This window comes from Pleurodeles waltl, chromosome 4_1 (genome assembly GCF_031143425.1).
Source record: "Pleurodeles waltl isolate 20211129_DDA chromosome 4_1, aPleWal1.hap1.20221129, whole genome shotgun sequence".
Taxonomy (NCBI): domain Eukaryota; kingdom Metazoa; phylum Chordata; class Amphibia; order Caudata; family Salamandridae; genus Pleurodeles; species Pleurodeles waltl.
Genome location: NC_090442.1, coordinates 1,023,402,537 through 1,023,546,715, shown reverse-complemented (window position 1 = coordinate 1,023,546,715; position 144,179 = coordinate 1,023,402,537). Strand labels below are relative to the sequence as shown.

Here is a 144,179-nt window from a genome sequence, read left to right as displayed (position 1 = left end):
ACACATGACACTAGTGCGTGCCTGTGACTAAAAGCTGTTGCAAATGCGTCTTTTGCTTGTTTGGCCCAGTCGGCATGCCTCCTTTCTACTTAACACAATGCTAATCTGTCTACAAATAAAGGTTAAAAAATTTCCGATGATGTAATTAAGTGGGGGTGAGTGAAAAGTGCATGCTTCTAATGCAAGGTTGCTCCCATTGTATATGAAGCTCAAGTTGGTCCGATTTTAACATATTCAGTACCTTCCGTACACTAGTGTTGATCGCCTAGCAATATTTCATGGGTTTAGATGTAACATTTGGTTGGGCATAGACTGAAGCTTGCCACAACAATAAAAGAAACTTAAACCAAAAACGTGAACAAACAAGCATTTGCAATGCAATAGGTCACGCATTTTCTTGAGTTAGAGTTATTGGCATTGTAAATTCATAACTGGACTTTTCTTGCCACATTGATTAGTCAACCATGTCTCATAATTTTGTCTTTTCCTGCCATGTTTTTGTGGTCAGTGGCAGCTACTGACATCAGAAATCACATGCCCTTGAGGAGAGACAATGGTAAATAAGGCTGGAAAAGTATTTAATTTTAATAGAATGAAGTCTTGCAAGCATCCTTGCCTCACATTTCAACAAAGATGTAATGGAGTTAACAACAGCAGAGCAGACTGATAAGAGTTATGGCCCCAATAAAGGAGATAAGCAATACCATGTGTACAATATCCTGAGTGCTGGCAGGGAGGGGCCCCGGAGGAGAGACTGCAGATGCGAGGCTAAGCAAGTTTCACATCATTGCTTGTAGGTTTAGCTACATTATATCAGAAAGGGCATGTTGTGGCTTTAGTGAGCAGTGAGCTCAACGACCAGTTGTTTCTTTTGTAAAATATGCTTATTTTAGGAGCCAGAGGTGAGGTCAGCACTGGAATGAAGCCAAAACAAATGTCAGCGACAAGGCGGGAGGTGGGAGGAACAGAATGCTGCAATAAAATGCAGGCAGCTGAAAGGCTAAAACGCACACAATGAAAAGGGAGCACCAAAGAAATGCCAAAGTAGTCTGTCGCAGCAACAGATAAAGAAACCAAAGTGGAATAATACAGTAGTTGGTCACTGCTCTGAAACAGAAAAAGGCAGAACCGACCACCAGTGAGCAATTTTTTTTAATGGATACTGCAACCAACAAATGAAATCGCTTTAATCCTTAAGAAGTATACTTAAAGTATATACGAGGTCAAACGCTTATGAGTGACCTAAAAATATTGGGGACATCCTCCAAGGATGCGAATGGGCAGACTTCCCAAGGGAAGAATGCAAGTTTGGGCCCTCTATGGCATGCGACTTAATGATCTAGCACTAACATGTAAACAAACCACTGTGTGAGTTGGACCACAAGTATATGAAAAACCCAGAATCAGTATGCGGAAACTAAATACTTACCAGGAGAGATCAGACGGTTAAAAAAGCAGGACTTCTGGCAAAAAAACAAACTTTTGAATGTCACGTTTCTGGCTGTAACACTTAACAAGTTAAAATACAGTTAATTCTACTAATATTACGCCTTACTGTAAGGTGAGTGCCCAGCTGAGACATTTTACTGGGTTCCAAAATAACGCAAGCATGTAAAACCATCAAAGAGGACTTCAGGTGACAAATACTAATTGTAAAGCATGTGGTATTCCTTCAAAATCCATATGATTAAAGTGGTTTTGGCTGGCTAAATTTCATCTGGTTACATTACTCTTCTTTGAGAAAAGAACTGTTGTCTTTGGCACCGGAACCATTGCAAACACCCGTTTGGAAACTGAACTACAATGTAAAAGGAGCTTGAACTGTTTCACTCATCAATGTGGGCTATTTCCTGTGTCCTTTCCACAAAGTTTTGGGGTGGGATAGAAGTGAACTCTGTGTAAAGAATCCAACATGACAATTAACATCGGCAGTGACTCTACAATAATCTCTTAACATGATTTGCGCTGTGGTTTACCAAAGATGTTTGGTAATTCCTCGCACCTGTGTGTGTCCACCTCGTAAAAATATCACTGGAACACCTAATCCCCGCTAAGTGCAACTCCAGTCAGATCACTTTGCTATAAAATAAGTACTTCTTGTAAGTAACCAGCGTTGGAATAAACAGAAGTGTATTGTATTAGCCCTTACCCGAACGTCTTACCTAGTGCTTTTAGATACTATGCAGAGTGTAGGGTGACCGAAGTTGCAAGCAGAAGTAGAAAGCAAGGTGAGCTTCCGCTTCTTGTGCTCGGTGCTCAGCTCATCCACTATGAGGCTCTGTAAATTTAAACGTTAAAGCACTTGATCCATTGCCGGTAGTGGACGGAAGCCATTTTAGGCAGCTTGCTCTGTTTTAACTGCAGGTGCTATGCAAGTGGCCGCCATGCCGTGACGAAGCGCAGCTGTAAAGTAAAAGTGAAAGCATTTGATCAGTTGTCAGTAGCGGGTGAAAGCCACTGTAGGTAGTCTGCTGCGGGTGCCGTGCAGGAAAAGAAGAAATGCGCGGCCTACTCAAGTTTCCACAATGCTGTGATGAAGCGCGGATGTAAAGTGAACTTGCTTGTTTCGTTGCAGGCAGTGGGCACAAGCCATTGCAGGCAGCCTGCTCTGTTCTGGCTTCTGGCACCGTGCCAGAATGGGGCCTCGGGGGGGGGGAAGAGGAGGAACGAGGAGTTCCCCCCCCGGGGTTTTTGGGACAGGTGGCACATCCCGGGACGCGTTTGGTCGTCCGGGGTGCCAGTTATAGAGGGGTGGGAGGAGTAAAGCTAGGGGGTAGGACGGAGTTGGCAGGGAAAGACAGGTATTAGGACGGGGGGAACATTAATTAGACAAGGACAGGCAGGAGACTGCTCAGGAGCGGACAGGTTTAAAGAAGTAGGTAGGGTGGGAGAAAGTAAAGGAGACGAGAGGAAGGAAAGACAGGTCCAGAAAAAGGGGGGGAGGGATCGGGGTAGGGGAGGGGGAGGGGCGGGGTCAGGTAACTTGGGCCCATATTTATACTTTTTGACGCAAAACTGCGCCAACGCAGTTTTGCGTCAAAAAAATTAGCGCCGGCTAACGCCCTTCTGAAGCGCCATGCGGGCGCCGTATTTATTGAATGACGTTAGCCGGCGTTAGCCGCCTGCGCCGTCTGGTGTGCGTTAAAAAAACGACGTACACCAGGCAGCGTCGGCGTAGGGGGACATGGGTCTTGGGCGTCAAGAAATGGGGCAAGTCAGGTTGAGGCAATTTTTTCGCCTCAACCCGATTTGCGCCATTTTTTTTCACTCCCAACCCCCATAGAAATTACTCCTGTCTTAGCAAAGACAGGAGTCATGCCCCCTTGCCCAATGGCCATGCCCAGGGGACTTCTGTCCCCTGGGCATGGTCATTGGGCATAGTGGCATGTAGGGGGGCACAAATCAGGCCCCCCTATGCCACAAAAAAAAAAAAAACACTTACCTGAACTTACCTTAATGTCCCTGGGATGGGTCCCTCCAGCCTTGGGTGTCCTCCTGGGGTGGGCATGGGTGACAGGGGGTGTCCCTGGGGGCATGGGGGGGGCACCTCTGGGCTCCTTCAGAGCCCACAGGTCCCTTAACGCCTGCCTTTTGCAGGCGCTAAAAAACGGCGCAAAAGCGTCCGTACGTCATTTTTTTTGACCCGCCCACTCCCGGGCGTGATTTTTGCCCGGGAGTATAAATCCCACGCACATGCCTCGGAGTCGATTTTTTAGACGGGAACGCCTACCTTGCATATAATTAACGCAAAGTAGGTGTCCACGCCAAAAAATTACGCTAACTCCATGGACTTTGGTGCTAGACGCGTCTAACGCCAAAGTATAAATATGGAGTTAGTTTTGCGTCGAAATTGCATCAAAAAAACCGACGCAATTTCGGCGCAAATGGAGTATAAATATGCCCCTAGATGTATAGTGAGGTTTTATTTTTGTAAGGCAAAGGCCAAGGGGGTAGGCTTAGGGGCACCTGTTCCAATAAAGCAGCCTTTTACACACACAAACGAGTCTCGGTGGTCACTCTGTCCCAAAAGAAAACAGCGTGTTCGCTGGATGCGATGCAGCTTCTCACAGACCTAGCCGCGTTAGGATAAGCTCTGCCATAACTAGCAGGAAAACAAGTTAGCGATGTGGCATATTATACAGTGCTGCCGACTTTGGGACTGGGTTTGAGTCTCAGTGCCGACTCTATAAAATACATGCCAATTGCAAGAAATAAAATTAAACAGGTAACAAATAAAATGAAACAACGGGTCTACATTAAACTTTGTATGCATATGAAACTTGAAGCGCGTGTGCTGTGCTGCTAAAATAAAAGCTGTGTGGGCTCATAAAACATATAATTAAACTTTGTATACACACGCTACAACTGTTGTAAATGTTGAAAAGCACCAAAAGAACACGAGCGGGGTTAGGAAAGAATATAAAAAAGAGTTTCCACTAACAACAGATAAACAATTCAAAGCCTAAGGAAACTGTACTTTGCTGTGCGAACCAGTTAGGAGTCAGCAAAGAAGAGTGACACTGCAGTCAACCTATGATAAGGAGCAGGCTGGATCAAAGTAATTTTACTGAATACAGCAGGTCTTGCAGACAGCGCATTCGTGCTGCCTATGCTCGACCTAAAAAGTGTCAATCGAATTCCGAGGCAACGAGAAGGCAATGTATGCAGCTATTGCATTATTAAAGGCATATTAATATAGAATGGATCCCAGTGCTTTACAATATCTAGACATGTCTTAAAAAGAACCCTGCACCAGGCAGCCATTAAAGAAGTTACTCATTGATACTTTTCTCATGCATGGAATCCTGAAATAGATAAGTAAATTCTGTCAACACTTCCTCTCACAGTGAAATCATTTTTAAAAGAGGTAAAGGGTGTTGCTCTCAATAGGAGACAAATCTATATGTGCACACTTGTTGTAGTAGATGGTGTCACTTTTGTTTGGCACTTGATATTTTAGTACTACCTCTGGCTTCTTGCAGCTGTTTTTCACATTTATGCCAGTTCCCCCTGCATTACTCAGTAACTTTATCACTTTAATGCATTTTTATAATGAAAATATTAGACGTTTAAACCGGTAAAGCAATGTTTGTGGCCTTCTAGGTACAGGTTGCCATCTCGTCACAAAAAGAAAAACCCAATTTTAATGACAGAATTAATAATTGTTTTCCGTTTCCTACTGAAGGCGAATGAGCATTTCCTCCAAGTCATACAGGAGCTGAGCTTCAGGGATATTTAAATCACATGTGGTCCATTCTAATTTCTTTAATACTTAATTAAATAAACATGAAATATCAAAGTGAAACAAAACATTTTCATAACAAATAATGAGTTATTATTTCCAATCATTTATGAAAATATTTAAATGTGCAATTTTTTTGCTCCTGAAGCCAAACGACCGGGTAGATAAACAAGACACTCATTTCTTTTTACCACGTGTTAAGACATTTTAAGGTCGGTTATAATGGAATACAACAATCAGTAGATGAAAGTGTGCTGTTGATTCCTGAAAAGTGTGAGAAACTGCATTGCATTCCATATGCAGAGTTTTCACAGGAAGTTGATGGAAAATGCATTAAAGTCCCAGATTGCTCCAGATTAGCTATAGATTAATATTACACACAGTCTGCCTATATACTGCTTACCATGATGCATTGTTCTGGTTCACAATAAATATGGCAACATTTGAATGCAATATTGTTATTTAGTTGGTAATTAAGCAAAGTGTACTTAAATCATAAACGTTTAACTTTGAGCTAGCCAAAGAGGGCATGGTGTTGTAATGACGAAGGCACAGTTTCACATAATTTGGGATCCAAATAAATCTTTGCTGTTCATATTTAATTCTTATGTACTGATTGATTCCACAAGGTCACCTTTTTGACTGAGGATCACCAGATGATTGCAGATATTTCTTTCCATTCCACAGTTGATCTGCCAGAGAGAGTACGATTACAGCAGAAGTATCCAATTACCAAGGCAGAGTGCGAGAAGGGTTCCAGCCTTCATGAAAATATCCAAAATGACCTTAGGATGTGCAGCAATGATAAACCTTTCTCGTGCTGCAAGTGTGAGAGGAGCTTCACCCAAAAAGAACACCTCATTTTCCACCAGAGAATCCATGAAGGGAACCGACACTATTCCTGCACTGAATGTGAGAAGAATTTTAGTGCAAAGCCAAACCCACTGAAGCCCATAAACACCCACATGGGAAACAAGTGAGGCATATTCTCACCTTCGAGCATGTAGTGAATGGAAACATGACTTGGAAAAGTTAGCCTCTTCAGACACCATGTTCTTCCATTAGTACATAACTGGAGCAATTATTTATAACTCAATCAGCAGTCAACTTTAATTAGAACTTTGGACACCAGTGTAAGTAATTTAATGCCTCTATTAAGCATAATGTCCCAAAACACCAATATCCGTTTGCATCCTTAGAGATCGATAAGTGCTTCCTTTGTCTCTAAAAGGTCCTGCAACACTCCAGTGGATTCTGCTGAATGTAATAACATGGTCACTTACATAAGACCCCCTTCCTTTTGCAAGTTCAATCTTTCATTTTAGGTCCTCTGGAGCATGTGGATCTGCAAGAATCATGGTACAGGCATGAGGTCATCTCTTGATGCTCTGCAGGTGCTGGTGTTAGGGCATTTGTATCCTTGTAAGATTTTGATTGTCCATATGGAATTAGCATACTTTAGATTGAACTTGTCCTGGGTAGAAGGGGTATGTTTGATAACTTAGCCTTAGGTTTGGAGTGACTGACTTGTTTTCAGACATTTATCTCTTTGTGTGTCTATAATCTTCATGAGACCTTTAGAATGCAGCGACTGAAACCTGGAGACACTAGGTTTTCTGAGATCCAGAGTCTTCACCATACTAGTATTAACCTACACGTTTTGGAAAATGACTATGTTCACTAGTTGCTCCTACTGGTGGTTACTGGGGTAACCATATTTCAGTTTGCACTCATGTTTTGGCTCAGCAGCCGCCACCGGAGGTCTGGTTCTTACATAACTCTTGGCTACTACTAAAGTGAAATGTCTTTCATTGACCATGCATTACAGGTAAAGCTTCCACCAGATTAGCACATTGGGAACATTGTCTGGTAGGTGGTATAAAGGGTCTTTTTAATTAGAGCATTTTACTCTACCCTGACAAGATGGGCTAATGCTGCTTTCTCCAGACTCTTAGTTCAAATACCTCTACTTCTTCCTGGTGATTAGATTGATTTAAAGCTCTGGCCAGTTCTTCAGCAAAAGAGCTGACATATAAATTCAGAGTATAGTAAAGAAGAGCATTATCAAAGAATAAATCAATTCATGAAGGATGTTGAATTCAGATAGGTTTATTACAGTTATTGAGTGTGCACAATAATCAAAATGACCTGTCCTGGGGATGACAGTCACATCAAAGCAATCCTTGTTGTGCCATTACCCTTCCACAGCATGGGAATATAATAGGTAAATTGTTACATTCAGTAGAGAATAACAGTAAAAAATGTAAAGCTCTTTTACAGCTTTTACTACTATCCCAGCGTGGTCAGTCAGAGCGTGCTTCGTACCTGTTGTGGTAAGTAACCAAAAAGAAAGAAATTTGTAACACAAACAATAAGAAGCATTGGAATAGCCAAAAAATTAAAACACATTAAAAAAATCTACACCAAGAAAGAAAACAAAACTACAGAGATTAGGGCCAAATTGCCAAAGAGGTAATAAAAAGCATGACACAGGGTGACTTCAAACAAAGGAGGACTGATATCTGAAGCAGAGCAGAGCAATCAACAGCAGTTCATTTGACACGGGTAGGATAAACGCAAACCTTTCACATGAATATCCCTCCATACGGCACCAGTAACTTTGTCTACATGTGGTCTCAATATTACTTAAGTTTGTTTTGTGCTGTAAAATCTACCTCTTAAAATGATCTCAAGGCCTTTTGTTTAGAGTATTGGATACCTTGTTTACACATTGACTCATTAGACACCTTTTTATATGTTGAGATACTTTATGGGTAGGCTTAGTGCCCTTAGTTTACAACTTTGAAGGCTATGAATACTCGTTGCTTGAGGTCATTTGTTTACAACATTCTTATGCTTTGTTTGTCTATGGGGTGAATGGTCCTTTGTTTACAGTAGTAGCTCATTAGTGTTTCTTCCCTAGATTTTCCAAGATATTACTTTTGTTTTAATCTGTGTTACAGAAGATAAAATATATTGTTTGTGATTATCTGTTATTAAACGCTTTTCAACATTTCATATGTTTTAAGTACATCTTTGCAGTTTATAAAATATGCTTTTAAACCACTTTATAAAATATGTGAGTTGTATTGGGAATGGACTTGACTCTGAAAAACATGTTTTTGAGTGCACAACCAGTTTCTATTTTCACATTGTATTTTGCTGATTAGTTTCTCAACACTTTTTGCTGCCTTTTTCCAATCATAGTGACAGAAATAAATATTACTGAGTTCTACGGGCTACGGAGGGAAATCTCCATATCCCGAGTGTCTTATGTCAGAATTGGGAAAGTACAGGCCTTTCCATGCCTCTCATCTGATTTAGTTTTCTAAGAATGGTGAAGTCAGGTGTTTGTGATGGGTGATACTATTCAAGCCAATTGAGATTATCAATTTTTGTGGTTGTTAATGAAGGTATAAAGAGCTGTGACCCTCCTGAAGTAGAAGTTGGCATATGAATAGAGTGGACATAATACAGAGTCTGCAGATGTTTTTCATTTGAGGATAAAGTAATGTGAATTTCCTGTTTGCAATCTGGTATCCGTAAGCACTTAAGTGGTATTTGAACATGACAACCTAGCCGAGTTCAGTTCCGGGGTCCAAAGCAAAGACTTACTCAGTGTGTGATTGGATAGGAAGCTGATTTCCAAGAGCAAAATTAGACTATTATTGCATCATGATATAGGCCCTCATTACGACGTCGGTGGGCGGAAATGCCCGTCCACCGAAGCTGTGCAGGCAGGAAATTGCCAGTGCGATGACGTGACTTCAAGGGCTATTATTAGTTTCCCACTGGGTCGGTGAGCGGAAACAAGAGTTTCCGCCTGCCGGCCCATCAGGAAACAGCCCACAACATTGATGCCGGCTCATAATAGGGGCAGCGGCAATATTGAGGTGTGTTCGGTGCCAAGCAGACAGTGAAAAGCGCGATGGGGCTGGCCATGGGGGGCCCTGCACTGCCCATGACAGGGATGTCGTTCCTGATCATAGGTGTATAGCTACAGAAAGTCTGTTGCCCTATTTTTTCTTTTTTTGCACTTCTTTGTTTCCTGCCTGATGGCAGTTGGCTGAAGGTGTGCTGAGAGCTGCGGAAGAGGTTGATCTTGTTAGAAAGGCAGTAGTGACAGTTGTGATGTATTTGTAAATGATGCAACTGGTTATGAAACTAATGAGGGCTGGCAAGGTCAGTAAGTAGAGGATCATCAGTGTGGGGGTCATGTGATCATATTATTTTCGGGCCAATGATGAGGTGCTGCTGTATTTAAAATGCTCTTAATCGGAGCATTGTGGGGTATACGAAAGAATGGAATACATTATTGGCACAAACCCGATGTGGGCTTGACTGGCGCATCTGAAGTCGCTTTCTGAGAGGAATGGTTTCACTTTCTTTAATATGGAAAGCTGGTACCAAGATGTTTTAGTTTTGCAGCATGAATCCTTTTCCGGTTTCACCTGCTGTGCATTATTCCGCCATCTACTGGCTAGGTTGAAATTGTCTTTCATTTCTTTTTTTTTCTGTGGGTGTCTTCAACCACTACAGTATTTGGCAGTATGTCTATCTCATGTATGACATCAGGCAGTGCCCTGGATAGTTCCTGTGCATAGTCACCATCTTCAGATTATTTTTCCCGCCATTGGGTCTGGAAGCCAGGGAGGAGCTCGGAAAGTTTGTGAATTAAAGCCAACATTTTGGAAGAAAACCAAATGAATTGCTGATTGCTTCAAAGAGAGAGAAAACATTTAGAGAAAAAGGGACCCATCTCTCTCTTTCCTGACGAGAGACCACATTGGAGACAACCACATGGTCGGGAAATGAGGGCAAGTAGGGGACATAGAAAATACCCCCTTTAAATTCTGCCCCAACTGCCACCATAGGTTTGCAGAGAAAGACCCCCATGAGGTCTGTAACTTCTGTCTCCCACAACACCACAGAGGCATGGACTGTAAGGCCTCTGCTACATTTGTCATGAAGGCATTGAGGGTACATCGACAACAAAGGCTCCAACATTACACCAAGCCAAAATCCCCAGGTACCACCCAGATACATAGGCCTGTCCAGCAATGACAAAGAAAATGTCAAGGAGGCCGAAAGGGCACACAGTGGAGAGTTGATGAAGGAGGCTGAAATTAGGCCAGATAGTACCCAAATATACCCCCAAAGGACCACAACCCTAAATCTTCAGATGCAAAGTCCAAAAAGGCAACCTCAGCACAGAAGCAAACGTCGACTGAAGGTCAGCCAAAAGGGGAATTCTGAATCCCCTAAAAATTGTCAATGGTACTCGACATCAAAGAAGGCCAGTCAGCTTTAGAGGCTCCTGCAACACCAGAACCACAGGATGAGAAATCCGAAGAGGCTTTCTATGCACCTGATGGGTCATAGGAAGCAGATCAAATCAAATCAAATCATTAACATTTATAAAGCGCGCTACTCACCCGTGCGGGTCTCAAGGCGCTAGGGGGGAAAGGGGGGGGTTATCGCTGCTCGAACAGCCAAGTCTTTAGGAGTCTCCGGAAAGCGGAGTGGTCCTGGGTGGTCCTGAGGCTGGTGGGGAGGGAGTTCCAGGTCTTGGCCGCCAGGAAGGAGAAAGATCTCCCACCCGCCGTGGAGCGGCGGGTGCGAGGCCAGCGGAGCGGAGGGGGCGGGTGGGGACGTAGAAGCTGAGGCGTCTGTTGAGGTATTCCGGTCCCTTGTTGTGGAGGGCTTTGTGTGCGTGGGTGAGAAGACGGAAGGTGATCCTTTTGCTGACTGGGAGCCAATGCAGGTGTCTCAGGTGTGCGGAGATGTGGCTGTTGCGGGGTACGTCGAGGATGAGGCGGGCCGAGGCGTTTTGGATGCGTTGCAGGCGGTTTTGGAGTTTGGCGGTGGTCCCGGCGTAGAGGGTGTTGCCGTAGTCCAGGCGACTCGTGACAAGGGCGTGGGTCACGGTTTTTCTGGTGTCGGCGGGGATCCAGCGGAAGATCTTGCGGAGCATGCGGAGAGTGAGGAAGCAGGCGGAGGACACGGCGTTGACTTGCTTGGTCATGGTGAGAAGAGGGTCCAAGATGAAGCCGAGGTTGCGGGCGTGGTCTGCGGGGGTCGGTGCGGTGGCGAGGGCCGTGGGCCACCAGGAGTCGTCCCAGGCGGACGGGGTGTTGCCGAGGATGAGGACTTCCGTTTTTTCAGAGTTCAGCTTTAGGCGGCTGAGCCTCATCCAATCTGCGACGTCCTTCATACCCTCTTGTAGGTTGGTCTTGGCGCTGGCGGGGTCCTTGGTGAGGGAGAGTACAAGTTGGGTGTCGTCGGCGTAGGAGGTGATGATGATGTCGTGCTTGCGTACGATGTCGGCGAGGGGGCTCATGTAGACATTGAAGAGTGTCGGGCTGAGCGATGAGCCTTGAGGTACGCCGCAGATGATCTTGGTGGGTTCTGAGCGAAACGGAGGGAGGTAAACTCTTTGGGAGCGGTTAGCGAGGAAGGAGGCGATCCAGTCCAGGGCCTGGCCTTGGATCCCGGTGGAGCGTAGGCGGGTGATTAGGGTGCGGTGACAGACGGTGTCAAAGGCAGCCGAGAGGTCGAGGAGAATGAGGGCGACTGTTTCACCGTTGTCCATCAGGGTTCTGATGTCGTCTGTGACTGAGATGAGGGCGGTTTCCGTGCTGTGGTTGGTTCGGAATCCGGTTTGTGAAGGGTCGAGCAGGTTGTTGTCTTCCAGGAAGGTGGTCAGCTGTTTGTTGACGGTCTTTTCTATTACCTTGGCTGGGAAAGGTAGAAGAGAGATGGGGCGGAAGTTTTTCAGGTCGCTTGGGTCAGCCGTAGGTTTCTTTAGTAGGGCGTTGACTTCAGCGTGCTTCCAGCATTCGGGGAAGGTAGCAGAAGAAAAAGAAGAGTTGATGACGGTCTGGAGGTGCGGGGCGATGATGTCGTCGGCTTTGTTAAAGATGAAGTGCGGGCAGGGGTCCGAAGGGGCGCCGGAGTGGATAGAGTTCATGATGGATTTGGTTTCTTCCAAAAGAAAAAAAAAAAAGCAAAAGCAGGAGGTCAAATGGTTTCAAAAGAGTCAGGAATGGTTTCAAAAGAGTCATTGTACTGTCAAATGACACATATGTTATTATTGTGCTACTGAGATTTGTTGCAATGTTCATAAGTCAAGAAATGTTAGAGTAATAGAACAGACGAGAAAAGACACTTAGGGCCAGATGTAGCATTTTCCAAATTTGCGATTCGGAAATTGCGAGTCGGTGCAACTCGCAATTTCCGAATCGCAAATTCGGATGCAGAACGGTGTCTCAGACACCGTCTGCGATTCGCTATGGGGTCGCAAAGCATTTTGCGACCCATAACGAGTCCCTGCACTCACAGGGATGGTGGCCTGCTGAAGACAGCAGACCTCTATGTCTGTGACTGCTTTTTAAATAAAGCAGTTTTTTATTTTTTATTTTGCAGCCCGTTTTCCTTAAAGGAAAACGAGTTGCAAAATAAAAAAAATAACGAAACCATTTGGTTTCGTTTTTTCAGAGTTGGCAGTAGTGCATCGGACCACTGCCTGCTCTGAAAAAACATTTTGGGCAACATTCACAAAGGAGAAGGGGTCCCATGGGGACCCCTTCCCTTTTGCGAATGGGTGACCACCAGTGTGACACTGGTGGTAACTGCGAATTGCGGTCACAAAGCAATTTAGCATCGCGATGCATGTCGCAAATAGGAAGGGGACACCGCAGTTTGCACCATGCAAAATGCTTCCTACAGCTGGCCCTTAGTCCCGCTTCATATTCTGTACAAGAAACTTGACCCAGAGATGTCCAGTGTTCTTATCAAGGCACATATTCTTATGGGTGATGACGCTATGAGCAAAATTGGAACAACGCTTGGAGCTTTAACTGCTGTACCTGTGAAGTTTCTGGAAGGATTTGCTGAGGCAGATGAAGAATGTGACTTTGAGGACGTGGAAAAAAAGTTCTGACTGTCACACATTTGATAATCTTCGGTACAGTGAGTTCAGGGGATCAGTCCCGCTAAGTGACCTTCCAACAATGTCATATTCTGTGCGTGGACACTTTAAAAGAGTGTTTTACTCGATCAGAAGATGTGTAAATGTTTTGGATCATGCATATGTAGAGAACACATACTCTACGTATGCATGCATGTGCATACCATGCACATTTGGTTGTGGTGGTGTAGATGGGATGCTAGAACCTAAGAAATTTCTAGAGCCTCTACCCACAGAACTTACACATACATGGACTTGCAAAACCTGTGCTACATAAGATATCCCTGTCTGTATGCTCTTCTCAAATGTTCAGCATTCTGCAAATGTACCACAAGCGATTGCCGAAACAAATAAAGTGAACTATGAAAATGTGTCTGAAAACAGGAGGGATACATTTTTTTTCATATTCAGATCATAAACATTGTTTGGTGTATACAATAAAGGATTAAAAACCATAATTATTTGTTTCATTTCTATATATGTCTCTTCCAATAATATAGCCGCCATTTTGGAAAATGGCAGAAGGGTTGCTATGAGGAGTTATTTTCTGTCTCTATTAGACTTATTGACCCCGCAAAACGTATGTTTTGACACCAAAATTAAGTATATAGGTCTTAGGTCTTATGGTCCCTGAAATATTAGATCATCACTGCAACACATCTGCCATTTTTACAATTGTTGTCCAGAAAGATTTGGCCCAAATCAGCAAGGTCTACCCAAGCTAAATTACTTCTCTAATGATTCAAAAACACAAGAAATAAAATTTTCTGGACAACACTTTTTTTTTTTTACTGACTTGTGTCAGGGGTCAGAGATTACCTACACCTGACAGCTTCTTCCCTGACCAGTAGTGAAAAGATTTCTAGAGGGATCAAAAAGGATTGCTCCACCAAGATCAGTCCCAGCACCAATTTGGATCTTAAACACAGTCTTAACAAAATTAATGACAAAGCCATTTGAACCAATGCACAAAATGGACCTCGAGTCACTTGCACTTAAAACGTCACCATATGTAGGAAAATGGTCCTTGTTGCAGTTATCCCACACTTTTGCCTGGTTTTGATGCTGACTTGACTGAGAGTGTGCTGGGATCCTTCCAACCAGGCCCCAGCACCAGTGTTCTTTCTTTAAAAATGTACCTTTGTTTTCACATTTGGCGCACCTCTGGTACACAGATAAGTCCCTTGTAAAAGTTACCAGTGGTACCAAGGGCACTGTGACCAGGGAGGGTCCCTAAGGGCTTCAGCATGTGTTGTGTCTCCCTAAGAGACCCCTCACCAAACACATGCACACTGCTATTGCAGATTGTGTGTGTTGGTGGGGAGAAAAAGACAAAGTCGACATGGCATCCCTCTCAGGGGGCCATGGCCACAAAACACTGCCTGTGACATAGGTAAGTCACCCCTCTAGCAGGCCTTACAGCCCTAAGGCAGGGTGCACTATACCACTGGTGAGGGCATAGCTGCATGAACAATATGTCCCTACAGTGTCTTAAGTCCATTCTTAGACATTGTAAGTGCAGTGTGGCCATATTAAGTATATTGTATTGTATTGTATTGTATTGTAATCATATTTATATAGCGCTTAATACCCCTGACGAGGCGTCGAAGCGCTTTTCGATGATATGGTCTGGGAGTCTGTCATTACGAACTCCATAGCTCCATATTGGCTTCACTGATTACTGGGAATGTTGGTATCAAACTTCTCAGCACAATAAACCCACACTGATACCAGTGTTGGATTTATTCTTAAAAGCTCACAAAGGGCATCTCAGAGGTGCCCCCTGTATTTTACCTGATCCCCTAGCATAGGACTGACTGGACTGTGCCAGCCTGCCACTAGCAGACAAGTTTCTGACCCCATGGGGTGAGGGCCTTTGTGCACTCAGCCAGAAACAAAGCCTGCTCTGGGTGGAGTTGCTTCACACCTCCCCCGCAGGAAGTATAACACTTGATGGTGAGCCTCAAAGGCTAAGGCCTCATATTACAATGCCCCACGGCACTCCAGCTCGTGGAGATGCCCGCCCCCCCTGGCAAAGCCCCACTTCTGGCAGCAAGCCCAGCGGAAAAACAGGGAGGAGTAACCGCCCCAGCTAGGACCGCCCCTAAGGTGTCCAGAGCTGAGGTGACCCCCTCCCTGCAGAATCCTCCATCTTGGTTTGGAGGACAGGGACCAATAGGGTTAGGTTTGTGTCCCCTTCCCCAAAGGGAGTGGATACAAAAAGGGTGTAGTCACCCTCAGGGACACTAGCCACTGGGCACTGCCATCTGACCCCTGAAATGCCCCTACATCCAGGATTTAAGGACTGCTAAGTGGAATCTCCAGACGAGAAGAAGGAACAACTGACTTGGCCCCAGTCCTACCGGCCTGTGTCCTGCTTCAAAGAACCTGCACAAGAACAGCGACGCATCCAGCGGGACCAGCGACTTCTGCCAAGCTCCAGAGGACTGCCCTGCACCCAAAAGGACCAAGAACTCTAGTGGACAGCGGGCCTGTCCAAGAAGAAACAACAACCAAGGACTCCAGCACCACGCCAAATGCAGGAGTACTGACCACTCTGCACCTGACGCCCACGGCCCATGTCCAGGTGGCCCAACTGACTAGAGAGGATCCCCAGGTGATTTCGAGCAAGTGCCCACCCTGGGTTGAACTCTCCACCCCTCCACGACGACGCCTGCAGAGGGAATCCCAAGGACCCCCCTTACCGCTGAGGACTAAAATACCACCTTACCAGCAGCCCCTAGACCTTGGAGAACCCGACCTCCGGTGCAGCTACGCTCAGCAGATGACCTTTCTCCCTGTCCAGCCTGTGGTTTGCCCCATCGAACCCCTAGACCTCGCCTGCAGCATCTGAGTGACCCCCGGGGTCCCCTCGTAGAGAATCATTGGAAACCTGACACCTTGTTTGCACCTGGCCACCCCAGTGCAGCCGAGGGTGTGTTTTTGGTGCCTACGTGTGGCCCCCAGTGCTCCTTTAAACCCCCCCCCGAAGGTCTGCCCTCTGAAGTTGCAGGTACTTACCTGCAGGCAGGCCTGAATCCGAATGCCCCCTGTCTCCATAGGAGCCCATGTTAATTTTGCCTCATCTTTGACCTCTGCACCAGGCCGGCCCCATGTTGCTGGTGGTGGGTGTTTGGGGTTAACCGGAACCCCAACCTGTGGACTTCCTAACCCCCTGAGACTGGAACTGTAAGTCGAGTGCTTACTTGTAAATCGTACTAACTCGTCTTCCCCCCAGGAACTGTTTCTGAAAATTGCACTGTCAACTTTTAAAACAGATAATTGCCAATATTTCAAAACTTATCGATTTCAAACAAAGTGCTATTGATATATGTGTGAAATACGAATCTATTAAAGTACTTACCTGCAATTTGAATCCTGTTGTTCTAGAAATACATTAAGAAAATATATTTTTGCTATATAAAAACCATTGGTTTGGAGTTAAGTCATTGAGTGTGTGCTTCTTCTATCGTCTGTGTGTGTACAACAAATTCTTTGCACTACCCTCTGATAAGCCTAACTGCTCGACCACACTGCCACAAAAGAGAACATTAGTATTATCTACTTTAGCCTCTGGGGACCCCTGGACTCTGTGCACAATATATCTCATTTTGATATAGTATATACAGAGCCAGCTTCCTACACCATACAAACATGCTATTCAGGGGCAGGATAGACATGGTCCGCATGCCCTACAGCACACTCAACAAGGAAAAAGGATGCAATGTTACCAATCCTAGCAAACGTATCCATTGACACTATCTGCGCAGCAGCAAAATGGACATCCCCACACACATTCACAAAACATTGTGTGGACATACAAATGAATAAGGAAGCACAAGTGGGGCAAAAAGTGCTACAGCACCTGTTCGCAAATTCGTCCTCATTTCATCCCAACTAACCCAAAAGAAAGGAAACCACTACATAATCTAATTACATCATGTGAATCCATAAAAGGATTCATGCAATAAAACAAAATAGCAGTAGGAGTAGTTTGGATTCACATGCAAACCACCCACCTCCAGAAATGGGAGATAACATAACCAGGTGGGACAAGGGGAAAAGAATTATCACTAGGCGAAAAAAAAGCCAAGATACAGAAAAAAGAATCAAAAGATGACGACTATACACCAGAACATCCAGGGCGCTGTCTGACATCATACATGGGATAGACATACCTCCAAATGACGGTCAATGACGCCCAAAAAGAGAAGAAAAAAAACAGTAGAGACAATTCTGGACCCAACCCCTAGATGGCAGAATAATGCACAGCATGTGAATCCAAAAAACACTTCAAGCTACAAAACTACTCCCAGTAGTAAGTAACAGTTTAGAGGCTTATTACAAGAGTCCTGCACTGCTGGAGTGTCACATTTTTAGATACTCTGGTGGTACAAGCCTCTCATTCATATCTATGAGCGACGCAAAGCCACCTTGAATGGCTTTGGATGGCCTCATAGATATGGAATAAGGCAAGGAAGTACAAAGCGCTACCTTGCCTTACTCCTGAGTCAATGAGGTGTTCCATGGGCGTTGCTGTGGGTGTTCCAGGCAACACCAATGGATTTTGACGTTGCCCCAGGTTTGCAAAATGATGTTAATGTGGAGCAGTGGCAAAACCTTATACCTCCCCAGAGCATGCTTAACAAGGAGAAATTCTTTCATTTCTCCTTGTTTTTTTCCTCTTAAACCGAGGAAAATACCTTAATTGACTGTTTTTATGCAGGAAGGTGTCCCTTCCTGCACAAAAATAATCCAACAACGCAGACACACTCTACCATGGTGCAGGCGTGCCTTCATTGGTGCTAGGCACCAAATTGTGCGCCGACTGAAACGACAGGAATGTACTGTCACGACCTACTCGTCCTCTATGTCTGTGGCCCACTGGAAATGTGGCGAGGTCTTGGTTCCTATAGGTTCTGCTTTGACCCAAGTAGGGGCGACCCTTTCTGGTAGCCACAGTGCTGCTGAACGAGGGAACGCCAAAGGCAGTCCGTGCCCTCCAGAATGAGTCCCCGAGGGGGGTGGAGGGGGAGGGAAAAAACCTCGGACAGGAACTCCTGGAACAAAAACAAAAAGTAAAAAGTAAATCTGAACAAAAGACAAAAATGACAAAGAAAAAAGCTGGAACAGGCTCAGAAATCATATATCTGACGGAGAAGACCAGGAGTGAAGATCACCACCCAAAGGAAGTGTTGCAGCGCAAAGAGAAGAGGAATCACACACCTTTTATACCCAAAGAACAGGAAGTGACTGGCAGGAAGTAAAAGACACCATATTAGATTGGGAACATAACATAGAAATCCATAGTAAAAGTCACCATGTTAAGTAAGGTTCCAAAGGCATGCAGGGAGAGAAAGGATCATGGACATGAAAGAAAGGCACAAATTCAGAAAGAAACGAGGAAGGCAGAAAAGAAGAAAGAAAAAAGAAGCAGAAGGTAAGTGGGGGGAATGGAGAGTGGAGGGAGGCATAAACTAGAAGGAGCGCATCGTGCCTTTAATGTGTCGAGACCCCATGCCCAATTTGGGGCCTCGATAAAAATAGTAAATTGCAGGGCGCGTGCGTCCTGCCACCACGGCTCGCGGCCTAAACACAGTGCATTCCTGCCCTTTTAATTCAGCATAGGGCAGCGCAGCAAAATGATTTGGAGCGCTGCCCTATATCATATTATTGATGTTCTAGATTGTAGCATTATCCCCTGCCTGGTACCTGCTGAATGACTAGGCCACACACAGAGTTTTAAATCACACCTCTTTATTCTTCTGCGTGTACCTGTGAACTTCCACATTCTAAAGATAGCTGGACTATCCCCATGTGTGTCGTTAGTTGATCTTTGGCTTTAGGTCAAATCTGCTTTGAAGGATACTCTGTTAATTCAAGGGATGGCTCCACAGACTCATGACTAGACCTGTACATAACTGTGACAACATGGAGGCCAATACTGACACAGGGTACACATGGCCACACTCTTGAACTGGACACCTTTGTGCAATGAACCACTGGAAATATGTGAACACAAGCAGCATGGTCTGCTGGTCCTCCACAGCCACAGGAGAAACATAGGTCATTTACATTAGTCCAACTGTGGTGTACCATAACTTTTTTGGATTGGAGTTGGGACTCTGTGTCACAAACACTGTACCTACCTAGCATATTCAAATGCCTGACTCATGGGTAGTATACACACAAATGACCTTGAAGTGGTATCCAACATTCAAGTACAGGTGATGGCTTACCTTTGTAACATTGCCATTATCAACTGTCCTCTATCTATCTTGTGTATAGTTTGTCATGGGAGATGTTTTGTCCCCAAAGTCAGGGAAGTTCACACAGCATAAGACGCTACGAGTACGACAAACACATATCCTGACTGATGTACCTTAATGAATGGCATCTGATGGTTATCCACAATTGTAACACATGCATACGAGCACATTATGCAAAACACGTCTTGTGACGTTCACACAGAGGCACAACAACAATTGAAATAGCCAATTCACAGACATAAACACACAAGCCATGTGTAAATTTATTAAGTTGCGTAGTCTTGCTATCCTCTATTGACGTATCACCTGCTCAAACTATGGAATACAAATTTTAATTCCAAATGTTTGGGTTGCTGTTGCGTCAGTTAAGAGTGCTAATCCGGCACAACAACATGAGTATTATGGTCTGCGGTAGTGTGGTCTGCCACATGTGCCCAAACACAGGAACACACACAGCAGGCCCTAACAGCCTATCTTTGTATAGTTATAGCTTTCATGGACATAAAAAATGAAAAAAATGACACAAACACAGTTAAAGACAGATATTTTGATGCAAATGCATCAAAAATGACGCATGGGCGTCAAAAAATGCTGCATAGGCGTTAAAAAATGACGCTCACAGCCATTATACATCGATTGGTCACTAACGTTAATTCCAACACTGCACCCCATGAAATTGGTTATCCATGAAAAATATATTGATCTTTGAATGCGGGGTAAATTTTAAGCATATACATCAATAAATATTGACGCAAAGCCAGTAAGCATCATAAAATGTAATAGGATATCCTGTTTACAGAAATGGTACAGTGGGTGTACTTTTACTTCCACTTTGCAGTCTGAGATTCATCTAGACTGTGTGGCTGTGTTGAGAGTTGTGTCTGTCCGTATTGTGCTTTTTTCTCCTGTGTGCCATTCCAATTGTCATCTATTTTTTGTGTCTAATTTTGTCTTAGTACTGTTGGGAGTGTGTAGTGGGTATTGTTAGTTGGGGTATTGTTGGGCTGTTTGTGGGTTTTTTAAGTTTCATTTTCCTACCTCCTTTCCCTGTATTTCCCTCTTTTCCCTTTCCTATCCCTATTATTTTCTGTGATGTTGGGCAGGCCACGTCTGGGGAAAATGGGTGAGGAGGAGTTGGGGCTTTCATTTGGTTGGTGTGCCACTTCCTCCACCTGATGTTAGAGGCTGGTGGCAGGGTGAATCAGGGGTATCACACCGAGGCGAGGAAGCTCTGGTGGTCCAAGGTGCTGTTCCACCTGAAGAGGGGATTCACCAGCCAGCGCAATGACCACCAACTCAAACATCGCTGGGCTGAACTTGTGGCCAGAGAGCAAGACCTGCTGGACCACCTGGATGTGGTTATTGGTGGCCCTGTTGGTGAGTACAAATCATACTATTGTGTACAGTAAAATGCTCTGTAGTGACAGTAGCAGATTTGGGGGGTCATTACGACCTCGGCGGTCTTTTCGCAAGACCGCCGAGGTACCGCTGTGCTGAAGACGTCAGTGGTGGCAGTCTTCTGCGCCGCGTATTATGACCGCTGGCAGGCCACCGTCCTTTTTCGTTGCTCAACCTCCACCGCTGCCCCCATGGATCCCGTCCCCTCCCGGAGGATCAACGGACAAGGTAAGTTGATCGTCCGTTAGCGAAGGGGGTGAGGGGGTGTTGTGTGTTGTGTGCGTGCGGGGGGGTGCTATGTGTATGGGAAATGTGTGCGGGTCGAACAGTGTGCATGTCTGTTTGTATGTGTGCGGGTATGTGTTGTCGGGGTGTATGTGTGCATGTAGGGGTGTGTATATGTTCATGTTGGGGGTGTGTGCGTGTAGGGGTGTGTATATGTGCATGTTCGGGGTCGGGGTGGGGAGGGGGTTGTGCCACCTTTGGGGGGTGGCATGGCGGTGGAGGGTGTGGGGGGAGGATTCATGGGGGTAGTGGGGAGTGGGGGAGACTCCTATCAGTGCCCGGGAAGGGATTCCCTGGCACTGATAGTGCCTACCGCCATGGATCTCATGGCGGTTCCCAACCACCCGAGATCCATGGCGGTATGCAGGGTCCTGATACCGACGGGGTCTAGTGACGACCGCCAGGCTGGAGACCGCAATCTCCAGCCCAGCGGTCTGCACCGCCATGGCGGTCGGAATGGTTAAGTGGCGGGTGACCGCGGCGGTACCCGCCACGGTCATAATTCCATTTATTTTTCCGCCGGCCTGTTTGCGGTCTTACCGCCACTTTACCACTAACCGCCGGGGTTGTAATGACCACCTTGGTGACATGCGGCATGCAAGGTTTGTGGACATGTGGAATGCAAGTTGAACATACAGTGGCCCTGATTTATTCAATATTTGTTACGCATTACCGCCATTTGTTGACGCAAAAGCTCCACAAACCTACAAAACACAACTTGATCTTGTAAATTAGTGCTCCTTTGACGTCAACAGATGATGGTAATGCGGCACAAATAAATGTTTTATTCATGATCTGTGAGCGTACCAGGAATGAGATGTATTTCACATGCTAAAGCAAGGAATGAATGTAGTCCCCAATTATTTGGAATACATGTCTGAACTGTGTTCATGGCCATACTTACAAAGATCTTCCTAACCTCTGTTAATATCTTAGGCTGATATTCTGACTTGGTTTGTGCAGCATTTAAATTAATCATGGATGCCAAATTAATTCACACTGTATAATATCTAAATGTTTGGTGCTACTTTCCATAGCTGTAGCGTAAAAACAGGAACCAAACGCTACACATACAAAAATGTAAACATCTGCCCCTATGTTCATTGTTCCTGTGTGTTTTAATTTGCCTTGGGCACAATTGCTGGTACAGAGCTGATGCATTTGCCATCTGTGTCACTTTATAGCCAGCAAATTTAATAAGTTAATGGGTCATCATGGGATCCCTGAACTTTGTGAATGCATGGTCACAAATTATTTATTTGCATAATGTTGTGCAAGGGAGCCCTGAGTGCTTCCGTAATACATTTAAAGTGATGAAATAGTTTGCTAGTTTATGTGTGGTACACCCCTGCTGATCTAGTGCAGCATATGTACAATAGTTAACTTCTCAGTATGAAGGCTATCACAGACATGGGTGTATGCTAAGATCAGCAGACCAGCATTCCTGTGACTGCTGCCATTCCCAAGGTGCATACAAATTGAGACCTACCTCATCAAGATTGCTGCAGTAGGACATTTGCTAAACCATGTTTCACTTAGGGGACAGTGTCAGTACATTGTATAACCAAAGATCACCCAACTTGGCATATGTAAGATGATGAATGTGGCTAACTGTGATCTACAATACCTGATATAGGTACACAGGGCCCTGAGTAACACACTTTAGGTGCAATGAGTATACCTGTGCCCATGCATTCTGTCACGGACGGTCAAATTAGACACTGTTAGCATATATTTCTTTGTTGTTTTGATTTAGATAAATGGCCAATCCATGTTTAGCGTAACATTGTCTTCAAGTTACACACAGGATCCCTGCCATCATGGTGTCATAGGGGGCATAAACGGTTGTGGGTACACTGGCAATGTGGCATATGTAACCTACAGACAACACAGGCCCACATATAATGGACCATAGAAAGCACAATAATTCCTGAACTAAACCCAACCCACATGAGCATCACACAGTAACTGATTGTCCCTTGATGCACAAGCCACAATACCTGAGTGACTGGTATTGCAGTGCACCAGGAATGTGGCTTTGCGTGTCTCTCATAACAACAAATGAAGAAATGGAGTACCCTCTAGGAAGAATTCTGCACAAAATTGAGTAATCATGTTTGTCACCACACGATTGTTAGGGCCAGTGCATGTGTGCATAATTGTGTCTACCAATCACTGGAGTGACAGGGTCAATACATGTTTGCAGTGGTATGTCTGTTGGGGTGTCTACTCTATCATCTAAATTGTCACACACAGTGATTTTTTGTTCCAAGTTTCGTACAGTGAACAGACATTGAGCACATTTCACCCTTCCATGTGTTACAGGTGGACCAGCCCCCTACACAATTGGAGAAGTGGCTCAATTTGTGGACCCAGACATATCCAGTAAGTGTTGATATGTTAGTTCTGTGTTGTGTTTGCAGCTGTTGTGTGATTGACGTCTGTGTGTTGGACTCATTGCAAGGTATGATGTGCTGGCACATGATCTGATATGTGACTTGCCAGGCGTTTGACATTTTGTTTCATGTTTGATTTGGACTATCAGTGGCAGAGAGCCATAGTTTGGGATTCTAGTGCTGTGCTATAGGCATGGGCAGGTGAACAGGGTGATATTTGTTGCTACATTTATGCCAATGATAAATTAAGAGGTGGCCATGTTTATGATTTAGTCAGCAAGTAATACCCCGATTCACACAGACCAGTGATGCCAAAGTATTACCCACTGACTTGAGCCTCCCTGTTAACTAATGAACATGTAGGACTGTATGTTTGACTTCCTAGCCACATCTGGCTCCACATGTTGTGCTACGTTTATGTGGCACCTCAGTAGAATGTTATAGGTGTACATGCAGGTCAAGCCCAGATGGCTGCTCGCATCTATGTGCTTGTTTTTGGAAAGGTATTAGTGAGATCAAAGATGTTGACAATTGTCCGCATTTAGGAACATAAATGTGGATGTGATTGTCCAATGTTTGAGTCAATCCTATTTGGCAGCCCTCCTTACCTGTGGTGGACTGACTAAGCCCATGGGCAGCTGTCCAAAGCTTCCTGGCTGTCCTTGATGTTTGAAAGTATGAGCTGCATGTCCATCACCCCCTGAGGCACAGGGTTAGGGTTATGAAATATGTGTACCTAGGTGTGAGGACCCCAGTGTATAAGACAGACATGTAATTCCAACATTCATTTGTTCCAACCTAGGATACCCCGTCATGATTAGCAACTGCATACCGTCCAGGCAATTCCATTTACAAATCACAGATCTTGTGGGCCTTGATTGTCATCCAGAAGATATTCATTAGTTGGCGTGTCACATGTGAAGTACTTGCGGCATTTGTTATGTAACTAATGGCAGAACAATGATGCACAGATCATTTAAGTAGGTACACAGCTTTTTGAGCATTGCTTGGCTGTTAGATAGGAGATGTGTAGGCTGCGTTGGCATGTCATTCCTCAGGGACAATCTATGATCTGTACTGTGATTTGGACTGTTTAAGCTTATTTTGAGGAAGTGTTAGAATATCAACAGTAGATGTATCACACAATAATGTCACTAATGTATAATCTCTATTTTTACAGCTGCCAACATGAATGATCATCAGGCAATTCCAGAGGTGGGCGAAGCTTTACCGCCACATACTGGATGTGGAGTCTGGGTTCCACAAAATGGCACGGCATCATCAGCATGAAAGAGCCACAGGGGTCTGGAGGGCATTTGCCCAAGGGGGGCCATCCTTGCCCACAACAGCCACCAGCACAACCACTCCGACCACAGTCGCACAAAGGATGACACCCACTGTTGCAGGTCCCTCTAGCTCATCAGGTCCAGGCCCACAGACAGCAGCTCCTGCACCTCCCCCTCCAAGCACGGCACCGGCACCAACAGTACCATCCACTAGTGGCACACAGACAACCCCTGCTGCAGTGATAGACAATGCAGAATTCCAACAAATGAGACGTGATATGCAACGGATGTTGCAAAGGATGGACAGGCTGCAGCGGGAGGTGTCCTGCAATAGCTGGAGACTGTTTTGAGTAAAGAAGATCCTGCGGAGGGCAAACTTGTGACTTTGTGACCCTCAGCCATGATTCCCTCCTCTCCCTCCTCTTTCCTGGTTCTTATATTTAGTGGGTTTAGGGGGATTAGCGTTAGGTTAGAATAGGCTGTTAGTTTAGTTAGTATAAGTGGGTTGAGGGTGGAGCGAATTATATGATTACATGTGTTATTTTTGTGGGTGGGTGCGTGGGGGATGATGTTGGGGTTTACAAAAAAATATATATAAAAAAAATACCAAAACAATATATATTTGTTTAGGATAAGATAGTGTGTGTTTAGGTTAGTATATGTTGTCCTTCATGTGTCCCGTCATGAAAGGGGGGGCGGGTTGATGTTTAGAGTGTTTAGTTAAATGTGATAGGTGAGTTTAGCTTAGGGTAGTTAGGGCCAGTTGTGTGTAATGTGTAGTTAGGATAAGTTAGGTTAGTTAAGGTGTTTCTCCTAGTTTTATTATCCTTTTTTACTGTTACATAAATATTTAGGTACTCCTTTACAGTATGTGTCATATGCTTGGGGATCAGGGCCTTGGCATGGGTGAACAGTGTCAATTTAGTATTTGCATTTGTCTACCATCCAAATCCAAATCCCATTTTTGACATGATTATTCACAATTCCTAATGTGCAGTCACACATTGGCATCTACACCACAGCTACTTCTCAATGCCTTTGCCATCCATTGCACCCACCACTCAAGGTAACTTTGGTTCCCAATGTGTTGTGAAGTTTGGATGTGTGTTTTAAATCTGTCATCGTTTGAGACCTGATTTGGAAACTTGGCCACTGGGGTACATCTGCCTGCAGCCTGATGTTCATGTGACCCTGAAAAGCTGAATGATGTTTTAATCTTATTTAGTATTGTATACATAACTCACACCTATCATTTCTTACATTGTACTCCCGGGTTACATAAATGTCCATTCACTCGTACACATCCATTCCTGCTGTATGGTGTGTGTGTGTGTGAGACGAAAGTTTATAGTCTGATGTCACATACATAAAAATTGTCTTAAAGGGAATTTTTAACACATTGATTTTCAGATTAAACATCCCTTGAAGCGGACTTTTTCGGTCCAACACAGCATTATACTGTTAGTTCTCAATTTACTTCAGAAATAAGCCTCAGGAAGCGCAGATGATGATACAATCCAGACCCCAGTGTATAGGTATCAGCCCACAATCTTTCAAGGCAGTTGTATTGACATTCTATGGCCACTGACATGTGACATACATCACTAATCTCCTACACAGTTGATGTGTCACATTACACAGAGACAAAGTGGTTGTGTAAGTGCTATTTATTTGAAAGTGCTGTAGTGCAATATTTACATAGTCCATTAGTGTGACACATTCTATTGTGATACTGCACAAGTGCAATGGGACATGTCATTGGACATGCTGGGGTGAAGTGTCATACAGTGCAGAGGAAAATTAATTGCCAATGAGGTAGTGAGAGACAATCACAGAGCGTAGTGTCAAGGTAAACAGTGTGCTGGAGAACAGTGCATGTGAGCAGCTGTTGCAAGACTGGCATGTTAACAAGCACAGGACCTAGGATATCAGTGCACATGTGGCATGGACTTGTGCTACCGGGTACTCTTACGGGTGAAGGTGATCTGTTCCATGTCTTCATCTTCTGATGTGTGTGTCGTCTCCTCTGCCCTTGGTGGTGGTGGGTTTGAAGGGGCAACACACACTTCAGTGTTTGAAGACGTAGAGTCAGAAATCCCGGTAGCTGCCTACTGTGGGGCTATTAAGGGCATTACTGCAGCAAGGAGGAGCTGCTGAATCTTAAGTATAGCAGCTACATCACTGTGGTAGGCAGCCAGGTCGGCCCTGAGGGGGTCATGATTGTATTCGTGCATGCAGTGAAAGGTTTGGGGTGCGAGGTGTTGTGACAACTCCCTTACTGCAGTGGTGAATTCCTTTACACTTTGTTATAGTCCTTGCAGGATGGATGTTAGCGCTTGCATTGCTGCTGCCTGTTCTGCAGATGACATCATGCACAAATGCATTCCTCTCAAGGCTGGCTGCCATATTTTGCATCCCCATCCGTACCTCCTTGGTCAGCTCCAGCTGTACTCCAAATACAGTCCTCTCAAAGGTGGTACCAGTGTCCTCAGAGTCCTCAGCTGGGTTGGAGCTGGCAGGTCGTACAAATGGGGTGGTGGGTGCTTCCTCTGTGATGGCTGCTACTTCTGTGCTCCTCCTTGAGACTGAAGGTGGGGTCTGGAGAGTTCCAAGGACATCTTGGAGGGTCTGCTGGCTAATGTTTGTCAGCTCGTCATCCATGTCATCAGGGAAGCCCAGGACAGGCAGTCCAGCATCAGTGTTGTATCCTGGTAGTCTGCGCTGTCCTGTCCTGTCCTTGAATCCCTGTGACGATCTCCTGAGGGATGATGGCTGCCACCATCTCCTCCATGTGGTCCAGGGCCTCCTGCGGTGCTGAACTCCTACCTTCAGTCTGCAGTGCTGCTTTCTTGCTCCTTGCCATCTTTTCCTTGGTCCTGCGCTTGCAGTCATGCCAGCATTTCTTGCACTTTCGTGACTGTTCTCCGTACTTCTGCCACACTGTTGATCTTATCGACAATTTGTTGCCAAATTGTCTCTCTCCTACCAATTGGCAATTTAGAGGTGACAAAAAGTTGATCGAGAAAACTCTTCAGGCTGCAAAACTACTCCCACTGGTAAGTAACTATTTCGTTATTTCACCATTATGGTTTTTAGGAGCACCCATGCCACTAGTTATCTTACACAAATATATAACTGCCAGACATTGGGCACACATACCAGCCTGAAACTGTTAGCAGTTTGGTACCACCCTTCAGTCTCACCAAAAATGTTCAACTGACTAAAGTGGACACATTCACTTAAAGATGAACATTCCTGCTCTCCCTTCTAAGCACATTTCTGCAAAACTGAATTAGACTCTAGTCTATGTAGGAAAGCTCAGAAACACTTGGAAATTCAACGGCAGAATATCAAATGCAAAATGATGCCCTAGAAGTGGTAGATTAGACACACTGCAAATGCCATTTAACACTAAAAAGCAACTTAGCTGTAAACGAGGATATCATTATCAGGGTTTTCACTTGCCCTATATCATGATGGTGACATTCTAACAACAGCTAAGCTTGCAGGAATTGTAGTCCTTCACATGAAACTACTAGTCTTTGCATATCTATAATGGCATTCTGAAAAGCCTGGACTGACTTGAAGATATTCATATGGCATGGACTGAGTTGGCTCAGATGTCAGAGGGTGAAGGCTTGGAAAACAATATCAGTAGTTTTCTAGTAGAAATAGAGAAGTGATTACACAGGTAATGGCTGTCCCCTGGTTTTTTCAAGTGACGAATTACCCTGCATCAGCTGTATCTTACCAATGATTGTTCAATGTATTCACAGATCAGGCTGTTCCATGTAAAGATTGGAGTCAAGGACAAACTGGAGTCATGTCTCCTCAGATTTGCTTTGATGCAAATACTTTTAGATACAGATCTTGACTGTATGTTCTGCCACTTTCAGAGAACAACACGTCCTTTCATGTACGTGCGCCTCCGTGTTTCCAGATAGGAAGAAAATGAAATTCTGGTGTCCAACTCTAGGTACAACAAAGACTGATAACTTTACCTCTCCTTTATTGCAATTTTGTTGCTTGTCTTTTTCATCTGCTCTTTGTATTTTGCAATTTCTCCCTACTTTCTAGATTTTTGTCCCATAAAAATAGATACACATCTTTAGTCAGTGATAACTAAATTCTATGCCTTTGAGGGCATATTAATGAGAGGGCTTCTCCGTGCATCCACCACTCAACTTGGTACATTTGTGGTGCAAACCTCTAAGTCAGATTTTTGAAACCACGCTGATCCACTATGCATCGCTTCGAATGGCAATTTTTTTTGGGAGTAATGCAAGGCAGAGCATATCGCTAAGGTGCATTTTGTCTATGCAAAGGGAGGTGATCAATGGGCATCGCTTCGGTTTTCCAACGCAACTTCCATGGTTTTTCACGCATTCCCAATTTTATCAAATCTGGTAAACCTGGGGATGCACCAGAAAGATGCACCTCCCCAGGTGAAGTGTAACAAGGAGAAATATCTTTATTTTCCCTTTTGTGTGTGTGCTGTATTTTGCAGCACACATAGAAAGAGGAAAACAACTCTCAGGATTGTTTTTGTGCATAAAGACTTGTTTCTATGCCCAGCACCACTAAAGTCGTAAATATGACCCTCAGTATTTATACATTCCAAATTACTTCCATATGGCCATCCAAAGGCAGAGGTGGGCCGTCACTGTGGGCTTATATGCATAATCCAACTATATACAGCATGGTTTCTGTGAACATAGAGTTCAGACATTTGGGCCTCCCAGAGAAAACAATGACACATTTCAGGGAAGCAAGAAGACAGACAACAAAGAAATGCCACACAGCCAAAAATGGGAGAGGTAAAAATAATGGTGCCAGAGATCTGACCTTTTCCAAGACAGGACATGTGACACTACGGTCATCAGTTACCTCACACACTTGCTAGACAACAGCCTAACCTTTGCGTCTCTAAAAGTACATCTGGCAGTAATAGTGGCGTACACAAGGTGATATATAGAAAGAACTTCTTCACTACACCAGTGGTCAAATGGTTTCTAGTAGGAGGCAAAAAGATAGCACATTCAAGGAGCGCACCAATGCCCATTTGGATCTTAAACATGGTGCTTACTCAACTAATGAAGTAACTATTTGAAAACTCCACAGATCCGTTGTGAAACTCATCATGCTCAAGACAACATTCCTAATCGCGATTGCATTGCTTTGCAGAGAGAGCTGCAAGCCCTCACCACACAAGAGAAATACCTGCAAATACACAAGAACAGTGGAGTCATAAAGACCAACCCATGCTTCCTGGCAAAGGTTATATTTCACTCTCACATAAACCAAGCACTCAAAATACCAAGCTATTGCCAAGAACCAAAGACTCAAGCAGATAGAACACCACATACACTGGAGGCCTGCAGGGTGATAATGTACTGCCTAGAAGGAACAAGACCATATAGAAAAGGGAAACCCTACCTCATATAGTTCTCAGACAATATCAAAGGAAATCCAGTTGCAAGATATATAACTGAGATAATTCAAATGTGCCACATAAAAGCTTACATATAGCTAGAAAATAAACCAAGAGCACACTCGACAAGAAAGAATGGAGCTACCTTAGCTTTCCTGGCAGACGTACTGCTGAGTGACATATGTATGGCAGACACATGGTCTTCAGTCCACACATTCACAAAATACTACTGCATTGACATCCAGGTAAAGAGAGAAGCACAAGTGGAACAGAGAGAATTGAAGCATTAATTTGCAAGCTCAACCTTATCTCCAACCGAGCCAGCCGAGAGAAGAACCCTCTGCAAAGTCACTGCACAGCATGTGAATTCAGAAAAGTTTCACATTGCAAAACAAAATGGTTACTTATCAAAAGTAGTTTTGCAGCTGGAAGGAGTTTCTGGACTCATATGTGACCCACCCCCTTCCCCCAGGAAATGAGGTGAGGCAAAGAAAACAAGGACACTGGCAAGACACAAATCCAGAAGGTAGCCTGTGGCACTCTAAAATTGACAGACTATTGGCAGAAAAAAATCTGAAGATGGCGAGAGGCTTTCAAGGCGGGCGTCTGATGTCAGAAGAAGGCTGGATACTAGACTAAGCACCAAATGATAGAAACAGTTGATGCCCAAAAAAAACAAAAAAGAAAGACAAGAGACTACTACAAAAGAGAGCTCCAGACCGAACTACTTGATGGTAGAATAATACACAGCATATGAATCCAGAAAATTCCTCAAACTGCAAAACTACTCCTACTGGTAAGTAACCATTTAAATTCCACCACATTCACCCAAGGATGAACCCTCAGGGGACCCTCTCAGCACCAGGAAAGCCTATGGTGAAGGGCACCCATCCCCAATGGCATGACCCCAAGTCTCAGAGAAGCCGCCATCCCCCACCTCCCATGCTCCATCATCTCTTTCCATTGGCTCTCCCAGTATACCCTTGTTAGTAAAGAAATACAAGGTGTCCCCAGATGACCCGCCAAGTCCTGCCTCACTTTCTGGTGGCGCATATTGCCAAAAACAGAGCCTAAGTGCAGGCAACAGGTAAGGAGAGCAATAAATTGCTGCTACTGGGAAGTGTGTGGCTGTGAGGACATCCACTGAGTGGACTATCGCCAACTCGGTTAGTTTGCTATCCCTGGACTCCACTGACACTGCCTCTAGGGAGAGCAACACCACCCACCTGCTCAAATGCTACACCTGACTGAGAGTCTCAGGCTTTTAGGTCAGAGGGACAACATCATCTCATCAGTATCCCTTTTGATGAGAAGCATCTGTTCAGCTCTCAGATTGACTCAATACTTAAATATGAAGAAGAATACTAAAACCATCAAAGCTATGGGCTCACTACAGCCCCAAACACCCAGGTCTGCCTTCCGTAAACAGCAGAAAAGAACAGGCTCCAAATTATACATTCCTACCCAGAGGCAGGACTATTAGTAATAGCAGTTCTTACAGGACATGCAGGGACCCAAGTCCTGTGGCAGAGGTGGTTACCATGGCAACAGCAAAGACAAGGGTAGAAGTGTCTCTGGCAGGGGCATCTCTACTTGCCCACCATTTCCCATGATCACACAACTCTTCTGGAGGGAAAGTTGAGGTTGTTTCTTCCACAGTGAAAAGAAATAACTCCTGGCAAGTATGTGCTTGCAGTGGTGATGCAAGGAGTTCCCCACTATGCCACCAAACATAGCACCTCATTCCATGTAATGAGTCCCAGCAACTTGTGACTTTTACAGGATGAAGTGTTAGTGCTCCTCGCCAAAGTTGTGCTGGTTGGGCAGAGGCGTCTACTCCCTATACTGACTGATCCCCAAAAAGGAGATAACTCTGCGGCCTGTCCTACATTACCAGTTGCTAAACTACTACATCTGGTCTGAGTATTTCCACATGACCAGCCTGCAGGATGTCATTCTGTTGCTCTGCACTGGGGATCACATGGCAAGCCTCAATCTCAAAGACACATCCACAGCCCCATGCATTCTGCTTATCACAGAAACCTGCATTTTGTTGGAAGTAGACACCACCAATTCAAAGTTCTACCCTTTTTGGTCATAACAGCCCCAAGGGTATTTACTTAATTCCTAGTGGTTGTAGCAATGCACCTGCACAGCAAAACCCCATGTATTTTTCCTTACCTAGATTGTTGACTTAAAAGTACTGTAGCAAAGATCAATGCCTAGCCCATACTCAGACAGCAGTATCACTGTTCCATAGGCTAGGTACAACAGGTCCAGTCCTTACTAGTGTCTGTGCTAAATGCTGTCACAGGAAAGGTCTACCCATCCAAGAAAGGCTGATGACTTTCCAGAGGCTGATCGTTTTTCAAACACTTTGCCTACAGTAAAAACAATTATGAAACTGTTGAGGGTGATGGCTTCATGCACTGCAGTAGCGCAAAGCTACATGTGTGCTGACTGCAGGAGTTATCAAGGCAAGTATCATAATCGGAGAGTCAATATGGAGATCCAATGTTGGTACTGCCCAGGACTCAGCATACTCTCCTATGGTGTAAAGAAAATAACTTGTTGCTGGACAGGCCTTTTCTGGACTCTAGATTACAGGTGACCATTACCATGGGTGCCTCATTCTTGTGGTGGGGAGCACATCTCTGCCACCTAGCTGTTGAGGGTACTTGAAGCCACAACAGCAGAGCTGTGATATCAATTATCTAGAAATGATAGCAACCAGATTAGCACTCAGGACCTTGTACAAGTTCATCTGAGGCAAGGGACTCACTCGCCTCAGCTGTCAGCTGTTTGGCACTTGGCCATTTGGAGACCCATGCAGATCCTTGCAGATCATCTGCCTGGGGTCGACAAAGACTTTGTGAACCTGCTAAGCAGGATACATTATCAAGTCCATGAATAGGAGATGAATCCCCAAATATTTCAAATGTACTTTCACCAGTGGGGCAATCCTGCAGTCGATCTGTTTCCGTAGGAAAGTGGAGTATTATGTGGTGTGGGGGTTAGTCCTGACAATGTAATATTATCACAATACCTCAGAGATGGTCCTTGGATTCACACTAGTAAACCCTCAGCTCAGTCCTGGTGGTGTGGCAAGAGCAGTCAAACTTTATTTAGAGGAACATGTGTTAAGCATTTCACAGCACAAACATGGACGATAAGTAATCGGCATGATTCAAAAGAAATACAACTCCAATTTATAAAATCTTATTTTTTATATAATTTTAGACACCAAAACAAACAGTATAGGTTCTTGAGAACTGGATTTATCGATTTTTAGAATTCATAGAAAATCACTGCAGAAATGCCATTCAAATATTGCATTGAAATCAATGGGAAAATGTCATATGTTGCCAAAATGCACTTAGAAAGTAAATTATGTGAAACTCCTTGGGGGTTAAGCTAGTGTGGACCCTAGGACCAGGCCACAACAGTGAGTTCACTTCTACCAAGTTTGTGGGGTCCGGGTGCAGAGTTGTCCTGGTTGTCTGTGGTGCTGAACGGGACTCACGCTGGTGCTGATTTTACCATACACATGGTGCTGCGGGAAAGAGAATGCAAAAACTCAGCGGTTGGCTCATTGCCGATGCTGGTCACAGGTGCTAGGCAGTGCTCTTCTCTTGCAGCATCGAGTTAAGGGGTCAGTCACCTAGCTGGTGACCAGCAAGCCTTGGTAGCGATAAGCACAACAAGATGCTTTAGGGATGTCTGGAGGTCCGGGGTGTGTGGTAGCCATCTGTAACTTCAAGGAAGGCTAGACAACAACTCCAACAATGCACTACACCAACTGGATCTGGTCTATCCCTTGGAAGGCCTGATGGCCACGCATTCTTTGGTTCCAGAGCCTCTTTTTTACCTGCAGCTTGCAGTGGACTGGTGCTACCAATTCAAGGGAGACAGGATACCTCTGGCTTCCACAGGAGTCCTTCTGGTAAGGAGTGATGAGTTTCAGCCAGTTTGTTGCCTCAGGGATCGGGTTTCCCTCTTTTGCTTTGGAGCACTGTATTTGGTCGATCCCTCGGCAGGCCCGATGGCCAGGCATTCTTTGGTTCCAGAGCCTCTTTTTTACCAGCGGTTTGCAGGAGACTGGTGCCACCAGTTCAAGGGAGCCTGAGGATACTTCTGGCTTCCACAGGGGTCCCTCTGGTCAGGAGTGATGAGTTTCAGCCAGTCTGTTGCCTCAGGGATAGTGTTTCCCTCTTTTGCTTTGGAGCAGTGGACAGTGTCCGATTGTTATTGATGCAGAGCTTCTCTGTGTCCTTCTTCAAAGTTAGGCAATCAAATCTGAGGTTCTGGTGTTAGGGGTGTTCCTTAAATCCTGTATTTAGGGGAGTTAGGGGTGTGGGGGCTAGTGGCCAATGGGGAGCTAACTCCTATAACTAATCCACCCTGAGGTGACCACATCCAGTGGGACACAGCTCACGTTCGCTACCCAGAACCCTCTGTGCTGCAACTCCCTTGATGGCAGGAAGTAAAATGTAGTACACAGACTGGGCTGATCACCCTAGAGGTGTGGTCAGCCAGCGGGGTGTGTGCACAGTCCTGCATACCTAATTTCCCATCTAACCATGAGCAAATGTGCCTGGGGGCAGGAGAGGGGGCTTTTTCCTCACTGGAGGACAGCGCAGATGCCTATCAGGTGCGGTGAAGCCTTTGAAGCTTACTGCTCTGATGGCTGTATTCACTAGCCCGTCTGGGGGTGGGAGGTGTGATCTCCTGTCTGAATCAGCCCATTGTCCTGACTTCTGGGAGCATCCCATGCTGCCTGACAGCTGTTTAGAATTCTGTCTTTGTGACAGCAAGTGCGGGGAAAAAAGCATGGGCTGCTCGGCCAGAGCACAAAGGAGGGTGTCAAACAAGTGGACAACCACTAGTGTGCCACCTGGGTGCATGCCAGTTGTTCCTCAACACAAGATTCATGTTGGGGAAGAGAAGACACGTTGTTGGACACCAAACACCCCATATCTAAGCAGTACCAAAATGGAGCTAGCAGCGCTGGTCAACAGGGGCTTAGGTCCCATGTTATCCTATGGACTGGCCTGCACTTATAGTGTGCCTTAATGGAAAGGATGCTATATAGGCATATAAGCTTGTGCCTACATGCCTGCACCTCAAATACAATGCCCCTTGCCTCCTCGGCTCTAGAGGCCTTCCTTGGGGTGTATGACATATATGTAAGGCAGTGCATGGGAATGTGCCACTCATGGTGAGGGCACAGTTGATCCTGGCAGTCTGCAATGGCACGTCTGCCATCCATAGTTTGCCCGGGTCCTACTGGGTGGCACAACGTCATTCTGCAGCCCTTGGGCCCCTTTACCATTTATGCCTAGGGTACCCTTGGTACCATTTACTAGGGGCCTAAAGAGGGGTAAAGTTTTGCCAATCAGGAATTCACCATGTCAACATAACAATTTAGGGAGAAAAAACATACACTGGGGCCTGGTCAGCAGGTCTCAGTGCATTATCAGAGCAAAAAAGCCAACATCTACGGCCTTAAATTGAGGTAAAAAGTGTGGGTCGGGGTATCTGTAAAAAGCCCTGTTTTCTTACAGTTTACCACTATATAAAATGCCAAAACTTCACCTACAGATACCCATGTCCACTCCCCAAATGCAAAGTAATATGAATGAATTGGGCAGGAAAATTTGGCTGGGCTTTTCCTCCACTCCCTCTGATCCCATAAGGTGTAAGAAACAGGAGGCAAGTATGAACCAACACCTATGGCACATTTTGGTGGCACTGACTTGGGTGAGACTGCCTTGGTTCTCGGTGCTAATGTATTTGTTGATTCATAATTTCAAAAAGCTTCAGCTGATACCAGATCTACTAACTCATCAGGACCAGCTCAGACAACCGCTTTAAGACAGCTGAATCAACAATCTTGCATCTGAGGTCTTCGAGCTGGGCTACCTTAAACTTCCAGAGATGTGTATGCAAATCCTGCATGAGGCACATACACTTGCTATGTGGGCTTGCTATTCAGTACAATGGAAATTATTTATCCACTACTGTTTGAGTAAACAAATGGACACCCTTAACCCCTACGATGCCTGGGACGAGCTGGTCTCACCCTCATGTGCCGAGGACGAGACCAGCTCGTCCTGCAGTGGGCCCACGGGGGAGTGCTTGCACTCCCCCCATGAGCCATGGGCAGGGATGGATGGAGAATCACTTCCCCTTCCACCCCGATCCCTGCGGCCCCCCCAGTGACATCTAATGACGTCAGCATGCGAATCACCTCAGGGTCACCTCCAATCAGCTTCCATCGCGATCCCGGAAGAGAAATGCAAAAGCATATACCTAAGGGGAGCAGCCCCTTGGGTAAGGGTCGCTCCTGTGGGGGCAAGTTATTTTTAGGGCATTTCTGCCCCCGTTGGGGGCAGATTGGTCTATTTTTATTAGGCCAATCTGCCCCCAAGGGGGGTAGAAACCACTAGACACCAGGATTTTTTTGTTTTATATATATTTATGAATAAGGGGAGCAGCCCACTGGCAAGGGTCGCTCCATAGAGGGGCAATTTTTTTAAGGCCTTTAGGCAAGGGTCGCTCCCCTGGGGGGGAGGAAATTTATTTTACGAAATTTCTGCCCTCCTTGGGGGCAGAAACCACTAGGCACCAGGGATTGGTGTGTGTGTATGTTTGTGTTTTGTTTGGGAAGGCAGCTCCTCGGGAAAGGGTCGCTCCCCATGGGGGCACATTACTGTTAGCCATATCTATCCCCATGGGGCAGATCGACCTATTTTTGGAAGGCCCATCTGCCCCCCAAGGGGGCAGAAAGCCCACCAGGGAAGATTTGTTTTTCAAAAAAAGAGGGTGGGTGTATGAAGAATTTAAAAAAAATTCAAAATAGTGGGGTGGCGGTTACCCACCAGTATGGGCATGGTTATGCCCCCACCACAACTGAAGGGGGGTAACAGTCCTTCAGCTCTCCCCCGCACACTAAAACATCATATCCCACGGCAAGCAAGAGTATATGTGATTATTTTGTGTTTTGGTTTTATATTTTGTTTTCCAAATTTTTAGGTGTGTAAAGGATTCTGGGTAACAGAACCTGGTGCAAGCCCTACAAGTCACACCATCTTGGATTTCCCTAGGTGTCTAATTTAAAAAATGCACAGGTTTGGTAGGTTTCCCTAGCTGCAGGCTGGGCTAGAGGCCAAAATCCACAGCTAGGCACTATGCAAAAAACATGTAAGATTTCAATGTAAAAATGTGATGTGTCCACGTTGCGTTTCCTGTCGCATGCACTAGGCCTACCCACAAATGTGAGGTACAATTTTTATCGGGAGACTTGGGGGAACACAGGATAGAAGAACAAGTATTATTGTCCATTGTCTTTCTCAAAATGTTTTCCTTCCAAATGTAAGACAGTGTGTAAAAAAGACATCTATTTGAGAAGTGCACTGTAATTCACATGCTAATATGGGGACTCTGGAATTAAAAAATGTGCAAATAACCACTGCTTCTCAACACCTTATCTTGTTCCCATTTTGGAAATACAGAGGTTTCCTCAATACCAATTTTCTACTCCTTATATTTCACCAAATGAATTGTGGTGTACCAGGTATACAATGAAAACCCATTGAAAGGTGCAGCTCCTTTATTGGCTCTGGGTAGCTAGGGTCAGTGCTTTAAATGGGACGGTACTGTCCGGTACTGAGTACCGGCACTTTTTTATTTTGAGAGGGAGAGTACCGGCATATCTCAAGAAAAATGTAATACTTTTAATTGGAGAGTACCGGCACTTCTCAGAAACAAGCAGGTACTCTGATAGAGAGTACCTGCACTTCTATTTTTCCATTTAAAGCACTGGCTAGGGTTCTTGATGAACCTACAAGCCCAATATATTCCCACAACCAGAATAGTCAAGCAGACCTAACGGTATATTACTTTTGAAAATCTGACATCGCAGGAAAAAGTTACAGAGTAAAACGTGGAGAAAAATTGCCTTTTTGAACCTCAATTTCAATATTTTGTTATTTCAGCTGTTATTTTCTGTAGGAAAGCCTTGTAAGATCTACAGAAATGACTGCGTGCTGAATTTAGAATTTTGTCTACTTTTCCGAAATGTTTAGCTTTCCGAGATCCAGTATTGGTTTCATACCCATTTCTGTCACTAACTGGAAGGAGGCTAAAAGCACAAAAAATAGTAAAAATGGGGTATGTCCCAGTAAAATGCCAAAATTGTGTTGAAAAATTTGGTTTTCTGATTCAAGTCTGCCTGTTCCTGAAAGCTGGGAAGATGGTGATTTTAGCACCACAAACGCTTTGTTGATGACATTTTCAGGGGAAAAAGCACAAGCCTTCTTCTGCAGCCCTTTTTTCCCATTTGTTTAAAAAAAAAATGCTGTATTTTGGCTAATATATTGGTCATCAGGGGAACCCACAAACTCTGGGTACCTCTAGAATCCCTAGGATACTGGAAAAAAAGGATGCAAATTTGGCGTGGGTAGCTTATGTGGACAAAACGTTATGAGGGCCTAAGCGTAAACTGCCCCAAATAGCCAAAAAAAGGCTTGGCACCTGAAGGGGAAAAGACCTGCCAGCGAAGGGGTTAAAGCATCTGTGGGGGATGTTATATGGTATTTGTTTACATCTACAAGGCGGAGTTGGTATACACGTCCATTTGCTTACATTTAGCCATAGTGGCACCTTACATGCAAAAAAAGAGTACATTTGTTTCTTGTTAAAATACCTAGAAAGCATTAAAAGGGTGACTCCATCAAGAACTCCCCCAGCCCGAGGCTGGAATTTGAACATAGTCCTAAAAAGGCTGATGGATACTCCTTATCCACTATTTTTTTGTGAAATGTATCTTAAAATTACGCTCCCATAGTATACCATGGGCCTCCTTGCACTCTGATGCACTAGCGTCAAACTTTATGATACTAGTTTAGCAAAGTGCCACAATAGCATAAAAAATGTTGATGCTGTTGTGCTAACGACTGCCATGGTGCGCCATATTATAAATACGGCTCAACCATGGTGGCGTTAGGTGCTGTAGCGGTGGCGCAGAAAAAGTGTCGAATCAGTCTGATGCACCACTTTTTCTTAAATGTGGAATTGTGTTGTAAAATATCACAGGGAGAATCACCTAAATTTGGTGTAAAATACATGGTTTGTCCTCTCTTTCTTCATTTTGCTTTCTGGAGACTACCTCTTGAGGGAGGGTCTGTTGATCTAGGCTTTCCTTGTTCGGACCCTTACGGTTGTATCGCTACCTTTGTGAGAATGTTCCCTGGCCTGTCAAGGTTTGTTAAACTTTAACATTACTTACTTTTGAAATTGTTCCAAAGAAGAATAGCTGCAATTCAATGAAAACGGTAGTTTATTCAATACAATGCTCCAACATGTTTCTGTATTGATCTTCAGTAGAGAATACCATTGGCCACACTACATGGACAATACGTGTAGCTGCTCATCAGGCATCTGTACGAATGAGGTCTTGTTGCTGCAGCGCTTGATTGGACTCCGGCTGCAAGATCGAAATCAAGACTGTTCTGAAGGCACGAGTTCAGTGCACTCGTTGATCTGTCGATGGAACAGACAGACCCATCTGATATGCCTAATTTACAGCACATCGTTAATGTACTTGCACTCTTTGTTCTAACAGAGTGCACTGTGCGCGCGTCCTCCTGCGTCAGACTCCAGTACCCCATGGTATATCTCCAGTCAAGCATTTAAACCCTCTGAACTACCAGCATCTACCATCAGTACTGAGCAGTCACCCACGACTTTGCACCGTCCGGTGTACTTCCTGTCAACTACGTGGCATATCGAATTACTTTAAACTCTGCTGAATTATGGAAATTCTGCATTCTAATTGGAAATTTTAAGTATAAATCCAACCTACATTACAAATCTCTCCATGTATTGCATCAACCATTATTCCTTCATGCACGTCAAAAGAACTGCAACAAAATAATTCACAAACGTGTACACATGAAAATTGCACGTGCAGCACCGACATAAGTGACACAGTGCAAACAGGAAAAGTTCATTACAATGGCTCTTGCATAGTTTTTTTTTTTATGACTCTAATGAGACTCATATTCCCTTGTCACTTCCACCAATCTGTATTACACTTTAATCCAATATTAATTACATTGTAAATTGAATGCAATTTATCTGCTGTTGTTAGTATACAAGGCACACCAACACCCTAGTATAAAATAAAAAGATAAATGATAATGTGTCACTGAAATATGCAATACATTTGCGATAAATTCAAAAAAACATCACCAGAGTTAACCCCAAAGACAGGGGTAGCGGAAGAACCATGACGCCCTTTGACTGCCACTTTCACCACACACACACACACATACTTACACATACACACAAATTCACATTTGCATACACTCTTCCTCACATACACACTTGCTCCCGCAAGCTTACACACAAAATACATTTAAAAGCATTTTTACTTACCCCAGCTGCCACGGAAGGGCATATTCCAGCTGATTGTACTCAATCGATTATTATTCACTATTAGTGTGATAACAAATAACAGACAATAAAGAGAGTGGAGCCCCAACTAACGTCCATAAGGACGAGCTGCCACTGTGTTCCTGGCACTGAATTTGCCACCTCTGAGGCCAAGGGTCGCAAAGGCAGTGCAAGGCATAGCAAAGGCAAAGCCAGGGCTTGCAGCTGCGACCCCTAAATGTCCATGGTAGTAGTATCATTTTAACCAACTACACTTGACTTTCTTTGGGAATAAAAGTAATTTCCTGGCTAGCTCTCTTCATGTTCCTAATGCCACATCAAAAACCTCACAGCAAGAAGCACACACTCATAAACCCACAGGCAAACTCCCCTTTCTAAAATAACAAATCATAAAGATTGTCTCCAGCAGTCTGCTCAACCTTATCTCAACCATATCTCCAAACCAACTTGTTGCATCCATATTAGCCTATGTAGTTGGTAAAGACATTGCAAACGACAAATATACTACTGACTGCCAACTCCAGCTCAAGGTGCCTTGTTTAAAATACTTTGCAAAAATGAAGACTCTTTTTCAATCATCTGTTGAGCTTTTGATCATAGCTGATCCTGGTGTCTCTTCCCCTTAGTACAATTCTTAGTGCAGCTCATTCTGATGTCCATGTAGGATTCCCACCCATTGGGACCCATCTAAAAAGCCATCAAATAAGACCTTTGCCAGCTTCATCTTCTACAAAACTATCAACATATCACCCCCACCAAAATAGGTGTATTATGAGCTCTGACACTGTTGATCATTGGTGGTGAAAACTCTGCTCCTGCAAGTCTACCTAAAACCTCCATTCCACCTTTGAATCCTACTGCTCACTTTGACTTTGAAGCAAAGAAATCTCACCATGGTATCCCCCTGGAAGTACTGATAACCTTCACAATCATGTGTCATTTTCAAGTTCATTAGTTCATGGCAACCACTATGTGTGACCTACAAACTACCACTACTCAGGATCTCTTGCAGAGTCAAGAATAAATTCTGAATTTTGTCTAACCAAGCCTTATCTGTCTTTGTTCTAGGACTCTTGAATACTTTACCTTGGGAAATTAATATAGCCATAGCAGGCCCACTCCAGTGTTAAAGGCCAGAGCTGGTATAGCCCTGCTACGAAGGGCTATAAGGCTATTAGAACATTCTGCCACTAGAGGGCAGAGTGTTCTAAAAAATAAAACAAAGTCGTCTGTGAGGCCTTTGTTCACAGCTTTTGCTGTGAACAAAGAACATTAGAATGTTGACAATCAGGCTTCTTCCAGCCAGTAAAAGCCCTGAGCACTCCATTGTCTTTAATGGAGCTCCCAACATTCCAGTGTTATAATCTGGATTTTACCCTCCGGCCCCATTCTTCCTCAAAGTGCTGACGGCCAACATTCCAAATTTACTTAAGGAGAACTTGATGATATTTTTATCAGCTCTGCTGTACAGTCTCGCTGCTTCAGACCTCTTGATGCCCAAAACTACTGTGATATGATTGCCCGCTCTTTACAGAGTAATAATTTAACTTTGGAATATTTTTAAACTATAGACACATCTCTATACAGATTGTAGATGAGATTTGTAGATGATGTGCTCGTATTAGTCAACATCCATACCCAGGGACATTTGGGTCATTTAGGTCATCCCAAATTCTGCAGGAGGTAGCCCCACACTTAACATGCCTATGTGCTATTTTGATGTGTTAGAGATTCTTGGTGAGAGTGGTGTAATCTCCCTAAAACAATGCCCCTGACAGTTATCCTGATGAAGAAAGTCTGAGGAAGCGGCTTATTTATAAAGTTATTTTGGGTACACAAATCCGTTTCTCTATCATTGGCCCGGGAACAAGGGCAGAGCACTTGGGGGTTAGTTCGCCAACTTGGGCATTTGTAATAGATGTTGGCTGCTCCTAAGTGTGTTTTCTCCTCCCAGGACAAAGCGGCTATAAATATCCAGTACAGATGAGAAGATATCCCAGTACAGCGAGACATTGCTATAACGTGACAACAGGCCAAATCTACATGAGAACTGTAGGAGCGGAAGGTAAGTGTTCTAGACAGAAATTCAGACCAACAAACAAATCAGATTTTATATACGGACTCTCGTTCGCCTAGCAAACCGTTTACCAACAGACTGGGTCACAATTTGGTGTGTAATTAACACAAATCAAGTGTGGGATAAAAGCTGTTTAATTTGTTCCATTTTGTTTAGAATACATATAAGCCTGACGATATAAGAACTTATATGTGAGAACTACACATGCAGAATACCTGTTTTCAATTTATTGATTCGTTTTCACAAAATAAACATTTTGCATCAATTTTCACAATAATCTGTTGATCTTGCAGCATTGTGTTTTAACTGCGCAGCAGTAATGCATTTAAAGAGCAGATACAAAAACGGTTAATATACAAAAGTTGCTACTTTTTAATGTAGAACCAAGGATACTGAAATTGCTTATGTTTATGTAAAATAAATCTTTCGAAATTATACTCGCTTGATTTTACTTTTCCCCTGGTTTAAGCGAATTGATGTAGTTGATTATTTCTCTGTGAGGTGCTAAGTGCCCAAGTAGACTCCTGGATCTCTGTACTGAAGAAGTCTACTAAGTCACTGGAATAGCCAAAACTGGTTGATGTAAGTTATTTGGCAAACGGTGTTAGGGTACCCTGATCAGTACAGTGATCTTCAATTTTGAATCCAATTTGTCACATGCACACTGTGTCGATTCCCGCTTGCTGTGTTTTTTTGCAAGTTAATATTTTAGACACGCAAGTGCACACCCTCGATTAATTGATACATTGATTAACCCAGAGTATTTCCACAAAGGTAACAGTGACCCACGCTAATTTTATTCCTTTGCCTTTTGATTAATACTTGATTGTTCTGTCATTTTGTTGCCTAACTTTTCTATGACCTCTGCTGTAGCATAAAGAAGTACAGAATTGTTACTTTTGCTTTCACCCCCAACCTTAGTCTTTTTAGGGTCGAGCCTGCGTCGCATGCGCTTGCGCATTAGTATTGCTTGCAAGATGCTTTAGGAGTTAGAAAAGGGCTCGGAGACCCGTCCACGTCACGTCAGTGTCTTTCATTGGTTCGTGGGCTTGCCTGTTAATATCTTCTTGCTTTCATTAGTGGAAGGCACGCATACGTCATGCCTTTTCTGGTGGTTAGCCCTCCTCGAGCACAGCGACCATGTACTGAAAACATGCAAGGCTCACTGGGTTTGTGGACTACTTTTTCTCTATTTTCGCAGCGCGATCTTGCTTGGCAGAAGTCAAGCACTTTGCATAATATCGACCCGGGTACATAGTTAATTACACTTTTGCCGGTTACCTAGATAACTGCACTTTTGCCGATAGGTTTCATTATGAGTGAACTGTAGCAGTGCGATCTAGCTGTTTTTTTCTTTCAATCTGGCAAGAAAAATCCGGTTGTGAGTTTACAACTGGTAATAGCTGTAACTCGGACAAATGCGAGACCCTAGTGCATTGCAAATGCTTGCTTAGTGTTGTGGCTCCTGATCAGTGTCTTTCCAAGATATCACAGCCATTTAGTTATGATATGGCAGGTAGTTTATTTGATTGTGTATAATAACAATCAGTTGTTGAAGAGGAAATGAGGTTGGGAAGAGTTTATTTAGTCCACGAGGAACGTATCTCTGTGCCACACTATTGGCCATTGATATGATTTTGTAGCTACCCACATGCTGGGGAAAATTCAAAGGAGGCACTGCTATATAACTAACGTTTTTCTTGTTCCCCATTTTATGTCAACAACATCAGCGACTCTGACCACTTAAAAGTGGTTTGGGTGTTGCAAAGGTATTTTTTATTGGACTAACCGTCAGTAAATTTTCACCCGGATGGAATTGGGTCCCCCTTCATCCTTGAGTAACTTCATCTATAGGAAAGGGATTTGCTGGTTTAGCAATGGATTATCTTAAGTTGTCATAGAGCACATGATTCTATCCCAGGTTTGAGTGAAAATAATTTGGTTACTTTTATATTTTGTCTTTTTGTTCTCAGATTCTTTAAGATGTTGATGAAATTAATGACCATTGTTCTTCTACTGAGCCTCAATGGAGGGCTTGCAATACCTGGTAAGTGTAAAGGTTTTATACATCTGAGTGCTATCTACGTCTGATTTTTCCACCTTTACCTACAGACTTTGGCATCTGTGAGAGGGGCAATAACTAAAGAGCTGCTTGAGCTGTAGCAGGGATACAAATGCTCACTATTTTATGGCATCAATGATGTTAATCTCTAGCCACGTTTTCCTAATTGATCTACAAAGGACTCTTAGTGACACAAACATCTCAGAGACCACCGTTCACTTTACACCATAAAATAGGCAATGTGGGACCTGAACTCAGTGCAAGCTCAGTGTACCAGCAAGACTGTTACTGCAGTCTTCTGTCTAGTGTCATGATGTCTGCTGGACCCAGGCACACATCTTAAGACATTGATCTAGAAGCCTAGGAATTTGAAGGCAGTGTAAGCAACTACAATACCAACAGATTGGGTCACAATTTGGTGTGTAATACCACTATGGAATGTTTAAGTGAAGAGCAATTTGTGGCCAACCTCATCATCCTCTGGAAGAAGCTGCAGCTGGGCAGAAGGTTCTGATAACATATCTATTGCAGTCTGCATCCCAAGAATCATGTTTATAGAAAACATAATTGAAAGAGGATTTGGGGGCTCTCGTTGGTGTTGCACCACCAGGCTCTGTTGTGTCGACATCTCCACAAGTCACACAGAAAGGAGGAAGATGTTTGAGAAGGAGACTCAGATGCCTGAGCTGACCTCCCCTTCAACTTGGAACTGGCTTATGTCTGTGTGAAGCAGTCTTACACAAGAAGAGTGTCCAAGGGTACTCGGCCTGTGGCACCTGCATGTGAGCTACTAACTACTCTTTAAATAAGCTAGCATAGAGTAGTACATGTTTGTGGTGAATAGTGCTAGAGTGATGGAAAGTGATGGGCATTGAGTACTGCTGCCGTGGCCATCCAAGGACACCTAGAAACAATGAAGCATTAGTGAGATTAACAGGAATACAAGTGCATGATAATAAGACCTTGCAGTGGATGGAGCCCTACCAGAAAATGTGTCTCCAAACACCAGGACAGAAGGAGTACAAACCCCACAGACCAGGGATTAAGAAGATCTCACCCTTGCCAGGCTATACGAGTGATGTATACTGGGTGTGATGAGCTTCAACTCAGAATGCTGGCACAACTGAGATGCAGAATTTGAGAAATGTGGTCATGGTCTCCATGTTAGCTACTTTGGAACAGTTAACCTATGATTCCACCTGAAAATTGTAATCCAGCATGCCTTTCTGGGTTTACAGACACATACATCATTTTACATAATCATTGTGGCCCTAATGGGATTATTTTCGCTTAAATTACCTATATTAACAATGCCACTTTTAGGACATACCCAAAAAGCACTTTTAGGGCAAGAGAAGAGACGGTCAGTCCTAGGAGATTTGTTTCAAAAGCCAAAATATTTCCTTGTTCTCTAGGTGGTGAGTGAATATTTGAGTCTATCTTGAGATTGTTGACCTGTTGGTCATGGAGGAGGTTGGGTCGAGCTCACATCCATGAGAAGTTAAATAAAGTTACAGGACAAGAGTAATGCTACTGCTACGGAGACTGGGTAGGCTTACAGTAAATTAACAAGAGCTCCATGTGTTCAATGCACATGAACATAGACACAGTATCTAGTGAAGACCTGATAGTCATGGTGGTTAAGAGATATGAACTACACATGTTGAATCTTCATGAAAATATAAAAGGCCAGCAGTGGAGATCTGACAGTCATGGTGCTTAATAGATATGAACTCTTATGTTTCCTGTACATGAACCTTCACTCTGGAGATGGTGAAAACTCAGTGATCGTGGTCACTCGTAGGTATGAATGCTAACTATTCAATATACATGAACGTATATCTGGGATACTGTGAAGATATGTTGGCCTTGATAGATAAAAAATATATGTTCAACACATCCAAAGTAATGAGTGTAGACACGGGTTATAGTGAAGATCTGACAGCCTAAACTCTGTTAAGGCATGTTCAATGTTCATGGCCATACATAAATGGCTGTTACGTTTAATATGTATCTTATATGGAGCTAACCTAACTTCAAAGGGGGGTGAAGTGCTTTACAAAGAACATGTAGGTTGCAGTAGGAGGATGTTGGATGTATGGTGCTCTACATACGCAACAGTACAATGAGTGGGCTTCCACTTGATGTGATGGGAGGAACGTGGGAAAACGTAATTAGAAGGGTACGATTCATAAACAGTTCACTGAACAGTTGAGTTTTAATCTTAACTTTACACATATTTACAATTTGAGGTACAGGAAGAAAACGACTGGTTCAAAATCAGTAGGGGATTTGGCTGCACTAAGATTAATACCCAGCTATTACGATTAAAAAAAAGTGATTGTGATTTTTTTTTCTTTCTACAGCACAGATTAATTCTTTCATACAGTCGCCGACAGGTAAATATTTATTGTCTTATGGAAAAACATTTAAAGGAATAAAAAATGTACATTCATGGTGCTGGCGGGGTTCACGTGTGATAAAGGCAGGAGGAGATGTGAGGCAGCGAGAGGGAGAGAAGGGTAGTTGGGGAAAGAGAGGGCGCAGTGTAGGCAAGGCAGAGAGAGATGAAGCAGGAGGAGATATGCCACAGTGAGTGGTGAAACAGGAAAAGGTGTGTAATAGACCAACATACGAGGAGGGGGAGTGATGAAGCAATGAGTGATGCGATGGATTCTGTGTGCAACAGAATGACTCAACTAAAATTATGTAAAATGTTGGTTAGAGAGACTCAGGGTTCCCTCTTGGGACATGGCATGTGGTCGCTGTGTGGACTGTTTTTATTTCGAAAGCACTGTCATATCATAAGCAGAGACATAATGGGTGGATTTACAAAATCGAAAATAAGGGCAGCTTAATTTTTAAAAAATATATTCTAAGTTCCTTCCTGTTGCCTGCACAGGTGTGTGTCGTTTTAGATTCTTTTCTCGCCTAACTTCTTTTTAGGATCTTCTTCGTTTTAATTATAAAGCATCTACACTCAGCACCCTTTTTTGTAGTCGATATAAAACGTAAAATTGCAGTTAGTTACTTGCGTTTATTTTTAGGTCTGACCTAGGATCTGCTTTAGCTTTGAGTCAGAGCTCATGTGATGACAAAAAGTGCACACAGCTCAGTCGCTTTCCCCCACTGGGTTCAGCCCCCTTCAGCCTTTGCTTGGCAAACGTATCGTTCATAATGTGTGCCACCCCGTAAGAATATATTTTATTCCCCATCATGCTGTGTGGTATTTTAGTCCTCCTTCTGTTGCAGTGCATGGAGGGCGTACCCACCTGATTCCAACCCATATTGCTACCGCTTTTTCCAGGCTTATCCTTACTGTTAGTAACATTACTACCCCTGCCTCAAAGTTGACAAATACCAATTCTTACCCATTTCCTACTGAAACATTTAGGCCTAAGCTCCTCCCACTCCTACCTCTACTGGTATTAGTGCTTAATTTGAGCTGGTGGTTTCCGGTGCTCGGCAAAAGCACTTAGGGCCAGATGTAGGAAACTACAATTTTGCGTCTTGCAAATTGCGAGTCTGACTGATTTGCAACTCGCAAAATTGTATGCAGAAAGGTGTCTCAGACACCTTCTGCGACTCGCTATGGGGTCGCAAAGACCCACCTCATCAATATTCATGAGGTGGGTCGAGGTTTGCGACCCCATAGCGAGTCCCTGCACTCACAGGGATGGTGGCCTGCTGTAGTCAGCAGACCTCCATGTCTGTGACTGCTTTGTAAATAAAGCAGTGTTTTTTTTTTTCATTTTGCAGCCCGTTTTCCTTAAAGGAAAACGAGCTGCAAAATGAAAACTAAACCGAAACCATTTGGTTTCGTTTTTTTCGGCATTCACAAAGGGGAAGGGGTCCCATGGGGACCCCTTCCCTTTTGCGAATGAGTTACCACCAGTGTGACACTGGTGGTAACTGCGAGTTGGTTTGCGACCGCATTTGCGGTCACAAAGCAACTCAGAATGGCATTGCGGTCGCAAATAGGAAGGGAACACCCCTTCCTATTTGCGAGTCGCATCCCCAAATTGCGAGTCGGTACCGACTTGCAATTTGGGGATGAGCATCGGGTTCGGCCTTTTGCATGCCGCAAACAGCGTTTTTTGCAGCTTGCAACATGCAAAAGGCTTCGTACATTTGGCCCTTAATTCTTAGCACCAGTGCTTGTGGCAGTCTGCTACGTGGTGGAGCTGACTGCCAAATTTGAGTATGAGCACAACCACAGCTGTTTATTTACTCATGCTCGAACAATTACTAATATGTGCCACCCAAGCCATTCTTATAGCTCTGGGGGCTTGAATAGAGTGAATTGTCAGGCTTGCAGGAGTGTGCTGGTTAGTAGCTGTGTTCATTCTGTAATTGGCAATGCTGTCAGGGGCATTGGATGATGCAAGCTGCTGTGTCCTCCTGACGAGGGCCCTGGCACTTATTGTTTTACAAATGAACCACTGACTGGTACTAATATTTGTACACCAGCGTTGACGTTGACCACTTCTGATTCTTATCCCTTCTCTACTCTCACCTGCAGGCCTCCTTCCGCCCTCATGCCTACCTGTAACACTATGATTAACATTATAATTTTCTTTATTGTTGCTCCTACTAATGCCTACTCTTACTTACGCCTTCTCACTTCCCACCCTAACTTCTACTTATGCCACATCTTACGTTTACTTTTTCACCACTTACTCTGTTTTGCTACTTTTTGTTCTTGTGCTTAATCTTTCTCCCACCTTTACTCCTGCTCTTACCCTACTATTACTTCAGTTCATACTCCAGCACTTTCTCTCCTATTGTCTTCCAACTCATCTCTTTCTGTCTTGTATGATTTTGTGTCATCTGTTCTCATACGATGCATGTTTCTTGTGCTCCAACTCTCCTCCATATGACAAACCTCTCCCCTATATTTCTCTCTTCCCCTCAATAAATTGACTTGGCTACCCCTTCCTCGCCGAAGGTGATCTGAAGACAAACTACAAACTGGAAGGAAAACTATCTCCATAGACTTACTCTGTAGACTTGTCACCACTGTATATACTGAATCGCTGTATATTTCAATATTTTCTAAGCTTGTTGTGTGAGTTATTTAACTCTCTGGAATGCCACTTTAATGCACAACACTCCACAGCACTCATTTCTCAACAGTTCACTAATGTGCTAACATCATATCCACTTTCCTATTTCTAAAATCCAGCACTCCCTCCTTCACCCCAAAGGCTCTTGCTTCAACTGTGTCTGCATAAATGACCATATCACTATAAAATGCACATACACCTGCCCACTTTCTAGTCCAAGCGCCAACTCCTGTTTAATGTGCATGCAACTAAATGCCAGAACCGCAAACCACTCATCATCCTCAATTCTGGTCCTGATTTGTACGCTGCATGCATCACTGAATCTTGCCTAAATTCACATTCCTAATATGTAATTGACGCACTAGTTTCTCGAGTATACCCAATAATCCAGCTGGAACACAGTATTTTTAGATGGGATAGCAGTCATTCATTAAGACACCCTCAAATGTATCCGTGTCTGTACCCAATACAATCTTAAAACTCCTATGGATTGGATTGATGTCACCTTATCCCCATCCAAAGCTCTCTACGTACACATTTTCTATTACCTATCCCAATTCAGAACAGGCCAGTTGACAGGATATGCTACCTCAAACCAATGAACGGCTTACGAAAATATCACTTCATTCACGACTGGGGCAATGCTGATTGCAAATCTTAGGTCATCGTCGATAGCCTCACACTGCTGCACAGTTTATGTCGGCATTCCTGGCAGTTTACACACAACAGAGGCCAACTTCTGAATCTGTGCTTCACCATCCAGACATCACCAAAGGCATTCCAAACGACGGGTCAGAGCCCCACGTGTTCCACGGCGCATTCCCCCCTTTACCACAACCTTGGCCAACCATACACCTCGATGACAAGGCAGCAGGTTAGGTGAGCGCCATGTCACCCGAACCCTGGTAATGTTTATTTGATGAGGATGAATGAGATACTCGCTTTCTTTGCGTGGGAAGGATGCATTAACTGATAGTATTTGCGGAGCCTTTTTGACCTTGAAACAGATTTCGTGAAGATATCTTGTCAGACTGGACAAGCTGAAGCAAGTGAAAATGGCACCGTATCAGAAATTTTCGTCGGACGTTTCCTTTAAATGAAACCGTAATTTATTTAGAAGCCCCCGTCTTGCCATACTAGTATTTAAATTGATGCATATTATTTTAGATATTTCAAAATCATGACTGGCGGTTTCAAGGAACGCTTTGTATTTTGTTCACAATCAACATACGAGGAAGGCCAGTGGCATAACGGAAAATGGTGGGCGGCCCCAGCAGAATGTGATGAGGGCCCCCAGCCTCCCATATCTCTCAGATGTTCATTGCCCTTAGGCTGATTGAGGCGCCATTGAAGGACTGAGGACCCCATGGGGGGTTGGGGCCCCCCAGCACTGCGGGGCCTGCACTACGGCCTTGAGGAAGGCATGACTGAATATTTCGAAGCAGATTTTTTTCCCCGATGTCTGCTATAAACAATCATTGGCATAGCCAAAAGGTCGCGCCTTTGTGACCTATTGGCTTTGGCAATTGCTTTTGTCGGACCGTACAGCATTGGGGCACACACTGGACAGGAGTGTCCGTGGGGGCGGAGGAGCAAGAGGGGGCGGGGGATACAAATATTACCAGTAGTAGCAGAGATTCTCCCACCAGCCTGCAAGGACGCTCCGAAGGCCACGCATTGCAAGGAAGACAGGGGCGTTCAAGCTCCTGGAAGTAGGGATATTGGCACTTTTTTAAAATAATCACATACCTAGATCAATTATTTTACTAAAGGCCTATTAAAAACATGTCATTGCACACGTTACCAACTCAGTAGCCCTCTTTAATGATCTCATTAAAAAAAACTTTACTGAAGCCCTCCATGATTCAGTCAGGAGACTTGAAGGCTGCATTCATATTTATTTACTTATCAGTATACTCAGTGCTTTAAATGGGAAAAAATAAGTGCAGGTACTCATTAACAAATACTAGTAGTGTGGTGGGTGGGGCTAGGGGCGGGGCTAAGAGCAAGACATGGGATACTTTCACTTATATACCAGTTGCAGCACATGCCAAGGCCCATGAGAAATGTGTTTGAACAAACAAAACAAGTTAACTTGTTAAACGAAATGTAAGCGAAACACAACGCTATTTATCTTACTGGCAAACATATTTGCTGTCGTTTTGCACAATACTATATATTCTTGAACGTGCACACACAGAAAGAAACAAGCAGAGGCGCACACCCAAAGCATTCCACACAGTCCTCCTTAAAGTGCCCTGATTCTCTCTCTTTCATTCGCTTTTCTCTCACACAAAGACACACACATACCTGCAGGCAAACACACATACATAAGCAGACCCTCATTCAAGAGACTCAGGTGGGATCAAAGCCATTTTAAACTTTCCTCCCATGGCTTTCTTAGTTGTCACAGCGGGTCTGCCTCAATTCCTGTGTTTACACAAAAGCACACGAGTGTGTAAATGTGATTGACAGCACAGGGCCTGAATGGACCCTGTTCTGACAAACACAGCGTGATCGTAAATACCCAGACATTAGGCACATAATCCTCGCTGAATAGCTCAGCGGGGCTCAGTTTAGGGCGACAGAAGCACCTTTGCTGTCAGAGGCGGGTACAACTCTGAGAGCCCAGTGCTCACCAGCACTAGCAGCTAATGAGCCTACCCTTCATGAGTACCGGTACTCTCCTTGGCAGCAGAGAAGTGCCGGTACTCAGAGTGAAAAAAATAAGAAGTGCCGGTACTCCGTACCGGTGAGTACCGGCCCATTTAAAGCACTGAGTATACTGCCAATACTCCATCGACCGACCGCTTTGGAGCGCTAAGGAGGTAAACAGTCTGTTAGAAGGAGGGAAGGGAGAAGATTAAACGGCAGCATGCAGAATGTTTAAAATACCAGATATGTTGTGAGCGAACAAGCGGTTGGATGTCGGTTCTTTGGGTGTAGCGCTATACAGCGTAATACACAAATCAACCCAGCATATTTAACCCTCAACAGCAAGCGTTTCTCCACTAGGATATTTATAGACGCTTCTCAAGACATATTAGATGGATTCGAAATATGGACGCAAGAGTAAATGTCTTTTGCGTGCCAAATAAATGCTCGTTGTTGTTCTAGTGTTTTTCCTACCAGTGGAGCCCAGTTCTTGCAGAACTATTTAAGTAAAATTACTTTTAAGTCATTAAAGGTGTAAGTTTGGGATCTTCATATAGAGAGCTCTGATTTCAAAGGGGTCTGTAGCTCTGTGTAAGCACTGCTCCTGCAAGGAGGGCTGGGGCAGACGGCAGGCGAGGGGCTGGAATGACAGGAATTCAAAGGCTGCACATAACTCCACTTCCTGCGCCTTTCAAACTACGGAGCTGAGTCAGGAGAGCTCCTGAGGGATGGAGAGGAGGAGGATGGGGTCAAACCTGAAAGATGGCCTGGAGCCACAGAAAAAGAGGGCACTAGCAACTTTAACATCTCATTCCCAGTCTGGGTTGTACTAAAGAGTACCTTCCAAATTGTCACTCTCTCCCGATTAATAAAAGTTTACTTTAAAGTTTGTATAGGGTGCTTAGTTGTGTGTTGTGAGATAGGGACCACCGTTACATTCAAGAAAGGGTTTAAGTGCATTAGCTTTCTATATGACCCCCGTTACTCACTTTTAAGTCTACTGTGTAATGCATGTTAGAAGTTAGAACACAAGAATGCAGTGGGTGAGGGGAAATCACACAATGAAGTGGATGAAGGAATAACTGAGCATAGAAAAAAAGCCATGAAGAGAGCAAACAGTTTATTCTTTTTTATATTGCTGACACACTTCTGCACACAGCCCCACGGAAGTAGGCTCTTCTGCCGCAGCTCGCTTCAAGCAAAAACAAGCATTTGCAATGCAATGGGTCTCGCGTTTGCTCGAGTAAGAGCTATTTGCGTTGTAAATTCTGAACTGGACATTTCATTCACATAAATTGAAAATAAAAAGTTAAATAGAAGTTCGCTCACAGTCAAAGGTATTATCGGCAAAAATTCAATTATCAATGTAACAGGGTCGATGTGAAGCAAAGAGCTTGACTATTGACCAACGAGATTGTGCTGCATAGGAAAAAGTAGAAAAAAGTAGTCCAGAAACCATACGGAAAACACAGAGCCTCGTATGTTTTTAGTAGTAGGCTGGTGCGCTTGAGGAGGCCTAAACACCGGAAAAGGCATGATGTGTGCATGCCTTCCACTAACAAAAGCAAGTGAATTTTAAAAGGCAAGCCCACAAACCTACAAAACTCATGGGTATGCGGTTAGCGTGGTTATAAGCCCGTAGAGAGTTTACAACAGGGACAGAGCACTTTACGCTTGACCCTAAAAAAGGTCTTGGCGTTGGCTCTCCCCATGCCTACAAAAATACCACTCACAGCAAAAAGAAATCCATTTTCTAGGATCATGTTGGATGAGCGCATAAAACACTACTGAAGATGTTTAGAAATTGCTGTATTTCTGAAAAAAGAAACAAATACAACAGTTGAATTCTAAAAATAAGTTTACAACAACACCATAAAGGAGAAAAGGAAAATTTCCAACAAGACGGAGTGCAAGGCTGGGCCTGGGAGTATGGGTGTATTGTGCACTTACCCTGGAGATGATGGGAGGCTAGTGAAAGTCATCCCCACCGACGATCCTGAAGCCACAGTGTCCGGAGCCCTTGATAATGATAAGGATCATACAGGAAATGCTGCCTGGTGGAACAATGACTGGGGTGAGTGTTTGACAATGTTCAGCATTCCGTCCATCACTTGTTGTTTTTGCTTTGTCGCCCTAAGTGGGAAGGGTATGCCCAGACGTGGGTCCCGTGCTTCCCATGCCACTGGATTCAAGCTAGCCTGGCTGATGAGGGGTGAAACCCCGAAACCGGTCCCAGGATGCTTGTTTCCGGTCCAGTGAGGACCTGGCTTGGCAGTTCGGTCTGGACTGTTCCCATGAGGAACAGGGTCAAGACTGATTTGCATATGGCTGGGTCCAAACTGGGGTGGCATGGTGAGCAAAAGAACGATGGATTAAACCCAGATCTATGACTGGGGGTGAGTGTTTGACAATGTTCAGCATTCCGTCCATCACTTGTTGTTTTTGCTTTGTCGCCCTAAGTGGGAAGGGTATGCCCAGACGTGGGTCCCGTGCTTCCCATGCCACTGGATTCAAGCTAGCCTGGCTGATGAGGGGTGAAACCCCGAAACCGGTCCCAGGATGCTTGTTTCCGGTCCAGTGAGGACCTGGCTTGGCAGTTCGGTCTGGACTGTTCCCATGAGGAACAGGGTCAAGACTGATTTGCATATGGCTGGGTCCAAACTGGGGTGGCATGGTGAGCAAAAGAACGATGGATTAAACCCAGATCTATGACTGGGGGTGAGTGTTTGACAATGTTCAGCATTCCGTCCATCACTTGTTGTTTTTGCTTTGTCGCCCTAAGTGGGAAGGGTATGCCCAGACGTGGGTCCCGTGCTTCCCATGCCACTGGATTCAAGCTAGCCTGGCTGATGAGGGGTGAAACCCCGAAACCGGTCCCAGGATGCTTGTTTCCGGTCCAGTGAGGACCTGGCTTGGCAGTTCGGTCTGGACTGTTCCCATGAGGAACAGGGTCAAGACTGATTTGCATATGGCTGGGTCCAAACTGGGGTGGCATGGTGAGCAAAAGAACGATGGATTAAACCCAGATCTATGACTGGGGGTGAGTGTTTGACAATGTTCAGCATTCCGTCCATCACTTGTTGTTTTTGCTTTGGTGGAACAATGAAGCCACTAATAGCTATTGTGCACCCAAACCAGCCTAAACAAGTCCTGTGTCTGACACAAGATTTACAGGAAACAACAAACACAGGCAGGGATCACGTCAGATATGCGCATAACACAAATACAAGCAACAGCAAACACAGGCAGGAAACTGAGAAAAAAAAACTCCCATACAAACAAATATACACAGAAGCGTAAACATACCAGTAGTTGGGCAGTGCTCCTTGGAAGGACACAAAAGACAAAAAAGAGGCACAAAGAGGAAGGATTAACCAATAGCAAGCAATCATTTTTTAAGGACAATTGAAGAGACGAAGAAACAGGCATTGGGTGTGTTGAAAGCCCACAGAGCGGATACAGCATGTCTCGAAGAGACAACGTATTTGCTGCCTTGGCTCGACCTAAAAAAGAAACTATACACCTAAAAGATGCCATTGCTTCTCACATGAGACATTAATTTCAGCTGCCTGTTTAGAGGAAACAACAACATGATTTATTGAGCAGATGCACTTATTTAATATTCATTTCATCTTGTTTTCATGTTGTACGTATTTGAATTTTGCATTTCCCTTGCACTATTTCCCTGAAAGTATTCTCAGTAGCTGTTTCTTAGTTCCTAGAAAAGCCAGAATTTGGAAACTGCTGCAACTAATTTGTTTGCATGAAAAAATGTTTCATTAAAGAATGCATATTGTTAACTGAGCCCAGGTGTGAAAATCTCTTCATCATTTGAATGAAACTTGTTGGCTTGCTGGGCAACTATATTGTAAAATCTTCTGCAGCAAAGTGTTCTGCGTTTAAGAAAATGCATTTGCAATATATATTGCTTATTTTGCTGAGGGATGCCAATCTCTTCATTTAAATACAACTTGCTACTTTGGTGTCCTAATTACTATTTTGGGAGACCTGGCGCAGCTAACCTTCACATTAATGAGCATATTTTGGTAAATTTGCTTAGGTACGCAATTCTTTTCTTTTACAATCAATTTGTTGGTTTGATTCTTTTATGAATTATATTGTAAATTCTGTCAAACCTTTCATGGGGAAAATAAACATTTGCATTGATATTGCTCACTGCGTTAAAGGATGCACATCCTGTCTTCATTTAAATTGGTTGATTCCTGGGTAATTGTATTGTGAGAACTTCTGCATCTAACATTTTTGTGTGGACATGGGTTTGCATTAAGGATACTGTTCTTTGCATTGGGGGATGCAAATCTTCATAATATGTTTGTCATTTAACTTTTGTTGAGAGTTTATTTTTTGGTTGCAAACACTTTAACCATACATTTTCTGAGAGCTCCACTGCTTTAAGTTCAATAGTATTACGTAGTCAGCATGGCTAATGAACAGAGGTCTTCACGTTCGACTACTAAGAGAATGCAAGGTGACAGTTCTCCTCCATATATGTTAGGGAAACTACTTTTCAACCCTCCTCAGAGTGACGCAAAGAAAACACAAACACAAGGCAAAGCTACCGGAACAGATGAAATGTTTCTTGAGGTACCAAGGTTTATTTGCATGCCAAGGCAGAAGGCAGACACACATCCCAGTGTTACGTCTTACAAGCTGGCATCTTCTGCCCTGAAGCTTATAAGTCAGGCACTTATATATGTTAATAAGTGCTGTCACACCAAAACCCCCAAAAGGGGACATAGTCCAAACATGGGCACGCACATACAAAAATAATGCTACATATACAAAACTTAAAGTCCATAGAGTAAAAATATACATATCACAGTGCGAGCAGAGACAAGTGAATAGACAACTGGTGGACTGTAAGAAAAAGGGGGCTGGGCTGCTGACTGGCTGAACTTAAAGTGTGAGACCAAGCTAAACCTAACAACGTGGCTTGGAGAGGCTTGTTTGCACAGCTGGCATAGGTGTCAGAGATGTCAGCAGGGAACTCTTACTGGGATTCAGATAATGGAGGACAGAATTGGAACCAAAGTATCATATCTATAGGTACATACATGTGAATATATATTTTTCTCAACAACATACCTGAGCCAAAGATAAACTAAGAGGAGGTGAAACGTCTCCAATTGAAACTGTATTACCTGAAATAAATATGATTAAAGCGACTACAGAGCAAAATAAAAAGGAGTTGGCTATTTTCAGGGAGGATATATAGAAAACATTATGAGAGTGTCAGACTTAAAAAATACAATTAAAGTTAATACTTATTCTGTTTCAGCAATAAGACCATGGTAGATACCATTACCACCTCTACAAAAATCTTTCATTAACTTGGAGATTAGGAATGGGAAGTGTAACTCTAGAATTTCTGGTTGGAAAGAGTGGGTTGAGGAATGAGATTGGAGAGCATTTCCTGAAAAGTTTATTCCTGGTCTCTGAAATTTTAAAAAATGTGACCTTTTGAAATCAAGAAAGCTCATGATATTTTATCTAACCCTAAACCTAATTGAACCAAACCTAGACAAGTTATTTTTAAAGTACTTAGTTTTGAGCATGTAGAAATTATTCATAAAGCAGCTAGACAGGCTAAATCCTTGTCTGATTTTTGCATTCACCAGGGTTTTGAAAGAGAGTTGCTGTTTGTAAAGAATTTAGAAATATCAAATCCAACCTAAAATTGATAAAATGCTGATACTGCTGGGATGATCTTGATGTAATGAAAATGTCCTATAATTTCACTTCTGCTTCCCCAGACCTTATTGCATATGAACACCTCAGGCCTTTAGTTCAAATGGAACTAACAGTGTGACCACTAAACTGAGTTACCTAACTTCTTTAAAGTTGTTACTTGACTTCGATCTGTTACTCACTATGTATTAACTGTATTTTTCTGAGGTGGACTTTCAAAATATCTCTGATTGACTCCTGTAGTCTGTGTTCTGTTCATGCCTATTGGTTAAGCTCTATATATTTGTTTTTGCTAACTGTTTAGTCTTCTTTGTGTGTGCCTGTTGTTTTCTTGTGTCTTGTCTTTCCTTCTTAATTTGTGTTATATGTTTCACAAAGTGTTTTGTCCCTTTTTTATTTTAGCCATTATCATTATGTGTTTATCTATTATTTAATTAGATCATGGCTATACACAACTCAATGAAGCTTGCCTCCCTTAATCTTAAAGATTTGGGCTAAAAGATGCAACATTTCTATATATTGTAGAAGCCAACAATGTGATATTTTGTTTTATAGGAAACATATACTTCTTATAATATTCTGTAATCTAAGAGTAAATAAGTGGGTGTATGGGGGTGGCTGTCATCACATCACAATGGTATATATAGCCATAAGGGTAGATGTAAAAAAAAAACTGCCCCCCTTTGAGCACAGACCACAGACTCAGAATAGGTCCGTGCCATGCAGCATGTGCATCAGAGCTTGTTAAATACCCACCTCAAACATATTACATTATTGTTATGTCCACAGCACACCTGCAGACCATAACACAGAAGCTCTGCTCATATGTCCCTGCTGCAGTCATGTAGTTGCAGCCTTTGGCCACATGATTTGGTCACGTGGAGCCTTCAGACGATGGTGGTAGGAGATAACTTGCTATCCTGTGGAATGGACAGGCAAGTGAGACCTCAGCCTGCTTAAAACATGCTTGCTGGTAATTATGCCTGGGCCAAAAAACAACTGACTCAATAGCAAAAAATGATTGACTTGGCATTGGCTCTTGCAAAGCAACAAACAGCTATGAATTAGAGTTCCCTAGTGTTCCCGGACCTTGGCAGGGGAAAAGCAGACCTGTACATTTGCTAAGGCAGACATGGATGCAAATTCATATCCAGTAGATTGGGAACTAATACTTGGAGTTGGTAATCCTAAAACAGACAACAAACCACCTTAGCTGATGTGCTGATAGGCATTAACGATCATGAGAACTATTCATCACCTAAGAAAAGTTGTTATAACAAAGTTTAGGACTTGACCTGCTCATAGCACAAGCTGGGAAGAATATAATACATGCCACATGTCTAATTAATATTCTGTGACAAATCAGTGCCAATGACTGGGTGAGGAATGGGGGGTTGCCAAAAAGGAGGTGGGGGTTGAGCATGTTGGTTGTTGCTAAATTTGTGAAAGTGGACCATATTTGATTTTCAAGCTGGCACCTCACTGTGAGATTGCCATCTATGTATAATATAAACAGGTAAAATTGTGCAGACATACTCCAAACTATTTTTCATGATAACAATATCTCTTCTGGGACATTGCCAACTTGAAACTTTGAGTATATACAGTGTTGTCAGATTGAATATAAAAACCATAAAGATCAATGGGGATAAAGCTATCAGTAAATATTGCTGCTCTAATTATGTTGCATTTTCAGCAAGTGATGGGAAAACTGTGTAGCCAGTTTATTTCATAAATCCCTTAACGTATCCTTACTAAAACACAAACAAGATGTAGATGATAGAGAGGGTTGGGAAAAAGTTGTGATTCGAATTTTCCAGTTATTTTTTATTCTTTATGCTCCATCTGTAGATGGTCTTAGTTTTTGGAAATTATTATTCCATATCAATAGAATTGAGTAAATAGACAGTAATTAGTAGTGGAGATTTCAACCCCCCAAAAAATCACAGTTTTATGCAACCTGATTCACACCACAAAATGATCAAATCATTGGTATCCAATCTATCCTACTACTGAAGTCCGAAGGGGCAGCTGGACCAAATGGACTTCCGAATGCAATCTTCAAAGCCGACCCAGATTATTGGGCGCAATATTTTCTCCCACTTTTCAACTCTATCGTCCACATCAACCAGATCCCAGAATCTCAGAGAGGCAGTATAATCCATACCATCTACAAAGCGGAAATCCCACTCTGCCTTCAAATTATAGGCTGATAGCCCTCACTGACGTAGAAGCCAAGCTATACAGCTCATGTTTGCTGCAGCATCTTCAAGCCTGGGTTGATGAAAACAAGCTACTCCCGGGGTTTCAAACAGGCTTCAGGGCAGGCATGGGAACGTCATCAAATTTGATTGCACTTTCCCTTATAGTGGAAAAAGCCAGTCACAAGAAGCTGGGCCACTACGCATGTTTTATTGACCTCAAATCGGCCTTTGACCGGGTCCTCAAGGAAAGGTTGTGGTCTAAGCTGATTAAATGGGATATCCCCAACAACCCACCAACCTACTGAGGGCCATTATAGATCTATACACTGATACCTGGGTCCAGATTAAAATCGGAGATGGTTCGAGATCAACAAATAGAATACCTGCAAAATCTGGCCTTTAGCAAGGTTGTGTTCTTCCACCAATTCTCTTTAATCTATACCTGGCAGACTTTGCTGGCATGTTAGCACAAGTGAATAGTCTTCTCCGAGCATTGGGTTCAGAGAAAAGTGGGTGCTTGCAGTCCTGCTGAGCCATACCCACAAAGGTTTGCAACAAATTTTATCAGCACCTAACATCTTTATGGCCGAGCAAGGCCTAGAAATAAATCTGGATAAAACTAAACTGAAAAGGTTCCTTGGCGCAAATTATAAACAATTTAATTGGTACCTGGGAGAGAAAAGTGGAGATGGTGCAGTCGTACAAATATCTAGGAGTCCATCTTGAACCACGCCTAATATGGACGCGCCAATTACAGGCGAGCAAGGCAAAGGCCAACTCACTAACATATAGCTTTAACCTGCTCAAAAAGGATCTGGATTGTTCAAACTGGTCCCATTTATTAAAAATCATGTCTGCACAGCTGCTCCCAGCCATCTCTTATGGGTCCAAAATATTGAAGGGCATTGAGATTGGTGCTTTGAATAAGAGTCAGGTTAAAACATACAAGCCAGTTTTTAACATCTCGAAAAGTGCCTCCCCAGCCCAGGTCAGACTGGAGATGGGCTTAAAAAATCAAAGTTTCCAGCGTCAGGGTGCCTTTCTTAAAGCATCATGTAAGTTATGTGCGGCAGAGGATTCTTCCGTACTCTACTACTGGCAAGAAGTGCAGACACAGCAACTTGGTAATATGAAAGGAATATGGGGAAGCTACCTAAGCCAGGTTATTATTAGCCTGGGAATGGAAGAAGTCTGGAAATGTAATATTGGGAAGGCTGAATTTAACAGATTAGTTAACATTACTGTTCGTTCACTTTCGCTCATCACAGACAAAGCCATTCTGGCCAAAAGACAGCATGCCTGGGCAGTCTTGGGGCCCTACTCGACATTGTCCCTACAGAGATATTTGGCTGAGCACTTCTCTGTTCACACCAAACATCAATTCCTGTTATATCGTATGGGTTTTTTCAACACCAAAGAAGATGGTCCTTCCTGGAAAGGCCAGTATACTGATCAAAACTGCAGCCTATGCGGCTATAAGTTAGAATCTTTGCTGCATGCCTTTTACATTTGTCCCGCATTAGGACTGGAAAGAAGAAAATTGTTAAAACATGATTTTATAACTAAAAACATCCGCTCATGTAGACCGGCGGTAATAATCTGGCTCACGGGTGAGTCAATTTCATTTTGCTGTTGGTGGGTAAAAATTTTACAACTGCTCCGTAAGAAACTGAACGAGGTGGACTTGGGAAAATTGCTGCAGGTTAGTTCGTAAAGATTCAACTTAAACATTTTACATGGTTAGAAATGTTTTTTAGCTGTTTAGCTTTTTTTAAACTTGTTTTATTGTCAAGTGTTGATTTTATTATTTGTTGCACATTTGTTTTATATTGCAATGGTTTTTATTAATCGAGCAATAAAGTTCTACTACTATCCTACTACTAAACATTTCATTTTTTCTCTAGTACTCATAAATGTGTCACATATTTATTATCTGCTAGTGTCTCGCCACCTTATACATTCAGTATTTCAGATCATGCCATTACCTATTTTACAATAAATGTATTAGATATAAAATCACCTAATTTTAGATAGTGAAATAATTCCGATGCTGTACTATATGTACAGGACAGAGAACTTATTCAAAAAGCAATTGTAAACTTTTTTTTTGGAAGTAGCCCTGCACAGATGCAGGCTGCTTTGAATTCTGATGCATTTAAGACAACTATATGCATAATTATTGCTTACTTAATGGCTACCCACAATAAAAAGCCTAATATTAGATTTTGTGAATTAGAACAAGTAATGCAATCCACTGAAACTATCTATATTATAGCTAAATATTATTATTAATTATTTTATATCTGAAAACCTACATACGAATATAATTCCATTTTATGTGAAAGGGCAGGACATATAAATACTAGTAGCAAAGCAAATAATGTCATATGGTCAAATAAATCAAGTTGCTTACTTGCAAAATAAATAAGCATGAAACATATTGGAATAATATACCATATGTTTGAAATAATGGCTTCAGATTTATTTTACTTCTGCCAAAAGTATTACTGAGGATTGCTTTTAAATATTATGCTAATTCTGAAAATTGATCATTTGATTGTATTACTTTTTTTATCAAAGAGAACCTTCTCAATGTTTTTGTTGAAAATAAAACTCTAGTCGATTAACAAGGTTCAAAGATACAACTAGAGAATGATATGAAATCTTACACAGTTTGTGGTATTCCTGTAAGGGTTTCCAATGCCGTTTACATGTAGTTCCATACCTTAAATTGTTGTTTGATTATTTTGTTATAAAAGGAAACATATTGGATTCTCTCAAACAAGCAATGATTGTACTTATACATAAACCTGGGGGGAATCATGACCGAGTTTCAACCTATTGTCCAATATCATTGATCAGTTTGGATGGTAAACTCTAGTCTAAAATTCTTGCACTTCATTTAACAGGGTAATTCAGTCTCTAAACTCAAACTCAAATTTCACTTTATTCGATTTAACACAGTAAATCATAAAAGCAAATACAATGTTAATAAAAAGAATCTAAAAAACAATATATCTGAATTCATCGGGTGGAATGAAGACCCGTACAAGCTAAAAAAACAAGATACATAGTAGCAGACTGTAAAATCGTCTAAAAACTGAAGGTACAGTAATGCAGGCCGCTCTTGCTTAAAATTCCATTGCAGAAGGAGGGGGCGCATAAACTTATGATACAGATTTGCAAACTTAGGGTAGATAAGAACAATGTTCAACATGTCCAGTGCAGCAGCCATATCACTTGTACATATAACAGGTTCTGAAGGTTTGTGCCATCAAATTAAGAGCTGTAGGAACATGTTGAAACGGAAGAGGCATATGTGCAAAACAGGCATATCTAATGCAGTTCAATTTTTAATTTTGCCAGGGGTTTTAATCATATCATAATTTCTACACTAAGATTTAAACCAAGACTGTTCCTCCCTGTTTCCCTGCACAAAAGCACAAAATGCTTCCTTTACCCATGAGGCATCGACTTTATTGTTTCCGGGCTAGTAAACAGCTCAGGTCTGCCGACATCACCCAGGGTACCTTTAATATAATGAAACCAGAGAATTTGACAGCAGTGATCCAGATCTAAAAAGCAAAATTATCTCCAGCCTCACAGGCGGACACTAGCTGTTCCCATGCCTCGAGTTTTAAAGCTTTCTTTCGATAACTGCAGACCACCTTTAACATCTTCTAGACTCCATTAGTGCACCCTTTATCTCTTGGTTTATGTTGCAAGTCCTTCATCAAATCTTTGTGGGCTCAAGAACACTTTTTGTCAAACCATTTAGGACCAACGCTACCCGCCCTGTTCTTCTTTCTGGTGCGGGCAGTTTGCACTTCACTACAAATGTTGGAAAATTAGGCTAAAAAGACAAGGTTAGAAGGATCTACCTGAAAAAGGCATCAACATCTCTAGTGCATGTCTGAGTCAAATCCCTTAAACAATCATCCGGGACGACCTTGCCCTAGCCAATTCTACAACCCTGTTCATTTGCTATGAGGGGATTCTTATACAGGTCCACATTTTTCTCCCCAGACTTAAGCCATCTAAATTCCACCTTAAGCGGATTTGTATCATTTTGACCATTCCAGCCTATCTTAAAATTCAGCTAAGAAAGGCAGTAAACAGGCCTAAACAAAAATATAGTCAATATAAGAAAGAAGACATCTACCCTTGAATGTCAGTACTAAATCCAGGGAGCTAAACACTGATGTATTCAGGAGGTTACAGAGATTACATTCTGACAATAAAAAATAAAAATATCTCCCTATCAGAAATGAGAGAAGTGGACCTGTTCTGGTTCCTCACAAACACCATCCTTCAGCTTGTCAAGGCCACAATATGAGCACGGATGTACATTAAAATCCCCTGCTGATATGAGGAGGGAAAAAGACCAAGCCAGAAAAAAACCTTCCAAAACACTTTTTAGGGCAGTCTCTAATGAATCAACAGAAGAAGGAGAGTTATAAACATTATTCATTAAAACCTTTGTGGCACAAGAAAATGTTAAAAGAACAGCTAAAACATTGGACGAATAGCAGGGAATTTGCTTCATAACGCAACCCAACCTTAAACTCACAAAGGTGGGGAGCCCCCCCCTTTGCTCTTCTATATTGCGAAGGCGTGGCAGGAGTATAAAAGACTGTAAATCCATTTAAAATGGTGGACTCTGCAACGTCCCAAGTCTTTTGAAGATAGATTACACCGTATGATGTTAATAAACTGATCTCCCGATCATCTGCTAGCAAAGAGCTAACTCCAGCCACATTCCAACTTATTACTCCAAGTGTGTGACAGGGCCTTACAGGGCCCTCCGGCACACTACAAACCTCCCTCCTACAACCCCTATTTGATAAAAGTAAATCCTGCTCATCAAGCATGGCTAAGGGGCAAATTCTTTTATTGAGTCGGACCTCTGGATTTATAATCAACTGGGTCATGGGCAAGCACCCAATACTAGAGAGACTGCCCTCAAAGGCAGCCTACCCGGAGTTGGGTCTCCTCTGGGGATAAAAGATACCCAGTGGACGGATTACAATGTCAGACCCCAGTAAGGGATTGCCCCTAAAATTGCGCAAGATCTGCTCCACCCGCCAGGGGTTCCTAAAATTAATAACAATACAGTCCCTACTTTTTGGGTGTCCCCAATCCAGCCAACCCTGCGCACCATGATCACCTCATTAAACAGCAAACAGCTAAAGAGACCCAAACGATACCCAAGACAATGCACTGTTTCATTTTCGATCTCACTAAAGCTGAACATTAACCATCACACAAACATAAAGTGGTGCAGCGGGGGCAGCTGTATGATTGTTTTGAATGGAGTAGCATCTGTTGGCAGCAACGCGCTGGGGAGACAATACTGATTGTGAGTAACACGAGGGAGATGTACCAATCCCTCCCCTTGGGTCTGCTCCTGTACAGCAGGGGGCATGGATCGATGCAATAGAGCTGTGATTTGGAGGCAATTGAGAACCACAGGCAGCCTTAGAAGATGAAGATATGGAGGGCACGCGCAGTTGGCCTTATCCAATGCGTTACTACTAGGGGCTACTGTAAAGAAATGGCTCCCTGTTGCAGTTACCCCCCACTTTTTGCCTGATACTGATGCTGACTTGACTGAGAAGTGTGCTGGGACCCTGCTAACCAGGCCCCAGCACCAGTGTTCTTTCACCTAAAATGTACCATTGTTTCCACAATTGGCACAACCCTGGCACCTAGGTAAGTCCCTTGTAACTGGTACCCCTGGTACCAAGGGCCCTGATGCCAGGGAAGGTCTCTAAGGGCTGCAGCATGTCTTATGCCACCCTAGGGACCTCTCACTCAGCACAGACACACTGCTTGCCAGCTTGTGTGTGCTGATGGGGAGAAAATGACTAAGTCGACATGGCACTCCCCTCAGGGTGCCATGCCAACCTCCCACTGCCTGTGGCATAGGTAAGTCACCCCTCTAGTAGGCCTTACAGCCCTAAGGCAGGGTGCACTATAACACAGGTGAGGGCATATGTGCATGAGCACTATGCCCCTACAGTGTCTAACGAAAACCTTAGACATTGTAAGTGCAGGGTAGCCATAAGAGTATATGGGCTGGGAGTCTGTCAAAAACGAACTCCACAGCTCCATAATGGCTACAATGAATACTGGGAAGTTTAGTATCAAACTTCTCAGAATAATAAACCCACACTGATGCCAGTGTTGGATTTATTAAAAAATGCACACAGAGGGCATCTTAGAGATACCCCCTGTATTTTACCCAATTGTTCAGTGCAGGACTGACTGGTCTGTGCCAGCCTGCTGCTGAGAGACGAGTGTCTGACCTCATGCGGTGAGAGCCTTTGTGCTCTCTGAGGACAGAAACAAAGCCTGCTCTGGGTGGAGGTGCTTCACACCTCCCCCCTGCAGGAACTGTAACACCTAGCAGTGAGCTTCAAAGGCTCAAGCTTCGTGTTACAATGCCCCAGGGCACTCCAGCTAGTGGAGATGCCCGCCTCCTGGACCCAGCCCCCACTTTTGGCGGCAAGTCCAGGAGAGATAATGAGAAAAACAAGGAGGAGTCACTGGCCAGTCAGGACAGCCCCTAAGGTGTCCTGAGCTGAGGTGACTCTGACTTTTAGAAATCCTCCATCTTGTAGAAGGAGGATTCCCCCAATAGGGATAGGAATGTGACCCCCTCCCCTTGGGAGGAGGCACAAAGAGGGTGTACCCACTCTCAGGGCTAGTAGCCATTGGCTACTAACCCCCCAGACCTAAACACGCCCTTAAATTTAGTATTTAAGGGCTTCCCTGAACCTAAGAATTTAGATTCCTGCGACAACAAGAAGAAGGACTGCCCAGCTGAAAACCCCTGCAGAGGAAGACCAGAAGACAACAACTGCCTTGGCTCCAGAAACTCACCGGCCTGTCTCCTGCCTTCCAAAGAACTCTGCTCCAGCGATGCCTTCCAAAGGGACCAGCGACCTCTGAATCCTCTGAGGACTGCCCTGCTTCGACGACGACAAGAAACTCCTGAGGACAGCGGACCTGCTCCAAAAAAGACTGCAACTTTGTTTCAAGAAGCAGCTTTAAAGAACCCTGCAACTCCCCGCAAGAAGCGTGAGACTTGCAACACTGCACCCGGCGACCCCGACTCGGCTGGTGGAGAACCAACACCTCAGGGAGGACCCCCGGACTACTCTCCGACTGTGAGTACCAAAACCTTTCCCCCTGAGCCCCCACAGCGCCGCCTGCAGAGGGAATCCCGAGGCTTCCCCTGACCGCGACTCTCTGAACCCTAAGTCCCGACGCCTGGAAAAGACCCTGCACCCGCAGCACCCAGGACCTGAAGGACCGGACTTTCACTGGAGAAGTGACCCCCAGGAGTCCCTCTCCCTTGCCCAAGTGGAGGTTTCCCCGAGGAAGCCCCCCCTTGCCTGCCTGCAGCGCTGAAGAGATCCGTTGATCTCTCATAGACTAACATTGCAAACCCGACGCTTGTTTCTACACTGCACCCGGCCGCCCCCGCGCTGCTGAGGGTGAAATTTCTGTGTGGGCTTGTGTCCCCCCCGGTGCCCTACAAAACCCCCCTGGTCTGCCCTCCGAAGACGCGGGTACTTACCTGCAAGCAGACCGGAACCGGGGCACCCCCTTCTCTCCATTCTAGCCTATGCGTTTTGGGCACCACTTTGAACTCTGCACCTGACCGGCCCTGAGCTGCTGGTGTGGTGACTTTGGGGTTGCTCTGAACCCCCAACGGTGGGCTACCTTGGACCAAGAACTGAACCCTGTAAGTGTCCTACTTACCTGGTAAAACTAACAAAAACTTACCTCCCCCAGGAACTGTGAAAATTGCACTGTGTCCACTTTTGAAATAGCTATTTGTCAATAACTTGAAAAGTATACATGCAATTGAAATGATTCAACGTTCCTAATGTACTTACCTGCAATACCTTTCAAACAAGATATTACATGTTAAATTTGAACCTGTGGTTCTTAAAATAAACTAAGAAAATATATTTTTCTATACAAAACCTATTGGCTGGATTTGTCTCTGAGTGTGTGTACCTCATTTATTGTCTATGTGTATGTACAACAAATGCTTAACACTACTCCTTGGATAAGCCTACTGCTCGACCACACTACCACAAAATAGAGCATTAGTATTATCTCTTTTTACCACTATTTTACCTCTAAGGGGAACCCTTGGACTCTGTGCATGCTATTCCTTACTTTGAAATAGCACATACAGAGCCAACTTCCTACATTGGTGGATCAGCGGTGGGGTACAAGACTTTGCATTTGCTGGACTACTCAGCCAATACCTGATCACACGACAAATTCCAAAATTGTCATTAGAAATGTATTTTTGCAATTTGAAAAGTTTTCTAAATTCTTTAAAGTCCTGCTAGGGCCTTGTGTTAGTCCCTGTTAGCATTTCTTTTAGAGTTTAAAAGTTTGGTAAAAGTTTGAATTAGATTCTAGAACTAGTTTTTAGATTCTTAAAAAGTATTCCAACTTTTAGAAGCATAATGTCTAGTACAGATGTGAATGTGGTGGAACTCGACACCACACCTTACCTCCATCTTAAGATGAAGGAGCTAAGGTCACTCTGTAAAATAAAGAAAATAACAATGGGCCCCAGACCTTCCAAACTACAGCTCCAGGAGCTGTTGGCAGAGTTTAAAAAGGCCAACCCCTCTGTGGATGGCAACACAGAGGATGAGGATAGTGACTTGGAGGAAGATTCCCCCCTACCAGTCCTATCTAGGGAGGACAGGGCCTCTCAAGCCCTGACTCCACAAATACTAGTCAGAGATGCTGGTTCTCTCACAGGAGGGACCAACAACTCTGAAATCACTGAGGATAACTCCAGTGAAGAGGACATCCAGTTAGCCAGGATGGCCAAAAGATTGGCTTTGGAAAGACAGATCCTAGCCATAGAAAGGGAAAGACAAGAGATGGGCCTAGGACCCATCAATGGTGGCAGCAACATAAATAGGGTCAGAGATTCTCCTGACATGTTGAAAATCCCCAAAGGGATTGTAACAAAATATGAAGATGGTGATGACATCACCAAATGGTTCACAGCTTTTGAGAGGGCTTGTGTAACCAGAAAAGTGAACAAATCTCACTGGGGTGCTCTCCTTTGGGAAATGTTCACAGGAAAGTGTAGGGATAGACTCCTCACACTCTCTAAAAAAGATGCAGAATCTTATGACCTCATGAAGGGTACCCTGATTGAGGGCTTTGGATTCTCCACTGAGGAGTATAGGATTAGATTCAGGGGGGCTCAAAAATCCTCGAGCCAGACCTGGGTTGATTATGTTGACTACTCAGTGAAAACACTGGATGGTTGGGTAACTGGAAATGAAGTGCATGACTATGTTGGGCTTTATAATTTGTTTATGAAAGAACACATTTTAAGTAACTGCTTCAATGAAAAGTTGCATCAGTATCTGGTAGACCTAGGTCCAATTTCTCCCCAAGAATTGGGAAAGAAGGCAGACCACTGGGTCAAGACTAGGGTAACCAAAACTTCCACTGGGGGTGACCAAAAGAAAGGGGTTACAAAGCCTCCCCAGGAGAAAGTGGGTGACACTAGAAACAAAGAAAAAGAGTCCTCTGTAGGCCCCCAAAAACCAGACCAGGTGGGTGGGCCCCGAGACACAACCCAAAACAAAGGTGGGTACCAGGGTAAGACCTGGGATGCCACTAAGGCATGGTGCCATAACTGTAAACAGACAGGGCACCACACCAAGGACACTTCTTGTCCCAAAAACAAACCCCCTAGCAAAATCCCAGGGGTGACCAGTGTAGCCATTGGGGATGACTCCTCAGATGAGGAGGTCTTCATAGCCTTCAACTGGAAAAAGGGCCCAACAGGTGAGTTGGAGATTCCAGAGGGAAGTAGACACTTCCACCACCTACTGGTGAATGGAATCCCAGCCACTGCCCTGAGAGACACTTGTGCCAGTCACACTATTGTGCATGACAGGCTGGTGTTCTCAAACCAGTACATCCCAGGTGAGATGGCCAGAGTAAGAGTTAGCCCAGACAGGGTCACTGATAGGCCTGTGGCTTTTGTGCCCATAGAAGTGGGTGGGACGTTTAGCTGGAGAAGGGTGGTAGTCAGTACAGACCTCCCCCTTGATTGTCTCCTTGGAAATGACTACCCAGAGGTTAGTCAGAGCCCAAGAGAGGAACTGGTCCAGTGCCAGTCCTCTCCCAAGGATTCTGGAGTGCCTGCCTCTGCAGTAAATGCAAGTAGGCCCCAGAAGAAAAAGAAAAGGAAACAGAGTAGGAAAGGTGGACAACCTTTAGCCAGGGTTCCAGCAAGCCAAGGAGATTCTGCTCCAGTAGGGGAGAACTCCAAAAGTGGCTCTGATAAAGTCCAACCTGACCCACAAGAAGTCCTGGCTAGTCAGGCAACTGTTAAGCCTGAGTGGGTGGCTCCTCAGCTAACAGAAGAAAGAGTGGAAGAAGGGTGTTTACTACAAGATGTGGTAACCCCCCACTCTAATACAGCAGACAGGCACCCTGAACCCAAAGAAGCCTGTAACTTAGCCCCTTCCCTTGTAGGTGAAGAGCTAAAGGTGTGGTTCTGGGCACTGATAGCTGTCAGTGGCCTCTGCTGGGTGTTAGCCTTTATGGCTGCACTATCCTTGGCATGGTGGTCTGACCCCATGCCAAATAGCAAGTTAGGCCCCCTGACCCTGTTGGTCATGGTGGGGTTACTCCAGCTCTGGGTAACCTCTTTGGGTAAGCTAGGGGTGACCCTGGCTAAGATAAGATTAGCAGAGGTGGATACCTCTAACCCCAAAATAGAGAGAATGGGTGAAGACATAAAAAGCACAGACAAGAGGCAGTTCAGACTAGGTCCTATCACTGTGGAAGTGGGTCAGTTCCCCAGAGGGAATGACCTGAACAGGAGGATGTAAGGCAGAGTAGGCCCTGCAACAAACCAGCCTATTTCCTCTACTCTTCCTCGCCTGACAGACTAGGAAGACTCTCCCAGCTTTGGCTGAGTCTCCTGGCCTGTGGGCTGGGGGGGGCTTGTGTAAAGAAATGGCTCCCTGTTGCAGTTACCCCCCACTTTTTGCCTGATACTGATGCTGACTTGACTGAGAAGTGTGCTGGGACCCTGCTAACCAGGCCCCAGCACCAGTGTTCTTTCACCTAAAATGTACCATTGTTTCCACAATTGGCACAACCCTGGCACCTAGGTAAGTCCCTTGTAACTGGTACCCCTGGTACCAAGGGCCCTGATGCCAGGGAAGGTCTCTAAGGGCTGCAGCATGTCTTATGCCACCCTAGGGACCCCTCACTCAGCACAGACACACTGCTTGCCAGCTTGTGTGTGCTGATGGGGAGAAAATGACTACGTCGACATGGCACTCCCCTCATGGTGCCATGCCAACCTCCCACTGCCTGTGGCATAGGTAAGTCACCCCTCTAGTAGGCCTTACAGCCCTAAGGCAGGGTGCACTATACCACAGGTGAGGGCATATGTGCATGAGCACTATGCCCCTACAGTGTCTAAGCAAAACCTTAGACATTGTAAGTGCAGGGTAGCCATAAGAGTATATGGGCTGGGAGTCTGTCAAAAACGAACTCCACAGCTCCATAATGGCTACACTGAATACTGGGAAGTTTAGTATCAAACTTCTCAGAATAATAAACCCACACTGATGCCAGTGTTGGATTTATTAAAAAATGCACACAGAGGGCATCTTAGAGATACCCCCTGTATTTTACCCAATTGTTCAGTGCAGGACTGACTGGTCTGTGCCAGCCTGCTGCTGAGAGACGAGTGTCTGACCTCATGCGGTGAGAGCCTTTGTGCTCTCTGAGGACAGAAACAAAGCCTGCTCTGGGTGGAGGCGCTTCACACCTCCCCCCTGCAGGAACTGTAACACCTAGCAGTGAGCTTCAAAGGCTCAAGCTTCGTGTTACAATGCCCCAGGGCACTCCAGCTAGTGGAGATGCCCGCCTCCTGGACCCAGCCCCCACTTTTGGCGGCAAGTCCAGGAGAGATAATGAGAAAAACAAGGAGGAGTCACTGGCCAGTCAGGACAGCCCCTAAGGTGTCCTGAGCTGAGGTGACTCTGACTTTTAGAAATCCTCCATCTTGTAGAAGGAGGATTCCCCCAATAGGGATAGGAATGTGACCCCCTCCCCTTGGGAGGAGGCACAAAGAGGGTGTACCCACCCTCAGGGCTAGTAGCCATTGGCTACTAACCCCCCCAGACCTAAACACGCCCTTAAATTTAGTATTTAAGGGCTTCCCTGAACCTAAGAATTTAGATTCCTGCGACAACAAGAAGAAGGACTGCCCAGCTGAAAACCCCTGCAGAGGAAGACCAGAAGACAACAACTGCCTTGGCTCCAGAAACTCACCGGCCTGTCTCCTGCCTTCCAAAGAACTCTGCTCCAGCGACGCCTTCCAAAGGGACCAGCGACCTCTGAATCCTCTGAGGACTGCCCTGCTTCGACGACGACAAGAAACTCCTGAGGACAGCGGACCTGCTCCAAAAAAGACTGCAACTTTGTTTCAAGAAGCAGCTTTAAAGAACCCTGCAACTCCCCGCAAGAAGCGTGAGACTTGCAACACTGCACCCGGCGACCCCGACTCGGCTGGTGGAGAACCAACACCTCAGGGAGGACCCCCGGACTACTCTCCGACTGTGAGTACCAAAACCTGTCCCCCCTGAACCCCCACAGCGCCGCCTGCAGAGGGAATCCCGAGGCTTCCCCTGACCGCGACTCTCTGAACCCTAAGTCCCGACGCCTGGAAAAGACCCTGCACCCGCAGCCCCCAGGACCTGAAGGACCGGACTTTCACTGGAGAAGTGACCCCCAGGAGTCCCTCTCCCTTGCCCAAGTGGAGGTTTCCCCGAGGAAGCCCCCCCTTGCCTGCCTGCAGCGCTGAAGAGATCCGTTGATCTCTCATAGACTAACATTGCAAACCCGACGCTTGTTTCTACACTGCACCCGGCCGCCCCCACGCTGCTGAGGGTGAAATTTCTGTGTGGGCTTGTGTCCCCCCCGGTGCCCTACAAAACCCCCCTGGTCTGCCCTCCGAAGACGCGGGTACTTACCTGCAAGCAGACCGGAACCGGGGCACCCCCTTCTCTCCATTCTAGCCTATGCGTTTTGGGCACCACTTTGAACTCTGCACCTGACCGGCCCTGAGCTGCTGGTGTGGTGACTTTGGGGTTGCTCTGAACCCCCAACGGTGGGCTACCTTGGACCAAGAACTGAACCCTGTAAGTGTCCTACTTACCTGGTAAAACTAACAAAAACTTACCTCCCCCAGGAACTGTGAAAATTGCACTGTGTCCACTTTTGAAATAGCTATTTGTCAATAACTTGAAAAGTATACATGCAATTGAAATGATTCAACGTTCCTAATGTACTTACCTGCAATACCTTTCAAACAAGATATTACATGTTAAATTTGAACCTGTGGTTCTTAAAATAAACTAAGAAAAGATATTTTTCTATACAAAACCTATTGGCTGGATTTGTCTCTGAGTGTGTGTACCTCATTTATTGTCTATGTGTATGTACAACAAATGCTTAACACTACTCCTTGGATAAGCCTACTGCTCGACCACACTACCACAAAATAGAGCATTAGTATTATCTCTTTTTACCACTATTTTACCTCTAAGGGGAACCCTTGGACTCTGTGCATGCTATTCCTTACTTTGAAATAGCACATACAGAGCCAACTTCCTACAGCTACCAAATTGCGATTGGTTATCAGAGGTTGGGGCCCTAGTGCTAAAGAGACGGTACCATGTGAAGAAATGGGGCAGTCATTAGCTAAGGGCAACGTGCCATAACTTATGCTAGCATTGATCATTTCCCAACATTTTCCTACTTCCGCCAGCCCCCGCATCTTCTGAAGTCTTTCTTCAAGCATTTTAACGGTATCGGGCAGCCTACTTTCCAGCTTATCCAGCGTGTTCTCTAGTCTAGTTAGACAGTTAGCAAAAAGAGACACAGCATCAGACATAACATCAAAAATAATGCAGGCAAAGTCTGGAGGGGGGCAAAAAACACCTTCGGCGGGGACCACTAGGGGCTTCCGAGGTACCGACTTGGTCTTTTTCCAGATGATTTATCCCCTGTGGATTGAAAGGAAAATTCTAATTCATGTTGATCAAACGATGCTTTTGAAAGGTCGTCTCTCTTCAGAATAGGCAAGACTGTTATGTGATGTTCTCTTGAGTTTCCCACAATCAGAGACCATGTGGTCTTTTAGTGTTAGATGTTGGGAAGCACTTGATTGAGTTTCCTAGGAAATTTTGTATTTAATGTTATGTATATTTTAATTTTGGTGACACATTTCTTAAAATAGTCATATGTTTCTATGTATATCAATACAATTGTGTTTTCTCCCTTTAGGCTATATTGTGATACTTTGTAGAGTTGTCCCTTTTCCACACTGCTATTTTCATTAGCACTAACACCTTTTTACTTTAGTTTCTGCATTAATGATGAGTTTAAGCTATATACATTAGTAAACCTAATATTAAACTTTCAGATTTGACCAATAAAGATGATAACTTATTATTAGTCTCAAATCATGTATCCTCTATTCCCTGTATTTTAAGTATATGTTCTAATTGCTTTGAAGTATCTGAATAACTATCAAGTAAAATACTCACAATTTATTCCTCTGCCTAATGTGTGTCACTCATATATGCTAAATAATTAGGGTATTTTGTAGGTAAGCTCATCTATCAAATATATGGGTATATAATTTGCCAAAGATATCACAAGTACCATTAAACTAAATTTTCATCATATATTTAAAACAGCTGAAAGTGATATGTCAACATGGTCTTGGCTTTGCTTGTTCTAGATGGGAAGAGTTGATACATTTAAGGGGATGATTTTTTTTGTTCCCTGTTAATTTTTTTATAAAAACAAATCACTGATATCACACCTTACTTGGCAGAATAAAAACATGTAGTGCAATTAATAACATTCAGCTTTCTAAGTTCTTTGGTGGAATTCATTTGCCTATTTTCTTATGCATCGTAATATATTTCTTGTAAGACAAGGCTATTTATGGTTTAAAGACCATTGTTGTAACCCTATATCTACATGGTAAATGACTGAAATCAATTCTCATTACCATCCCTGTTGACTATGAATGTATTCAGCTCCATGTAAAAAAACAATAATTTTATCAACTGTTAAACCATTATTGGACCTCAATAACTGGTTTTCAGACTTGTTAACAAATCCAATTTAGTGTCAGTCTGGAATTTTATTGTAATTGTTTAAGTAAATCTATTGCCAGGATTGGCACTTGAGAGGAATTACTTATGTAAAGGATGTAATTACCAATAATGTACATGTGATCATTTGCACAAATGATGGAGTTATTTTATTTACCTCCAGATACATTTTCACATCACTTGCAATTAAACAATGTACTTTTAAAATCTTTCACAATGCTATCAAAAATAGTACCCCCGCTTCTCATTTGATCAACTAAAATTAATTTAAGTTCCATAGTCATCTATCATTTAAGGCATACAAGATCATAAATTCCCATGCTACTAAAGACAATCCTGTTATGAGAAGCATGTGGGAAGATGTTATAGATATGAGAAATAGGGATGAAGATCAGTGTTCTATCTGGAAATCATATCCAAGAAATGTTGTCTCTGATTCTATTTTACAGACTATTTTTTTCTTAAAGTGTGAAGTATAATGGACTCCTAATAAAAGGTTTAAGTTTAATTGAGTACAGTCGGGAAATGTAATGAAGCATAAGGTACTTTGAATCATATGTTATTTCAGTTTAAAAATCTTACACATTTATGAAATCAAGTAGGGTGCACTATTTGTAAAATTCAATTTATTAATGAAAATTTGGTACTCTCACACCATTTGTAATTCGAAAAGCTTAAAATACCATCTAATCAATTATGAATATAAGCTGTTCATTATTCTAATGCCAGATGGGGTCAAATCCATCTCATTAAATTGAAAATCTTCTATTGGACGTTCTTACTCTACTTGGTGGGAATGGGTTAATTGCACACAAAAAGAGATGCATATAACTGCTTCTTCTCTCTCTATTGTTTAACAATGTAGCTTGTATGCCTTTGTGTTAACCCTTGGACATTTATGTCAGAAAAGCATTAGGATCTTGTAGGCAATTGTAGTTGTAATTCGGTTTATTTACACATCTTGTTCTCCATCCTCACATTCCATTTACATTTTCTGTGCTGTTTTTCTTTTAATTCAAAACATGTTTTACTCATTGTACGCATTTCAGTGTATTTCATGTTAATGCATTACACATTAATAAAATATTCTGAACACATAAAAACTATCATCTACCTTATTGCAAGACCTGATTACTGCTACAATCTTTACTAGTAACTTTCACATGGTAATCAACTCATTGGCACTCTTTAACTTAAAAAAATTTGAAGAAGACCAAATCAATCATACTATTCCAAATCCTTATTCCATATTAGTAGATTAATCATAATTGTGGGAACAGATGATGAATATCCTATGTACTCCACAAAACAAAAACGATGAAGAAAAGATTTTAAAATGGCCAGGGTGAGTGGTAAAAGCATCCTTTACCCAAGAAATGTTGCCAGATTCTTTAAAGCCTAAACAGATTTTTCCAGTCCTCAAATGCACACAACCCTTATCTAAACGCGTTGTTTTACCACCAGTTGGTGTCCAAATTCCCTTGCCTAGGGAGAGCCATGCAGAGATACATCACAATAAGTTGTATACCATCATTGCTAAGGCACCTCTAGTTGCAGACTACCAATCCACCTTCCTCTTGGTTTCAGCATAGAAAAAGCCAACCTAGCAATCTTAGCAGATATGCACTACGTACTAGAAAAGGTAGATGACTTCTGGACAGAGGCTTTCAACACAGTTCATGATGGAAGGCTGATGTAAATGCTAAAGCAATGCATGAGCTTTCATGGTCGAGTTCTGAGTAAGGTTTCATCATTTCACATTACCAGACAACAAGTGAAAATTTGGTTATACATCTCAGGAGTATCTGAAATGTCTTGCATTGGCCTCAGTATTCAGTGATCTCTCCAGCCTTATTTCAAAATCTTCACATCTTCTCATAGGAATAAATTCAACCCAAACATACTCTGGATCTCTTCCATTGTGAAAGCCTTTAGCGTCAACCTGGATTCTTTCTACCTTCATTTAGTCAAAAGAAACACTCGCCTTATCTTCTAAGACTAGTTAAAAACATCAGTTCAAGCTTTTGAACTTCAGAAATGTTGTTTTAGCAAGTGCTCGAGAGTCCCCTGGTATACTGCTCAAAGCAGGATTCCATTTGGCTCCCAAACTGATAACAACTACTAAAAAAAATGATCACTCATCCCTGTTGCTCTGTTACCTCTGCTGACTTCAAATTAAAGCAAGAATCACATTTGAAATCTTTATTATGCTGCCTTATCTTGCATGATCAATCTAATATACCTTTCTAATCTGCGCTCTATATAATATGCCAAAGAGGTCTCAAAGACCAAAACAACTTACTACTGGAAGGGACAGAAATTATTTTTCTCAGAAGCACATTCTCACTCGAGCTGTAACTACAACATGAAACTCTGTCTCACTCTCTCACTTAACCTGCGTGTCACACTGTAAGGACAGAAAAGTCCTCTGCACTGGTTATGGGCGTGTATCTCTGCCCTGAGGGCCAAACTGCACAGTTGTCTGGATCCCTCCTGCTGATTTGTGTTGTCATAGGCAAACAGAGGGCGCGATTTAGAATTTGACAGATGGGATTACTCCGTCACAAACGTATTATGGTTCCACTTCATCCTATAGAAATCATAATACGATGGACCGGATATCCATCACATTTGTGACGGTGTAACCTCTCTGCCAAACTCTAAATCAGTAACATACATCATGCATTTGCACCATGACATAGGCTTGTCTCACAAATTGCGGTCTTGTTGGACCGGGAGGGGCACCCAAAGCGCTGCCCTCTTTGTGCTGGAAGGCTGCCAACTTCGCCAAGAGTTAAGCAGTACAGAGCAGAGGTGGCAGCATACCATGTAGTGATCAGTAGGAGTGAACAGGTCCTTTGTAACCTGTCACTGGAGTGAGGCCTACAGGATCACTCACCTTTGTAAAGTTCTGCTGCTGTGTGCTTAACTGATCCTTGGCCTACATCAGTTAGATGTAGAGTGCTGCACAGCACAAGATTGGTGACTCTGCGCTGGATGCATGTGTTTCTGGGAAGGGTACATTACAGGGATAGAGCAGTGTTGTGGAATTCATACATCGTGAGTGTGTGTAATGGGTATATCTATACCTGCGAGGGATACATTACATGAGTGATATAGTGCTGTGTAGGCCATGTGCAGTGGAAGCACATACCATGTGTATGTGTGCTTGTGAGAAGTCTAATACATGAAGCGTGAAGTGTTGTGCTGGGTGCATAGTGTGTGTTGTCTGTGTCTGTGTTTGTAAGTAGTATACCTTGACACAACACAGAACGGCTACAGTACTGAGCAGTGTGCACAGAATGAATGTGTGGGTGGAATATATATGTATCTGTGATGACGCAATGCTGAATAGTGTGTGTGCTATGTTCATACACTGAGTGCAAGTGTGCCTAAAATGGTACATTCATGGAATAGTCTGGGCTTCATTTTGGGAAGCTCAGGCATGCCTGGTGAAGACATGAGGAGTAGAGAAATTCCCCAGACAAATGTGTGTATTGCTGAATTCCTCTGAACTGGGTGGGACCCTCTGGAGAAGGGGTGGGGAAAGGTTCCCTTTTGTACAATTCAACGAATGCTTTTAGATTCAGTGATATATCACTAGGAAAGGGCTTGAGCACATCTCAGGAAAGAGATGGGGATGATAAAAGAATCATAAAAAGTAGGGCTAGGAGTCTGGAATTAACCCTCCATTTGATGCACATATTACTGTGGCTGACATCCAGGTGAGAACTGTAGTCCCTCCCACGGAAAGTGTTGTGGGACTATCAGCTTTGGAGTCTTTTCTGCTGTGACAGACTTTCAAACGGAAGAAGATAGAGAAAATTGTACACTTCATAATAAGCAGAACCCCCGTTGACTATATGAAGGGGAGGTTGAGTTCCAAACTTTGTCATCTGCCAACAGCCAGACAGACTGTGTGAGGAAAGAAAGCTTTGCAAGACTTCTGCCTGTGACCAGGACTGGGGGCCAAAGCCTGCGAGTCACCCTTGTGGGTGAGGGGACCTCACCCCAGGAAACCAAGACCACTTGCTGGGAAGCCTGAGCACCAGTGCCTGCCTGTTTGCTAAGATCAGTGTGCTCTGTGGAGAGGAGAAAAGCGTTGGAGGGAGCTGAGTCCAGTGGGCAACCTAGCCAACTGAAGTCCCAGTGTGAGGTCTGAGGAGACAGATGCTGCACCGATCAGGTCAGTGTCCATGCACAGATTCCAGTTGGCAACCTCTGTGTTCCAGGAGGGATATGCCATGAAGATAGCCATGGACAGAGTGGCATGCAGGACAAGAGAAGCAATACAACAACTGTGTCAGTGACCCCGTATGTCAGGAGGGTTCGCTGTGAAAGTTATTGCTGTGAAAGTTGCTGCTATATCAGAAGGACTAAAGCTTGCAAGGAGTGTAGCACTAACACCATATACCAGAATGGGCCGCAGTGGTTCGGACTACCTATCATGTGGTGAGGGCAGGCACCTTGGCTGGTAGTATTACGGTCAGTAGTGCTATGGCAACCCCTTATGCCAGCAGGTGCTACCCAAGTGGTTGCCAGGATCGAGCCATTGCCCAAGAAATCTGAGCTGTGACACATAGGTTACCACAAAGAAATGAGGATTCAGCTGAAGCTGCCCCAATGAAAAAGACACAGTGTGTGCTTAACTGGGACTCAGCACTGAGCACAGGAATCTGTTCCCATCCCCGGCAGGGGGAGCTCAAGACACCTTTTACTAGTTTATAAAGAGTTGGAGTGGACTCTTGAGTCAAGGCCTACTGGTGAGCATTTCCTGAATGTGGCCCCAGTGAACGGGGAATAACCCCTACCACATCATAAAGAGTAGGTGGAATAGGGATTTACCAGCGAAACATTAGAGCCCCAACCTCATGGGTAACTGTGCTATTGTTTATATGCATGGTAACATTGCTTTGAATGCGTAGAGTTAGAAATAAAATACTTCTTTTTATTATAAAAGGAAGTATTTGACTGGACATTGATTTACTGGCACTGCTGTGAGCTTTTACTTGGGAGTCATGTTCACTGACCTGTATTAACACTTTCTCCTGAGGGAGCCTTGGACTGCTCGACCATAGCTACCACTGAGAGTCAAGTGCAGAACGGGTACTTGGTCAGTGTTGCTCAGGATCCATAGTTGGTCATAGTTGGGGCCAGTAGCCCCTTTATGCCTCCTGGCCTTCTGAAGGGGGTTATGGCACACACCCACCCTTCTCAGTTTCAGAAATCACTGAGAAGGACTTCACTTTTGTCTCTTCCTAAGCTATTGATTTCTCCCCTCGTAAAAAAAACAACACTTTTTTGGGGTTGGCATCGCTTGCTGCTGTGGCTATTTATTTTGCTTTGACTGTTTTTATGTGACAGTGCCACATGTACTAAAGCCCATGTAAAGTTGAAAACCAAGATATTATTTACAAGTGATATTATTTATACTGCTGACGACATGAAAAAGGTGCTGTGTTTGGTAGCAGCATAATGCAGAATGGTCTCCCCATCACCACCTGTAGAATATTACAAGGGCTTCCTAAGTGTCTCATACCGCACAGATAAGCATCGGTCTGGGCTGAGTGGGAGTCCTTAGAAGGGTTGGGGAACACCCTGGCCACAGAGGCTGCAGGGGCCTGTGAATGCCCCTAGTGTTAGGAAGGGTGTGACATTGTGCACCTGCTGGAACTGCCCTTGCACATAAGCAAAGTCTGCTTTGGTATGTGGTGTACTCTTGTGAAGGGAAATTATTTGATGGGGTCTGTGAAAAGTCTTCTTTTCTGCTACCCTCTGTCGAGGTGTATAGCCTGCTTTTCTTCATTGTGGTCCTCATTACGAGTTTGGCAGTCTTAATACCGCCAGAATCGTGGTGGCGGTTTTACCGCTGACGGGCCGGCGGTAAAGACTGCCATATTATGAGGCCAAATTGCCAAAATGCCACCCGTACCGACACTTTTGGGCGGTCCGCCAGGCTGGAGGTGAGCACCTCCAGCCCGGCAGAAGCCGTAATACCTCTAGCGGTATTACGAGGCAGCAGACCGCCAGCATTCTTTTGCAGTCGCATCGTAACCATTCCATCTTTGAAGATTAGCAATTTGGTTTGACTTTCTGGGGATTGACAAAATATCCCAGGAATGTGCATCAGAATCAATGCTTATGCCAACATTTTATGTACTACAGCTGCCCTACGCTTGCTGTCGCACATAATCATATGTGAGGTTGTTTTGGGGTATAGGGTACATTTTGTGCATTTTGTAATGCCACAGGACTGGTGTCTAGTGCTTTGGTCCTGTTTGTGCTGTTCTCGCTTGGTGGGCTTTGTTCTCTATGGATATTAAGGGTGTCATCTGCAGTCAGTTATCCTGGATGAAGGTTTGGGGTTGCATGTTTTCCTCTCTAGTGGGACTTGACAAGGCAGTTTCGACTGGGCTGGCCCAAATAGGGCAGTAAGAAGCATAATTTGCATTACATTGTTTTTTTCTGAAGAGGCACAATGATCAAAAAATGACTGGAATACGGCCTAGAGTAATTACCAGTGGCTGGCTGAGAATATTGAGGCATTCCACCCATCACTTTTAATTTTTTCCTCTAAAAAAGAGCAGCTTTTATCTATGTTTTCAATCTGCATTTCTTTAATTGGCTTCTCATTCATTGTTCCATTTTGCTTTACAGTTGATCTTAACCCCTTCACTGCCAGGCCTTTTCCTCCTCAGGTGGCAGGCCTTTTTTTGGCTTTTTGGGGCAGTTTGCGCTTAGGCCCTCCTAACATTTTGTCCACATAATTATTACACGCCAAATTTGCATCCTTTTTTTTCAACATTTTTTTTAAATGGGAAAAAAGGGCTGCAGAAGAAGGCTTGTGGTTCCCCCCCCCCCCCTGAAAATGGCATCAAAAAGGGTTTGTGGTGCTAAAATCACCATGTTCTCAGGTTTTAGGAACAGGTGTCAGGAACAGGCAGACTTGAATCAGAAAACCACATTTTTCAACACAATTTTGGCATTTTACTGGGGCATACCCCATTTTTACTATTTTTTGTGCTTTTAGCCTCTTACCAGTTAGTGACAGAAACGGGTGTGAAACCAATGCTGTATCCCAGACATCTAAACATTTCTGAAAAGTAGACAACATTCTGAATTCAGCAAGGGTTCATTTGTGTAGATCCTTCTAGATTTTCTTACAGAAAGTAACAGCTAAAATAAAAACATATTGAAATTGAGGTGAAAAAAGAGCCATTTCTGTCCACGTTTTCTTCTACAACCTTTCCCAGCTATGGCAGATTTTTGAAAGCAATATACTGTTACGTCTGCTGGACTCTTCTGGTTGTGGGTATATATAAGGCTTGTAGGTTCATCAAGAACCCTAGGTACCCATAGACAATAAAAGATCTGCACCTTGCAATGGGTTTTCATTGTATACCGGGTATACAGCAATTCATTTGGTGAAGTATAAAGAGTGAAAAATAGGTATCAAGGAAACCTTTGTATTTCCAAAATGGGCACAAGATAAGGTGTTAAGAAGCAGTGGTTATTTGCACATCTCTAAATTCTGGGGTCCCCATACTAGCATGTGAATTACAGGGCATTTCTCAAATAGACATCTTTTTTACACACAGTCTTACATTTGGAAGGAAAACATGTAGAGAGAGACAAGGTGCAATAACACTTGTTCTTCTATTCTGTGTTCCCCCAAGTCTCCCGATAAAAATGGTACCTCACTTGCATGGGTAGGCCTAATGCCCGCGACAGGAAAGGCAACATGGACACATCACATTTTTACTTTGAAATCCTACATGTTTTTTGGCAAGTGCCTAGCTGTGGATTTTGGCCTCCAGCTCAGCCGGCACCTAGGGAAACCTACCAAACCTGTGCATTTTTGAAAACTAGACACCTAGGGAAATCCAGGATAGGTCACTTGTGGGGCTCTCACCAGGTTCTGTTACCCAGAATTCTTTGCAAACCTCAAAATTTGGCAACAGATACACTTTTCCCTCATATTTCAGTGATAGAAAGTTCTGGAATCTGAGAGGAGCCACAAATTTCCTTCCACCCAGCATTCCCCCAAGTCTCCTGATAAAAATGGTACCTCACTTGTGTGGGTAGGCCTAGTGCCGCAACAGGAAATGCCCCACAACACAACATGGACACAACACATTTTCCCAAAGAAAACTGACCTGTTTTTTGCAAAGTGCCTAGCTGTGGATTTTGGCCTCTAGCTCAGCCGGCACCAAAGGAAACTTAGCAAACCTATAAATTTTTGAGAACTAGGCACCTAGGGGAATTCAGAATGGGGTTGACTTCTGGGGCTCTCACCAGGTTCTGTTCCCCAGAATACTTTGCAAACCTCAACATTTAGCAAAAAAACACTTTTCCCTCATATTTCAGTGATAGAAAGTTCTGGAATGTGAGAGGAGCCACACATTTCCTTCCACACAACATTCCCCCAAGTCTCCAGATAAAAATGGTACCTCACTTGTGTGAGTAGGCCTAGTGCCCACAACAGGAAATGCCCCAAAACACAACATGGACACATCACATTTTTACATTGACAATGGACATGTTTTTTGGAAAGTGCCTAGCTGTAGATTTTGGTCTCTAGCTCAGCCGGCACCTAAGAAAACCAACCAAACCTGTGCATTTTTCAAAAACAGACACCTATGGAAACCCAGGATGGGGTAACTTGTCGCGCTCTCACCAGGTTCTGTTCCCCAGAATCCTTTGCAAACCTCAAAATTTGGCAAAAAAAAAGCACTTTGTCCTCAAATTTTGGTGATAGAAAGTTCTGGAATCTAAGAGGAGGCACAAATTTCCTTCCACAGAGCATTCCCCCAAGTCTCCAGATAAAAATGGTACATCACTTGTGTGGGTAGGCCTAGTGCCCACGAGAGGAAATGTCCCAAAAGACAACTTGGACACATCACATTTTCTCAAAGAAAAGAGCTGTTTTTTGCAAAGTGCCTAGCTGTGGATTTTGGCCTCCAGCTCAGCCGGCACCTAGGGAAACCTACCAAACCTGTGCATTTTTGAAAACTAGACACCTATGGAAATCCAGGATTGGGTGACTTGTGGGGCTCTCACCAGGTTCTGTTACCCAGAATCCTTTGCAAACCTCAAAATTTGGCAACAAATACACTTTTCCCTCATATTTCGGTGATAGAAAGTTCTGGAATGTGAGATGAGCCACAAATTTCCTTCCACACAACATTCCCCCAAGTCTCCAGATAAAAATGGTACCTCACTTGTGTGAGTAGGCCTAGTGCCCACGACAGGAAATGCCCCAAAACACAACATGGACACATCACATTTTTACATTGACAATGGACATGTTTTTTGGAAAGTGCCTAGCTGTGGATTTTGGTCTCTAGCTCAGCCGGCACCTAAGAAAAGAAACCAAACCTGTGCATTTTTGAAAAACAGACACCTAGAGAAACCCAGGATGGGGTAACTTGTCGCGCTCTCATCAGGTTCTGTTCCCCAGAATCCTTTGCAAACCTCAAAATTTGGCAAAAACAAACACTTTTTCCTCACATTTTGGTGATAGAAAGTTCTGGAATCTAAGAGGAGGCAAAAATTTCCTTCCACAGAGCATTCCCCCAAGTCTCCCGATAAAAATGGTACATCACTTGTGTGGGTAGGCCTAGTGCCCGCGACAGGGAATGCCCCAAAACACAACGTGGACACAACACATTTTCCCAAAGAAAACGGACCTGTTTTTTGCAAAGTGCCTAGCTGTGGATTTTGGCCTCTAGCTCACCCGGCACCTAGGAAAACCTAGCAAACCTAGACATTTCTGAAAACTAGTCACCTAAGGGAACCTAGGATGGGGTAACTTGTGGCACTCTCACCCAGTGTTTTCTTACCCAGAATCCTCGGCAAACCTAAAATTTAGCTAAAAATCACTTTTTCCCCACATTCCTGTTTCGAAAATGAGGGGGAACCAAAGCGGGTCCAAAAGGGCAGTTTGGAAAAAAAAAAAATTAGGCTGACAAGTGGGGCAGAATTGTTATTGGTATAGATGCAACAACACTGGGTGGTAGGAATTTTGTGGATTCCTGCAGATTCTGGAAGGTTCCATCACAAAAATGTGGGAAAAATGTGCGATTTTAAGCAAAGTTTAAGGTTTGCAGGGCATTGTGGGTAAGAAAATGGCTGAAAGACCCCCTTCAGTTGGTGTGGGGGCATAACCATGCCCATACTGGTTGGTAGCCACCACCACACTATTGTTTTTTGTTTTAGTTTCCTGGCATCTAGTAGGCTTTCTGCCCACCCAGGGAGTGGATCGGGGGTAATTGCCCCATCTGCCCAACGGTGGGCAGAACATCTTTGTCCCCATTTATTTATACCCTCTCTTAAAAAAAAAAATCTTCCCTGGTCTATGGTGGACTTTCTGCGCCCCTTTGGGGCAGATGGGCCTTTCAAAAATAAGCCGAACTGCCCCCAAGGTGGGCAGAAATGGCCAACAGTAATGTGCCCCGATGGGGAGCGACCCTTGCCCAAGGGGCTGCCCCCCAAACAAAACATACACACACAGCAATCCTCGGTGCCTAAGTGGTTTCTGCCCCTCTGGGGGAAGATCGGCCTTATATAAATAGGCCGATCTGCCCCCAAGGGGGACAGAAATGGCCTAAAATAAATTTACCCCCCAGGGGAGCGGCCCTTGCCTAAGGGGTCACTCCCCTTGCGTGAAACGGATGTACGAATAAATCCATGGTGTCTAGTAGTCTCTGCTCCCCTTGGGGGCAAATTGGCCTAACAAAAGTAGGCCTAAAAAGAATTTGCCCCCCAAGGGGAGTGACCCTTGTCTAAGGGGTCGCTCCCCATCTGTAAAAAATTAAAAATAAATCCCTGGTGACTAGTGGCTTCTGGCCCCCCTGGGGGCAGATCGGTCTAATTAAAATAGGCCGATCTGCCCCCGGGGGGGGCAGAAAAGGCCTCATAAATAATTACCCCCAATAGGGGCGACCCTTGCTCAAGGCGTTGCTCCCCTTCATTGCTTATGAAAACAAAATATATATCCCTGGTGCCTAGTGGCTTCTGCCCCCCCTGGGGGCAGATTGGCCTAATTAAAATAGGCCGATCTGCCCCCAGGGAGGGTAGAAGCCACTAGACACCAGGGATATATATGTTTTAAGGCCTAATAATAAATTTCCTCCCCTGGGGAGCGACCCTTGCTCAAGAAGTCGCTCCCCTTGTAAGTTAACACACATAAACACAAAACAAAATCTCCCTTGTGTCTAGTGGGCATTTCTTCAGCCTGATCACTTCACGATCGGGCTGCAGAAATTCTCAGAAATGTCAAAAAGCCACATCTAGAGTCTCCTTCCGAAGTCCACCAGGGAGGGAGCTGTGTAGGAGAAGGAGCAGCCTCAGCTGTGATGGATGTAGGGGCTGTGCGAGGTTTAGCGAGGCAGAGCGTGGTTGCCTTGCTGGGAATTGGAAGGCCAGTCGATGGTTAATGTAGAATGGCCCAAGATTGTGTAGAGCCTTATTTGCAAGTGTGAGGATTTTGAATTGGCATCTCTTCTGGACAGGGTGTGGGGTGATGGTTGAGCACTTGGGGAGGTTGAGGACGATTCTGGCTGTGGTGTTCTGTAGATTCTGGATTCTTTTAAGTAGCTGTTTGGACACTCTGGCATAGAGAGTGTTGCCGTAGTCGAGGCGGCTGGTGACCGGGCGTGCATGTCTGTCTTTCTGGTGTCAGTAGGGATCTATTGATGATTTCTCGCCGTATTCTTGCACAATGTTTTAATGCACACTTAATTTTTTGGATCGCCTATGTGTTAGTGAGTTTGTTTGCAATGTATATTGGTATTCTGAGCTCATGACATCGAATATATAATAAAATGTCACTTCACTTTTCAGTCAGTAGAACAATAGATGGTGAAATTACCCCACAGGGATATCACAAACTCGGCAGAGCAGCGGAAAATTATTAGAGTGGGAAAGCTGTTGATTAAAGTTCTACCAAATTTATTTAGAGGCGTAAATTGTTACTTTTCAGTTAGAAGAGCTATTATGTTTTTTGTGTCACTATTTGTCACTGGGCAGGTTTAATCTGAACAAGGTAACTTACGGAAAATACATTTTCTGTGCCAAACCCTCTACATATATGTGCATGTGACTCAAGGTGCACAAGAATATATACAAAGCAACAAAATGCTGTATGCTAGCATGAGTTATAAAGTTATCCCTGATTAACTCCATAATCTCTTTTTGCCCAATGTTTTCTTTCATTTGGGATGGCACGCGACTGTCCCTAGTGCAGTACGTTGAGAATAAAGCAGGAGTAAAGCAGTGTAAAGAGATAGGAGATTGGAGAGCAACACACATACAACTGCACCCTGCGATTCATTGCTTGTGGCCCACCTACCACTGTCTGAATTTACAGACACATGATTGACAAACGGGAAACTATGACTATTAAATCAGTTTCCCAAGAAGACAGACATAAAACTAACTAACAAGGGGTACCTATGTTATTTTCCAAAACTGTGGCGCTGTCCAGGGGGACATGAAGTTCTTGAGAATGAATCCTTTTAAATGATCTCTGCAAAGAGAGCTCCTGGAACCTAAAGTGACCCTAACAACCGTCCCCGTGCCATTCATTTTTTGTTTCTTCTAGAAGTCTCGCAGTAGTCTATATCTTCCCAATTTGTTTTTACGAAGCATGCCTACTGCACTGAGATACCAGACATTTAAGTTAACCTCGAATAATAGTTCTGTAAGGAAATCAGTGATGAAAAGAGCTGAACCAGTTTTTGCATTGACTATTTGAGGGGGTGTAAGATTTTGGGGACAAAAAGGTGTCAAGGTAATGCTTTCCAAGTCAAAATTAAGGGGCATATTTACGAGCCCCTAGACACACCTTAGCGTCATTTTTTTTACATTAAGACAGAGCTAAGGTGGTTTTTCTGCCATGCCATATTTACAAAGTGGCGCAACGCTTGCATTGCACCACTTTGTGACCCTTTGCACCACATTATGCCTGCATCAGGCATAAAATATGCAAGGGTGCGTTCCACCACAGGGAGGCCGGAAAAAATGGCGCAGTTAAATTTACAGAATTTTAATGCACCATTTTATCCATGATTTTTAATGCCTGCTCAGAGCAGGCAGTTAAATGATAAACCCATTATATTCAATGAGCCTCACTGTGTTTTGCTGCACTAGCGTCAACATTTTTGATGCTAGTGTAGCAAAGCGCCACAATAGCGTAAAATATGTTGACGCTTTTGTGCTAACAACTGCCATGGTGCGCCACATTGTAAATATGGCACACACAGTGTGTTGTTAGGTGCTGGTAAGGGGGCACAAGAAATTGGCACACCACCCACGATGCTCCACATTCATGTAAATATGCCCCACAGTGTGGGAGTAACCAGCCTCAAAGATCTCTAGTTGGAGATGTGTTTGTATCGCATATACATCCAGGAAGATCAGAACCTCAACTACAGACCCCTTCCAGTACCTGCTTGCTTTGCATGGAAAACTGTTTTATGTTCTCTTTGAGATGGAGTCACCAGTTTTGCATTATTGAAGTGACTGCGAAGGTTGCATTATGGGCTAATTGTTTCTGGCGTTGGGATCTCGACTCAGCACTTATTCATTTGGGTGGGTAAAATGAAATTACAAATCTGTGTCAATTTTTAATGTGATCTTTCTTTGTTTTTAGGTCTAACTTGATAGAACAGCTCTGGCCAGACATGTGATCAACCTAAAAATGGCTGTAAGAAGCAGTACTAGGAGAAAGGCTTTGGCTCCGCCCACATGTTGGTAGCCGGCAGTACATGTTTTCAAAGGGCAGAAGATGTGTGCTTCCACAAAAAAGTGCTTGCCCTCCACACCGCTGTGATAATTATGGCTATTTATCCAGCTTTTAGGGCTTGAACTTTCAGGAGCACATACATGACATTGTAATGCTTTTTACATTTCTTAGATAAATTACATAATTTAGGGTATTGTGCAGCAGCACAGATGAAGGGTAGTCATTAACTTTAGGCTTCAGAGTGCAGTTTTGTATTTGAGAGCAAGATGGCATGTCCAGGGCTTTACTAATCTGTATGGAATTTTGGTATGGTTTGACAGTGCAACTTTCACTGACCTTATGTGAGCAACAAGAAAGCTTTCAGCGTCCTATTGAGAGAGGGACTAAGGCTCCATAGACATGTTGGTTTTGCTGACTACAGGATTTGATTAGGCTGAATTTCTGTACTTCCACTAAAGAGAATATTCCTTTGCAGTTTTTTGGCTAATGGCAAAGCTTATACTTGATACAGCAGGACTGTTTTTTATATATAGCACAAGCTTGACCCGAAGGTATTGGACTGCTTATCATGGGCACCAGTTACATTACACATAGACACATTCATCTTTTGTGGGCACAAGGAGATGAAGTGATTTTCCCAGAATCAGATGAATTTGAGACAACATTGAGACTTGAACTTGGCTCCCCATCATCAAAGTCAGCAGCTCTGGCTGTTACGCCTCATCCTTTCCCTGGTTGCAAGCCAATGATCATGGCTACAACCCTTTTCTGTTTATTTGAAATGTTACGATAAAGGCACTAGGCCTGACATATATATATATATTATAATGTAAAGCATATGTTAAAGTCAGTAGGTATTTAAGCGTGGGTGGTTATTACTCTATATTGAAGCTTACAGATAGGTATTTTGTTACATGGAATCCCACAGATTTCCACAGTAGGCAAAGATTTTGGTGTGGGCAGATAAGTTGTGGGCAGATAAGAGTGACAAACTGTGGATATAGAAGTTTTGCTTTGTGAACATCTTTGTTGAGCCGCCTTAGGGGAGATAGTATTTTTCTTAGTCTCTGTAATTCTGAATACAATTACGAGTCTGCATCTGATCGTTGTCTCGTGGAAAAGTTTACTCTCAAAACATTAGGCCCAAGTTAGCTATGGTGACACGAAATTTGCTATTTGGAGCACTGGAAACATTGCTGATGCTACAGGTCTTGTCTGCTTATTATGAAACGTTATGACAAATACAGTTTGTCTAGCTTATTAATTGTGAAAAGGATTGCTCAAACCAGCACAACTCTAAAAGTTGGATGACTTACAGGCTTTAGATAGATATTTTGTTATATGTATTCTCACAGTTTACCATAACAGGCAAGGGGTTTGGCGTTGGACCCCAACTCTGACAAAGCATGAGAATTTTCATTGTGAGGATTCTTAACAGGACCTGTTGAGAGGGATTGTATATTGTTTTCCAAGCTATATTTTTCCAAATATTTGTAATTTCACAACTGTATGCACAATGTTTGCCAGTTCATGTGCACTTGAATAGGCCTCTTTTGAGTTAGGTGTAAAACTAATTATTTGGTAAAAGTCATCTATCTATCTATCTATCTATCTATCTATCTATCTATCTATCTATCTATCTATCTATCTATCTATCTATCTATCTATCTATCTATCTATCTATCTATCTATCTATCTATCTATCTCTCTCTCTCTCTCTCTCTATATATATATATATATATATATATATATATATATATACACACACCATATAGATACACAGAGGGCCTTTGGGTCAGCCCTCCTCTTCCATTGGTCTGTCTGAATGTCATTTACACTCTATTCCATCCATGATAGTTACCTACATGGGGTAATGGTTCAGTCCACATCAGTCATTGGCTCTCATGCACTATGACTGACATAACTGTTTGATCACTTATAAACATTCACCTGAAAATAAGTGTGCTTCACTGTCAGGACTGGTTTGCCAGTCCTTTAATTTTGGGTTTTCTTCTTTTAGTTTTTCTTTTTCATTTCTTTGCTTATCATCTTTTTATTTTAATGTTTCTTAAGAGGGTATTTCAGCTTTTCAGGCGGCGCTAACAGGCTGCTTGCTTGCCGCTCATCTGTATTGTGCCACGTCCTACATGACCACTTCCTCTAAACAAGCAGACCATTATGAAATGCTTTTATCCAAAGTGTAAGATTGTTTTACCATTCCAATATGTCCAGCATGTTGGTTCTAAGTTTGGCAGTCATATTTAACCTATAAAAGTTTAATAGACTATTTACAATACCTTTGCGAGAAAGACACCTGCAGCTCTGTTTAGTTTGGTTTATTACAAGCATATGCCAGCCACATTAAGACAACATGTTTACTTTTTTCTACTGGTATGCTTTTAATTTATCATACATATGTTGTTACATTTCTGTATGTTTTAGTGAGGTTGTGTCAAAAGGTGAATTCAGGAATACATCAGTGGATTGGTGAATGGATGCATGAGTGCAAAGATGAGTGACAAAGGTCATATATGGCAATTTATTTAGTGCCTAAACCCATCAATGATGCAAAAAGCACTTACAATCATAAGCCATACCTATTGCCATTGCATGTTTTATCTGATAGCATTTCCTCTTATTTTTACTTAATTGTGCTCAAAGAAGCTTCATCTAGTGTGATTTCAGGTCTGGCCCTGCCATGTTTGTAGGTGAAGGAATACATTGAGATATATGGCAGAGCCCAAACAAAGTCTTCTGTTTCTGTAGGTGCACTGGGCATGCTAAGGAATGATTGAACATGTCCTCTTCTCTGTCTCCACAGTGGCAAGTGAGAGTGACGATGACAACTTTATTGGTAAGAACTAAAAATTGAGACAAGGGGAGGGTAACTAGATAGCCAAGACAATGCAGCCACAATTCAGTACATTAGACATACCCACCTTGTTTCGTTCATATCTTTGTGGCAAGTTTGTCATTTAATGTATCATTATTGCTAGGTCCTAAAATATAATCTATTACCTATGCCTATATACTGCTTTAATAACAGGTGACATGACTCCTCAACACACTGGTGTTCAATATATTTACTTCAGAATGATGTAGGTCTGTACCAGTCTCTGCAGTTTCCCTTTCATTGATTGATTCCCCACCTGAAAAAACTCTCTCATCCAAAGGACTTGTTCACAGCCCCTTCCTCTTCCTGTTGCACCAAAGAACTTGACACAATTTCTGGCCTATTGTCCTGATTACGAATTTTGGTGGATGGGAACACCCCTCTGCCAAACTCCTGACAGGGTGGCCGCCATTGTAGTGGTGACCTCCCTGTTGGCCCCATTATCACTTTCCTGCTGGGCGGAAACCAATATTTCCTCCGGTCACCCAGCGGGAAAGTGGTGGCAGCATTGTCACCTGCTCGTAATCGAGCCAGCAGCAATGCTGCCTCCTGCAGAGGGCACCGGCACCCTTGTAATGTACACTGTCTGTACAGCAGAACAGAATTTTCATGGTGGTAAAACTGCATGAAAAGGCTGGCGGAGAACAATGTTGTAATCAGTAGGGCGGCGCTGTGTACAGCACTGCCCTGGCTGTTTGCAACCTGCACCCACCGCCAGCCCATCGGGATCACCGATCTTGGAGGAGACAGCAGTGCCAGGGTCGTAATGTGGTGGTCGGACTGCCACACACTATCAGTGGTCCAGACCGCCACCGTAAGTCTGGCGGTCTAGTGAACGCCAGACTCGTAATTATGACCTATGTCAGCCTCCCTCTGTCTTCTTTATCTTCGGAAGTACTCCTTGCTGACTCATCAGCTATCTGAAAATGGCCTTCCCTCAACCATTTTAGATCTGTACAGCCAGTGCAGTTTCCACCCTCTCCTTCCCAGACACAATCCAAATTAGCAGCTCCTCTGTTTGATACTGAATGACCTCCAGGTGCTTGTAACTCCAACAATGGATGAACGTCTGTACCCCAAATCTTTTGATCCTTTGAAATCCTATCATCAGTGCCCTCATCCCAACCCTTGACCACGGCAAGCAGTAGCTCTTCAAAACATTGATCGCCAGACTTTATTACTCAACAAATGGTTTTACAAAGAAAGTGGAATGTAACATGCAATGGACGTAAGGTTTTATTTCACAGAGCAGAAAGTGAAGAAAGATTATTAGGACAGTTAAGTCAGAGCAAGGGAGAATGACAAAAATAGTACTAGTCTTGTTAAACATCCTATGGCTGGCCTTTACAGCGTGCAAACTGTATGAGGAAGATATGAGATTTGAATGACACATTTAAATTACTCAGGCATATAGCATATCTTGGACATAAGATCAGCAAATTAACTTTGTGTTCTTGGTCATGACTAGTTTCAAGATAGTAGTTGTCAAGTTGAACAAAAACATGAATACAATATAAATTACAAAAAATGAAGAAGGGAAGAAAATGTAAAGTTTCATAGTGCAGACTAAACATTTATATATTATAGGATATGCAAAAGAAACATCTAACCAGACTTTCCTTCTTTCTTCCCAGTGACCCACGTGAGTGACGATGACGACTTGTCTACAGGTGAATATGATAACATTGACTGTATCATGTAGGACAACAGGTTCTCTATATTAGGCATTAGCAATCTGTGTTTACTTAGAAGTGTTTCGGGATTTCAAGACAATCATGTCTAAGTGGATTTCTATTTTCATTCCATTCAATATTAAACAATTGTATGATAAACAGCTTGTTCATTGCCTAAATACCATTAGTGCCCCTTGGTAGCCTGCACTAGATTGGACAGGAACTAGAAGGCAACAACTTGCTATCATATATTGATCGCTATCCTATAATAATCCTTTTAATAGTAAAACAATTCCAGCAGAAAATAAAGTTCCACATCCCTGAATAAATCATGCTACAGATGATGTCAAACACAGTACATGGGAGGATAATTAATATAATATCACTTGTGGTTTACATGAACATAATTGTTAGTTAAAATGCATATATTTAAAAATATAAAACTATTTTGAAAAAATAAAAATAAATTTAAAACGTCTCTTATAGTAATAGGGAGAAAGCCTCAATTACCTACCCAAAAAATGTTTTCCAAGATACAAAGGAACAATTTTGCTTAAGGAGTTTTCTTTCCTGAACCATAAAGAGGCAAGGAGGTCGCAAGTGGAAGTATCACTCTTTAATTAATCACAGCAAAAGGATATCTATCTATCTATATACAAATATATATATTAGATAACTTTTATACATAAAGTTTATTTATTCTTAAACAGCTCTGAGAATCTTAGAGGGGCAGTCAGTAGAGAGAGCGAAATTATATATATATATATATATATATATATATATATATATATATATATATATATATATAATTTCTAAGATAAGATTCTCAGAGCTGTTTAAGAATAAATAAACTTTATGTATAAAAGTTATCTAATAAAGTTTCAGAACCCACTCTAGCAAGATAGATGAACCAAAGACACACACAAGACAAACACTTAAGCACAAAGTACTGCAATAAAGAATAAATTAAACATATTTTATTTTCCAGGTACAGCTTTTCTTGATTCAAGATGATTTTTGTGCTTCACCCCTCCTTTTTCCTTCTTCACATATTTGGCCTTGACAAAGGATATCAAACTTTAACTCAGTCAGTCCCTCCTTTTACCACCTTTTTCTCTATTTCAAGCTGACCCCGATTCCTCCTTCACCACACCCTTTGGTATATGTTTTAGCTTACCTTTCCAAACATCGTTCCAGAATTTGATACTCACACAATTGCCAGTCTTGAATTCTCTGCTTTTAACAAATTGTAAAGCATTCTATATTTTCCATCATTTTCTGCTGCCCATTTTATTGTTCCCATCATATCCCTCTCTGACTTTACAACCAGAGTGACCTTCCAGTTAACTGTCTTGGAGCCATACATGTAATACTCAGTCATTCTCTCAAAGCCTCAAACAGGGAAACCCCTGTGGTGAAATGTGCTGTAACACTTTCATAAAAATGTCTGTTAAACATGTTTTCTGACAACATCCTTTTCAATGGCATAGTGTTTGTTATGCTGTATCATTCTACTAGCCCGTTCCAACAAGCAGATTCTGCTGGTGGTGATGAAGGCTGCACATCTTTACAAGTGTAGTGTCTACCCCTTGTGAAAAATATTCTATCAGACCACCGACTAAACGTTGATCTTGGGTGACAACGTGAAAAGTCCCAAGAAAGTTAACATAACTTCTCACAAGGTGTGTATGGCAATTCTGGTGATATAGTTGATCTTTTACAGGTAAATCTTTAGCAACTGTTTTGTCCTGTATTATCCTTTCTAATTAATTCTTCCAATACATTTCTGTTAGTGCCTTTTTGCTAAGGTTCAGCCCCAAATGCCCTTTGTGGACAAGATCTGTCACTGTACGTCGAACTGAAAAACGTGACTTTGCGATTTCTTCCTGCATCAGAAGTCTACCTTTGACAAGTTAGCATAAATGTACATTTCTCTCACCAAACACCTTTCTTCTATCCAACCTTTCTTGACATTCTTGACAACCCTATGCATATACACGGTTTGGTGCCAAACCCACCTCAAGTTGTGCTTTGTAATGCAATCATTATCACTTATGTACACGAAGGCCACAAAAAAATCCATTACCTTTCTTCAGCTTATCACACTCTGACTTATTGTTCAACCTTCAAATTGATCTACCATGAATTTGCATTCTTGGAGCATTCTTCCAAGCCCGGTTGAATGCGCACTATATTTTGCAGGATTATTATTTTTTCCTCCCCCAAAAATGTAATCATCAGTTTGCAGTACGTTTTAAGTATGAAATTGGAATTCCATGCATAAATTTAAACTTTAAAAATGCCCATGTGCATACGAGCATCTCCTAATTCATGAGTTCTTTTTTTCCTGGTGTTTCTAAGTGCCCAATTCAAAGGCCAAGGTGTTTCCCGTTTATTCCCTTTGAGGGTGAACTCTGCTCCATAGCTCCACAATTACGTGCATGGGCAAGCTTGAAACAAGTGACTGTTATTTGAGCACATCAAACAGCTCTTAATTAGGCCTCAATCTAGGTCAAGGAAGAAACTTTATCATCTCCCAAGACAAATTTGGTCTTATTTTCTTGCAAAACGGTAAAAGGCTCAGTAATTGAGACACAATTCAGACTAATTGAGCACTGAAATCACAAAGATAGAGGAAAGACAGCACTTAGGCCCATATTTATATTTTTTTTGCGCCGCATTTGCATCGTTTTTTGACGCAAAATTGGCGCAAACTTACAAAATAGAATTGTGTTTTATAAGTTTGCGCCGATTTTGCATCAAAAAGCGGCGCAAATGCGGCGCTAAAAAAATATAAACATGGGCGTTAGGGCCATATGTACTAAAGCATTTTCCCATAGACACAGAATGGGTAAAACCCTTTGATACATCTGGCCCTTAGTCTCTACTGGAAAGCATAAGTGTCTCTTCTGCAACAAATTGCAATGTTTGCCTTTTACTTCCTTCCTGCCAAAATTACATGTCCCGGGCACTCAGTTTCAGATATGAACAATTCCCATCTGTTTTTATCTAAAATCAAGCCATTTTTGTCAAAAGCCCCAATGCTTCTTTCAGCCTTTCTCTGTACTTCTTCCATTTCATCTGTAACACTAAAATATCATTAAGGAAAGCAGGAATGTAATTTTCCCAAAACAGTCCATGCATCAACTGATAACAACCTGAACAACATGACTGCATGTAAGACAATGTGCAGTTTATTTTGGTGGAAATACTGGATCTCACAAATCACATTACCATCATGTCATCAAATAGAAGGTGTGATGTCCATATTGTTCAATTAAGGCTCTGCAACTCAGTGCAGTTGTGCAGCACTTTGTTTCTTCTGTGCACCATGGCAATATAAGAAAACCATAAAGAAGACTATGTAGGTGCACATATTATCAGTCTGCTCCACTGAGGGGCAAACATCTAGATTTATGTTTACACGTTGAGATATCTAGTCTGAAAAAAGCTGAAAGGAACTGTTAGATGTATGTACTTAGTCCTAATACCGGTAGTGTGTAAAGCAAAACTGCAAAGGCGACTGCCATGCAGAGCCATTTAGTGCAATCCTGCCATGCATTGAGGTCAGATGCCTACATGCAATGACGTCAGGGGCACAACATTCTTTTCTGATTTCTGCGGGAGCACCACATGCCTGACCAACGCGTAGAACACCAGCTCCAACAGAAGATGTTCTGGCTCAGTTTCTGGTACCAGCTTTCTTCTGGGTGAGACTGGTACCAACCCCATGGTAAGTGCTGCAGGGAAATGAAGATCTACACAGATGACGGTTTTCGGCTCATCAAAAGCAGCAATGATCTCGCTAATGGAGGTAGCTGAAACAGAAAGTATTTTTTCCACTCTTGTTATTTGTTATTGCAGGGATTCAGCCGTGAATTTCTCCCCACCAACATAACGAGGCATGTCATGCAGGGGTAGGAGTAATACGGTAATACGGTAATCAACCCATAGCAAAAGGAGACATTGATGTTCGTCTGTGTTTCCGACATCCACTGCCCATCCTAAATTCATATAGCAGTTTATGAATAAATATTCTATGTACACACATTTCCTAATGACGTTCAACAACACACACTAACAAGACACAGAGGACCTAACTCGTATTTTACTACTGCCCAACACCATTATAACGTGTGTAAACTGCTTCTATGCTTCTGAACTAAGCTGAATTTTGCAACCCCTCTTTGTGCAGCATTTTTATTGGTACTGAGAAATGTACCTAATTTTGCACGTAGCCTGAAGGGGCTGTAAAAGCTGGAAGGCAGAGGAAAGACCTCTGTGAAGACTGAGGTGACTTAAGGCTGTGTTGATATGCATACTGAAACGCACTTTGTTTGGACAACCGTCTTCTTTGGACGTGCTGACTGCTGAGGCAAAGGTGGGGCATCTACAGTTCAAGAGAGCATGACAGACGCCTGGAGGTTATGGGAAACCCGCTGCCTTCCAAGGAAAAAGGCTTAATCAGTTGTAATTGATTATTTTAGGATTACATTTGTTAGAACTAATGTTATTAGTGGATGCCATGAAACTTAGATGAGAGTGTCAAGCTTATATGGATGACATGAGACATTATTCTTTTTAGGGGAATTGCCTTACCTGACTAGTTTCGGAACCATGTGACAGTCCTTGGCCCGCATACTCCAAGTTGTACCATCCACAAGAAATACGAATAGTGGTGTATGGATTAACTAGCAGAGTCAACACTTAAATAGGAAATTTGCCTGAAACATAAAATAAGTTAAGATACTGGAGAAGAACCAGAGGTCAGGTCTTTCAGTTGAGATAAACCTCCAGCATCACCAAGAAGTTAGCCACAGCAGGAGTCCAATGAGTTGGTTGATTACACCTACTTTAAACCTTTTCATTGCCAAGAAAGCAATTGACAGCATCTCATGTTGAGGCTCATCTTCTTAATTAGCAGTAGGTTTTGAAATTGCCTAGGAGGAACTGAAGCCAGAAATTGTAATGTGGGCCAACATATAAGATGTTTCAGAGGAAGGACCCCAACCAGAAGAGACATATAGGGGTTTGGACGTAATCTCAAAGAGCTCAAAAGAGCCATGATACATCATGCGGAAAATACTTTTGAAATGGTGCCTGAAAAAGGTAGTTGAAGGGGAGAATGCCACCTTTAACATCTTTGCAAGAAGCCCTAGAAGCAGTGATTGTACCCAGCATCATCAATAGGCATCAATAGCAATGAGTTGCTAGTAGACCACCCCATCAAAGAAAAAACCCTAATGAGGACTTTGGGCATAAAATAGAATTTGGAAAAAATGCTTTTTAGGGATGGTGGGCATCAGAAGACACTCCAGGTATCCAAGAATAGAGGAAGACATCTTGTATTGCACAGACAGACACAGCAAAGTGCTGTTTAGGGTTTCGTAAATGCTATAGTTACCAACTAGACCTCAATAGAAGCAAATATCCCTGTGAGCCCACATAAATGGGTTTCAGCCACAATACTGAGGGGGTACAATATATTTCCATAAGATCTTCATGAAGCTAAACCGGGTCTCCTGCAAATGTAAACTTTAAAGCTTTTAATATGGCCCTCCTATGCCTACAAATGTCCGCCAAAAACACTAATAATAATAAGCACCATTTATAATACCTGCATTCACAAAAAGGAACCATGGTAGATGTAGATGACCAAAGCTGATCACCAAGATGGTTGGAAGCAATTGCTAAGTGAAGATTTGGACAAAGCTATAGAAGCCAACATTTGCCAGTGAGAGTGAACGTTTCAGAGGAGTGTTATGCAAATAAGCAACCAGAGATACTTATGTGTAAATGTACTCCAGATTTGCGATTAAACTCACTGGTGGGAGATTAAGATGAAAAACAATGCTTGGATAATGGTAGTTCCAAAAGCTCCCAAATGTCACATCTAAAGAATTATGTGCAGCAACCAAGACAGCCTGAAGGGCCCTAAAGGCAGATGATACAAATACAGCCTGCTTTCCTCTTAAAAGATAAAATAGTTTTTGTGTACACCAACACCCGTTTCTAAATTTGTTTTCAGAAGAAAATGGAGAAATCCTGAAAAGAGTCAGAAATGATATGATATGTTTGGGGATTATAAAACAGTTTTATCTCTGACCATTGCATGTGCCTCTAGCTAGGTAAAGACGAATGAAGAAGATGGGCAGCTGAAGCCAAAATGTTGATATTGTAGAAATGATTAAGGAAAAGGCTTGTCCCTAAAAGCTGGACATGGTGGTGGGGTAATTGAAACAAAGTATGATTATGGATAAATATATGTTAAATGTTACCTATTATTTTATGATATTAAGATCCTATTTTACTATTGAATATATTTGTACTCTGGTACACATCTTGTAAAAAGAGATTTGAAGATATCATATTGTATTGTAATCAACTAACGTCTTCTAGGTGAAGTTGTGCATTGTTTGTGGGCTGGATAACTGTCTTACTGGTCAAACCACATAGGAGAAACATATTTGAAATGGGTTAAAGAACATGACAATCAAAGAAGTGTCTATATTTTATTTTTTCTCTCTTTATCTCCAGCTATTGGGATGCCTGTTTCAGTCCCTGCAGGAGGTAATATTGAATACTTCTTGAAACACATTTTTAAAATAATGGAGAGTTCCTTTTCTACTTTGTCAGCCTGTTTTCAGCTTGAAAGTGGGCAGTGCTATAGGTAAATGATGAATTGGAAGCAACACAAAATAAGTTAAAGGACTTCTTTGGCCTACTGATATGTGTATTCAAAGGGTCGGGACTATTGGTCTATCTATCTATCTATCTATCTATCTATCTATCTATCTATCTATCTATCTATCTATCTATCTATCTATCTATCTATCTATCTATCTATCTCATATATATGTGTGTGTGTGTATATATATATATATATATATATATATATATATATATACAACCTTTATTGTGTAGTTAATAACCAGTTTGAAAAGTATACATACCCCTAAATACATGTTTAATTGACATGAAATACCATGTTATTTTGTATCCTTCTTATCAAAATGGTTCAACATACAACACAATCTAAAATCACTGAACATGCATCTGTCAAATTCTTTTTCATTTAATCAAAAGTATAGAAAACGAAATGCTAGCTGTTTCTAACTTTCATCTTGATAAACTTAGCAACTGTTGTGTCATCATTGTACATGACTATAGTACATGAAGACGGTTTGAGAGCAGTAAAACACTTTGCAAGCAAGACCAATAAGGTTGTATCAATACACCACAATGATCTGGAAGAGGATTATATGGGGTTTAACCAAAAACATTTTTGTGTTCAGCAGTTAACTGTATCAGCAACAAAGGGGGGGACTGCTATGGGCACCTGCTTTGCCCCTAGCTATGAAAACTTACCTATGGGCTGGCAGGAGGAGCAGGTTGTCTATGGTCCTGACTTGGAAAGGTGTGAGGACCACATTATTATATGGGTCTTTTTTATTGATTACCTTTTTATATTCTGAGAGGGTAGTATGAAAGAGTGGAAAGTTTTGTGTCTGAAATAATTCAAAATAATCTTAATCCATTTTTACCAGAAAGATCACTAATAGGGAACTAGAATTTCTTAATGTAAAAATGATAGTGTTAGAACATAAACTAGTGTCTTCAACATAAAGAAAACCTACTTTGGGTGACAGTAGTTTACCCGCCAAAAGCTTCTACACCATACTGCTCACAGAAAGTATCCCTTATGGGAGCTCATTAGAGCAAAGAGGATATGTAGTAACCAGGAACATTTTGAAAAAAATGAAATGGAGACTTAAAGCCAGTGGCTACTCAGATAGACAGACAGCCAGAAGCAGAGGAAACAAATACCTATCAGAAAATATCCTCTCCAAAGTTGAGAAACCCACATTGAGTGATAAAGCATATAGTTACATAATGCATGCAGAAAATAGTATGCAGCAGTTAGACAGTTGTTGAGCAGACACTTGCATTTGATGAGTGATCCAGACATTGAAACAAACATGATTAGAAGACCACATTTCGCACACAGCAGGGCATGTACTATGAAAGATAATTTGTAAGGAGTGTTATAAAAAAGGAGAGAGCCATGGCTTAAATTGAATGACAGCTTCACAAAATGTAACAAATGTAAAGCCTACCATAAGGGTGAGAATATCATTACACTTAGCACCCCTTTTAAGAGAAAAATGAAAACCAGATGGAACTTTAATTGTAAAAGTGATTTTGTTGTAAAAGGTTAACATGTCCATGTCATAAGGTGTACGTAGGTGGCACAACCTTACCTGTTCAGAAATTGATTTTTGCAACGTCATAGAGTCTTTAGAAATAATAATGCCATTTACCTCAACACAAGACACTTTGAAAAATCAATATGGGAGATGAAACCAATGAAAAATACAATGTGTTATATTCAGTTCTTAAGAGTGTCATGTGAGATGACAGAGAAAGAATGCTAAGAAGGCAAGGGTCTAGGCATATCCTCAATTGGGCTACAAGAAAAACATGGGGTTTAGGTAATGGTGAAGAAATGTGTGTTCATCTGTGATTCAGTGCTCCTCTAGCTGGAAATACAATGCCTGTTTAAGTTTTTTTTACATTTCTTCATTGGCATTTCAACAAGCAGTACTACATACAGCGATGCTTTGTATATAGCACAGCACTCCATGTATGTAGTATGTAGTACAGGGATAACTTCCTGAGCATCTGGCGGGCTGCTCCTGCCTTGGCTTACCTCGGAGGAAAGTGAAGAACTAGGGGACCCTTTAATCAAACATGAGTTGCTCAAGGCAATGGATGCATTTAAAACTGCTAAGGCCCCCGGTGGTGCACGTCCAAGCGCTCTAGTGTAAAAAAACACTTGGTGATGATCCACAAAAACCTTGTTAATTTCCTGCTTGGTGGAATCTATGGTCCCCATTCAGTCATCAGGGCCAATATGGGTTGCACCGAGGTTTCAGACTTTATTAATCGCACCTAGAGGCACCCCACTCTGTCCCCCTCTGTGTAGAATCTAGCCACTGGTTTGCAGAGATTGTTTTTCTAGTTGATCCCAGAGTGTACACACCTTGTGCAGCGCTTGGTCCCAGCCTCCTAGGTTTTCTGAGTTAGTTGCACACTCTCTTTCAAGGGTCACCAGTGCCTCCTCACTACGTGTCAGGTCTCTTTCTAGTATCTGGCATATACCCATGGGTGTTGCCATATTTTACACCCCGGATGACCACTTCCATGATATTCCATTCCACAGCCCTGCTGCTTCTGCTGCCCCAGTTACATTAAAATTATTGGTTGATGGCATCCATCAACATTCCGCAAAAGACTGTTTCCCTCAGCGCTTCTACCTTGAGTTGACAGAGCCGTAATCTAGGTACTAACCTATGTAAGGAGTAAGTAGTTAACAGGTGCGAGTGATCAGATATATATCGGGCTAGGTAGCCTGAATCCTCTATGAACTGTCTCAGGTAAGCTTGTGTGAAAAAACAGTCTAGCCTACTATGTGTACCTACCTTAGTTGTATAGGAGGAGTAGGCAAGTGCCTGTGGATGTTGCACATGCCAAATGTCCACCAGACCCATGATCACTCTGCTCAAGCTCCAATGTCATATTGGGCTTAGAACCACATTGAGGCTGGGATCTGTCTCACATGCCCTCCACCACACAATTAAAATCTCCCACCTTGATAAACTCTGCCTCATGGTAGTGCTGCGAGGCCTCCCGTACCATACCAATGTTTGTAACATCCTTAGTGTTAGTTTCGGAAACATTAATGAGACATAACTTGTGTGCATCCAATGTGCCTGCCAGGCTAATGTATCTCCCATCTACGTCTATGAGTGTGCGTATCTTTTGGAAGGGAATTCTGGGAATTACCCAAATCAGGTCCCCTCAAGAGTATACCGAGTAGGATGTGACATAGATCTGTCCCTGCCATCTTTTCTTAAGACATTTAGGCCCATATGTATAGTTTTTTAGGCCCGCATTTGCGTCATTTTTTTACGCAAAACTGGCAAAAATTTGCAAAATACAATTGTATTTTGTGAGTTTGCGCCATTTTTGCGTCAAAAAATGACGCAAATGCGGCACTAAAAAACTATAAATATGGGTCTTAATGCAATCCCCCCACAGATGTGTCTCCTGGAGAAATGCTATGGCAATTCCATATCACAGGAGGCAGGCATGCACTCTCTGTCGCTTCTCAGATTTATTTAACCCTCGCTCATTCCAAGTGAGTAATTTGTATTTGGTTCCTATGTCAGCCCTGGATGTTGTGCGTGTAGTGTGGACCCCAGCCTGAGTGTTGCAATGACCAACATCTTAACAAACAGTAGTAGCAGGTTGTGGAAGTATCTCCAACAGATTAAAACAACAAAATGTGACATCCCCTTAGAAGTCCCTCCCCAAACCATCCCACAGCCAGATCGTACAGAACCCCTACTGACTCAACCGCTGGCCAAAGGGGAACTGGACCCCACCCCAGTCTCTTACTCCTCCCTCACCCAACAATCTAGATAACTGTACTAACTCTAGGTGTGTATACTGTCCGAGGCGCCAAGATAAGTATTACTCTGTAATCCAGAGGAGAGGGGGTCCTTGGTCGTTCCCAGTTATGAAGTTGTTAGTTAGCAAAGTATAATGCAATGTAATACCAAGAAGTCCCACCATACAATATGTGAGGCGGTATCTCCTCCTCTCAGACCCAGCAACCGTTAATACAAGCTATAAGTGTTACCAAGCACAAATCCCATAGCAATATCCAAATCCTCTGCCGCCTATCCTGCATCAGTACTATCACTCAGGGTGTCTAAGACCATACGAATCTGAAAGAATGAATTCTGGTACACCATGTCTGTCAATTCAGCCAGCAAGTTCCCATCTTGGTAGACCATGATGCGACCCCCACCATCTGTGGCTGAGGACCCTGGAAATTTCAAGGGCATCACTTTATTCCTGTCCGAGCGGCACACTCCTTGCTGACTTAGCTTTCGCCATTCACGAGTCCGTTGTTCACAGTGCAGTCCCAGCATCTCCAGCCATTCGGACGCTCCTTGCTGTGATTCATAAAAATTTACCCTGTCTGTGTATTGGACCCAGAGTTTTGCAGGGAACATCAAGCTGTATTTAATATTTTATTCTCTCAGCAATTTTTTGACGGACATGAAATTCTTTCAAAGCTCCTCGATTTTTTCTGGTATAGCCAAGGTAGATAAGTATCTGTTCAGCGTCATAGTGTGGAGGGCTGTGTCAATGCACATGCTATAGAATAGCCTATTGGTTCCTGTAATAAACAAGCAGCCACTTAGGCCCTTCAGGGGCACCCCCAGGCATGGCTGTGCTGCCAGCGCTAGGTGCTCTCACTCAATCATGAAGAAGTTTGAGGGGTGCTTAGGTTTAAGTGTTTTGACAATCCAATTCTCAGAGAATATTTCAGGAGAGGGGCCCTCCATGTATTCCAGGAATTCAATGAGGTGTATATTGTTCCTCCTGGAGCGCTCCTCAGCATCCTCAATACCCTCATCTATTTGTGTTGCACTATATTTAAGGCGTGCCACTGTGGCTTGAAGTAACTTGATTTATTTCTTGAGGGTAGTGACATCTTCCTCAGCACAGGTAAGTCTGCCAACAACTTTACACAGGTCTTAACGGAGAAGGTTTACTTTGATGGTGATTGAGTCCATTTTATTCTCCAGTGTGGCTATGGTCCCCTGTATAGTGGCCATAATCTCAGCTGTGGCTAGTGCTTGGTCTCTGGGCTGGATCCTTCACTCGGTCCGGTATCCTGGGGGGCACAGCCTGGTACAGTATATTGGTCTATTTTGTCCTTGCCCGTCATGTAGACAGCGCCTGGGGACCACTCTCACCAGGGCCCCAACCTGCTGGCATGGGTTCTACATGGCTTGCACCTGGGGCTGGGCACTCAGTCTTGGACACCTCAGTCTGTGCCCCAGTATTCAGCTGAGAAGAGGGAATCACACGCTGTTCAGTGCCTCAGTATCTTCCAGCTCCCCGTCACAGGCATGGCATCGAATTCCAGGCAACACCCGAACCCCCATTGTAGGAAAATGGCTCCCTGTTGCAGTTACCCCCCACTTTTTGCCTGGTATTGATGATGACTTGACTGAGAAGTGTGCTGGGACCCTGATAACCAGCCCCAGCACCAGTGTTCTTTCACTAAAAATGTACCATTGTTTCCACAATTGGCACACCCCTGACACACAGATAAGCCCCTTGTAAAAGGTACCAGTGGTACCAAGGGCCCTGTGACCAGGGAAGGTCCCTAAGGGCTGCAGCATGTGTTGTGCCCCCCTAAGGGACCCCTCACCTAACACATGCACACTGCCATTTCAGATTGTGTGTGTTGGTGGGGAGAAAAGAGCAAAGTAGACATGGCATCCCCCTCAGGGTGCCATGCACACAAAATACTACCTGTGGCATAGGTAAGTCGCCTCTCTAGAAGGCCTTACAGCCCTCAGGCAGGGTGCACTATACCACAGGTGAGGGCATAGCTGCATGAGCAACATGGCCCTACAGTGTCTAAGACTATTCTTAGACATTGTAAGTACAGTGTGACCATATTAAGTATATGGTCTGAGAGTTTGTCAAAAACGAACTCCACAGTTCCATAATGGCTCCACTGAATACTGGGAAGTTTGATATCAAACTTCTCAGAATAATAAACCCACACTGATGCCAGAGTTGGATTTATTACAAAATTCACATAGAGGGCATCCTAGAAGATACCCCCTGTAATTTACACAATCCTTCAGTGCAGGACTGACTGGTCAGTGCCAGCCTGCCACTGAGACGAGTTTCTGCCCCCCTGGGTTGAGAGCCTTTGCACTCTCTGAGGATAGAAACAAAGCCTGCACTGGGTGGAGGTGCTTCTCATCTTCCACTGAAGGAACTGTTACACCTGGCGGTGAGCCTCAAAGGCTCCTGCCTTTTGTTACAGCACCCCAGGGCATCCCAGCTAATGGAGATGCCCACCCCTCCGTCCACTGCCCCCACTTTTGGTGGCAAGGCTGGAGGAGATAATGAGAAACACAAGGAGGAGTCACCCACCAGTCAGGACTGCCCCTAAGGTGTCCTGAGCTGAGGTGACCCCTGCCTTTAGAAATTCTCCATCTTGAGATTGGAGGATTCCCCCAATAGGATTAGGGATGTTCCCCCCTCCCCTCAGGGTGTAGCCACCCCCCAGGACAGTAGCCATTGGCTACTGCCCCCCAGACCTAAACACCTCCCTAAATCTTATATTTAGGGGTGACCCAGAACCCAGGAAATCAGATACCTGCAACCTGAACCAAGAAGAAGGACTGCTGATCTGAAAGCCCTGCAGAGACAACTTCTTTGTCCCCAACCCTACCGGCCTGTCTCCTGACTAGAAAACCTGCAATAGCGACGCATCCGACAGGGACCAGCGACCTCTGAAGCCTCAGAGGACTGCCCTGAACCAAAGGACCAAGAAACTCCAGTGAGCAATGGCTCTACTCAACAACAGCAACAACTTTGCAACTTTCTTGCAACTTCTAAAGACTTCACTTTTCCCGCCGGAAGCGTGAGACTTCACCCTCTGCACCCAATGCCCCGGCTCGAGCTCCAGAGAACCAACACCACAGGGAGGACTCCCAGGTGACTGCGACCTCATGAGTAGCCCAAGACGACCCCCCCCTGGAGCCCCACAGCGACGCATGCAGAGAGAACCCAGAGGCTCCCACTGACTGTGACTGCCTGTAACAAGGAACCCGACGCCTGGACCAAGCACTGCACCCACAGCCCCCAGGGCGAGAAGGAACCGAACCTCAGTGCAGGAGTGACCCCCAGGCGACCCTCTGCCTAGCCCAGTCGATGGCTGGCCTGAGAAGCCCCCCTGTGCCCTGCCTGCACCGCTGGTGAGGTCCCTCCATTGAATCCAATTCAAAACCCGACGCCTGCTTTGCACACTGCACCTGGCCACCCCGGTGCTGCTGAGGGTGTGTTTTGTGTCCCTACTTCTGTCTCCCCCAGTGCTCTACAAACCCCCCCTAGTCTGCCCTCCAAGGGCAGACTGGAACCAGAGCACCCCTGTTGTCCATGGGCACCTTTTTGACCTCTGCACCTGACCGGCCCTGAGCTGCTGGTGTGGTAACTTTAGGGTCGCCTTGAACCCCCAACAGTGGGCTGCCTATGCAGGAACTAAAACTTGTAAGTGTCTTACTTACCTGACAAACTAACCATTACTTACCTCCCCGAAGAACTGTTGATTTTTGTACTGTGTCCACTTTTAAAATAGCTTATTGCCATTTTTACTAAAACTGTGTATGCTATTGCTCTAATTCAAAGTTCCTAACTTATCTGTGTGGAGTACCTTGGATTTTATGTATTTTCTTCAAATCTTGAACTTGTGGCCCTAAAAATAAATTAAGAAAATATATTTTTCTGTATAAAAACTATTGGCCTGGAGTTAAGTCTTTACGTGTGAGTTCCCCATTTATTGCCTGTGTGTGTACAACAAATACTTAACACTACCCTCTGATAAGCCTACTGCTCGACCACACTACCACAAAATAGAGCATTAGAATTATCTAATTTTGCCACTATCTTACCTCTAAGGGGAACCCTTGGACTCTGTGCACACTATCTCTTACTTTGAGATAGTATATACAGAGCCAACTTCCTACACCCATTCATTGGGTACGTTCAGTAGCCTGGGGGTCGCAAGAGGAGGACAGGAGGTAGTCTCAGCTCTGGCCTCCCACCTCAATCATCAAGCAACTCCAAGCCCTGCTCACCTCCACGTTTCTCAAGACAGTGATCCTCCATGTTCCACTAGGTGCGGGCCCGGCTGTTCCCCAGCATCCCCAAATGTACAATCCAGTCTCAGAGGGCTGTCTGTAGTCAACGTCACACAATCAAACACGGGTACACTATAGCCAGTAGGTCGGACCACCACACCCACCAGGGGACTCTTTCCACTACCAGTTGGGTCTCCAGTTCCCGCTCCTCAACATCACGCAAATTATAACTCCCTAGTGGCTGGGGGGGGGGGGAGAGGGCTCTGTATGCTGCCCTCAATAAGCACCTGTTTGTCCAGTTATGGGTCCTTGTGTTTTTCAGTGTGCTGTATCTGGTTTCTGCCATGCAGTGATGCAGGGCCTCACCTTCCTGCGTGCCACCACCTCAAGGCTCAGGTGTTGCCACGTATTCTACAAGATAAGGGAAGACACTGGCTCTTCCTGCCTCTCCCGTACTTCTCCAGGAACCAAAAGTCAGGAAATGGAGTGTTGTGCTCCACTGTCGAGCATCAAGCCCGCTGCCGAGCAGGGGTGAACAGCTACAGGCATCCTTCAAGCCCATGCTGGCTGAGTGTCCATTGATCTATGGTCCTAGGTGATCTCAGCCCCTGGAGGCCATGGGGCATCAGCAATTTATCAGCACAAGCAACTACAGGCACTTCCATGTCTGTGGCTGCCATCCCCATCTGCCCCAGGATACCAGAGGTATCAGGCCAGGTGTCACTCGCTCACTCTCACCCTGTCTGGGCAGGTCAGCAAGTAGGTTTAGTTTAGCATTTGGTGCTGTGTCTACAATGGCACCGCTAGCAGCCCACAGTCTCTGCAGCACCTGGGCCTCACCATCTCTCAGAGGACTTGGACTAGCCTAGGCTGCAACAGCACCGGTCTCTGGATGTTTTTCCTGCTGCTAGACATCACAGGAGTCGAGGGATCGGCGCAGTGGCATGAAATGCAGTAGGTGCAGGATCTCTGGTTTGAGGGGCTCCTTTAAATTAGGCATGCAGGGTTATTATGCCTTTTCACACTGGGAGCTGCAGGGAGGCACATCTGTTCGGCTATCTTGGCTGGCCTCACCCCACCTGCTAATGCCCGTTTAAGTTTTAATGTTTAATTGTTTTTTTTTAAAGCTTCATTTGGGAATTTCTGCCTAAACATTGGTTGTTTGAAATACATATGGTTAAATGCTTACTAGGGCTAGACAGGGATGAAGAAATTGAATTATTGAAATGATGAACAACTAATTTAATTTCACAAAGACTTCAGTGTGCCGCCTCATGTACATCCATTGTTTTAGCCTACTTGGGTTAGACAAGATGGGCTATTACAGTTGCAAGTTTTGGCTCATATACCAGGAATAGTGTTGAATGGCATTGGTAGAAAGGTATGTGTTTTTGGGATCAAATGTGTGATCTGTGATATATCTAATGCACAGACCCACCTGAAAATTAACTGGTAGAAAATAATTTGCAATACATACTTAATTAACAATCGTAATTTGATGATGACTGTTATGTGAATGTTGACTGTTCTTTATGAGGTTTTAATATGTTACAATGAATTTATTAACAGAGAGAACTAAAATGAAATGCAGTATGTATTTTATGTATATTGGGAAGGTGTATCAGGAGGGTATTAAATAGCAGTTATGAAAAAAGAATTGGGATGCTGCAATTGCGCAGGAGTCACAACAAACTAGGGCAGCCCCAATGCACTACCTCTGGAGTCTCATGGGAGCCAGTGTGGTCCACAGGCTCCTGTGGGATTCCTTTGTGATCAGCAAAACAATTAAAAAAAAAAGTAAGAATGGGTGTTGGGTTTTCTTGGGTGGTTGCCTGCTAATAGATGCTTGATCACCTGCAGTAGTTGAGTGCAGTGCTGGTCACAACGACAATTTTGGAAGAAGCAGAGAGACAGAAAAGCAAAGACAACACCAGCATCCAGAGGCACACAACACCATCACTCATACACCATCCACGCACCTCAACGAACACACCCCAACACATTACCTCACACATCACATCAACCATCACCTCACACATCACCCACACCACATCATGGCACCTCAAAGACACCCCAGGTTCTCTGAGGAGGAGCTCAGGGTCATGGTGGAGGAAATCATCCGGGTAGAGCCACAGCTATTTGGATCACAGGTGCAGCAGACGTCCATTGCAAGGAAGATGGAGCTATGGCGGAGAATTGTCGACAGGGTCAACACAGTGGGACAGCATCCAAGAACACAGGATGACATCAGGAAGAGGTGGAATGACCTGCGGGGGAAGGTATGTTCTGTGGTATCCAGACACCAGATAGCCGTACAGAGGACTGGCGGTGGACCCCCACCCCCTCCCCCACAACTAACAACATGGGAGGAGCAAGTCTTGGCAATAATGCATCCTGAGGGCCTGGCAGCAGTAGCAGGAGGACTGGACTCTGGTAAGTCAAAGCTTTACTACTATATCCCCCATCCTACCTGCATGCCATCACAAACCCTAACCCCTACCCTCTCACCCATCACCCCAACACCGCACAGATACCTCACTATCACAACCCACACATCCCAATACCAAGCCCTGCATGCCAAGGCGATAATGCAAGCACAGTAATAGAGGGAAACACACCCATTGCACAAGATGGCACACACAGATACAATAACAATGCATTTACACCCCAACAGGACCCCTACACAATGTTACCGGATAGGAGGTGACAGCCATATCCAGTCCACTCACAGAAGAGGCCCACAGTGATGACAGCAGCTCTGCACGCCTGGATCAAGATGACCAGCCCGGCCCATCAGGGACCTCTGGACAGTCGGTTCCCCTGCCACAGACCCAACCCACCAGTGAACCTCCCCCCTCAGGAAACACCAGCACAGCACCCACCCAGCGGGCCCATGCCACTGTCCCCAGGACACGTCAATCAGCAGTGTGTCCACCACTACAGGGACCCCAGGCAAACCCACTAACCCAGGACGATCAGGGACCTGGGGTCAGTGGCAGTGGGCACACGGTTCAGGGGACAGAGGCACAGGACAACAGGGAAGCTGGGAGGACTGCTGTGCGACAGGGGGATGACAGACCCAGGGAACCCACTCTCCATGAGGCACTCTCCAACATCATGGGAGCATACCACCATTCCCAGGAGACCATGGGCACGGTACTGGCCAAGTTTCTGGAGACCCAGCGGCTGCAAGAGGAACAGTACCTGGGGATCAGGGAGGACTTGTAGTCCATTAACACCACTCTGGTCACCATTGCAGGGGTGCTGGAAGACATGGCCAACACCATGAGGGAGAAAGTGGCATACCCCCGGGCCCCTGACACCAGCCCGAACGATGAACAGCCTTCCACGTCTGCCGGTGCTAGTGGACAGGAGGTCCGCCACAGGAACAACAGGCCACCAGCACCCCACCCACTGTAGAAGGGGAACTACCCCGCAAACGGTCCCTGCGATCCAGGCACAAGACAAAGGACATTGCCAAGACCCCTACCAGGAAATAGGACTCTCTTGATTTTCACCCTTCTATCCCACTATGTCACCCTGTCCACCTCAAACTGATATGGCCCACTTCCTATGCCCTATTGGACAATGCACCTGTGATAAAAACAGACTGGACTCTACCATGGATATTCCTCCACTATCACTCCAGCCCATTGCACATCCCCTCTACTTATTAGCACTTAAATAATCTGGAGTCAGTCTGTACTTTCACAAATGTATTATTACAACCTCTTAGACAAATATCAATTGAAATGTTCATTTGCACATACCAAAGTATGACAGTTGTTGGGCAGCAGTAAACATAGCAGAAGGCAAAATGTGGTACCCAGATCTGTGAAAAGGGAAGCCAAAGTGAACTGTCAGGGTCCATACACAGAGGTAAAAAGGCAGACTTATACAATGTCCTACATTAGTCAGATAGGAGATGAGCAGAGCCAGTCTCTTACCTGTGTCTCACTGGAAGTACTGCATGATGATGTTGTTTCAGTTGTCAATATCTTCTTGCTCTGGCTCCTCTTCCTCACTGTCCACAGGCTCAACAGCTGCCATAAGACCAACATCAGGCCCATCCTCCTGCAGAAAAGGCACCTGGCAACGCAAAACCAGGTTGTACAACATACAGCATGCCACGATGATCTGGCACAACTTCTTCGGTGAGTAGTATAGGGAGCCACCTGTTAGATGGAGGCACCGGAATCTGGCCTTCAGGAGGCCGAAAGTCAGCTCAATAATCTTCCTAGTTCGCCCATGTGCCTCATGGTAGCGTTCCTCTGCCTTTGTCCTGGGATTCCTCATTGGGGTCAGTAGCCATGAGAGGTTGGGGTAACGAGAGTCACCTGTAAATGTCGAGGGATATCTGTTAGACATACACCAACCCTTAGGGACTACCCCATACCCAGACACCTATTCATACTGTGTGGGGACCTTGGTCTCACCTATTAGTCACAAACGGTGTCTCTGGATTTGGTCCATCATATAAGGGATCCTGCTATTCCTTAAAATGTAAGCATCATGCCCAGAGCCAGGATACTTGTCATTCACATGGGAGATGTACTGGTCTGCCAAACACACCATCTGCACATTCATTGAATGGTAGCTTTTACGATTTCTGTACACCTGTTCATTCCTGCGAGGGGGGGGGACAAATGCCACATGTGTACCATCAATGGCACCAATGATGTTGGGGATGTAACCTAGGGCATAGAAGTCAGCTTTCACTGTGGGCAAATCCTCCACCTGGGGGAAAACGATGTAGCTGCGCATGTGTTTCAGGAGGGCAGATAACACTCTGGACAACACGTTAGAGAACATTGGCTGAGACATCCCTGATACCATGGCCACTGTTGTTTGAAAGGACCCACTGGCCAGGAAATGGAGCACTGACAGGACCTGCACTAGAGGGGGGATACCTGCGGGATGGCGGATAGCTGACATCAGGTCTGGCTCCAATTGGGCACAAAGTTCTTGGATTGTGGCACAATCAAGTCTGTAGGTGATAATGATGTGTCTGTCTTCCATTGTCAACAGGTCCACCAGTGGTCTGTACACCGGAGGATGACGCCATCTCATCATCTGTCCCAGTGGCCTATGGAGGAGAACGGTAAGCAGAGGGTAATGTACCACATAGTTTGCACAAGGGTTTTGCACTAATGTGATTAAATCGGTTTGTGGCTTTGTCTGTCTGTATTTGTGCCCAAATGTGCTGTGACGCAGTTAGATGCCCTGCCATGTGCCACCCTGAAATAGCGTCTGCCTGACCTGTAAGGAGGGACAAGGGGAAATGAGGTAACTGCGCTGGCGTTGTGCAGCATCGCGGTAGGTGGTCGAAGACCGCCGCGCTATTCTGCATTGGTTATCATTAGGCCCTATGGGTTCTAGGAGCCAATGATGATGTACGCCGGTGATGACGGTACTCACTGCTGCGGACGTGACTGCCATTTTCTAGCTGTTCACTCACTTGATACCTGACCTTCAACAGGAGAGGACCTACATTGCAAGTGCTGCTGTGACCTGTGTCTGGAAGAGACAATGGCTCGAGTGTCTGGGGAAAGTGCCCCTGCCTTCAGTGTGGAGGAGTTGGAGAGACTAGTGGATGGGGTCCTCCCCCAGTACCCGCTACTCTACGGTCCTCCAGACAAACAGGTGAGTACACTGTGAGCATGATGCGTGGGACATGAATGTATAGAGTGGTGTGGCTGGTAGATACATGTTGGGGGGGGCCTGAGGCTTGCACGTGAGGATGGTGAGTGTATGTGTGTCAGGGCATGGGTGGGAACTGGTGGCCAATGAGTATGACGAACCAAACGGGGAGTAAGTTCCTTTCATACTTTACCTTTCCTCTAGGTCAGCGCCCACCAGAAGAAGGGTATTTGGCGTGCCATCGCCAACGAAGTACGGACCCTGGGGGTCTATCATAGATGGAGCACCCACTGCTGCAAGAGATGGGAGGACCTGCGCTGCTGGAGCAAGAAGACAGCAGAGGCCTAGCTGGGGATGGCCTCCCAACGTGGAAGGGGTGCCCGTCGCATCATCACCCCCCTGATGTTCTGGATCCTAACGGTGGCCTGTCCGGAGTTGGATGTACTCTTGAGTGCATCACAGCAGCCACAAGGGGGTGAGTACACTCTCATCTAGCTGACGACTCTGCACGCTTTATGGGGTGTCTGGGTGGGGGATGTGGGCTGTGGGTTCCCCTAGGCCAGGGCGAATCTGGTAGGGTAGGTCCCTTGTTAGGCAGGCACTCCAACCCCAATAGTGGTAGTGGCCATCTACAACCGGCTCCTGTGGGTTCCAGGTGTGCAGCAAATGGGTTTAGGCATAGTCACCCATGGGCAGGTGATTTCCCTACTAACAGTTAGTGCATGGCCTAGTGCATAGGGCTGCTCCCTGTGTGTTGTGTCCGCCAATGATAGTGGTGTTCCTGGCATTGACCATGTGTCTCATCCGTCTTTCCCCACTTTTTGTTTTGTCACCCTGTCCTTGTGTGCATTAGCATCATCTGGCAGAGGAGCAGTGGCACCAGAGCAGGAGGGAGCTGCAACCCACATGGCCCAGGAGGGTGATCGTACGGAGTCTGAAGGCGCCAGTGGGACGGAGGGTGAGGGGAGCTCCATGACTGGGACAGGAGGGGACACCAGCGACAGTGACTCCTCCTCTGATGGGAGCTCCCTTGTGGTGGCGGGCAGCTCTGTGCCCACCGCAACAATAGGTACAGCCACCACCTCCCCTACCAGCACCACCCTCCCAGCAGCCCCTCAGCGTGTTTCCCTTGCCCGCTCACCCAGGAGGGTGGGCATCTCCTTCGCCCCTGGCACCTCAGGCCCTGCCCCAGTCAGCCCTGCTGCCCTCAGTGAGGAGGCTATTGACCTCCTGAGATCCCTCACTGTTGGGCAGTCAACCTTTTGAATGCCATCCAGGGTGTCAAGATGTATTTGCAGCAAACAAATGCATACCTGGAGGGCATTCATTCTGGCGTGGCAGCCCAACAGAGAGCATTTCAGGCTCTGGCCTCAGCACTGATGGCAGCCTTTGTCCCTGTGTCTAGCCTCCCTCCCAACTTCCTCTACCCAGTCCCAATCCCCTCAACCCCAGCCTATCCCAAGCACACCTTCAGACCAGCATTCACCCAAATCAACACACACAAGTGGGTCAGGCAAACATAAGCACCACACATCTCACAGGTACCCACACAAGCACCATCCCCATGCAGACACACCAACATCCATTGCCTCCACTGTGTCCCCCTCCTCCACGTCCTCCACCTCCCTCCCAGTCTCGTCTCCACTCACACCTGCATGCACTACATCCTCAGCAACTACCTCCATCACCAGCACGCCCATCACAACACACGGGTCACGTGCAGTCACCACCCCCACTACCATTCACACGTCCCCTGTGTCCTCTCACAGTGTGTCTGTGACCCCTCCTTCCAAAGTATACAAACGCCGGCACACACCCACTCAACAGCCACCCACCTCACAACAGCCTCCAATCCATGCACCTTCACACAAACTCAGCAGACGTACACCTCCTACAACCACTACCTCTTCCTCCACTCCCAAACCCCCTCCATCTTCCCGTCCCAGTGTGTCTAAGAAACATTTCCTGGCTTCCATTGACCTCTTCCCTAAACCTACACCCCGTCCTTCCCCTAGGGCCAGGTTGTCTAGAGCCCAGACCAGCACCTTAGCCACCAAATCGTCGTCCACTGTGGTCCCTGCAAGTGCGGGAGGATCGAAGGGGGCACCCATCAGGGCTGGCAGTGTGCCACCTACTGAAGCCAAGGACCACCCAATTCCGCCACCTGCCAAGGTAAAGAAGGGGCCAGCATGCAGAAGAGAAGAGCTGCACCACCCACCCAGCAAGGCCTCATCCAGAACCAAAAAGGACAGTGCCAAGGTCCCAGCAGCGACTTCCAAGGTGGGTAAGGGAGACAAGAGCAAAGCAAAGTCACCTCAGGGCACGGAGCCTCCGAGGGAGGGACTGGTGACCCCCATTTCTCAAGACAGTCCAGCAACCTGTACCGCCGTGAGCACCGCCGCAACGACCGCCACCTGCACCGCCACGTGCACCACCACCTGCACGGCAGCTGCCGCAACTACAGTCACCAGCATCATCCCCAGTGGGCAGCCGTCCGAGGCTGCAGGAGACGGCCTGGTGTCTCCCTCAACTACTACAGATACCTGCACCACGGGCAGCACCGGCAGCATCTCTGCCGCAGACACCGCCGCAGCCTCCGCCAGCTGCCCCACGACGTGCCCAGGCAGTGCCACTACAGTGGACATCAGCACCATCCCCAGTGGGCAGCCGTCCGAGGCTGCAGGAGACATCCTGGACTCTGCACACACCACATGAGGCACCACCACTAGTACTGGCACTACCAGAAGTTTGCAGCCTAAGTCGTCGCAAGGTGGAGTGTGTCTCTGCCTCCATGGAGTATCATGCTACCTGTTACCGGTAACTCTTGTGGCTCAGACACCCAGGTGAGGAAATGGGATCTGCCACACCCCAGGTGTAGCATCACTGGGCACCAAGCCCCCTCCAGAACCAGTGGAGAAAAGCATCCACTAACCCAGTCCTTAGCAGGATGAAGCACTCTGGGCACCATGCACCCTCCAGAACCAGTGGAGAAAAACATCCACTAACCCAGTCCTTAGCAGGATGAAGCACTTTGGGCACCAAGCCCCCTCCAGAACCAGTGGAGACACGCATCCACTTGAGAGACTGTGGCTTTGCACTCCGCAGGACCAAACAGTGGGAACCCCACCCACTTGAGATACTTGAGAGACTGTGGCTTTGCACTCACCAGGACCAAACAGTGGGCAACCCACCCACTTGAGAAACTTGAGAGACTGTGGCTTTGCACTCCCCTGGAGCAAGCGGTGGGCATGGAGCTCCCTCGAGGAGCAGTGGCATCGTCCCATCATCCGGCTGAGGAGCCCCCTCCCCTTGCCCCTGAGGTGCCTGTGTTTTTTCGACCTGATGCCCCTGCAGTGTTCTCTCAGTTTTGAGGCAGGTGTCATGTGTGGGCTTCGCCCATGCTTTTTGGGACCAATGGTCCACGGACATTTAATGGGACAGTGTACGGACTGGTGTACTTGCTGCTAATATTTGTATATACTGATGATTATAAGTCATCTTGGCCTATCTGATTGTTTGATTATTACACTTGTTAAACTCATTTCATTTGGTCCTTGCGTTCTTCCAGGGGGTGACGGGGTGTATCTGTGAAGTGATTGGATATGTGTGTGTGTGTTGTTGTGGGTGAGGGGGTGCGGGTGTTGTGTGTGTATGTGTCACTCTCTTTTCCTTCCTCCCCTCACCGGTGTGCTAGGTGCAGTACTCACCGTTGTCGTTGCCGCCGTCTTTGATGTTCCTGGTAAATGAGGAGGTAGACCAGCATCAGCAGGACCTGTAACTCGGGCTCCATGGCGTCCTGGTTGTTCGTAAAGTGTTGAAAGGTGAATGGTTTCCCTTCTGTGTTCTGTTTCCACCATGCTTTTGATAGCGTTGGTACCGCCCCGGAAAAGCTGGCGGATTGGTGCCTTGTAATAGTGTGGGCGGTACATTGTCTTCCGCCTGTCTGTTGGCGGTTACCACCGCGGTGTTTGTTTCTACCGCTGTGGTGGTTGGTGTGTTAAAGTGGCTGTCTGTGTTGGCAGTTTCCGCCATGGTCGTAATTCCAATGTTTTTACTGCCGGCCTGTTGGCGGTATTACCGCCACTTTATCACCGACCGCCAGGGTTGTAATGAGGGCCATAATGTAATTTGTAATAAGGAAAGTGGGGTATCATTCACTTTTGTGAAGGAGTACCTATCTGCAAAGCTCTAAATCAGCCCCATATTTTATTGATCACAATTTTAATTTAATGTAATTTCCTAATATTGGACACCTTTCATTTATACTCTAAAGGGATATCTATTCTCTATAGCTAAGATTTTGCACCCAATAAAATTAATGGTAGAATCTCTGACTTATTGTATCCTGACATTGGTCCATATTCTACCAGAATTTTAATCAGTGGTGGGGGCATGTCCTTGGATCCCTTACGTAGATAATAACATCATCTGCAAATAAACTTATAATGTTTTGTTTGCCTCCAAAGCCTCTGTCACTGCCTTCACCATGTGTGCATATCACCATGTTTAAGTCACCGTCGCAAAAGGTAAAGGCACTAGTGGCCGTCTGTGTCTTATTACCATTTTGTAATTCAGATGATTGTGAGATTTCCTCATTCACTGCTACCCTGGACCTGGGATTATGATAACTTGCCAGGTCCATGCCCCTAAATGCCTTCCTCACCCCATACCTCAACATACATTTCCCATATCAATCCTCAACATAACTTGCACCATAAAGAACCAACTCACCCTCTTGAAGGTCTGCCTTTCCAGCATAAATCCTTATTGGTCTGCATCTTTGAGATGGCTGTGGCTCAGCAAGTGGGTTTGTCCTGGTTTTCATTTAGATCTTACTATCTAGATTTAGAACTGTAATAGACCTAGAAGCTGTGGTCTTCCCCAAGTTTTGGTATAACTACAGTGTGCATATCTTCCAAAGTAGGAGTTTCCTGACCAGTTTCAAAGAACAAATGCAACACCTCCTTAAGTAAATAGGGTATTTGAGCTCAAATACTTTGTAAAATTCCCCAATAAGCTCATCAGACCCTGGAGCTCTATAGAACATTATATTCACAAAGGGCCTGTGAATCTCCTCTACAAATTGGAGCTCCCAATTCTTAATCTTTTACCTGTGAGAGTTTCATCTTGTCCAGGAAAGAGACGCCCTTACTTGCAGTTTATTGACCTTTCTCATATATTTGTTTTCAATAAATATGTCTGTTTTTCTGCCACTTTTGAAGTCTAACCACCCTCTTTGTCCTTCAGTCCATATCTATCCTGAGCAGTCTGCTTGGATTTCATGTTCTTTTCTGTGAGTCTATAGGGCTTGTTTCTAGCCTTGTTAAGCCAAATACTCGCAGCTGCCCTCTTATATTAGTCATCACTTTAAGGGCCGCAGAATTTATGTCTGATTTAGATTTGTCTTTTGTTTATTTGAACTAATGCCCTTTCTCCTTTGGTGGCAGTATCATGTCTATTGCATAGCCTCTAATTATTTCCCTTATTGGCATCTGAGGTACTGTTACTTTCTATCAATTCATCTACAGATTGTATTAGTCCCGCTTTCTGCATTTATCTGCGTCATATGACTAAAGAAAAATGTCATAGCAATTTTAGAATGTGCGGTGAGAAGCCAAATAATATTTCTTCCCTTGGTGTTTTGTCCTCCAAATCTCTACAAGTACCAGGTTACGCAACAGTTCTTTTCCTTCACTCGAGACAGCACCTGTCATGTCCCACACTTTTTCAGACCTGTCTACAGATTCATACATCCTCAAATTGAAATCACTTGCTAGCATTATATTACCCTTAGCAAATCCCAGTACTTTACAGAGGGTGGGTCTATTCTAGGAAACAGTTCTGATATGGTAGGGGGTATTAGGAGCCAATATGGTCCCAATATCTTCACCTTGTCTTCCATTTACTAAAGCATACCTGCCAGCACCTCCTACAATTTTATGAAATATTGCAAAGTTAATGGATTCTGAGATCAAAATGGCAACCTCTCTAGTTTAGGAAAGTGCGGGGCTTAGCTTTTGGTATCGTGCAGTTTGTACCTAACTCTCCTTGAGGCGCCCAATTTCTGGTGAGTTGGTTGCAAAATGCACCAGTGTTCTTGCCTCAGGTGCTAGTTAGTTGTGAATCTATGTTCACCAGGCAGGGGAATTAAGCCCCTTTAAGTTGAGAGATATGAGATGGAATGTGTCTAATTATTGCACATGGTACTGTGTCTTCCCGCTCCACCTTCCTTGTAATTCAGTTAAAAACTGGACATCTCTCTCAGACTAATGGGAAGAGTAGAAGAGAAACTAAGAAATATTAGGGATAATTAAACTATAACCAGCTGATTACCGCTCTCAACTTCCACAGTTGGTCTTCACGTAATAGCTGAGTCTACCTCTCCAGCTCTGTCCCAGGCCACCAGAACCGTAGCTATCCTCCACAGGACCATCTGTTACAACCAGAGGCCCTCACTCATAAATTTCCCCCTCACATTAATGTAACCCACTCAAATAGGATCCACAGCTTCATGGTGTCATTTCTCTGTGTTTCTGGAGAAGCCTGCCTTACTGATTTGTGTCTTTGCTCTGTTTTTTTAGGCGGGGGCTATCTCCCTGATCTTGTGATCCTGGGCATTGTATCTCAGAGTTTTCTGCCTCCTTTGGTGCTAAACCAAGCACCTGAAATCGCTCTTGTGTTGACTGCACTGATGTAATCTTTCTACCAACTTGAAGGCAATGCCGCATGCAAATGTCTATCTAAATTGTATCCCCTTCTTGTTCAGCTCTTCCGTGAGTGATCAGCGAGCTTTGCTTTTCACTGTGATGGATTAAGCCAGATCCTGCAACAGAATAAGTTTGCCTTTGCTAAAGATAAGGGGTGAAAACAGCCACAATTTATGCTGAATTTCTTCTTCCTAGGGGTAGGGTGACAGTTTCACCATTGTACCTCAAGAGTGGTTGCAGTCGCATCTCCCTTCTTCCCCCAGTGTCTGAGCCCTGTCAACTAGGCTGATTCTTCTCCCTTGTTTTTCATATGTGGTCAAATGGAGATCACGGGTGTCGCAGCGCTCCGTTCCCTTTGCAGCATTCCTAGTTCTGATGTAAGCTCCGTGTCTTCTGTTTTCTAAATCTTCATACTTCACACAGAGCGCCTCTTCTTGTCCATGCTGGTTTTCGATCCTTTCCCGGGGTCTTCCATCTTGGACGAAACTAGCAATTAAACTGATGATAGCTACTTATTCCTATGGAATATGAAACTAATAATTTTACTGATAGCTATTTATTTTTCGGGAATGTAAAAGAAGTAATTGTACTGATAGCTATTTATTCCTATGGAATGTGAAACTAATAATTGTACTGATAGCTACTTATTTTTCGGGAATCTGAATTTAGAAATTGTACTGATAGCTATGTATTCATTTGAAATGTGAAACTAATAATTGTACTGATAGCTTTTTATTCCTCTGAAATGTGAAACTAATAATTGTACTAATAGCTATTTATTTTTCGGGGATGTGAAAGAAGTAATTGGACCGATAACTATTTATTCTTCTGGAATACCCGTATTCATTCTAGGGAACCACGAAAGGGCATTTCTCCAGGCCAGTATTATGTACTTTTGAATCTCTCTCTATTCCTTCCCTCTACCAATGCTTTCCTTCACTATCTGGATTTACCAGTGACTGACCATGGTTTACCTTAGTGTTTGTATCGCGTGTTTGTATTTTTATATCACGTCTTGCAATTGTTACAGAATGTTGAACGCCTCTGATGAAGCAGAGTGGTTGAGCGCAATGCCTGGGAATCTAATGATACTTCAATATTCCAGAAGAAGAGTGCAAGAAATCGGGACGTTAGATACAATGTTACAAATCTTTAAACATGTAAATAAAACTATAACATTTCAGACAATCTTTTGTAAAGTTTGTTTCTAGACCACATATACACAATGTAACTTGCAATTAGCAGCGTGAACATTAGCATTATAAATTTAAAATAAAGAACAGTCGTTCATCAAGGGAGTGGACAAGGCATCCCGGGACACCTATCCACACCCTTCCTTGATACAGTGCCTGATTTGTCTGAAGCTGGTTGTAGGGAAGGGTGAACGCTGGTAGCAGCTCTTCAAATATCCTCAGCAATAAGCAAAAATCAAGGGAGAAAAAGCATAAAATCCTGTGAATGTACATCGAAAAACATTTTTATTGGGGTTATCAATTAAACTTCTAAACAGTTTTCTCTTATTTGTCTTCAGATACAGGTGTCACCTACTTTGAGGATAAAGGTAAATATTATTTTTTTCCCAAGTGCCGGTATGCAGTACTGATCCAACCTGGTGGGTGGAGGAGAGGCTGACATTGAGCAGAGTGAGGAGGTGAAACTATGTGCAAGTTTATAGAAGCACGAGTGGACCTTTGTCTTAGGCACCTGTACATATTTACATGAGGCAATGATGATGGATGAGATGTTGGAAGAATCCAAAGGGGAGTTTGCAGCATTAAGGAATTTTCAGTGGTACTATTATTAGAGTATGTGTAATATATATTTGTTTGCAGTGATGAAGGCTAGATTTTGGCGAGATACATTAATAAGAGATGTAGCTTGAGTTATTTCCAGAAGAGTAGGAGGTAGAGTGCAAGGCCAAGGGATGGGGTTTATTCTTATTACTTTTATTTATTAACTTTTAAAAGAGGAAGAACATACAACAGCAATTGTCTCATCACTTGCATGTGCAGCAGTTACAAATGCATAAAAGGTACATGCCATAGTTTATGCAGCAGCACTTTAACATGTGTCAGCAATGTCCATTGCCTCATCATTCTCAACATTCAGTACCCTCAGGGCTACATGCAAAGCATTGGGTAAGTTAGACACAGTGGTACACTGAAAGGCGTATTAATGGACAGGACAGCACTCTGGTTTGTGCATTGTCAGACAGATTGATACCAAGAGGTAGATAGTACTCATAGTATGTTAGCTAATACATCAAATAGTGCTGGTGCCAGTGGGCACATTTGCTGCAGAGCAATTCAGCTCGCGATCACACTCAGCATGCAGGGCCAGATAGGCGCTGAAGGGTCCCCATATAGGACTGGATCTAACCAGCAATAATGCTCAATATTCGTCTGACTGTTCCTAACTACGTCATGTGTTTTCACCAATATTCCACCCTGGGTGACAGTTCTTGGCCACAGTGGATCGCCACTTTGCTCTTGGCTAATAGCAACATCATGGCAGTAAGTCTGCATGCCCCAGCTGCAACGTATCTCAGCAGCACACCCAAATGGCACCACTCGGTGTATTTGTCTGTTACTTTGTTGAAGCTGTTGTGTCTAGAAGTTGAGCAGTGCCGGGAATAACCAAACCAAATGTCAGCATTTAGCCCCTTCAGTATCTCAGCGTATGCATCATAAGTCTCTTGACAGATCCAATTTATGCAGCATCTCCGGGGTGAGATACATTTCATGCAGACATTTCACATGTATCAGGCGCAGTTTAGAGGTTGGAGACAGGACATAGGTCTAGGTATGTTCAGCATCGGCATCAATGTCCATTTGCCATGCCAGCCTACCTCTGGGGCTGGTCAGTGGCACCCTGTCCTGTATAGTTGAGTACAAGCAGGTAATCAGTCTTCTAGAGGAGAGGACTACATCTAGTGCATGCAGTTGAGCTGGTTGCAGGAATGTATGGTGCACCTCTGAGCACAAGCATGAAAGCAGTAGTAAAGGAGCACATCCAATGGAGTGCAGTCACCAGGCTACCTCAGCGCATGAAGTGTGGGAAAGCTGTCATCACAGTATGTCTTGCATCATAGACAAACACAGAAGTCTCAGTTATTGGCACACCGGTGTTTCATCTGTGACTGGCAGCAACACATTCTGAACTAGGAACAGTTTATTGGAGAACAGGCAGTCCAACTTTGACCAGTGCTGCAGCAAATTCTAGGCCCATACTGTGCAGCTGACTGGGTCAATTCCACCCCTGTAGCATCTCAGAGAGGAGCAGAATAGAGTATTCAGTGGGCATGGTCTGGAGTTGTTTATCTTTACCGTTTTTTGTGGTCGGAATGGCATAGGCCCAGTGATATAAAAACTGAGTCTGTGCATAGTAAAATTACAATTTGAAGTTTTGTGCACACATTGCCCCGATCAAATGGTGGAATGAGCACCTCCTAGGGCGCCCGTGGCTGCTTTCCCACCTAGCTGGCAAATCATGAAGGATCTGAATCTGTCAAAAAGGTCCTTGGCAGGGGGATTTGGGATATTTGCTAAGAGGAAGAGCAGCTTTGGCAGCACCACTATCTAAGCAATTACAATTCTGCTAGCAATGGACAGCAGCAGATGAACCAAGACCCACTCTTCCAGTCTGTTGTACTTTTCTTGCAATACTACTTCAAGTATTTGCTAGCCTGTTTCCCCAAGTGCCTAACTTCAATATCTGCCCACCTCAGTGGAAATTCTGCTTTAGCTTCAAGAGTATTGTAGGTCAGGGGAAAAGCCACCGACAATGATCAGTTAATGGTAGTGTCTGCTGTTCCACAAAATCTGAAAAATTCCTGTACAATTGGCAGGGTATTCATTTCCAGGTCTCTAATATATTCAGTTGTGTCATCAGTGCTCACAGATACAACCAACCTCCAAGCAGTGTAGTTGAGTCCTCTCTCCTGGTGGTGTTGACACAATCAGGTAGCAATTGATTCTATTGCTATTGCAATTTGGATGGGTGACCGGAGACACCCTTGGTGGGTTCCTTGTGCAATAGAAAGCAGTGGTGACACAACTCCTTCCACACGGACACTGCCCATACACTCCACATATAATACTTCGATCCACTGGATAAACTGTCTGCTAAGGGCCTTCATCAGGAGGAACAGATATGACCATATCATAGAATTAAATGCCTTTATTGCTTCCAACAGAACAGCTACCACCCTCATTTGGGGGTCCAGCGAATGGAGAAGTACAAAGAAAGTCAACAAGTTGTGTACAGTGCAGTGCCCCAGGAAAAACTCAGATTAATCGGGCTCTTCCATGTGTGAAAGGACATGGAGGAGTCTATTCCCAATCAGCTTGGCCACGATCCTATTATCAATATTTATTATAGACAATGGTCTATATGAATCGCAATGATTGAGTGGCTTGTCAGGTCTCAAAATGGTCACAAAAGGGGCTTCACACACAGATGATGAGAGACATCTGTTATTTCTAGCTTCCTCATATATCTCAAGGAGAGGAGGTGAAGATGAAGTGCAAATTCTTTGCAGACTTGACAGTTGAGGCCATGAAGACTAGGGGCCTTGTCACGGACAAGCTCATGATAATTTGTAAAATTTCCTCCACCTCCAATGTATTCCCTTTGCAAATCATCCATCCACAACAATTGGATTAATTCAAAGAAGTCAAAAATATCAGCTGGGTACGGTGTAGAGCAGACCGACAGAGAGAGGCATCGTAATTGGATATTGTGAGAGAGATATCTTCCACCGGGTTCACCATTCTGTTTCAGGATTTCACAACTATAGGAGTTTGCTTGATTTTTACTCAGCAGTCAGGCGAGCATTTTGCCTGCTTGGCTTCCCCGCCCATATCATTCGCAGTAGCTTGCTTGTGGAGGAATAGGTCTCCCTAACTGCAGTTTTGTCCTAGTTTGAACATTTATACCTAGTTTGCTCTAAGAGCTGTGTCTCGGTGGGAGCAAGATATAGGACCTCAAGTGCTCTAATTTCATGTTCCAGTTTGGCGAGCTGTGTCCACAGTGCACGCAGTACCTTATTTTGTTTGGAAATATAAGTGCCTTGAATCACAAATTTGAACACCTCCCATAATGTACAGGAGAACTGCAGAAATGCTCCATTAAAAGCAAAATAGTAAAGAATTTCTGTTTTTATTTAGTCTCCAAAGACAGGGTCCCTAAGAGCATTGGGAGGAAGCGCCAAAGGTCCCCTCTTTTGCAGCAGATAGTCCTGGGAGATGCACCACCACTAAATGCAGACTCAAACATCTCTCATCGCGAGTTAGTAGTCTATTCTAGACCAAGCATTGCACAAAGGGGTGACACCTTCGTTATCTCTGGGATGACTAGAGTGCCAAATATCTAGCAAATCATATTCCACCGTAATGGTCTGAAACTTCTCGAGGATGGGGTTTTCTTGTGGAGTGACATTTATCAATTTGCAGGATGAAGAATGCATTAAAGTCACTCTCCAAAAGACGGTTGAGTGCCTAAAACCAAGGACTTTGTGCTAGATATCAAGATAAACTTCCATCCAGTCAATGTTGGGAACATATACACATGCAAGCATAACACTTTTATATAGGAGAATACCATTCAGTACTATAAATAACACTTTCTATAGCATAAGCAGAGTATAAGCATAAGTATAAGCAGAGTAGGGCACCATGTGCCCTTCAACAATCCAACCAGCCAGCATCCTGGCCTTTATATGGTTCATTAAGTGCAACTCCTGAAGGAGTGCCATGCGTCAATCCTATGTCGTTTAAGGTATGCATAGACATATCAAACATTACACTGGTTATTCATTCTGCGTATGTTCCATGACAGAAGCCCACCAACCAGGCCAACAGCATGGCAATAAAATTATAGTGGCTGTGGAAACATAGTGAAACAACAACAAAACAGTAAATATGAACCTCCCCGACCCACTTCAACATCCCTAAGCCATTGACGAGTCCCATTCCCAACAAAACCCCTCAAAAAAGGAAATACAAATGTCTAACATAGCAGGTGGGAATCTTCCCAGGAAAGCTGAGTGAGCTGGGTGAACTCCTCATCTCAAGATAAGGTGGGCGTTCATGAGTAGTCAAGTGTGTAGATTGAAGCAAATACAGTCAGGATGGCAAGCACCCTATTTTGGGGGCAGGAGTGTCCATGGGACACCAACTTACTCAGTCATTGTCCCTTAGATGTCCATCCGTGCCCCCACCACACCCACCACCGCATGTTTATGACAAAATTTGGCAGCAAGTTTAGGACCAGTGAAGTGGTTTTCCCTGAATAGTAATCCCAAATTCGCCCTGGTAATAGAAAGCATACAGAATCTCTGCTTTCATAATATGTCTCTTAGCTAGAAGAATTTCTTTGTGTGCCGCCTGGACAAGTGAGGTGAAGCCTGGATATATTGAAATCCTACACCCTTGAGGTTGTATCCCACCACACTCGATATCGTATCACTATCCCAAATATATTGGGTGTGCAGGTGCCCCAGGGGGAGGGGGAGGTCCCAGGGAACGGTGCATACACCCTCCAGAGAGAACGGGGATAAGGTGTTCCTCAAAAGGAGTTTTGAGCATAATCTTAACATATGTCTCAATACTGTCCATTGCAGTTGACTCAGGTTCCAAGAATGTACAGATGTTTCTGCCTACAGAGAACCTTAAGGTCCTCATTCTTTGCGCTGATAAACCCCGGAACCTTCTTCATACACAGCAATTGTTTGTTGCATGCAGTGGTATCATTTTCAGTATCGGGGATTTTTCATTCAGGCTGGTCAATGCAGCTTTCATATTTGTCGAGTCCAACCCCGTTGCAGTCAAGCATGTTTGTGAGAGGATCAGTTGTAAAATCTATAGTGCACAGATTCTGATGTATATTAAATAACAAGCTATTGATATTTGAGCCTGCACAGGTCTCACCAACCTCCCTGTTCAGTGACAGTTCTCAACTGGGGTCTTTGTTGGCAGGCCTCCCACTGTGCCTTTTGTCAAAGTTAAGTGTAGACTGTCCGTGATTTTGCTTGTGTATAATTGTCCAGGATATAAAGGCCATCCAACAGTCAGCCTGTTGCTGGCCTCAGTGGTGCCACTGGCTCCAGGAGTTGTCAGCGTACAATGCCCTTGATCAACAGCAAGTGTCTCATTTGATGCAAGGACTGAGGATTACACTGCTCCAACATAAGTGCCCCCGAAATATCGTGTTCCCAACAGGTCCCACCTCACCCCAACAATTGTACAATCATGGGTGGCACAAGCAGCCTCACAATACAATTCCAATAGTATAAGACCAGTGGGACCACCAGTCAAGGACACATGCTGGTGATTTCAAACAAAGTATTAACAGCAACAAGGCCAATGGATCTTCCTCACCTGCAGCGCACATCCATTACAGGTTTCAGTCTTATTGAGCATCTCAGTCCAGCAAGGTTAAAGGAGCTAAACACCTCCAATATGTATGCAAGGGCTCAAGCGTGGAAGCTATCTGTCGCTCAGGCCGGTGGCACAGGGACAGGCCAGGTACTGCAGTCTCTGTGCGGATGTGCCCCCCTCCCCCCACCACCAGGGCTGTCAAGCGCTGAGCTGCACTACAGGCCCAACAATACACTGCCCCAACTGGTAGATTCAGACAGAAGAACCAGGAATGCTTTAGGTTTCTCACCCGTCAGTTGCCTCTACGTAAGCAAGGATCCAGGCACCACTATGGGCACTCCAATTTCCGTTCTTTAGCCTCCCAGATCTGGGCTAGCAGTATCCCAGCCGTGTGACAGCTGCCTTGAATCCTCAACATTTATTAATTAAGAACAATATGGTCCAAACAGGGGGAAGTATATGCCTTGACTTCCACTGCAAATCAAATTTCTCAGATAAAGGAACCACATATGTTCAGTCCGGTATCCTTAAATTTATTCATATTTTATTTCTTTGTTGAGTCATCCATTTCAATTTCATAATTTCATCACAGATTCCTTATAATTATTATTAGTAAGTCATAGGTGCTCCTAAACATAAATACACAGTGAAAGTGAATATTGTGATGCAAAAAAGTGCCAGTGTTATGTACAATATATACAGAGAATATGGTTAAAAATTGGGCGTGAACTTCCAATAGGCTCCTTCAAACCAGGAGTCTTGAAGTCACTGAATTATAAAACATCAATCCACACACAATTTATGTCGACGTTTCGAATCCTCAACAGTCTCAGCCTCCCAGTGTCACTCTAGGAACCTCCTCACCACCACCAGCACAAGGCCTGGCACTCTGTCTGGTCTATAGCCACTCCCTGCTCTGCTCAATTTCAGGAGTCCGGGGCTTGTTGAATCTGGCGGGCAAGCTGGTGGCCCGGTCTCCCTGCAGTCACTGAACCAATCCCTGATGAGGAGGATTGTTGAAGGATTTCACTCTCAGCCAGTAGAGCCTCACATAGTGTCAGTCATATTACCCCTCCTTAATGTGTTAATTGTTGTGAAGTCTATCATTTATAATGTGAGGAAATGTTATTTTTGTTTTCAAAATAGTTATTTTGGCAACATATCTGAAAGAGATTCTATTTATTCAATTTTCTGTAATTACTTTTCTTGTGCCTCTAAACAGTCACATGCTTTTAAATAGCAAAATATTTGAATTTATAGATCAGTCTAGAAGCAAATGGAATTTCACTCCTGGGGTGTTGAGTTAAATAGTTCACAAAAAGTAAGTTTACATTATGACTGAGGATTTGCTTCTTGCAGTTTTGTTTTTGAATAGCAAAGTGGCCGCAATTGTATTCATTACTTTAATCTCAACGTAGTATTGATATAAGCACCCTGGGTAAAATATTGGTACTGACTGACAAATGTATGCACACTGAGATCTGTTGGAGGCTTCCTTTGATTGACTAGTAGTTGTACTGATATCTATATATTCTTCTGGTGTGTTATTTCTACAATTTTATGGGCCAATAAGGAGTGCGTTGGTACTTGCTGACAATTAATGTCCAAAAGAAGTCACAATTTTGAATAAATGGGGCAATATTACACATTTTTAAAAGGTTTAACTAAAACAAAAAAAAAATCTGGAAATATTTTGTGAAGTGTTTCTTCAGTCAACTTTGTTGCAGCAAATCGGTAAATGACAAATTCGAATTGTAACAAAAAAGCTGCAGTTCACTAATCAGCCACAAGTATATGATAAACAAGAGTTGAAAGATGTTTGTTTTCTTTTACAAATCGCCCCAGGATAGTGGATCTTAACATTTTGACTTCTTTGGACCCCCACTTAATCACTGCTAGAAGCCAGGACGGCCACTTAATCACTATTGAAACCTGGAGACCCCAACTGAGTCATTACTCAAAGCCAGGAACCCCAACATAATCATTTTTAATGATTTTAACCACAAAACAATACACAAAAATCTAGAAACAAGAATTCATCAAACAAATACACAGATGATGAAATTTGCTAAGCAGTCACAGACCCTCTGAGAAGGATTCGCGGATCCCCAGGGGTCCCCGGACCACATGTTTAGAGCCATTGCCCTACAGGGCAGATAGAAACAAGATCACATGAGCTGACAACTGCATTTTCATGAGAACATCTAAACGATCATTCTATCCTATCTGTTATAGAGTTATGGAGCTTGATAATATAGTTTATAGATTGTACACTGCAGTTCTATAACGTTTCACCTACTGGTGTAAAAATGTAATTGTATTCCAAGATATTTTGGTGCACATACCATTTTGCATTGGTTAATAGGTGCAAATGTTGTAGCAGAATTGCCCACCACCAAATTTACGCTATGTGATCTGTCGTCTGAGGTGCTGCAAGGAAACTTGCTTTTGTTATACAGACCATGCAATTGAATTAATAAATAAATAAGGGCCCACATAGGCGGCCACTGAAATAAGATGGTCAACTTTTATCAAATAAAAAGTGTACTGTGTGGAAGCAGAGGACTAAACAGCTGTTTTTAGAATATCTACCTTTAGGCAGATAGGCCTTACTAGCCATTACACACCTAGCTGAATGTACTGAATAAACTTCCATGTCTTCTCATGTCTCCCACTGGCTCTTATATGGTCTTTACTGACATCACTTGTTTTTTTGGGTTGCTCGGGGTGGGGGCAAGAGGGCGGCGAACCTGCACGTTGTCACTTAAAATCAGAATCCAAGCCACCCCTCGTGGACATACATCTGTTGTTCACCTTCATACTCTGTTAATCAGCATACTCTCAAAATCTTGATCTTGTCTGCTGACAAGGGTGATGGGTTGGTTGGGAGAGCTTTGAAATTGGCTCATAAGATCCTGAAGGTAGTTTAAGCTTCGATACAGGGTGTAGGGGCAGGAGGGTTAACGTAGTTTCTGAACTGTATTTTCTCAGTCCCTCGAAGAATGTTGCTGCTGCATCAAAAACTCTTTTAATGGTAGGAGGTGGATGCATGGATGCCTTCAGACATACTGTTGCTGATGCCTTTGTGTGACAGGCTCAAGGCCTGGAGAGCAGCTCTGAAGTCGTGCTCTACGGCATATCCTTTGCAGAGAAGTGAGAGCTGGTGCCAGTCTGTTTGTGCCTTCAATTGGTACAGAATCTGTGGGATTTAACGTTTTAGCAAGTTGGAGGTGTAGCTACCAAAGTTCATGGCAGTGAGCCACTCTTTTGTTTGCTCTCATTTGTTGTCAAATGCGATAAAACCAAACACATTTATTAAAGTGTGTCCAGCCTGATATAGACCTCTGACATCCAGCTATGAATAGCGGAGAAGCAACTCTTTCAGTGGTTGATGTTCTGCCAGATGAGTCCTTTGAATAAAGCTGTGGATCATGTGCTTACTGATGCCTATTAGAGCTCTTGCATCCTAGGAGTACGTCCAGTGGTTTCCTCTATTGATTGAAGATGGCAGGTGATTGAATGAATGCTAGGAGTATGCCGCACTTCACTGATGCTCTCCTTTACTCTCAACATTCTCAGCCATATCAAAAATCTATACCAAAGACTCAATGATATCTAGCATTTTGTGTGACATTGCTCAAGGCCTTAATCGTAGCCCTTTCTTGTATTCTGCTCCCAACAGAACTTAAAACGTCTTAAATCTGGATCCATGTTGAGAGTCAAGCAATCTTTTAGTGGAGGTTATGGTACATCCATCTCGTGTGAAAAGTCTCTCTCGCTAAGGAAAGCCTTATTCACTCACTCATTTATTGAGCAACACGATCTGTTGGCCACCAGCTGAAACCCCCGATGAAAATAGACCAAAAGAACATAACATATCGTTCCTCTGTCGATATTTTTATCTTTGCCACCAGACAAACCAAGGTTGACCCACATTTAACACATTCATTGGCTCCACCATATCTACCTGAACAGCAGGATTCATCATATCATGATTTAAATATTAATTTATCTCAGTTTTACACTCTGAATTAACCAATTAAACTACTTACCCAAAATCCATGCTCTGTCAAAGACACCAGCATTGCCTTTGCTGACATGAACTTTACCCTATATGCTACAACAGGTATCAATCACTTTTCTCAACTAAACGTCTTCCTCTGTTTTTGTTTTAAATAATTTACTGTCAAGCTTTCCATCTTCAGACATATTCTTTTCCATGCAGTTTCCCCAGTTTTGCTTTCTTCCCATTTGAAGTAGATGTCAGAAAGAGTCAAAATGTCTCCCCAGAATTATTTTCAACCGCCTTTTATTTTAGCCAACAAATTGTATTTTCTGCATATGTCACCGATGCCTTAATTTTCTTCCATCATAAATAATTTGAAACCTCCCTTAGAAATTAACAGCGAGGCAGAACCCTCACAGAAAGCTAAATTCTCCTCTGAGTCACCCTAAAGCGGGGTCTACATTTTCGTCACTTTTTACCCAGACTGCACGGCTGTTTAGACCCACCAGCTGTCACTTTTGAAAGTCTCTTTGGCCCGTATTTATACTTTTTTTAGCGCCTCATTTGCGCCGCTTTTTGACGCAAAACGGCGCAAACCTACAAAATACAATGGTATTTTGCAAGTTTGCGCCGTTTTAGCGTAAAAAAACGACGCAAATGCGGCGCTACAAAAATTATAAATACGGGCCTTTATGTCTAAAGTTTCTCCTTCACAAAATAGTTCCTTGACAAGCTACTGTGCTCTCCATGTATTTCTTATCCTGGTCATAACCTCTGCCATCTCCATCTCTATCATGTCAAATCTCTATTCCTGTCGAAGATGGTTGTCCAAAGTCTAACGAACAGAAGTTTACAAGATGCAATTTACTATCTGGCAGTACAGACAAATAAGACAGGCTACCCTTCATGTACTACTACTCTACCGTAACTGAAGTATGAGTATTTTAAGAAAATTCCTTATATTCTCAAAGCTACTTTCCCTCCCTTAACTCCTTTTCGCTTCACTTCCTAACGCCTTGATGGATCCTCAGAGCTGAATTAAGCGCTATACTTAGAAAATCTAAAAAATAACCAACGTCAGGTTGGAAGGTTTCTTTCCTTCCTTTTTCAGTTTTTACAACTATAACTACTCCACTGCCATACATTTGACACAATACATTGTCCTAAAACACCTGTTGGGAAATACATTTAACTTACAATGACACTGGCTCAGTTTAACATAGGAGCAGTCCTTTAAATGGTCAGGTCCGGCACTGTGTACCTGCGCTTCTTTAATTTCAAAGGAAGAGTACCTGCAATTCTCAGCACTGCTGCAATACACTTAATGGGAGAGAACTGTCACTTATCAGGAGCAAACAGGTACTCTGAATAGTGAATGTAGGAAAGCATCTTTTTTGTATGGTCACCCCCATACTTTCTGCCCCGGTGCTGATGGTTTTGACTCTGAAAGTGCACTGGAGCCTGCTAACCAGGCTCCTGGGCGAGTGCCCTCTCCGTTAATATGATGCACGTGAATTGGTATCCCCAATTGGCAAGGACTTTAACTCCCTTATAAAACCTTGGTAAGGTGCACCAGTGCTACCCAGGGCATAGGAGTTAAAGGGGGGTCACCAGGGTCCGAAGCACTGTTTGTGCCACCCTGCATGACCCAATTAAACAGATGAGAGTAAGCCTGCCATTGCAGATTGCAGGAAGAGTGCAAACGACTCCAAATCGACTTTGCCCTCACCGTGTATTGCAAGGTCAAAACACTTTTTTAAATATATTCCAGTCAACCCTAACATAGGCCTCCGGGGCCCAGGAGGCAAGGTGCATCATATTAAAGATGTGGACATATAAGTGCAAGCTTATATGTCCCTATAGTAGCCCCTTTCCATCAAGGGCCACTTTAAGTGACAAGGGGTCATCGAATAACATGAGTTGGCATCTAGGCTTTTCGAGTTTGCAGGCTCTAATATGGTCACACTGAAATATCTCATGTTTGGTATCAAATAACTTGTCTCATTAAGCCTGAGTTTATTCCAAAGTCAGACTTAATGTGACATGTACCTAGGCAGCTACCTTAGAGGTTGCCCAGCTGGTTGCCCCAGCCTTTCCCGTGTCTTGGTTCACAGCCTGCAGCTTTTGCCACCAAAACAGGTATATGACTCCCTGCCTGGAGGTGTGAACACTCCCAGGAGTCTGAAACAAAGGCCTGCCTGGGTGGGAGGTGTCACCTCACTCCCTGACAGGATGGCTAGTGAGTGGGCTTTGAGGCGGTTAGCCTCAAAGCCCATACCACCTCCGATATGCAATCAGGCTGACTTCTAAATAAGAGCAAAGCCATTCCCTTGCCCCTAGGGCACATTTGCACCCGGCGACTGGGAAAATTAGGTAGTCAGGAGGGGTACACCCCCAAAAGGCTACCTGGTGTATACAGCTGAGGATGGGTTCTGTCACTTTGAAAAGTGGTGGAATAGAGGGTTCTGGGTAGAAGTAGTGGCACACACCCCTGGATGTGTTCACCTCAGGGGCAGATTAGACTCTGGCACTAGTAACACATTGGCCACTCACGGCCACACCCCTATTACTCCTAAATCTAGGATTTAAGGTGCATCCCTGACACCAGAACCTCAGATCTGATTCGACCTGCAATGAAGGACGAAGAAAAGACCTGAGTCTTTGCTTTAGGGGCCTGCACAAAGCAAAGGTGCAGTACCCTGCAACTGTGGCAACCACCCTGCAACTGACGACTGTGACTCGTCCTGAAATAAAGATGGGTTCCAAAAGCAAGAGGCACATCTTTAAGCAACAAAGGCAATTCCAGAACTCCCTTGGATTAGAGGTACTAGTCCCCTGAATCTCACAGGCAAATCACAGGTCCACTGAGGGATCGCCCAAAAGCAAATGGTCCAGAGTATTGTGGGAGATGTAGTCCTGGCCTCCAGCAAGTTTTAGGCAGGGGGCTTCTATTCTACCTTGGACCGCAGGATGTCAAAGTACATAAAGGCGCATGTTGGTGGCCAGTCCGGCTACTACCTACTTTGTTCAAGGCTGTGCCTCGAAGAAACTCCACAACATTTTCAACCAGTTGCCCTAGTTGTCGAGATTTTTCATCACCTTCCTCACCAGCACCATCAAAGCAGCAAGTCTAGCATCCGCTGAACTCCCGTTTAGCACCACGGACAGTCAGAGCACCTATGCACCCGGGCCGTACCAGCCAGGTATAAATATGCAGACTTTCCTGACCTGGCCATAGGGCCAGCCTCACCTTACCACTCAGTGGGTTCTCATGGACTCAACTTGCAATTGGCCGTTAGCCACTAGCCCATTTCTCTATTGAATGCCACAGTAAAGTTTTGCAGGAGTGAAATGCACTGGTTAATTTTTCCTTTAAAAATCCATAACTCTGTCTATACTTACCTAATTGTGTTTGTTTTGGTGTCTAAATTTATATCAATACCTGCTTTATTTTTATAATTTGGCACTGGATTTCCATAAAGTTGTGTCATTTACACATCGCCCATGCTGGAGCTCTGAAGTGCTTAACACATGTTTCTCTGGTAAAGTCTGACTGCTCTGTGCCACACTATCAGGTCTGAGGTATGGATATATTAGTGTTACTCCATAGGACCCAGTTTAGGATATTATAAGAGTACTGCATAGTGAGACTTAACCAGCATCACTGGCATAATACTCCACTCTCCTACAGTGATTACCTGCACTTTTATATTTCCATTTAAAGCATGCATTAGAGGTATTTATTTGTTCAGGGGAAGTATTGAAAGGTGATTATGTTGGAATGTTTAAGCTTTGTATACTAGGTTTCTGGATATCTGTGTGTACATTCTTCCCTGTGATCTGTGTTTTCTGTGCATGAGAAGTGGCTTCAAGACTATGGGGCTCATTCTGAGCCCGGCGGGCGGCAGGAGCCGCCCGCCTGGAGGGAGCCGCCAAATGGCCGCTACCACGGAGGCCATTATGGCTTTCCCGCTGGGCTGGCGGGCGACCGCCAGAGGGCCGCCCGCCAGGCCAGCGGGAAACCCCTCCCCACGAGGAAGCCGGCTCCGAATGGAGCTGGCGGAGTGGGTATGTGCGACATGTGCAGTGGCACCCGTCGAGTATTTCAGTGTCTGCAAAGCAGACACTGAAATACAAAGTGGGGCCCTCTTATGGGGGGCCCCTGCAGTGCCCATGCCTTTGGCATGGGCACTGCAGGGGCCCCCAGGGGCCCCATGACACCCCTCACCGCCATCCTGTTCCTGGCGGTCGGAGCCGCCAGGAACAGGATGGCGGTGAGGGGGTTGGAATCCCCCATGGCGGCGCAGCAAGCTGCGCCGCCATGGGGGATTCCCAGGGCAGCGGAAAACCGGCGGGAGACCGCCGGTTTTCCTTGTCTGAGCGCAGCCAAACCGCCGCGGTCAGAATGCCCTGCGGGGCACCGCCAGCCTGTTGGCGGTGCTCCCGCATCCCCGGCCCCGTCGGTCCTTGACCGCCGGGGTCGGAATGACCCCCTATATGTACAGTAGCAAGGCTGAAATCTCCCTGATGCTTTAGTGTTATCAGCTGCATGGATTAGCACTAGAAAACTAATGCAAAGTCCCAGTCTGAACATCAAATCAACATTATAATGTAGATACTGAAATTAAAGAGGGCCAGGCTTGGAGATTAGCTGTGAGAGTCTTGTGAAAGAATCTGACTAGTGGATTGCAAATGAAACATGCAACAGGTCTGGCTGTGGAGTGTAGAAGTTAAAAATGCAATATTATCGAGTTTAGAGCCTCAAGCTGCATCAGTTATTTACAGTGGTAATAGTTGTACCCACAGCCATTAATATTGTTTTTATGAGGCATCATTTTTGTAGGGACTAATCAGTGCAAACATAGAGCCAGACATATTAAACACGTTTATTGATTACAGATGCTCTTATTCGGTATTTGGGACTGTAAAATGCACTTTCAGATGTTCTAATCCCAAGTTATGTGTTGGAAACGTTTTTCCGACTCCTAATGGTGACTGACTCAGTATGTGGTCAGGGCATGTTATACCATCTCTCCCAAATCCTAAATCGGTATTCTGTGCATCAGTGCTTTGTTACCAAAATCTGGCCACAAGACATTGAAAGTTATGACACCTGAAAGAAGGCAGTAGCCCATTCACAAAGGGAAGAGGACCCCTTGGGATCCTTTCACCTTTGTGAATAAAAAAAAGTTTGTTGGGTGATAGGCAGTGGTCCACGGGATCACTGCAAATTCTCAAACAAAAAAAAGCTTTTCTTTTTAAACAAAGTCCCATTTCCTTAAGGAAAACTGGGCTGGATTTATAAACAAGCATTTACAATGCAACGGGTCTCGCGTTTGCTCATGTTAGAGCTGTACGCGTTGTAAACTCTTAACCCGACTTTTCACCTATCGGGCAAAAGTGCATTTATGTACATAACCCGAAAAAGTGAAATCAAGTATGTAAAGCGCTCGACTTCTGCCCAGCGAGATCATGCTCATAAATTAGAGAAAAAAAAGTCCACAAGCCCGATGGAAAACAGTGAGCCTTGCATGTTTTCTGTACTTGGTCGCTGCGCTCGAGGAGGGCTAGCCACCGGAAAAGGCATGACATATGCGTGGCTTCGACTAATGAAAGAAAGCAGATTTTATTAGGGAAGCCCTTGAACCAATAAAAAACACTGACGTGAAGTTGACAGGGCTCCGAGCCCTTTTCTAAATACAAAAGAGTCTCACTGCGATACGCATGCGCGAGGGCATGCAACGCAGGCTCAACCCTAAAAAAGGCTGCTTTATTTAATAGCAGTCACAGACATGGTGGCCTACTGACCTCAGGGGATGCACTAACCATTCCTAGAGGGACTACATATCCTGGACTGCTTTGTGACCCCAGGAGGCAGCCATTTTTTACAGCACCTGCTCCCACTTGACCAGACCAGCAAGCACTATAAAGCGCTAGGGGGCACTCCGCAGCGCGGGACGTGCCCAGGCCAAGGGCAGGCCCGTTCACACCTGTTGGAGCCCGAAGGAGGCTGGGCTACCCCCCTAACATCTATTACTAAGCAGACTTTGCAAGTGTGAGTGTCTTGTCATAGCCTTTTGGGACGGCTTTGTTGTTGACTTACTTTACCTTTAAGGGTTCCCCTTCTGGTGAAAGCAATTGTGATGGGTAAAAGGAAAGCGACCAAGGGTGAGGCTGTGGTGGCACACAGGAAAAAACACAAACGGCCAAAGCATGCAGCAAGTAACTGTGTAATGGATAGGATAGACAATCTTCTGGTTGATTGTGAGGACAATCCAAGACTTCTCCACCAATCTGCTAGACCAATAAAAGATAATGGTGGTCATTACAACCCTGGCGGACGGTGTTAAAGCGACGGTAAGACTGCCAACAGGCCGGCGGTAAACATTTTGCAATTACGACCGTGGCAGAAACCGCCAACAAAGACAGCCGCTATAACACTCCGACCAACACGGCGGTACAAACAAACAGCGCGGCGGTCACCACCAACAGACAGGCGGGAGACAATGTACCACCCACACTATTACAACCCACCAATCCGCCACCTTTTCCGGGGCGGATTCACCGCGGATAAAAACACGGCGGAAACAGGAATCCGAAGGGAAAACGCTCACCTCTACACACCCCACAAGGAACGAGGACACCATGGACCCGGAATTCCAAATTCTCCCTGCAATGGTCTTCCTGCTCCTGTACCAGGAGCACGAACGCGGCGGCGAAGACCACGATGAATACTGCACCTACGACACAGGGGAGGGGGGAGGGGAAAAACAGTGACACACACACGCAACACCCCAACCCCACCCTCACCCACTACAACACACACACTAATGCATATTGATACATCACAGTTACCCCCCCAACCCCCCCAGAAGAATGCAAAGACAATAGAAAATGAGTGTAACCATTGTAATATATTAAAATCAAGTAGGCAAAAATATATATATACACCATGTATAAAATATATACCAAGCATAGTAGTCCAGGTAGTGTTCCAATCAAGTCAGTGGAACACTGGGCCCACACGGTATGGCTGAGGCCCACACAAGATCCCCGACTATGATGGAGAGAACACTGCAGGGGCATCAGAGAGCAACAAAACAGGCACCTCAGGGGGAGGGGAAAGGGGGGCACCTCAGCCGGTTGAGTGCACGACGCCAAATCCACGAGGGGGCCACATGTCCACTGTTCAATCCTGGGGAGTGCAAAGCCACGGTCTCTCAAGTCTCTACAGTGGGTGGATTGCCCACTGTTCCATCCTGGGGAGTGCAAAGCCACGGTCTCTCAAGTCTCTACAGTGGGTGGGTTGCCCACTGTTCCATCCTGGGGAGTGCAAAGCCACAGTCTCTCAAGTCTCTACAGTGGGTGGGTTGCCCACTGTTCCATCCTGCGGAGTGCAAAGCCACAGTCTCTTAAGTCTATGCAGTGGGTGGGTTGCCCACTGTTCCATCCTAGGGAGTGCTAAGCCACAGTCTCTCAAGTCTATACAGTGGGTGGGTTGCCCACTGTTCCATCCTGGGGAGTGCAAAGCCACAGTCTCTCAAGTGGATAGCAGTCTCCACTGGTTCTGGAGGGGGCATGGTGCCCAGAGTGTTTCATCCTGTTAAGGACAGATGTAGTGGATGGATCTCTCCACTGGTTCTGGAGGGGGCATTGTGCCCAGAGTGCTTCATCCTGCTAAGGACAGAGGTAGTGGATGGATCTCTCCACTGGTTCTGGAGGGGGCATGGTGTCCAGAGTGCTTCATCCTGCTAAGGACAGAGGTAGTGAATGGATCTCTCCACTGGTTTTGGAGGGGGCATTGTGCCCAGAGTGCTTCATCCTGCTAAGGACAGAGGTATTGGATGGATCTCTCCACTGGTTTTGGAGGGGACATGGTGCCCAGAGTGCTTCATTCTGCCCGTGACGGACTCAGTAGCGTCAGTGCCCTTGGCGCTCATGGGCCAGCGGTGCTTGAGGTGGCGGTGCCCTGTTCAGCGGTGCATGAGACGGCGGTGCCCTGTTCAGCGGTTCTTGAGTTGGCGGTGCCCTGTTCAGAGGTGCTTGAGGCGGAGGTGCCCTGTTCAGCGATTCTTGAGGCGGCGGTGCCCTGTTCAGTGGTGCATGAGACGGCGGTGCCCTGTTCAGCGGTTCTTGAGACGGCGGTGCCCTGTTCAGCGGTCCTTGAGGCGGCGGTGCGCTGTTCAGCGGTTCTTGAGACGACGGTGCCCTGTTCAGCAGTGCTTGGAGCGGCGGTCTCCATTGCAGTGATTCAGCTGCTGGCGGTCCTTCATGGCCCAGCGGGGCTTTTGCTGGCGGTCCTTCATGGCCCAGCAGCGCTTTTGCTGGCGGTCCTTCATGGCCCAGCAGGGCTTTTGCTGGCGGTCTTCATGGCCCAGTGGGGCATTTGCTGGCGGTCATTCATGGCCCAGCAGGGCTGGTGCTGGCGGTGGCCTCCTGGGCAGCTGGGCTTGTGCTGGCGGTGGCCTCCTGGGCAGCTGGGCTTGTGCTGGCGGTGGCCTCCTGGGCAACTGGGCTGATGCTGGCGGTGGCCTCCTGGGCAGCTGGGCTGATGCTGGCGGTGGCCTCCTGGGCAGCTGGGATCTGCTCTTCCCAGACTTGCTGACTTTCTTGTGCCCCTTACCCACCTTGGAAGGTGTCGCAGCTGACTTCACACTCCCACCTGTACCCCTGGGAGCGGCTTTGGTGGCTGGAGTCTTCCCCCTCTCCCGCCGGGCACTGGGCAACTTCTGATGCTTCACAGGTGGGGGAGTGTCTGTGCTGTGGCTCCGTGCCACACTGGCTGCCCTGGTGGCTGGTACACTCCAGATTCTGGTGACTACAGGCACCACTGGTCCCGGAGATGTTGTGGCTGAGGTGTTAGTTCGGGACATTGGAGATGGACGGGGTGCGGGAGGTGTTGGAAAGAGGTCAAGGTTGGACAGGAAAAGTTTTTGGGACACACTGGGACGGGTAGCTGGAGGGGGTTTGGGAGTGGAGGAAGAGGTTGTGGTTGTAGGAGGTGTTCGTTTGCGGACTTTGGGTGAAGGTGCATGCGCTGGAGGCTGTCGTGATGTGGATGGCTGTTGGGTGGGTGTGTGCCTGCGTTTGTGTATCTTGGGAGGGGGCGTCACAGAAACATTGGGAGAGGACACAGGGGACGTGTGAATGGTAGTGGGGGTGGTGACTGCATGTGAGCGGGTGTGGTGGTGGGTGTGCTGGTGATGGTAGTAGTGGCTGTAGAGGTAGTGCATGCAGGTGTGAGTGTAGACGAGACAGGGAGGGAGGAGGGAGACGAGGAGGACAGTGGAGGCAGTGGATGTTGGTGTGTCTGCATGTGTCTAATGCTTGCATGAGTGCCTGTGGGATGTGTGGTGCTTATGTTTGCCTGAGCTTCCCTTGTGTGTTGACGTGTGTGCATGCTGGTCTGTAGGTGTGCTTGGGATAGGCTGAGGTACAGGGGATTGGGTCTGGGTGGAGGAAGTTGGAGGGGGGAGGCTAGACACAGGGACAATGGCTGCCATCAGTGCTGAGGCCAGAGTCTGAAAAGCTCGCTGAAGGGCCGCCTGACCAGAATGAATGCCCTCCAGGAATGCATTTGTTTGTTGCAACTGCCTTTCTACACCCTGGAGGGCATTAAAAATGGTAGACTGCCCAACAGTGAGGGACCTGAGGAGGTCAATGGCCTCCTCACTGAGGGCAGCAGGGGTGACTGGGGCAGGGCCTGAGGTGCCTGGGGTGAAGGTGATGCCCACCCTCCCGGGTGAGCGGACACGGGCGAATGCCCCCGCCGTGTCCCCGCTGTGGAGCTACCGTCACCCTCCGTCCCACTGCTGAAGTCCAATTCCGTAGTGTGGCCCTCAATGGCCATGTGGGATGCAGCCCCCTCGTGCTCCGGTGCCACTGCTCCTCCGCCTGATGATGCTAATGCCCACAAGAACAGGGAGACCACAAAAAGGGGGGGGACGACAGAAGAAAGACATGTTGAGTGCATGCATTACCGCTGCCGTTGGCGGACACGACAGACACAGAAGCCCCCTGCACTATGCCGCGATCTTGGGCTCCACTGTTCAATTCCTGGGAAATGGCCTACTAGGCTATGGACGACATCTGCACACATGGATGACACAGGGGCATGACTAGGTGTACTTGGCACTCTACAGAGGTGCGGTGGGGTGCCACATGGCCTGCCTTACGGAGGGACCTTGCCTACGGAACTCGCCCTGGCCTAGGGAATCCCACAGCCCACCTCCCCCACCCAGACACCTCCACTGCGCGCAAAATCAGCAGAATGCTAGTGTACTCACCCCTTTGTGGCTGCTGTGATGCCCTCAAGCGCCCATCCCACTCCGGGTACGCCACCGCCAGGATCCTGAACATCAGGGGGGTCATGGTGCGATGGGCACCCCTCCCACGTTGGGACGCCATCCCCAGCTGAGCCTCCGCCGTCTTCTTGCTCCAGCGGCGAATATCCTCCCATCTTTTCCGGCAGTGGGTGCTCCGTCTGTGGTAGACCCCCAGGGTCCAGACGTCCTTGGCGATGGCACGCCAAATATGTTTTTTCTGGTGGGCGCTGACCTACATGATTTATACAGGGGGAAGAGAAAGTTATTACCAACTGCACCGTCAAAGTGATTGGCCCCCACCCCTACCCTTGCCATGTGGCACATGCACTCACCGTCGTTTCATGCACGCCGTACTTTCCCCCCTTCCTTCTTACATCCACCCCTCTCCACACAGGAATAGCCCATACAGCATGCTCCCAGTGTACTTACCTGTTTGTCTGGAGGACCATTGAGTAGCGTGTACTGGGGGAGGACCCCGTCCACGAGTTTCTCCAACTCCTCCGATGTGAAGGCAGGGGCCCTTTCCCCAGACACTCGAGCCATTGTCTCTTCCAGACCGAGGTCACAGCAGCACTTGCAGTGTAGGTCTTCTCCTGTCGAAGATCAGGTATCGAGTGATTGAACAGATTGAAAATGGCGGTCACGTCCGCGGCGGTGCGTACCGTCACCGCCGCCGTACATCATCATTGGCTCCTGGGGCCCATAGGGTCCAACGTTAACCAATGCAGCATTGCGCTGCGGTCTTCGACCGCCTACCGCAACGGTGTACAACGCCAGCGCAGTTACCTCACATCCGATTGTCCCACTTTACAGGTCAGGCAGCCACCATTTCAGGGGCCCACATGCCTACAATTTCAACTGTGTCACACATACCTAGGCCTAGACTCAACACACATACAGGCCACTTTTTAGATTATGAATGGTGTTCTGTGTAAGCTGTGGGTACGTACCTCTGAGTTGTTTGACTCTGTGCTCGCTGTTGTCCTTCATAGGCACCGTCCGCTGGGACATGTGAGGAGATGGCGGCATCCTCCAGTGTACCGACCGTTGGTGGACCTGTCGACAATGGAGGAAAGACATGTGATAATCACATACAGGCTTGCCCGTGCCACAATCCAGGAACTGTGTACCCAGTTGGAGCCAGACCTGATGTCAGCTATCCGCCATCCCACAGGAATCCCCCCTCAAGTGCAGGTGCTGTGAGTGCTCCATTTCCTTGCAAGTGGGTAATTTGAAACAACAGTGGCCATAGCATCAGGGATGTCCCAGCCTATGTTTTCCAACGTGTTGTCCAGAGTGTTGTCTGCACTGCTGAAACACATGCGGAGCTACATCGT

At 44.6% G+C, this 144,179-nt stretch overlaps 2 long non-coding RNA genes across 2 annotated transcripts in view; both read left to right on the top strand.

Moving 5' to 3' along the window:
- Nucleotides 1-8,257, top strand: part of LOC138288376 (uncharacterized) — a 16,755-nt gene extending 8,498 nt beyond the window's left edge. The window contains exon 3 of the long non-coding RNA XR_011202383.1: nucleotides 5,930-8,257. This is a non-coding gene — a long non-coding RNA (uncharacterized lncRNA). The remainder of the gene's footprint in view (nucleotides 1-5,929) is intronic.
- A 34,457-nt stretch (nucleotides 8,258-42,714) lies between these two features.
- LOC138288613 (uncharacterized) lies at nucleotides 42,715-94,038 on the top strand. Its single transcript, XR_011202488.1, has 5 exons — nucleotides 42,715-42,799; nucleotides 44,785-44,858; nucleotides 47,240-47,272; nucleotides 92,297-92,329; nucleotides 94,003-94,038. It is a non-coding gene; the product is annotated as an uncharacterized lncRNA (long non-coding RNA).
- The last annotated feature ends 50,141 nt before the right edge of the window (nucleotides 94,039-144,179 follow it).